The 143,071-nt window shown below is 32.0% G+C and overlaps 5 protein-coding genes and 1 long non-coding RNA gene across 10 annotated transcripts; 4 read left to right on the top strand and 2 right to left on the bottom strand.

Moving 5' to 3' along the window:
• The first annotated feature begins 14,216 nt into the window (after window positions 1-14,216).
• LOC107897267 (uncharacterized) lies at window positions 14,217-15,374 on the top strand. The gene is made up of 2 exons (XR_001684093.2): window positions 14,217-14,752; window positions 15,015-15,374. It is a non-coding gene; the product is annotated as an uncharacterized lncRNA (long non-coding RNA).
• Window positions 15,375-25,364: 9,990 nt separating this feature from the next.
• LOC107897268 (uncharacterized) lies at window positions 25,365-29,395 on the top strand. 2 transcript variants are annotated; one of them, XM_016822651.2, is made up of 6 exons: window positions 25,365-25,611; window positions 25,748-25,816; window positions 26,841-27,097; window positions 27,269-27,359; window positions 28,929-28,995; window positions 29,076-29,395. In XM_016822651.2, exons 2-6 carry the CDS (start codon window positions 25,812-25,814, stop codon window positions 29,127-29,129), a joined length of 474 nt encoding a protein of 157 aa, XP_016678140.1. In that variant the 5' UTR covers window positions 25,365-25,611; window positions 25,748-25,811; the 3' UTR covers window positions 29,130-29,395. The 2 variants fall into 2 exon arrangements, with proteins under 2 accessions (XP_016678140.1, XP_016678139.1); XM_016822650.2 differs by having other exon boundaries at window positions 28,887-28,995.
• Window positions 29,396-36,217: 6,822 nt separating this feature from the next.
• LOC107895695 (EPIDERMAL PATTERNING FACTOR-like protein 8) lies at window positions 36,218-36,616 on the top strand. Its single transcript, XM_016820931.2, has 2 exons — window positions 36,218-36,296; window positions 36,378-36,616. The coding sequence occupies exons 1-2, from the start codon at window positions 36,218-36,220 to the stop codon at window positions 36,614-36,616; spliced, it is 318 nt and encodes a 105-aa protein (XP_016676420.2).
• A 22,850-nt stretch (window positions 36,617-59,466) lies between these two features.
• Window positions 59,467-61,052, top strand: LOC107897269 (uncharacterized). Its single transcript, XM_016822652.2, has 2 exons — window positions 59,467-59,706; window positions 60,714-61,052. The coding sequence occupies exons 1-2, from the start codon at window positions 59,496-59,498 to the stop codon at window positions 60,857-60,859; spliced, it is 357 nt and encodes a 118-aa protein (XP_016678141.1). The 5' UTR covers window positions 59,467-59,495; the 3' UTR covers window positions 60,860-61,052.
• A 5,997-nt stretch (window positions 61,053-67,049) lies between these two features.
• LOC107897170 (G-type lectin S-receptor-like serine/threonine-protein kinase SD2-5) lies at window positions 67,050-70,384 on the bottom strand. 4 transcript variants are annotated; one of them, XM_041078728.1, is made up of 3 exons: window positions 69,988-70,382; window positions 69,274-69,678; window positions 67,050-69,190 (listed from the first exon to the last, which is right to left on the bottom strand). In XM_041078728.1, the coding sequence occupies exons 2-3, from the start codon at window positions 69,364-69,366 to the stop codon at window positions 67,235-67,237; spliced, it is 2,049 nt and encodes a 682-aa protein (XP_040934662.1). In that variant the 5' UTR covers window positions 69,367-69,678; window positions 69,988-70,382; the 3' UTR covers window positions 67,050-67,234. The 4 variants fall into 4 exon arrangements, with proteins under 4 accessions (XP_040934662.1, XP_016678014.1, XP_016678013.1 ...); XM_016822525.2 differs by having other exon boundaries at window positions 70,125-70,382; XM_016822524.2 differs by having other exon boundaries at window positions 67,050-69,678; window positions 69,988-70,384.
• Window positions 70,385-73,149: 2,765 nt separating this feature from the next.
• LOC107895671 (proton pump-interactor BIP103) lies at window positions 73,150-124,231 on the bottom strand. Its single transcript, XM_016820913.2, has 6 exons — window positions 124,214-124,231; window positions 124,062-124,127; window positions 77,109-77,289; window positions 74,754-75,142; window positions 74,577-74,615; window positions 73,150-74,330 (listed from the first exon to the last, which is right to left on the bottom strand). The coding sequence occupies exons 1-6, from the start codon at window positions 124,229-124,231 to the stop codon at window positions 74,301-74,303; spliced, it is 723 nt and encodes a 240-aa protein (XP_016676402.2). The 3' UTR covers window positions 73,150-74,300.
• Window positions 124,232-143,071: the final 18,840 nt, after the last annotated feature.

Raw genomic sequence — 143,071 nt, 5'->3', positions numbered from 1 at the left:
GATCAGCATGTCATAAAACATAAGAAAATAGGATGAAGTTTAATTTACGAGCCTTGGGGCAAAGGTGCAAATATGTGAAAGTTTAGGGGTAAAATATAATTTTTCCAAAGTTTGGGTTAAGGACTGTTTTAATAAATGTGAATATTAAATAAGTTAAATTTACTATTATAGATCAAGAAGAACGAAATTCGGGAGTAGATCGGGGAAAAGAAAAAGTAAAGGACTAAATTGTAAAGTTTAGTCACATTTTGTATCAAGGTAAGTTACAGTGAATAAATGCAATATTCTTTTATTTTACATTATTATTTTCAATTTCCAGCATTTATATATTATGTTATGAAAATATTTAAAGTCGAATTTAAGGTGAAGTGACAGAGGAAAAGTGTTAGAAAGCCCCGGTTGAACCCTAGAAATGTTAGAATATTAGGGTTGACAGGACAGAACAGAAATGAGCCATGTAAGTCCATATTAGAAATATGGCTTTGGAGACAGGATTGAGCCATGTAAGTCCATATTATATATGGCATTGGAGACAAGAATAATTCATGTAAGTCCATGTCAAAGACATGGCATTGGCAGGATATTGAAAGACAGGAACGACCCTAGTATCCTTAGTATTCCGAGTGGTTCAACAGGTCAGGGTACGAGTTAAATTATAGTGAATTAACAGCAAAGGAAAAGTAGATTATATTTATGAAAAAGGAAAGGTCAGGTAAGAAAGAAGGTAAGGGAATAAAGAAGAAGATAGAAATTGAGAAGTAAAGAAATTTATGATGTTAGATGATATTATGCATAATTATCCATTATGTTGAATGTTGTGATTTATTTGCTTGTAAGCTTACTAAGCCTAGTATTAAATCTCTTTATTTTCTTCTTCTTATAGTACTTATCTAGCCACTCGGGGATCGAAGGAAACATCGGAGGCCGATCACACTATCAAAGAAATAACTCGGTATAATTAGACGTTTTGTTTTGGGTATGGCATGTATAGAAACTTAGCTACTTTTGGTATAATATGAACAATGAATGATGTGTAAATACTTGCTAGTGATTAGCTAATAAAACGGCCGATGATATACATGTTTATTAATATGTATGATTGAATGGTGATTATCACCTGAAAATTATGAAAAATGTGAAAGTAACCTAAAAACAGATTCAAGTAACAGAAATGATGTCACTTTGAAAAATCTCTAAAAATTGTAGAAACATAGTTTGAAGATGAATAATATATGAAATTAAAGCTTATTATGTCTATTTTCTTATGAAATAAGCAAAACAGATAAAGATTTTTTATTTTATAAGATATCTGAGTTTTAGTGAAATAGGGCCAGAGCGATTTCTGGATCCCCTATTCCAACTTTATAAATTCACCATAAATTTTACAAAAATAATTAGGTGGTGTACTTTATATGGATAGAATTCTTATAGAATCTAGTTTTAATAGAAACAAACGGTACAGTCATATAAATTTTTTTCAGAGAGAAAAGTGGTTCGTAGTAAGTACAGGCCAGTGCAGTCAAATTCTGAAACATGAGTAACTTTAACTAATAAAGTGTACTAATTGGCTAAGTAAAAAATTCTAGAAAAAAATTAGTAGATAGATATATGAGTCTAGTTTCAGGAAAAAGTTACGGATCTTAATTTCAAGTTTTGAAACTCGAGAAATGAATTTTTAAGCAACCATGATGCAGAAAAATAGTTTATTCCAAAAATTAAAATAAGTGGTTTAGAGTTGTTTAAAAGGTAAGATAAGTTTAGCAACACCTCAAGCTTGACTCCGGTGACGGTTTCGGGCGTGGGGGTGTTACATTTATTGGTATCAGAGTAGGTTTAGTCGATTCTCGGAACAATTAGTGTGAGAAAAAGTCTAGCTATACATGCCATACTTGTATTTTGATAGTGTGACGACTCCTGACGATTTTTAAATATTTTGTTTTATAGTAATGGATCCCGGGCGAGCTGGTGATGATGATGTAGAAAGTAATGCGTCTGCTCCCGCAGAAGGGGCAGCGCCATCTGAGAATAGGCCAGTAATAGTTGATCAGGGAGGAGTGACTCAAGAAGCTCTCTTCCGAGCTTTGAATGATTTGTTTGTCGAGTTCGTTCGTACGAATCCGGCAGTTAGACCTCCACCCCCTCATGATTCTCAGGCTACCCATGTAGCTCAAGCTTCCCCAGTCACAGGTACAGTGGTAAGAGAATAGCCACCAGTTGATAGAATCAGGAAACAAGGGGCAGAAGAGTTCCGAGCAACAAAAGATGATGATGCAGAAATAGCAGAATTTTGGTTAGAAAATACTATCAGAGTCTTTGACGAATTATCTTGTACACCCGATGAATGTATGAAATGTGTAGTATCACTTCTTAGAGACTCAGCCTACTACTGGTGGAAGACACTTGTATCAGTTGTACCAAAGGAGAGGGTCATTTGGGATTTCTTTCAGGAGGAATTTCGTAAAAAGTACATCAGTCAGAGGTTCATTGACCAGAAGAGGAAGGAATTCCTGGAATTGAAACAAGGCAATATAATAGTGACCGATTATGAGCGCGAATTTGTCAGGCTTAGTAAATATGCTCGAGAATGTGTGTCCACCAAGGCTATCATGTGTAAAAGGTTTGAGGATGGGTTAAATGATGATATCCGACTATCAGTGGGTGTCTTAGAAATAAAAGAGTTCGTTATTTTAGTTGAGAGAGCCTGTAAGGCAGAGGAGCTGTTAAAAAGAAAAGGCAAAGTTGAGACAGAGACACAAGATACAAAGAAAAGACAGATGAGTAGATAATTTCAGGCTACATCCAAGAGGCCCAAAGAGTTTTCTACCAGATCTAGCTTTTCGGCAGGGCAATCTAGTCAGAGTAGAGGTAGCAGATTTAAGGATCCAAAGGCTCAGACCACCTCGACTACGAGTGTAGGTAATGTCAGACAGGGTAGATCAGGGTGTCCACGGTGTGGTAGACTTCATTATGGTCCTTGTCGGGCAGGCAAAAATGTTTGCTATAAATGTGGTGCTCCAGATCATTTTGTACGAGAATGTCCAGAAGTGGCTAGCCGAGAGGTAACACAGAGTGCTAGATCCAGAAATGCTCCTACTAGAGGCAGATCACCGAGGCAACCGGGAGTAGGAGCAAGTAACAGAGGTACCTCTAGAGATTCGGCTGTGAGACCAGATGTTAGAGCCCCTGCAAGGACTTATGCTATTCGTGCACGCGAAGAGGCATCCTCCCCCGATGTGATTACGGGTACATTTTCTCTACATGATGTTAATGTCATTGCTCTGATTGATCCGGGTTCGACTCATTCTTATGTTTGTATGAAATTGATGCCTAGTATAAGTATGCCTATAGAATCTACAAAATTTGTGATTAAAGTATCGAATCCATTAGGCAAGCATGTATTAGTAGATAAAGTATGTAGAAATTGTCCTTTAATAATTAAAGGCTACTGTTTTCCGGCCGATCTCATGCTATTGCCATTTGATGAGTTTGATGTGATTCTTGGTATGGATTGGTTGACTACACATGATGTGATAGTGAGTTGTGGAAAGAAATTCATTTAGTTGAAGTGTGAAAATGGTGAAATTCTTCGGGTTAATTCAGAAGAGTCAGATAGTTTATTTCCCATAATTTCTGTTATGTGTGCTCAGAAATGTTTGAGAAAAGGGTATAAAGCTTATCTTGCTTTTGTGTTGAACACTAAAGATCCAGAATTGAAAATTGAATCAGTACCTGTGGTATGTGAGTTTCCCGATGTGTTTTCGGAAGAACTACCAGGTTTGCCTCCTGTTAGAGAAGTTGAGTTTGGTATTGAGTTGATTCCAAGTACCACGCCCATTTCTATTGCTACTTATAGAATGGCTCGTTGGAATTGAAAGAATTGAAAGCTCAGTTGCAGGAATTAACAGATAAAGGCTTGGTAAGACCCAGTAGTTCACCATGGGGTGCACCAGTGCTATTTGTGAAAAAGAAAGACGGATCGATGAGATTGTGCATAGATTATCAGAAACTTAACAAGGTAACAGTAAAGAACAAGTATCCATTGCCTAGAATTGATGATCTGTTTGATCAATTGAAAGGAGCTACTGTGTTTTCCAAGATAGATTTGAGATCCGGATACTATCAGTTGCGAGTTAAAGAGTCAGATGTCCTGAAGATTGCTTTCTAGACTAGGTATGGTCATTATGAGTTCCTTGTGATGCCATTTGGCTTGACTAATGCTCCTGCCATTTTCATGGACTTAATGAACCGAATTTTCAGACCGTACTTAGATAAGTTTGTAGTTGTGTTCATTGATGATATTTTGATTTATTCTCATGATGAAACTGAGCATGCAGAGCATTTGAGAACAGTTTTACAAATTCTGAGAGATAATCAGTTGTATGCCAAGTTCAGCAAAAGTGAGTTCTGGTTACGAGAAGTTGGTTTTCTTGGACATATTGTCTTAGGTGAAGGTATTAAGGTTGATACGAGCAAGATTTCAGCCATTGTTGATTGGAAGCCTCTTGGAAATGTATCAGAAATTAGAAGTTTTCTTGGTCTTGCCGGATATTATAGACGATTTGTGAAGGGATTTTCCATGATAGCTACCTCGTTGACGAGACTGCTACGGAAGGATGTTAAGTTTGAATGGACTGAGAAGTGCCAACAAAGTTTTGACAAGTTAAAGGTATTGTTGACGGAAGCTCCTATCTTAGTACAGCCGGAACCAGGTAAAGAATTTGTGATTTACAGTGATGCATCCTTGAATGGGCTCGGTTGTGTACTCATGCAGGAAGGAAAGGTAATTGCTTATGCCTCTAGACAGTTAAAGCCACATGAGAAAAATTATCTGACACATGATTTAGAGCTAGCTGCTATTGTATTTACATTGAAGATTTGGAGACATTATTTGTATGGTGAAAGGTGCTGGATATTTACCGATCATAAAAGCTTGAAATACTTGATGACTCAAAAAGATTTGAATTTGAGGCAAAGAAGATGGTTGGAATTGCTTAAAGATTATGAGTTAGTGATTGATTATCACCCAGGTAAGGCAAATGTAGTTGCTGACGCTTTAAGTAGGAAACTTTTATTTACATTGCAAGCTTTGAATACCAATTTAGCCATGTCAGATGATGGTTCTATTTTAGCTGAATTGAGAGCTAAACCGGTATTTCTTGAAATAGACAAAAAATAATAAAATAAAAATCATATATGAAATAATAATATATAAATGAAATTTCAAAATACATAATGTATATATATATATAAAAGTAAGTAATATATAACATAGTATTTGTCAATCTAAATAAATAATATACATGAAATGAAAATTTTATATATAAAAACAAAGATACAAATATAGGAAAGTATTTAAAATAAATAAAATATACAATAAAAATAGGGTCCTTAGAAGAACATATATATACATAAAATAATATAAAATCAATAATATATATACAAAAAAAAGAAAGAAATATTTACATAAAATAATAGGAAATCAATAACGTATATTTAGAGTATATACATGTATAATCGTATTGAGTTGAGCATATATAGATCTTTAAATATAGAAATATATGAAAGAAAATTTTAAACGAATAAATCGCAAAATACGACGAACAGAAAAATAGTAATGAGAACAATGCAAAATTAATGATCGAAATGAACATTGGTACGAAAGTGGGGGACTAAATGCGCAAATCCCCCACTCATAGCCAAAAGACGCGGACAAACTTCCCCCTCACCCCAATTGTTGTTTCAGTTTATTACTTAAAACCTGCTTTAAAATTTGTGCTTCAAAGAAAACTTTTTAACTTTTATTTAAAAAAAAAACCCAAATGCCTTGGACATTATCTCATCTCCCTCACTCTCCCTTTATTCTCCAGCCGAAAGGCTCATTTCAACCCAACCATTTCGAAAATCTAATCGTGACCAGCGGAGCAAGGCCCACTGACGGCGTGAACGCGATATAACTCCAATAAGCCTCTCGTTCTCTCTTATGCTTTATACTTGTAGATTCGAATAAAAAAAAACCAAAACAGAGTAGAAACAATGATAAATAACCATTGAAATGTATTCTATTGCTTTTGTTAATTTATGTATATTTGTTTGATTTCCTCAATCTGTGTTCTATTTCTCTCAAAAAAAGAAAGAACCCCCCTCCAAATAATGAAAAATTCAAATGCTTTATAGCCAAGTACAAAACCGCTTCCTGTTGTTTTCTTGTTTAACTTACAGGTCATGAAGACCTAAAGGAGGGCGACGTGGTACGTGGGTGCAGACGTGGAGCAGGGCGCCCGTGTATGGCGGAGCCGATCGTGGCTGCGGCGCAAAGGAGGCTTCTAGTGTTTAAGGTTTCCTAAAAAGTGTTTTGGGTTTGGGGTATTTTAGGGCTATTTGGGTTAATTGTTTTTGTAATTTTGGATTTTTTTATGTGGCTTATCTGGGTTTTATTTATTGGGCTGGAGTTAGGTAGCTCGGGCTAAAATTGGGTCTTACAGCTGCCCTTCTTTGCTTGTTGTCGTGTAACGAGAATGAAGCAAAGACCACAAAAAGAGTCAATTTTTCCCGGTCTTGTTACATCTCGACTTCTTTATGCACCTCTTCCCCAAGTAATCGCATTCCAACCCACTGCATCTTTAGAAGTATAGAAATTGTGCTTTTAATCTACTCTATGTCCTCAGTAGGCTCCATTGTGACCCCAGGGAGATAAAATTTGTAATTTTGAGCCTGCTCCACTGCAACTTCAGGGAGATAAGGCTAGTGGCTTAAATCTGCTCCATTGCTGATACATGGAGATAAGATTCGCCGTCTTCGATCTGCTCCACTACTGCTTAAGGAGATAAGATCTGTAACTTTCAGTCTACTCCACTGTAACTCAGGACAATAAGACTTGTATCTTCAACCTGCTCTCTTACTACCTCAAAGAGATAAGGTTGGTGGCCAAAATCTGCTCCATAGCCGATACATAGAGATAAGAGTCACCATTTTCGATCTATTCTATAGCCGATACATGGAGATAAGATCTGTAAATTTTAGTCTGCTTACTTGCTACCTCAGAAAGATAAGACTTATATCTTCAACCTGCTCTCTTGCTACCTCAGAGAGATAAGGTTGGTGGCTAAAATCTGCTGCATAGCCGATACATGGAAATAAGAATCGCCATTTTCGATCTGCTCCATAGCCGATATATGGAGATAAGATCTGTAAATTTTAGTCTGCTTCCTTGCTACCTTAGGAAGAGAAGACCTGTATCTTCAACATGCTCTCTTGCTACCTTAGAGAGATAAGGTTAGTGGCTAAAATCTGCTCCATAGTCGATACATGGAGATAAGACTCGCTATTTTTGATCTACTCTATAGCCGATACATGGAGATAAGATCTGTAAATTTCAGTCTGCTTCCTTGCTAACTCAGGAAGATAAGACCTATATCTTCAACCTGCTCTCTTGCTACCTTAGAGAAATAAGGTTAGTGGCTAAAATCTACTCCATAGCTGATACATAGAGATAAGACTCGTCATTTTTGATCTATTCCATAGCCAATACATGGAGATAAATCTGTAAATTTCAGTCTGCTTCTTAGCTACCTTAGGAAGATAAGACCTGTATCTTCAACCTGCTCTCTTGCTACCTTAGAGAGATAAGACTGGTGGCTAAAATCTGCTCCATAGCCGATACATGGAGACAAGACTCGCCATTTTCAATCTACTTCATAGCCGATACATGGAGATAATATCTGTAAATTTTAGTCTGCTTCCTTGCTACCTCAGGAAGATAAGACATGTATCTTCAAGCTGCTCTTTTGCTACCTCAGAGAGATAAGGCTGGTAGCCAAAATCTGCTCCATAGCTGATACATAGAGATAAGACTCGCCATTTTCAACCTGCTCCATAGCCGATACATGGAGATAAGATCTGTAAATTTCACCGATGTCGCTATACTATCCTCTGAAGAACATGCCCTGCAGACTCGGTTTCATGCCTATGTTTATGCCAAATGATTAGAATGTTATGAATCAGATGCTCCTAACCAAATGTGTTATAAATGATATGAATGTAGAAAAGTCATGAAAATGGTTTTTTTTTTTTAAAAAACTTTAAGTGTCATCATTCGTTATTAATCAGAGTTTTATCACTGTAGTATTACGCTGCCTTTCTGCTAGTTAGCATTTCCAACGAAAACCCACAGAAACAACCCATTTTGCTGAACTGGCTTGCCCCACTGTAGTTTCAAAGTCCCTTCCACTGTACCTTCTGGGACATAAAGTTTGTACTTCCCACTGCAACTTTAGGGGAATAACATTTGGTTTTTTTCTATCCATCCTGCTGCAACTCAGAGGTATAGGATTTGCATCATCTTCAATCCATCTGATCTGTTACACCATTCTATAGGTGTAACGACCAGATGTATATGCTTGATATCTGCATGAATACAGAATACCATTTTCTTTCTCTCGAGAATAATCTCATCGCTCGTTCTTTGCCGGGATTGTAACACCAATGTAATTTTCTTTTTGCTCAACCAATATCTTTGACAGAAAACTCAAGGAAATAATTTCAATTTGGGCTTAAATATTTCCAACCCCTAAGCTTGGTGATTTTTAAACAATAGTCATTTTCAAGCTCTTGTATTATTTAAAAACTTCCAGAGTAATATGTGAAGCTTCTTTTACAAAAGTATTATTAGTCCACTAATCATTATTGCAATGCAAAAATACTTAAAAAATAACAATGAACCAGAAATATAACTTGAAGCAAATAAGTCAACCAAAGATAGCAAGTGCAATTAAGAAGGAAACTTATTGGGACGTAAAAAGAATAAGGTAATCAAAGATAACAAATTCAAAAATTGGTAAAATAGAAAACTAGGTGCCCCAGATATTGCAGCTTGAGCTTCTCTGTCCAAACTTCTTGAGGACCATTTTGAGCTCAATATGTGTTTAGGGGATCCAGAGCACTTTGTCGATTCCCCCAGACGTAGCATACTTCTTTATTGTTAATTTAGGCATAGCAAGACTACCATTTGCCCCATCTTTGGTCCAAATTTGAGCCACCCTTTTCTGGTTTTCAACTCAAATCCTCTTTGGTCTCAAGGCGCCCTTTGTGGGTTTTCGCCTTGGCCTCTCCTATTTCTTTTTCTTTTCTTTTCTGTGTTTTTTTGAAACCATTAACTGTGACTGAATCTGAGTTCACCGGATTGGGCTGGTCCTTACCATCCATCTTGGTCAATATCAATCCTCCTGGTTTGGCATATTTCTTCCTTTGAAGTCCTTTTGTATAGGAAAGATCTTCTTCAATATCAAGTTCCCCTCATGGAATTTTTTAGGATGAACCTCTTTGTTGTAAGCTCACATCATTCATTTCTAGTGTATTAGACCACGACAGAATCTCCTCTCTTCGAATTCAACTGATCATATCGAGCTTAAATCCATTCTGCCCTATCCAATTGTAACTCTAACAAGACTCAGAGGAAAAGAATCTCGTCTTTAAAACCATTTTTATCCCATAAACCAATGAGCAATATGTTTCCCCAACGAGTCCTAGTCAACGTTCGATAAGTATAGAAGGTAGCTTCTTTATGCCAATCTTTACAAGTCTGAGTCACCTTTCACTATGACCTTCGTTTTATTTTATTTTATTCCCTTTTTTGTATTTTTCTTTTTGGCTGCCTTTGTTGCACTGTGATATGGTGTCTGATCTTTGGATAGACTGCAAGATTTTGACATTGTGTAGTTGTATGATCTTTTCTGACATTATTTGTCGGCACCCTTTTCTGAAATTTGATGACTATCAACCATGTAATATTGGCATATGAAGCGACCTTCACCTCTTCGTGAAGTCAGCGACGACTACCAAGATAAATCGATGTATATTAGATGAGAATGACCTGATAAAACCCATGCCCCATATAGAGAAAATCTATGAAGAAATGAATAAGGCACATGAATATTGTCTCACTAAATAACTGATGCAATCCCCTTCCATGGTGGATCAACAGTACCTAAACCTCATGATTAGCGTGGCTACGGTGAAACTATTAATATGTGTCCGTCTGACACCGTATAGACATTTTTTATCGTTCACAGGTCTTAATATCTTAGATATACCTTGATGTGATCACGCGAAAACCTCTTTGAATTCTTGGAATAACTCAATGACGATTTACTTTAGCTTTAAGGTGGGCTAGGCTTCGACCTCCACCTCTTTCCTAGGCTCGCAATGTCCATTGTCCCTTTGTAGAGTAGGATCTATTTGTCATCCTACACTATCATTATTAACAAATCATGAGATAAGTTACAATCTCTGCCATCTTCAAAGTCCTGATATTCGCTTAAACACATATCTTACCCTAAAAAGGAGTCAGTTACAGCGTTGTTCATATCGTTGATATCTAGGGACCTATTGTAGGTACAAAGGCATATTTCCAAAGAATAAATGATTCTAAGGATGATTATTTGTATGATATGATCATTAATGAAGAATAAAAGAATATTTAAAAGCCAGTCCAAAGAACAAAAAAAATGTTACGAATGAAAGAACATTTACTCAAAAAGATGCATTTTGATTGAAGTAAAGATTTTGAACCCAAGCCTATTTCACAAAAGGGTTCTTATTGCCCCTAGGCTTAAAGCAATAAGCGTATTTTGAACATTATTCTAGATTAGCTCTAAAAATACAGGGATCTCTTCCACAATCCCATTATTCAAAACACTCCTAAGTACATAAGGGTTTGGAAATTTTCATTTCCTGGTTCCCTCTTCAGATATATCATTCAGATTCGGCGATATGTCATTCGGATAGATACCTAGTGGTTACAGCCCTCGGCTGGCTTACATTGACCAATTTGGAAGGCATGCTCACGATATTTACTTCTTTTTTTTCTCTTTTGGGTTGACCTCTTAGCGCTTTCTCTTGGATCTATTTTTCCGCTCCTTATTGCGTTTTCAATCAATTCACCAAACATTACCATATCTGAAAAGCTCAAGGTAGCGCTTCCCAATATATGGTTAATGAACGGGGCTTTAAGAGTATTGATGAAAAGCATGGTAGTCTCTTTTTCTAGGAGAGGTGGCTGAACTTGTATGGCAACTTCCCTCCACCTTTGGGCGTATTGCTGGAAACTCTCATTTTGTTTCTTTTCCATGCTCTGTAAAATAATCCTATCAGGAGTCATATCCATCACATGACTATAATGTTTCATGAAAGTTTGTGCTAGATCTTTCCATAAATTGATTTAGGTACGGCTCAATTGGTTGTACCATTTGGATGCTGCCCCAACCAGACTTTCTTGGAAACAGTGAATCAATAATTGGTCATTATTGACATACCCAGTCATTCGTCTACAAAACATGGTAATGTGAGCTTTGGGACAGCTAGTCCCATTATACTTTTCAATTCAGGCATCTTGAACTTGTAAAGAAGTATTAAGTCTAGAACCAAGCTTAAGTCCCTGGCATCAATTCTGCAATAATCATCAGCATTTTTCATCGCCTTGAATTTTTCCTTCAACCACCTATACCGATCATCGAGTTGTTTTGGCAGTTCCATCTTTGCTTTTTCCATTTTGTTCAAATCAGGAACTACAGGGGTAGTTGGATTGCCCCGTAGATTGGAGTCTGAGCCTATCAGGTAATTCACTGGTGCTGAGGTACTGGCCTGATTTTGATGAGTTCTTATAATTGGTACACCTTGCGGACATGCCTGTGCATTTGTCGGAGTGAAACCCAGAGGATAGAAAGGTGCTCATTGTCTACCCCAGCATTGATCATGGAGCTTTCCCTCTTTTCTAGTCCCTTAGTCAACAATTGGGATAACTGGTTCATCATATTCCTTTGAGACTCTAGCACTTGGTCTCTCATATCTTACCGTATCCTCATCAATTGCTCTTGCATTTGCCTTTGTAACTGGTCTTGCATCTCTCTTTGAAGTTTTTTAAGTCTTTCCAATCTTTGGTCCATATCTTTTGTCTTAGCACGGGTACCGTAACGACGCTTGGTGGGTAAGTTCTTATCGGTTTCTAGATTAACTAAAATGATTTCAATTAATTAAGGTCTTTTTATAAAAATCAAATGCAAATGATGCAATGCAATGCAAATGCATGAAATGAATACAAAAGAAAGAAAGGCGTTGATTCTGAATTCAATTCTATTAAAACAACTTTTCTAGAAAACAAATTCCTTTACATAAAACGGATTACATATGTGGCCCTGCCCTCATGTTCTAGGCGAAGACACCGATTTTCTTTCTTCGTAAAAGTCAAATCTCATAAACTTCAAATAGATGCCTCCACTAGCTCCTTTTTGTTTGATCCAGACCGCGACTTATTATCCTCGCAATGTTGATTAGCTCCTTTAAGAAAGTCGGGACGCGACGGCTCTCGAACAATCTTTATCAGCTTGAATCCTCGGGCAAAGTCTTGTTTTCCTCTACAAACTATCAGCTTTCTTTCGTTGTACTTACTTGGACCATATTCAGACAACCGTATTATAATCCACTTTATTAAGAAATCCGTTTTCTCATGTCAAACTGTTCTATTTAGCAATCGAATATGAATCAACACGTCCTTTCTATGATGATGTAATACAATGCAGTCATAAACAAAACAAAACAAAACACTTTAGTACAGAAGAAATAAATAACAAATAAAGCACATATTCGGGTGACCACTAAATTTGGGCATGGCTCCACCTAAGGTGGGTTCCTAAGTCTCTCTATATGTGGTTTGGTTCTAGAGAAAGGATACATGAACCAGCAGATTCCTCAATCCTCACCCATTATAGGCTCATATGGATTGAGTTCAGATCAGGGGAATACCTTTCCCTATGACCATGCGGAGATGAAAATCTCACGAAGACATAGGTACGGATGTATCCCGGAAGTAATCTACTAGCCCATGCGGAGGTGAAAACCTCACGAATGCATAGTTTCTCACTCCCACTTAAAAGATGTAACCACAACGGTCATGCAATATGTAATGCGATGGGACATAAAAACTCAAAACTCAAAAAATAAATAAAATGATAAAAACCATAAAACTCATGAGATGCAACGAAAAGATCATATTAAAAATCAATTTTACGGCTTGACTCTCTTATTGGTCCCCAGCGGAGTCGCCAAGCTGTCGAAACCATTTTTTTTATGTTTAAAAAAAACGGGGGTCGACTTTAAAACGAGGTATGGAATCGCCATCAATCTTTTTTGGTTTAGGTGTGATCGGATCACCTAATAAATAATTTTATTAAAATATGGATTTTGGCCTACGAAAAATCAAGAAACGGGTTTGGGAGTCGGTTACATACGAGGAAGGATTAGCACCCTCGTAACGCCCAAAATTGGTACCTAATTGATTAATTTATGTCCTAATGTTGAAAATTTAAAAAAAACACACTAAAATACGATCCCCTTAAAAGTGTGTGCACAACTCGAGTTGGATTTTAAGATTCGCTCATTCCAAAGGAATAAAATACCACATCCAGCACATTAGGACACAATATTTTAAGCCTCCAAAAATTGAGATCTCCTCATGATTTCCAAAATGCAACGAAAAGGGTATTCAATTATTTGGTCTGACGAAAAAACGAAACCCAGCACGTTGGGGCACGATTTCTCGAATTTCCAAACATAGAACATTGCCTTGTTTCAGAAGTTTTTTAAATAAATAATTACAAAACCAGCTCAAAGTATATCCATTCGGTTCACTTTAAAGTAAAAGAAGTAATATGACATGGATAAATAATGAGAAAATACAAAGGAACAAATTAGGATACATGCAAAAACGACATACCATATATTGTAAAAATAACAATATTCACATTTGAAGGCTAATGAATTAAAAGCAAATTTAAAGAAGTTCCAAGCAAATTAACACAGATAACATGTGGCAAGTGATCGTCAATATGCAAACAAACAAACATATATAAAACCTTAAAGTAACATACATGAAAGTTCGAAATAGACAAAAAATAATAAAATAAAAATCATATATGAAATAATAATATATAAATGAAATTTCAAAATATATAATGTATATGTATATATAAGTAAGTAATATATAACATAGTATTTGTCAATCTAAATAAATAATATATATGAAATGAAAATTTTATATATAAAAACAAAGATACAAATATAGGAAAGTATTTAAAATAAATAAAATATACAATAAAAATAGGGTCCTTAGAAGAAAATATATATACATAAAATAATATAAAATCAATAATATATATACAAAAAAAAGAAATATTTACATAAAATAATAGGAAATCAATAACGCATATTTTGAGTAAAAATACTTTAGTATAAGATACATATATACATGTATAATCGTATTGAGTTGAACATATATAGATCTTTAAATATAGAAATATATGAAAGAAAATTTTAAACGAATAAATCGCAAAATACGACGAACAGAAAAATAGTAATGAGAACAATGCAAAATTAATGATCGAAATGAACATTGGTACGAAAGTGGGGGACTAAATGCGCAAATCCCCTACTCCTAGCCAAAAGACGTGGACAAACTTCCCCCCCCCCCCCACCCCAATTGCTGTTTCATTTTATTACCTAAAACTTGCTTTAAAATTTATGCTTCAAAGAAAACTTTTTTTTATTTAAAAAAAAAAACCCAAATGCCTTAGACATTATCTCATCTCCCTTACTCTCCCTTTATTCTCCAGCCGAAAGGCTCATTTCAACCCAACCATTTCCAAAATCTGATCGTGACCAGCGGAGCAAGGCCCACCGACGGTGTGAACGCGATATAACTCCGGTAAGCCTCTCGTTCTCTCTTATATTTTATACTTGTAGATTCGAATAAAAATAAAAAAAAATAAAACAGAGTAGAAACGACGATAAATAACCTTTGAAACGTATTCTATTGCTTTTGTTGATTTCTGTATATTTGTTTGATTTCCTCAATCTGTGTTGTATTTCTCTCAAAAAAGAAAGAACCCCCCCGAACAATGAAAAATTCAAAGGTTTTATAGCCAAGTACAAAACTGTTTCTTGTTGTTTTCTTGTTCAACTTGCAGGTCATGAAGACGCGGAGGAGGGCGACGTGGTACGTGGGTGCGAACGTGGAGCAGGGCGCGCGTGTATGGCGGAGGCGATCGCGGCTGCGGCGCAAATGAGGCTTCTAGTGTTTAGGGTTTGCTGAAAAGTGTTTTGGGTTTGCGGTATTTTGGGGCTGTTTGGGTTAATTGTTTTTGTAATTTTGGATTTTTTTATGTGGATTATTTGGGTTTTATTTATTGGGCTGGAATTAGGTAGCCCGGACTAAAATTGGGTCTTACACTCATTATTTTGTTTTTATTTTTGGGGTTATTGTATAAAAGAAGATGAAGGAAGACATTCAAAGAAATTTAATAGATGTAAAACCTACTCGAGGTAAACCTCCAGATGCAGCACACTACAGTTCTACTTCTATTCTAGGCAACGGAAAAATTAAAAAAAAAATTGTTAAGGGTCGAAATTAAATTGTATTTTTTATAATAGTAAAAAAGTAATTTTACCATTTTAATATATCTTTATAATTTTTAAAAGATTAAATCAAATATTTATATTTTTAAGGGACGCCAAAGTGCAACTTTACATTTATTAATTTAAATTCTTTTTTAAATTTAAAGGATTTAGATGAAAAAAATTTTCATTTTAAGGAGGTCGAGGCCATTGCCAATCCCTTAGTTTCGTCCCTGATTCCAAGAGAAAGTAGTTGTATTCATGTTTAAAGGACAACCAAGAGTTGAGATCATAATTAAGGAAGACATTCAAAGGAAGTGAGTCCACATCTACTTTATGTTGATATGATACTATTTATTTTATTTATCACTTCGATAAATAATTTAAAAATTATAAAAATGTTCAAAAAATAAAATAAAAAGTTCATGAAAATTAAAAAAAATATATAAAATACATGTAGATTGACATGCAAGCTGCTATGTTTAAAATTTTAATGTTTTAGCCAATATTTCCATTAAAAAAATAATTCAACTCTTTTTTGTAAAATTAATAGTCAAATTCAACTTTTTTTTAAAGATTGGGAGTCAAATTTAGCTAAAAAAAATAAGTGCTAAATTAACAAATATATTTATAAACATTAAAAACTAAATTTATATTATGCCTACTTAAATAAAGTTGTTTTAAGGAGTACTTGAATAAAATTTTAATTTTGTTATAAAATAAAGAGATAGAACAAAGAAAATGAGAAAGCAAAAAAAAGTTTGAGGTTTTATTAATTAAAATAGGAATGATTATAATGATTCTTTAGAGTCTATATTTTAAGACATAAGAAGCATAAATGAAATGAAACTCTACATCTAATAAATATTAGAGTCCTAAAATATATTAAACTTATCTTGATCTTGATGGACATCCACTTAATGATAAGATATTCATAACATTCTCATTGGATTTGCATTGGTAAATAATGTCCCTTATTAAAACCTTACTAGTATAAAAATATTTGTGGGAAAAAAATCTTAATGAATGAAAAAGAGTACACTTATCTATAATATATATATCATCCTGCCTCATTAAAAAACTTACCAAGAAAATCCAATAGGAGAAAACCTCAATTAAGGGAAAAAAAGTACAACGCATATTTTACTACCCCTCATGACAACATCACAAAATATCTTTAAGTCGGCGCATACCAATTCCATTGACAAGCTTTTTCAAATGTGCTAGTTAGTAGTGCATTGTGAGCAAATCCAACAAATTCTCACATGAACGAATTTTTTAAACATCAATATCTACCATCCTTATGAAGGTCATGAGGGAAGAAAAATTTTGGCAAAATATGTTTTGTTCTGTCCCATTTTATGTACCCTCCTTTTAATTGAGATATGCAAGCTTCATTGTCTTCGTACAAAATAGTTGGAACCATTTTTCCGAATGATATACCACACATCTGCTAGATATGTTGGGTCATCATTCTTAACCAAACACATTCTTGACTTTCTTCATGCAATACAATTAGCTCTGCATGGTTTCATGAAGTAGTAGCTAAGGTTTATTTTGTTGAGTGTCATAATATAGTTGTACCTCCACATGTAAATACATAACTTGTTTGAGAATGAGCTCTATGTGGATCAGATAAGTACCCTACATTTACATAGTCGATTAGTTGTGGTTTTAAACAATTTGGATAGAATAATCCCATATCAATCAATCCTCGGAGATATTGAAATATTTGTTTAATTCCATTCTAGTGTCTATGCATCAAATGAGGACTAGATCTTGTTAATAAGCTTACAACAAATACTATATTTGGACGTGTACTATTAGCAAGATACATTAACAGGGGCGTAGCCAGGGGGACTGCATGGGCCCCGGCCCCCCTAAAATGGAAAATTGCATTTTAGGCCCTTAAAATTTTTTAATAAATTTAAACTAGTAAAAGTACAATTGCACTTTGGCCCCCCTAAAATTATAAAAATTCAATTTAATCCTTTACAAATTATAAAAATATAAACTATAAAAATTAAAATTTCATCCGGCCCTCCTTAAAAAAAATTTCTGGCTTCGCCCCTGTACATCAATGCTCCTATAGCATTGAGATATGGTACTTTGGGACCAAGGAGTTCATCATTTTCACGGGGATGAAAATGTTCTTTTTTCACATCAACGATCTTATAACCATCAAGGTACTTAAAGGATGTGCCTTGTCCAAATAAAATCCGCAACACTCTGGAATTTGGGGTTAGAAGTTTTGAAGTTTGTAGTAAGGGTCAGTGAGTAGGTCGAACAATTGGGTTCATTTTTGCGTTGTTATGTAAGAATGGGTCTGCTGGTCCGGTGGTTCGTTATGTGTTAGTTTACTTCTGGATTTTGGGTTCAAGTCATCATGTTTGTTTAGAATGGTTAATTTTATTCTAGTTTTGTTTTTAAGTTTTAAACATTTATTATTTATTTATTTATTTTTATTTTAATTTGAAATTAGAAGTAATCCCAAAAATAACTTCTCACGTTCTCCCTCTTACACACCCTTCTGTTGCAACATTTTCTTTTGTTTTATTTTTTTTATCTTCTTCCTTTTGTGATTCTGCCATTTTTCTTTTGGGTTTCAAATTGAGGTTGCTAGTTATAGCTTCTCAAAGTTGATCTTTGAACCTTTGAGTGTTGTATCAGGTAAGTGTCGTCCTTTGGGTTTATTAACTAATTTATATTTGTTGTTGCTTTCAATTTCATTAGTCAAATTCTTATAAATTGGTATGTTTATGGAATTGAGGTTTCAGTTTGGTGGGTGGTGACGTTTTGATCGTTTTGGGTGCTTTAATCCCCAATCCAGGTCTGCATTCTGAGATCCTTTTATTTCGTTATCAAATTTCTGACTATTTTCCATGAAATTTGACATAATTTGTGTGTTTTTGAAATTGACCAATCGAAGGGTCGATTTTCATGGAATGGCTTGAAATTATGTGTGTTTTTGGTGTATTTCTGAGTTATCAAGGGTTGGGGATTATTTTGACGACAAATGCATGTTCTACAATAAGTTTCGGTGCGATTTCGTGACCATACAGGTGGCCACACGAGCGTGTGCTGCACATGGGTGGATCACACGACCGTGTGCAATTTAGGAATTAAAGTTTTTGAGCAAATTTTGGTGGTTGAATTTGGGGATTTTAGTCGATTTTCATACGGGCATGTGTTCTGAACACACGGCCGTGTCCCGTGGGCACATGGGCGTGGAAGACTTTCACACAACTGTGTCTGCCCTGCACCTTCTTTTAGCCAATTTGGACAGAAAATTACACAGGCTGTTCAGATGACCATGTCCCCTGGACACACGGGTGTGTGTCATCTTCACACGAACGTGTGCCTCCTTCACATGGGCGTGTAGACCCCCACACGGCCTAGGCACTTCGACACGGCTAGGGCACACTACCGTATGGCCCTATTTCGTAAATTTTTGTTCTGTGTCGAATTTTGACTTGTTTGTGTTCCTGTGTGTTCTGACCCTCAGCTAGGCCTTAGTAAGGGTCGTTAGGACTTTGTTTTGGCCAGACTTAAGCTTTAGTTGTAATCATAGCACTAATTTAATGAGTTATTTTTAAGTGATAAGTGATGTTACCTCGTAGCTAAGTATCGTTAACTGATTTTGTATCTGGTCATTTGAATATATGCACATTTGATTCTATTTGATTGATGTGTGACTGATTGTAAGTTATGTACAGTGTTTCTGTAAGTCTATTGGTGTTATGTTTGCATACATACATTTGCATAAAATTTTGGGTTTGGTCGCGAAGAGAAAGAAGTCTGATCTGATTTGGCAGTTTCAACTGCAATACATCTATACAACAATTTACCACACTGTACTTTACATATGTCAGCTCAGCTACATATTGTCATTTGAGTGGCTTAGTTCCACGTATGTGGTGTGTAGGATGGATGGGCCTTTCGAGGTCCTATGTGGTGTGCATGGTTGGTTGGGCTTGATTAGCTTATATGTGGTGTGCAGGGTGGTCGGAGAGGTGTTTGATTGGTGGGGTGGGTTGTTTTTTATTTGTTGTATTCATACACATTTGATTATATGTCTTAATATATGTGTACGATTATGCGAGTATTGAGGTGTTAGCGATATGGTACTTGGAAATTAAGTTTTTTTGTTAATTCGCATTTTGGTATGTTTTGGTAACAACATGTTGTTTGGTTTAGCGATTAAGTTTTCCGTGTATGGTTGTGTTCATATTCTGGTTGCGGATTGTTTGTCATAACATTCCGTTTTCCGTTTTCTGTTACATTTCGAACTCACATTGAGCTCGTACAGCTCACCCCCTCAGTGTTTCCCCTTTCAGGTACTCTCGTGTTCTGAAATTGGACTCGGCATGTTGGAGGTCTCAGAATGTTATGTTTGAGTCAAGCTAATAAGTTTTCTTTATTTCAGAGTATAAATAAATGGTTTTGGACTGTAAGTACTGTTTTGAAAACTATGGTACGAATTTTGTGTCATATACACGTAAGTGTTATTTGTACTGAAGTTTGGAAATTAAGGATTTATTTTCGAACATGTTTCATCGTATCCTAATTATTGATTTGAATTCGACATATTTTGTTAAATGATTGAGCTCGATTGAAGCAACGGTTTTTTAACAAAGTCTAAAACAACTCGTTTTGTAGAAATTTTCTATGATCACTTCGATGATCAATGTAACCTCCGGGATTCGATGTAAACTTCTAGGTCGAATTTTGGAGTGTTACAAAATTGCTTTAAGATAATTTCTATGTAAGTTAATTGATAATGAATAATTTCATTTAATAAGTGAATTGTACACGACTCTTTGCGGAGGAGGACAAAACCCTCCCTGAGGGACAATACCTTCCATTATTGAGGGATCGGTCGTCGTCCTTGAGGATGACACTTCAAAGACTTTTCTTGAAGGAGCTGATCCTCCCTTAACATATATAAATCAAATGTGCTTTTGTTGAAATGTTAAAATCAAGGCTTTAGGTTTACATATTTAATATAAAAATACAAAATTACCTTTATAATAATATTTATTATTTTTAAAATAATTTTTTTATTTCTCAAATGATTTAGTGTCAAGTTAACTTAATTATGACTCCAACTCAATTAGAGGTTAAATATAGTATATAGATAAAAATATATATAATCTTTTTATCTATACTAATACTATCATTTACCATTTTTTTAATATTTCCTTATTTTTATGATTTTTAATGAATTATTTAATCGAATTGGGCAAACCGATAACTTGACCAATTTGACTACTAGTTTAGCTCTAAAAACTTGATTTTGAATAAAAAAATATTTTTTAACTTTGTTATGAACAATTTAGGATAGAACTAATTGCTTCGGTATATTCTTTTAAAGATGTCTTTTTCTTAAAAAATTATGCCTCGGCAAACATAATGTAATTTTCCATTTTTATATTTTTTTGAGTTAAAATAAAATTAGGGTTTATAATTTAAAAATGTGAAAATTATGGTATTGTATTAAATTAAATGCATGAAGCTTCTTCAATAATATATTATAATTAAAATTAATTATTTATTGTTCGGGTTCTGAAAAAGAGAACAAAAAGGTTATCATATATTTTTAATAATCTTAAATTTTGAAAATCCCACCAAGTTCAAATATAATTTTTTTATTTGTCCAAATCCCAGGCATAGTTATTTACCAACCCCAAAGCCGAAAATTTCATAGCAAGGAGTAGTTCAAAAATTTGAAGGTAAATTTGGGGGGTTGGAAACAATTTTGGTTGTGGGATTCCCATAAGAGTTATTCATTGATTGTCACGGTGATTTATATTGAAGCAAAAGCCAAGATAATTATTCTAAGCTTAAAATTACCATTTCTGATCCTAAGATTAAATTTTTTGGACAATTACAATGTTTTCATTGATGAATTGCAACGGTAAATTATAAAAATATTGGCTTACTTTTAATTTTTTTATTTAATTTAATATTTTCATCACTTCTCTCTTAAATCACTAATGATGACCCTTTTTATTAGAATAATAATAAATTTAACTCTCCAATATTTACAGATTCTATCAATTTAGTCCCAATTCTAAAAAATCAACAAATTTAGCCTCAATTTTACACATTCAATCAACTTAATTTTACTTCTTAAAAATTCAAAATTGAAAACTAAGAAATAAAAAATATTTAAAAGTTCATTTTCCAATAAAAATACATACAAAATTATAAATAAATGAATACTCATTTTTTCTCTTTTATAACATGAAATTTATTTATTAAAATAATACTTTTATAAATAAATTATTTTTTTTAGAAAAACCCACAAACAAAACTTAAAGTATATTCAAAATTTTTTCTCTTTTTTTTTGTTTATTTTATAAATAATAAATTTTATTATACATCCGACATTGCTCCTTAGTCCTCGTGAAATTTATCAAGTACTAGACATTGCCTTTACCCACAACTATCGGCACCAATAACCCCTGCTTCGAACTCCTTGCTTTTTACATCCTTCATCATTACGCCATCGAATTAGTAATTGGTTGTGGAGTTGATGCCATAACCTTCCACCTACTAGGTCTTCAAGATCTCATATCCTCATTTATATATCTCCAATCATGCTTGCCCTCAAGTATAATCTCAAATGCAATAAATCAATTCTAGCAACAACCTAAAAACATCTCTCATCCTTTTTGACCTTAGGTTACAATATTTTACCCAATCTGAACGTGGTGGTCGTTAATGTTAAAAAAGAAAAAGAAAATTGAATCTGTATAAGTCATCATGTTTTTTTCCCCTTAATTTGTTTTATTTATAAGATTATTATTTTATTTATAAATTTATTATTTTAATAAATAAAATTCATGTTAGAAAAAGAGAAAATAAATATAGTATGTATTTTTATTGAAAAATAAACTTTTAAATACTTTTAAAAATTTTAAGAATCAAGACTAAATTGACAGAATGTGTAAAGTTGGAAGTTAAATTTATTGTGTAACAACCTAATTTTCAGTGGTATTGGGAATAGAGATTTGATATCACTAAATCCGACGAGTGAGTTGAAAATTTAATAAATTAATACCTATGAGTCAAATGTGAATATAAAAGCATTTTTTAATTAGTGAATTTGGTGATTTAAAAGAATTAATTAGGTAAATTGGGTTGAGAATGAGGTATCGAGACCTCGAATTCATAAATCGATCCATAAATATTTTTAGAAATATTTATGGAGTGTTGGTGAGGTAGTAATAAAATTTAGTCAGAAAATTTTGACGTTTGGGTGGTTAATTAAATAAAAAGGACTTAATTGAAAAAGGTGTAAAAGTTGCTAAAAGGATTAAATAGCTCAATTGTCAAATGAGGAAGGACCTAAAGTGTAAATAAGCCCAAAGGAGATATTTTGGGCGGCAATAGCTGAGAAAAATGTGAAATAAGGGTAAAATTGGAAAATTGCCAAAATGGGCTAAATATAAATGGGACTAAATTGGAATATCTAGAATTCTCTTCATTTCTCTTCATATTCATCAGCTGGAAAACAACCATGGAGGAAGGTTCAAGCTGGTTTTCATACTCTAGCTTCATGTAAGTTTAATTCTTGCTTTCTCCTTGAAATTTTTATGTTTTTGGACCTTTACAATTGGGTCCAACTTACTATTTCATTAGTTTTTGATTCCATGGCTAATTTTTGAAGTTTTTATGGATGAGTGCTGGAAGTATATGATGATTTGGCATGAAATTAGAGCTTTAAATTGTTTATATTCTGATTTTATTGAAAGAATTGAATAGAAAGTGAATGTCTGGGACCTAATTGTAAAAGAGTTTGAAGTTAGAGTTTTATGTGGAAATTTTGAATTTCAATAGTTATGAAATAACTTATAATGTCTATAAAAAGTATTAATTGAGAAAATTATCTCAATTGAGGGGTTAATTGAGCAAGGACTGAATTGTATGAATTGTGAAATTTGGGGCAAAATAGAAATCAACATTTTGCAATAAAACTGTTTTGAGCAGCAGCAGTAGTTTAACTTTGAAAAATCACCAAAAATTTTAGAAATTTAATTAGAGGATTAATAAAATATAAAATTAAAGCTTATTGAGTCTAGTTTCTTATAAAAGAAATTATGTAAGCAATGGAATTGTAAATCATGAGATACAATAACTTTTGTGAGACAAGGTCAGAATGATTTCGGGTTCCCCTGTTCTGAATTTGAAAAATCATAAAAAATTGGATAAAAATAATTAGGGGCTTAAATTTATATGTTTAGAATCCTGAATGAGTCTATTTTCAAGAGAAACAAACTATGACATCATTCGAATCCTTTACGAGAAGATAATTAATTTTTAGTGAAGAAGGGTCAGAACTGTCAGACAGCAGAACAGGGTAGACTTCAATGAATAAACTGTATTAATTGGCCCAACAAAAAATTATGAAATTTTTATAGTAAGAATAAATATGAGTCTAGTTTCTGGGAAAATTTATGGATCTAAATTTGGAGTTCTGTAGCTCAAGATAAAAAAAATTTAGTGACTATGACACAGATGGATAGCTTGAATATTCACATAAGTAGATAGTAAAAATTATGGATAATGTTACCTACAAGTGTGTTGTTTATACTAAGGATGTGGATGGAGAGGAGGAGGAGAAAAATATACATATATATATATGAATGACTTGTGTATAAATTGATCACATGCCCGATTATAATTGATAAATGTTGAATTAGAAATGATATAATGTTTTATTTAGAATATTTATTATGAAATTATGATTATCGTTATAATACAAAAATCGTACTTGTGAGTTTGTATAACTAAATTTTAGTGGCTATTTGTTAATTTTATGAATTTCATGATGTGTTATTTCATATGAATTGATGATAACTTCGTGAATATTGTGTGAACCACACGATCTGACCACACAGCTTGTGACCCCTTGCAGTGTTGAAAAATTTTAAATATTTTCGAAAAATTTTCTGAGTTCTCGGTTAAGTCCCGATATCTATATTCTGGGCCTCGATGGCTCACATAAGGGACACTATGATTAAATTTGATTGATTTCAGGTATGAATGTTATGTGAAGCGAAATTTTTGTTAAATGATCTGTAACTTTTGGTAATACTCCGAATCCCTATTCCGGCGACAGATACGGGTTAAGGGTGTTGCATATTGAATGTTTTTAGATTTATGACTAAATTTATAAAAGTAAACATTTGAGGCCTAAATTTGTTAAGCCAATAAAAAATGTCATTGTTAGTGATTTAACAAAGGAGTGACTAAAATATTAAATTTTGATAGTGTTGGTTACTAAAATAGAAAATTTAAACTTGGGTGACCAAAACAGAAACATGCTAATAGTTGAGTCACAATTTTTAGAGTTTACGCTCTAAATAAATAATTGATAAAATTTACTTGATAAAGTGTGGTAGAAATGTAACACCTCTCACCCGATCCAATAAAAGATCCAAGCAAGAGATATTACGTTTAAGCACATAACCATCTTTTCACATTCTTACACTTGTTTTATAACATTTTTATTATATATTTATAGTTCATATTTACATTACCAAACCTAAGTACATGTCATCTCTAAAGTCCAAAATTTATATTATAGGTCCAATGGTCGAACCAATCGAACTGTTTGAATCGAGAATTGATGGTCTAACATGTTCAATCATCGGTCCTATTATTAAAATGTTGAATGACATTCTAAGATTGTATTATATTATCACCTAAAAATTCATATAAATTTTTTAATATTTAAGTAATGACGCGGCACAATTTTAGAGTGTCGTATCGATAAATTTTTATATTTTTCAAGTTAAGGGACCAAAATAGATATAGCTATCAAATTTAAGTATTAAAATGGAAAAAAATTACCAAAAGGAGGAGTAAAAAAATTAAATTATCCCTTCTTATACATTTACTAGGCATGAATGAATGATAAAGAAGCAGGAGAGATGAAACGGAACAGCTCAGGAAGCTTAGAAGCGATAGTATTTTTCTCCCTTACCAAAATAATAATAGTCTGTAGAATACTATTTTCTCACTTTTTCTTTCTTTTCCCAAATTACTAGTTGAGAAGAAGAATAATATAAAAGAAAAAGGAAAACAAATGCAAAAGGCTAAATACCACATCTGAAACGCATAATCAAAACAACGATAACCCAATTTGTCACCGTTTTACAGGTAAATTTATTTTCTTTTACCATGTTTATTAAATATATATTTTGCTTGCTATGTCTTTTGTGGATTTTTGTTTCATTCCCGTGAATTTCATTTCTTCTTTGGGTTCCTCAAGGGTTGTCTTGGTGTTTCATTTCAGGAAATCAGATTCCCATTGATTTACAGATCTGTTTTTTGCTTCTTCTAGTCCTTGTTTTGTATATATGGGGTAAGTTTTATTAGTTTTTGTTTTCTCCTATGATTTTGATATTTTTTGGCCTTTTATTGACAAGATTGAAAAGTTTTTATTTTTCTTCCTTTTATTGTTTATTTCATTCCTCTTCTTTGTGGTTTAATATGGGGTTTGAGTAAATGGAGCACCTTTTTTTCTTAATTAATTTCCTTGACAATAGAGGAAAAGAGGGGAAAAAAAAACATTTCAACTCTGGAGTTTACCGTTCATGTCTAAAGTCTAAACATTTTGGTGAAAAGAAATGGAGCCCATTTGATTATCTGTTTTTATTCTGCCCTTTTATAAGTAATGGTTCTTTAATAGTATGATTCTGTAGGATTAATTATGTTGATTGTAAATTTTTTTTAAAATATGTATCTAGTGTCTTTGCAACCACTATGCCTGTATTTGATAAATAAAAACAAAAGATCTAGAAAAAGGAAGTTTTCTCACCTTCCTAACAATCATGGTTATAAGTTACTGGTTTAGGCATATAGGATATAGTCTTGGAGTTTTATGCCATTTTTTAGTGATAGAAATCAGGAAGCTTTCTGATGTTGTCTAATGATTCTGGTGTAGCAGATAACATTGCTTTTATTTATTATTATTAAGTGACGAGCAATGATTTTGTAGAAATTGACAAGGCAACACGAGGAACTTGAATACCCCACCGCTGTAACTGTTTCAATTTCAAATTCTTTAAATTTCTGAGCCCAGAATTGAGGGATGTTTACTTAGTAACCAAGCCACAATGCTGGGCATCATTGTTCAAATTCAACCATAGATTTGATTGGTTAAGTATTCAAATAAAGCTTACTTCTTTTGGGGGCCTTTCTTGTAAGATTTATAGCTAATTGGCTTTGATCCAGAAGGTTGACACTCTGAATTGAAGTGTTATAATGTTGCATTTTTATGAGTACTGCTTTTTGTTGCAAATATGGTTTTGCTAAATGTGATAAAATAAGGGTCGATACAGGTACTAATCATGTAATATGATTGTGTGTGATTTGTAACAGAGCAGTGGTTGTCTAGGATGCTATGAGAAGCCGAGTTTCAATCCCTTGGTGAATGAGTCGTCAAAAGGACTAAACGTTCAAGGTCAGACAGCCAGGAAAGGCGGCATATCAGAAGATTTCTGGACCACTAGCACTTGTGATATGGACAACAGTGCTGTGCAGTCACAGGGAAGCATCTCATCGATCAGCACAAGCAACCAGACACTTGATCTGCATGGCAGTGTTGCAACTGCTAATGCCCCAGCTGAATTTGTAAATCATGGCAAGTTCTCAGCTCCTAAGTTACTTTGTCTGGAGTAACATTTATATCTGACAGCTTTATGAACTTACTTACCTTCCTATCTGGATAGTCCTTTGAGGACCTCTTTTGGTGCTAAAATAAGATGAGGCTGTCTATGCACCATCTCACAATCACAACTGCACTTTGTTGCAGGCCTTCTTCTCTGGAATCAAATTAGGCAGAGCTGGGTGGGAAACAGGAGGTCTCAAAATCGGAAGCAATTGGTTCAAGAACCCAAGCTAAAGTGAGTTGTCAGGAAATATAAATTTAGTGTTTTCATTAATCTTGGTTTTAAGATCTTCCAAAACATTTCTTCCCATGAGCTCTCATCCACTTGCAAAATGATCTGATTACAGATTTGTTTATTTTCATTTAAGAGAACAGTATTGAGGGTGTTAATTAGTTCCATTTCTTTTTTCTTCTATGTATTGTTTGAATTTTGGAAGGCATCTAAGTCTGCATTTTGTCTGGAATTACTAGATATGAAACAATTTCCATTTAACTAATTTATGTGACGACCATGTTATCATCACTGTTTCTTTCTTTCCTCGGGGCCATACAAAGGCACAAGACATAAAAGAAGATATCATCATTTCTACAACATTAAATTTTCAACTTCAGATCTTCTGGACTGGGGAGCGGATTTAATTTTCAACATTTTAGCTGCCTTTGACCTGGAAAGGATGAATTATGCTACCAAATCATAAAATTGTTTAAATAATAATGCAATAATGAAAAGTTTACCTATGTGAAGTGTGCTGCATGACATCAGCCACTTCGCTTTACCTAGAACAATATCCTCTATGAGCTCAGTAAAGTGAGGCCCTCTTTGTAGTTACTATCTGCTAGACAATCATTTCTCTGGTCTTTTTCTCAGTCCCTGACATGGGCTTTCATTAAGTCACATCTCTATTCTCTGCAGTGCTGTCAAGGTGTGTGCTTAGGCACGCCTGCACCTTGCGCCTTATACAGCAAAAATGCCTCAGACCTTTCTAGGCAAGGCCCATTTGATCAGGTGTTTACCTGGTGCACATAGTCGTACTTTTTTTGTAAGGCAATAGGTATTAGAAAAAAAAAAAGCTAGCCTGACTGAACTTCTCTTTAATTTCTTTTATTTTTCACTATTTTATTTGATATACCTTTACCAGTATGAAAGGGATAATATTAACTCTGTACCTCTCAATATTTGAGCATTCAACAACAAACATTGACCATAAGGAAACCATGCATATTGACCAATAAAAGAATTGCATGATTTGTAGATAAACTAGACCACACTTTAGAGTTTACTATATATCTTAAGCTTTATATATTATATATACACACAGACTTGCAAAAACTCACATATTTCCCTATACTTCACTCCAGCTAGCTCTTTTTTTGCACCTTGCACTTAAGGCAATATAAGGGTTCTAGTGCCTTGTGTCCTTGACAACACTGGTTCTCTGATATTGATATTTACTTTCCTAGCATCTATTGCTGTAACCTGTAAGATTTGAAGATTATAATGAAGAATCAAAAAGGTTAATGTTTCTCTTTCAACAAGACAATAATGGTACCTTTAATAGTGCATGGTGCTTGCATAATTTTCCAGTGTCTTAGGAGTTGTGTCAAGCATTCTGATTTTAGCAAAATCCAGATTTATCATTAGAGAACCTGGATCTTAGGTATTGAACTTTGAAATGGCATTTTCTGTACTTCTGGAAAATCACTTGTGGATGCAAGTATATAGCCCGTCAATCATTTATGAACCTTTTGCTTATCTTGTCAGCACTCATTGTCTCAGCATGGTTAAACAATTCTGGCTTTGCAGTTGGAATGCAACTTATGAAAATTTACTTGGAAGCAACAAGCCATTCCCTCAGCCTATTCCTCTTTCTGTAAGTCCCAGCACCAGCAAGCTTTTATAATCAATGAATTGCTTGCTTACCTGATTTGTGTTTCTCATGAAAAATGTCAGGAAATGATAGATTTTCTCGTGGATGTTTGGGAGCAGGAAGGGTTGTATGACTGAGCAACAACAGTACAACTACATTTGAGAGATGGTGAGATATCAATATTTATCGGACTTGTTGTAACATTTTAATTGCTTCAATAAGTAAATGCATTGGAGCATAGCCTGGTGTGTATATCAACTGTAACAATTTCAGGGTCATGCCTGCTTCTGGTGTCCTTTTTTCCATTCTAACTCAACAGACCTTTTAGACATGCTATTTTATTGAACTGGAACTAATCCAAAATAGAAAATACTAGCGCCCTTTGGTTTTCAGGGCAGCAAAATCTTCTATCATTAATTTATTGCCAAATTCTGTGCTTTGGTTACGGCTACCTTACATCCTAGTGCAAGTGTTATTTGCTTTGATCCGTTTGAACATGCAATGAATGAACAAATATGATTATAAATTATCCTAGATGTTCAGTATGCTCCCTGGATTTTGTGGAATAAGGCTCCATTAGGGAAGCGAAAAAAAAGTAGGATTGGGATGCTTTTAACAAACTATACGAGGTTTGTTTCAAAGTTGTTCATTTATAGCTTATGGCCTTCCCATTCACAAGCTATGGGTACCTTTGATTAGCTCCTTTAAACTTATAGATGCTTTTAGAGCTTTAAACCAATCTGGGATTCTAGATTTGTAGATGTTTAGGGGTATCTATTGGGTGGATTTGGAGTTTTTCAGTTTGTTACGAGTTCAATTATTAAATTCAAGTTATTACATGTTTATAATCGGATTGGTTTTGTTGACTGAATTGCTGCTGCCTTTAATTGTGATTTGCTTACTTTGCTTCAGATTTCAGTAACTCTTCGTTATCATCATTATTTATTAGGGCAATTCATTGATATTTGATGGTCACCTATCATGATAAATTTTTGGACTGTTGCTTACTAATTACGATATGATCATAGGAAGAAATTGCAGCCATAATCATATTTCTAGGAGTGCTTACTCGAACTAAACTACAGTTAATTGAAATTTCAGATTTCTTAACCATTATCGGATAGAATTTTTTTTTAAACGATTTAATTTCCAGTCGGTTAATTGAAAATATGATGATAATGTTCTTTTTCTTAGTTTTTATTTCAATGAAGTTTCAAAGATTTTTTCTTTGAATTTGTATTTTTTGTCAAACTATTTCGGAATGGATAGAAAAGTTTCTATTAATTTTGCTTATGTAATATCCATATGTATGTCACATCAATAATTAATTATTTTTTAAATTAAAAATATAATAATTTTATATTTTTTAATTATTTTAATGATTTATTTAATTTTTTCTTTAAATATTTAAATATTAAAAATAATCAATTGTTAATGTGACATTCATGTGATGTCAGCAAAGTTAACTTATATTAATTTTTTTATATATCTTAGAGGTGATGTGACAAATAGGGTAAGTTTAAGGTTTAAAAGATGTAAAAATTTAAATAAATAGTTAAAATAATTTTTTTTAAAATAAGTTATTATACTTGTCAATAATTATAGGTCCATTAATTTTTAATTATCTACTTTCAAATCGAATTAAATGATACTCGAACATTTACAAAACTTTTAATCGATTCTCAACTGAATTAATTTTAATGACCAATCAAATAATCGAATTAATTGACTCGATCAATTAATTCGGTTTTAATCGAAGAATGCATGTTCCGACATGTTTCTTTTTATTATCTTGCTTCTTCTTTTTTTGTTGACTTTGTTTCCTTTATTGACCTATCTTTGAAAATGATTCGGTATAAATAAAAGGGATAAATCTCAAAATTAAACATTAATTTTAGTTCAACGTACAATGTTATATATAAACTTTAATTTTGTACAAATTTAATTTAATTTTTGAAAATTATTAAAATAACTACCGATATAACACTATTTTAAGTTTACATATTATAATACAAATAATTATATATATTTAATATGAAAATATAAATGTGTACAATTGAATCAAAATTATAATTTTATATATACATTAAAATCACAATTAAAATTTTACGTGTAAAATCATACCCAATCAAAATTTATATATTAAATTACACATTAAATCAAAGTTTATATATAATTTCAAGATTTACCTCAATTTAATTGAAGAAACACAAAATAAAAGAAAAAATTCTATGCATTTTTTAAATTGAAAATGTTAATGTCTATTTATAGTTTTGAAGTATAAATATGTTTAAATAATACCCATCCATACTTAATTTCTTTTATAGATAATTTTCACATATATTTTTCTTTTTGTATAATGTCAAGGATGCTAACGAGGCATAGGAGTGTTTTGTTTGCCACTCGATATACCCTCGACTTAATCCGATCCGAATTTAGTTTATTTATTGCCATGAAAAGTTAAAATTATATTCAGCTTTGATCCGTGCCAATTTGATATCATAATTTTTAATTGTTTTATATTTTACGATAAAAAATAGCGGTTAAGATTATGTTTAAGTTGTTCGACTTAAGAAAGAAATATTTCGAATTTGACATGAAAAGAAGAAACAAAACAAACTTAAGAAAAACCAAAAACAAAGAAAAAAAAGAAATTTAAGAACAAATAATAAATATTTAAAATAATAACTAAATAAAGAAATGATAAAATAAAATGTAGAAGATGAAACGAATAAACCGATAGATATGATGGATAGATGAATAAGTGTCAAATTGAATCCTTTAAGATATAAACCCCAACAAATTCAATTAATGACTCTAATTAACCTTCCAATAAATAATACTTGGTAAATTAAAGGATGAATAATGAATTCACCTGACTCATTGAAGAAAATCGAGAATAAAACTACTAGTTGAGATCATAAGAAAAAAATCTTGTACAAAAAAACTAACTCACAGAGTGAAAACTGTATTAATGAAAACAATTGTATTTCTAATGAATAATGAAGAAGCATCGAGTTAAACTCAAATTAAGTCTAATAAAAATTAAGTCTAATAATTGAACCCAATATGATTTAAACTCAAATTAAAAGCTCAAAACTCGTAATTTTTGTAATAATCTTGTTAAAAAATTCTGCTTACGCAGTATAGTCTTTACTAAAATGGTTTGAACTTGAAACCGAGTGATTAAAATGTGTTTCGAAGCTAAGAGATAGATCTTCGAATGCTATGAAGACATCTCAACCTAGAAATGTCTGTATCTCTTTCAAAATGGACCGCAAGTGGACTGATTGTAACATAATTAGGCGAGTGGACTTGATTGGGATCATTGAAGTATAACGCCTAAACTTATTAATATTTTCCGCATGAGTTTATCATCATGGATTGAGATTTTAAGTTCACAAACAAAATTGGTCAACCCTAATTCATCATTGCTCCGTTTTAAACTCTAAAGCTTATCGTTTTGAAGCTTCAACTCTTCTTCTTGAAATTTATTTGTGATAAAGTCTTAAACGATTAAGTTAACTTCAATTACTTAAATTTGAATCTCATGATTGGACCTTAAGGAAAATTAATCTCATCTCCATCATGAACTTTGAAATGTGCTAGACCACTTGTATCATTTTATCAAACTAGAACAATACTTTTTATTTTTTATTATATTTTAATGATACTAATAATTATTTTCTAGTTTTAATACAAATTTTATTCTCTTATATTTTAAATAAATATATATTAATAAATATCTTGGTTATTAAAACCTAATCTAAACTCATCTTAACTAATTTAATTTACTTAAACCTGGGTCAAAAATCCATCTTTTTAAAAAAGCCGACCCTATCCAATCGGGTCGAGTTGAAACCCGTTGGGTCTCAAATTTTTTCTTCCATTCGTACATGGAATTGAATCTGTCCTCTTTGAAAATTACGGAAAAGTATTAACCCTTCTCTTCCCCACGAGATTTGATGAAAAATCCACACTATTGGCAAATTACTTGATAAAAATTCCACTACCCCTCAAATGTTTTATTTATTAAATGAATTTTAAATAAAATGACAACTTTAGTTAATTATTATTCTACTTTGGCTTAAGAGGAAAAGCTTTTGTAATTTCTTAAAAAAAATTAATTAAATCATTTTATAAAAATTGTACAGTTAAAAATTTATCAATCAATCATTTTGACCAATAATTTTCATTGTTGATCGTTACTGTGTTGACGCGGTTGTTAATGATAACTAAGTTAGCCATCATGATGCTCACATGTGGTGCACATCAACAATGGTTGCTGACATGGCACCGCCACATCAACAAAATAAAAATTATTAATTTTTCTTTTTAAAAAATCATGTTCAGGTTCATTTGAATCTAGACAAAATGACATCCAAGTTCATTTGCATTTGGATATTCATTTGTCCATATTCATCCTAGATGTAGTTTTTAAAATTATAAAAAAAATAGAAATATAAAAAAATGAGAAATAAAAAATTCAAAAAATTGTTAAAAATCTCAATTCCAAAACTTAGATAAATTGTTGATTGAGTCTTAATTTGATTGGCATGAACATTGTTGCTTATGTAGGAGGACGTGAGTTCAAGTGCATTGAAGCGCATTATACTCTTATTTATGGGTTGGGGAGGGGCTATGGGTATTTCTAGATAAATTGACATCCAAGTTATTTTAAATTTGGATATTCATTTGTCCAAATTTATTCTAGACAATTTTACATCCTTCATTGAAGTTATTAGCTAAATGCTGACAGAAAAAATAACCTATATTAAACACTAATACCACAATTAACAAATTAGATTAAAAACAACAACAAAAAAAAATTCAAAAACTTATAAAAATGTGTGATTTACCTATTGTGAGATAGCAATAAATATAGAATCACCATTCCTTGCTTTTTTATAATTCTTCATAGGGATGGTTAAACTTGAACCGTCCGATAAATTTAGATTCGATTCATTTCGATTGGAGTGGACTTTTTGTTTTAAAAAGTGAATGCAAGGCGGGGTGAGACGGATTTTTTCTTTTTTATAGTGAGTATAGAGAAGTTATAGTAATTGCTTGTCCCACCCCAACCCGCTTCACAATATGAAATTACCATTTTATCATTGTATATTTAAACTATTAAAAGGGTAAAAATGTAATATAGAAAAAAGTTCATATATTTTATCTTTAAATATTTTTTGAAGAATTATGTTTAAATATTTACTTGACTCTAAAAGTAATTTTAATATTAGAGGTAAGTAGGAAAATTTAAGATGGCTGTATCCAACATTCACGAAGGTGGTAGTAGTTTTTAAGATTATACCGTCATAGTGGAACAGGGCGAGTGGTGGAGCAGAGCATGGCAACTACGGAGCGGTGAAGGATTTAGCAATATTCTCCCCCATCCCACTCCATTGGCATCCCTAATTTTTAATAATGTTTAACATTTTATTTTATCATTTTAGAAACTATATCCAAAATGAATCTAGATATCATTTGTCCATATTCAAATGAGCCTTGATGTGTATTTGTTTAGATTCATTCTAAACATAAATATTTTAAATAATTTTAGTTCTCATTTTCTTATAATTTTCATAATGTTTATGAAGTTTTAATAATATTTTTAAAATATTTTTAATTTTTTTATAATTTAACAAATTTCATCTACAATGAATCTAAACAAATAAATGTTCATATTCAAATGAACATGGATAAATAAATGTACATATTCATATAAATTTATATGTCCATTTATCTAAATTCTTCTAGACTTGAATTTTTTAAATCAAATTCATATAAACTTAGATTTCATATGTTTAGGTTGATTTTAGACTTAAATTTTTAATTATTTGTTTTTATTTTGTTATCATGTCCATGCCATATAAAAGGCATAGCAAAAGCAAATGCAAGTATTTTTTTTAGTAGGTGAAAGTGCTCTTTTCTGTAAACTTTTTGTTGCTCTTAACAAGGAGATCAAGATAAAACTAAACATATATATGCACTTCAACTCAATACCAAATTTGTTAAGAAAATTCGTCCACATCTCTTTCTGAGCTGCAACAATAATATGGGATCAGAGTGGATAAAGTAGATGGAATTTTCAGGTTTAGGGTCAGCATTAAAAAGAATTTAAAAACAGGTCTTAAGTAGTTTCAATTTATAACATTAAAAAAGTGAAATATAAGAATGTAGAGGAAAGTAAATGGTCTGCTTCCAGGAAAGCAGCTGCATTTTTTTTTCCTTGTGTGAAACAAGGAAAGTGAAAAGGCACCACTGAAACTGAAAAGGGAGACCTACCTACCTAACACATACATATAGGATAGCCCTTTTCTCCACATTCATTTTTCTTGCTGTTAACTAAGCCTGCCAAGCTTGGCATTGTTTCAAAACTTCACTGTCTTCACCTTCGCTCCTCCCCATATAGCTAACACACTGCATCCATGCATGCATGTATGCATGCACGGTTCTAATACGACACCCAGTTGCCATTTCCCCAGAAAATATGTATATCAGTATACACATTGTCGTAAATGTAAAGCAAACTTTTTCTGTAATAACCCTGAAACTGATCAAGGAATAGAAAAAGGATTATCTGTCCTGAAACACCCTCCAGCAAGTGCACTACTTCAGATCTTTTATATATGATTGTGGTATGGAGTTAAACAGCACTAGAAGCATCAGTAACATGATATATTTATGGTTGTTATTTTATGATGCTTTTACCTAAGAGAGAGAAAGGTTAATTTTGAGAGGGTGATGATGCTGGTTTCTAGCACAAACAGGATATTTCTGAAGCTCGATCAGAAACGTCGATATTGCTATATCACTCTAACTATACAATAAAGGCAACTTCCCAGATTAAAGCACCTTCCTCAATTCTCTGTTGGGTTGCTTTCACTATTAGTAACATTAGTCTTTTTTTTCCCTCATCTTTCGGGTGAGATAATATTAATGGATGGTCAAGTCAGCTAAGAAGGGTCACCAAAAACAATGATCAAAGTCGTTTGAAGCGTTTAAAGTCAAGTGCACCAGTTTCCCAAAAGGACCAAGAAAAACAAGTTGTTGCTTTTTTCAATGAAGAAAGGCTTTTAATTGGTGAAGAAGCCATCAGCCCCAGAGACATGTCTCCTTTACCGCAGGCAGATACCCATCGAAACTATTTCAAACATACGCATATAAATATGCATGCTCTATCACTTCTACTCCCCACATACAGTTTTCCTCACAAACAGTGATGGCTGCTTCATCAAGAATTTACCCCATTGCACTCACCCTGGCTTTCATTTTCTGTATTACATTTCTGATTCCTTCAGGTAATTAAATCCAAAAACTATTTGGGTTATGTTTCAGCTATTTTTTTATTCCTATTTGATAGTGTAGTTTAGGTTTTGCAGTTGGGGCAGTAGAGTCAGGTGACAGTGAGAGATGGTTGCAGCAAAGTAAAATGGTGTTGGGGTCAAGGCCTCCCCGTTGTGTGAACAAGTGCTTGAGTTGCCGGCCTTGCATGGCTGCTCTTGTCATTCCTTCCCACCAATGGAACAAATTCAAAGCAACAAACCGTGGCGATGGAGATGATAACTATTACCTCCTCTCCTGGAAATGCAAGTGTGGGGATAAGCTCTTTCAACCTTGATCCTATGACCCACCATTTCTTTCAGATAATAACACATTGATCCCTGATGTATGTATCTATATAATATAAGGAGTAAGCTTCTTGTAATGGCTAGTTAACCATCACTGGTAGAGATTTGAGATTTGAGGGAAGATGGATGGTACTGTAATTTTCAGTTTTAGGGAAAACTTTTAAGTTTAAATGTGTGGAATCTCTTGGAGAAGTACCAACGTGGCGTGTTCCAACTTCCAATAATCGAATTTCATTTCATGCAAATCTGTTGCATGAAAAGACTGATCTTATCTGCACCTCAGCTCTTAAATTTTTTATTCTAAACACGGAAACGTCAACCTTACCCTAACATATATTGGATATAGACTGCTTAACTGGGTGGTGTGTATTGGATTTCAGCGGCTGTTACTTAGATATTAATTTTTTGTGTTTTAAAATTTTAGGGTTTTAGCTGCTACCGTTTTTTGAAATTTTTAAGCATAAATGAATTTAGGATCTAAGCAGATTGAAGTACTGGCTGACCTGGTATAAATGTGTGTGTGTGTTTTTTTTAGTTTATACGAGTAAATTATACAAATATGGAATAATTATAATCATTATCAAGCATTACAACTAATTAATAATTAGAATAGTTTCGAATTTAGATCAAATAAGTCCGGACATAATTCACGCACGATGATATTATAATAAAAATAAATATGTGAATCCGCACATAATTTGTTGAGAGTGCGAAATTAAATTGTATAATTTTGTAATAGTAAAAATGTAATTTTATTATTTTAATAATTTATAATTTTTATAATTTTTAAAAGATTAAATTAAAATTTTATTATTTTTAAGTATCAAAGTGTACCAAAGTAACTAAGAGTCATTTGGAGTAGTTAGTTTGTTTAGAAGTTAGTCTGTTCAGAATTTGTTAGTAGCAGCTGTTAACGGCAGTTGTTGTTATTCTTCCCTATATAGAGTGTAATAACTCAAATTTCAGCGATGTCGAAAATAGTGGTTCGAGACCACCAAATCCAAAAAATGAATTCATAGATTATATTATTTAATATTTATGATCCAAATATAGCTTTTAAAAGATTTTTGAAATAGTAAATTGTGTTTTATAAAGATTTATTTGGTCAAGAAATTGAGAAAAAAAAGTATCGAGATCTTGGTGTTATAAACCGAGCCATAAATATTTATATAAATATATAAGGAGTTTTAATAAGATAGTATTAAAATTTTATTAGAAAATTTTGACGTTTGAGTGATTAATTAAATAATAAGAACTAAATTGAAAAAGGTGTAAAAGTTGCTAGAAGGATTAAATAGCTCAATTGTCAAATGAGGAAGGACCTAAAGTGAAAATAAGCCCAAAGGAGATATTTTGGGCGGCAATAGCTGAGAAAAATTTGGAAATGGGTGAAATAAGGGCAAAATTGAAAAATTGTCAAAATTAGCTAAATAAAAATGGGACCAAATTGGAATATCTAGAATTCTCTTCATTTTCATCAGCTGAAAAACAGCCATGGAAGAGGGTTCAAGCTGGTTTTCATACTCTAACTTCATGTAAGTTTAATTCTTTCTTTCTCCTTGAAATTTCTAAGATTTTAAACTTTTACAATTGGGTCCAACTTAATATATCACTAGTTTTTGATTCCATGGCTAATTTTGAAAGTTGCTATGGACGAGTGCTGGAAGCATATGATGAATAAATATAGAATTGAAGCTTTAATTTTGATATATGATGATTTTATCAAGTAAAATTCATGGAAATTGATTTTAAGACCTAATTATGAAAGAGTTTGGAATTAAGGTCTAGTGCTAAAGTTCTGATTTTCAGGGGTTATGAAGTAGTTTAAAATGATAGACTAAAGTATTAATTGAGAAAAATTAGCTCAATTAAGGGATTAATTGAGCAAGGACTGAATTGTATGAACTATGAAATTTGGGGTAAAATAGAAATCAACATTTTGCATTAAAACTGTTTTGGACAGCAGTAGTAGTCTAACTTTGAAAAATCACCAAAAATTTTAGAAATTGAATGAGAGGATGAATAAAATATGAAATTAAAGGTTATTGAATTTAGTTTCTTATAGAAGAAAAGATCTAAGTAATGGAATTGTAAACCATGAGATATAATAAATTTTGTGAGACAGTGTTAGAATAATTTTGGGTTCCCCTATTCTAAATTTGGAAAATCATCAAAAATTGAAAAAAAAACTATGGGCTTAAATTTATATGTTTATAATCCTAAATGAGTCTATTTTCAGGAGAAACAAACGAGAACATTATTCGAATCCCGTACGAGGAGATAATTAATTTTTAGTTAAGAAGGGTCGGAACTCTTAGACAGCAGAACAGGGGTGACTTTGAACAATAAACTGTACTTATTGGCTAAACGAAAAATTTTGAAAATTTTATGATAAGAAGAAATGTAAGTCTAGTTTCAAGAAAAATTAGCAGATCGTACTTTGGAGCTCCATAGCTCAAGTTAAAAATAATTAAGTGAATATGACACAGATAGACAGCTTTGGAATATATTTTATAAATGTGTTATAGTCACTAAATTATTTTCAACATAATTATGCAAAGCATAATTATTCGAATTGATCATGAGCCCTACTACCTATTCTTATCACATTGTTAGTCATATAATTCATATAAATATCAATAAACATGTATGGGCTTAACTTTCATTAAATTTCTTATATGCATATACTTTTACACATCATTTATTCACATAATTTATAACAATCATATCTATGTATTTTAAATACGCTTTCATAACAATTTGTCTTGATTTCAAACTATCTCACATTGGAGATTACTCATCAAATCATTTGAAATACTATCTTTATACAAATAGTACACTTAAGTCACAATTCTATAATTATTAACGAACACATTTATAAAATATATTCCAAAGCTGTCCATCCGTGTCATAGCCACTAAATTATTTTTAACTTAAGCTATGGAGCTCCAAATTAAGATCCGCTAATTTTCCCTGAAACTAGACTTACATATCTTCTTACCATAAAAGTTTCAGAATTTTTAGTTCAGCCAATACGTATAATTTATTCTTTAAAATCACTTATATTCTGTTGTTTGACAGTTCCTACCCTTCTTCACTAAAAATTAATTATCTCCTCGTACGGGATTCGAATAATGTTCTCGTTTGTTTCTCTTGAAAATAGACTCATTTAGGATTATAAACATATAAATTTAAGCCCCTAATTATTTTTTCAATTTTTGATGATTTTCCAACGTCAGAACAGGGGAACCTGAAATCATTTTTAACTTGTCTTACAAAATTTATTATATCTCATTATTTACAATTTCATTGCTTACATTGTTTCTTCTATAAAAAAACTAGACTCAAAAACCTTTAATTTAATATTTTATTCATCCTCTCATTCGATTTCTAAAATTTTTGGTGATTTTTCAAAGTTAGACTACTGCTGCTGTCCAAAACAGTTTTAATGCAAAATGTTGATTTCTATTTTACCCTAAATTTCATAGTTCATACAATTCAGTCCTTACTCAATTAGCCCCTCAATACTTTAGTCTATCATTTTAAACTACTTTATAACCTCTGAAAATTATAACTTTAGCACTAGACCTTAATTCCAAACTCTTTCATAATTAGGTCCTAAAATCAATTTCCATCAATTTTACTCGATAAAATCATCATATATCAAAATTAAAGCTTCAATTCTATATTTATTCATCATATGCTTCCAGCACTCATCCATAGCAACTTTAAAAATTAGCCATGGAATCAAAAACTAATGACATAGTAAGTTGGACCCAATTGTAAAAGTCCAAATCTTAGAAATTTCAAGGAGAAAGCAAGAATTAAACTTACATGAAGCTAGAGTATGAAAACCATATTGAACCCTCTTCCATGGCTATTTTTCATCTGATGAAAATGAAGAGAAAAATGAAGAGAATTCTAGATATTCCAAATTGGTCCCATTTTTATTTAGCTAATTTTGACAATTTTATAAATTTTCCCCTATTTCACTCATTTCCTGATTTTTCTCAGCTATTGTCACCCAAAATATCTCCTTTGGGATTTTTTTCACTTTAAGTCCTTCCTCATTTGACAATTGAGCTATTTAATCCTTCTAGCAACTTTTACCCCTTTTTCAATTTAGTCCTTTTTATTTAATTAATCACTTAAACGTCAAAATTTTCTAACGAAATTTTAATACTATCTTATTGACACTCCATAAATATTTATAAAAATATTTATGGCTCGATTTATAACGCTGAGATCTCGATACTTTTTTTTCTCAATTTCTTGACCAAATAAATCTTTATAAAACATAATTTACTATTTCAAAAATCTTTTAAAAGCTATATTTGGCTCATAAATATTAAATAATATAATCTATGAGTTCATTTTTTGGATTTGGTGGTCTATGAACCACTATTTCCGACATTGCTAAAATTTGGGCTATTACAACTCTCCTCACTTTTAGAATTTTCGTCCTCGAAAATTCCTTCGGAGGAGAGGTTTAAATATTTTTCATTAACTAATTGTATCACCAATTATCAAAGCTGAAACATTAACTGCCACTTCTAACTCATATATTAGGTAATTCTTTTCATACGGTTTTAAAAGTGTAGACTATTACTTTGTCTTACTGCATCAAAACACAGTTTACCCACTCAATGATATTTCACTGTAAATCACAACTTTCTTACCTGATTTAGGCTGAACCAGAATTGATGCTTTGATCAACAGAACTTTTTATCTGGTCAAAATTTTGCTAACATTTATTAAACCATTCAAATCTTACATCTTTCTGTAATAACTGTATCATCAGTATAGCTATCAATTATTAACACCGAAGCTTTTAATTTTCCGAAGTTGTAACTATCATACCAATTGAAACCATAGTACCATAATAAGGTCAGCGTCTCAACCTTAGAAATAAAATAATACTTCAATATCAATAGTACTTTCTAAACAAAAAAGAAAAGACTAAAAATAGTCCCAATAACAACCAATGCAATAACATGATATCCACAATTTGTGATTCATATTACTAAACTTCCATATTCGAATCAGGAGTTATGACAGTAAATGTAATGGTCTCCGACTAATAAATATCTTTCTCGAATATATATATTATGTTATATTTACAATTTAGAGCTTTAATCAATAGAAGTAGAAAACAACATCATATGAATCTTTTTATCAAATCTTCTCTTCAAGTATAATTTATTAGAAAACCAGAGAAGAGATAAGCAGTACCACTCATATTTTAATCAGACTTTCAATAATTCCATTTAACATCATGATCAGCCAACCTTTCTATAAAATAGTAATCACATTTAAAAATAAACAATTACATAGATTTCTATATATATACAAATCATGTAGAATACCCAGAAAAGATTGCTGTAAGATATATAATCATAACAGTTACAGTCAGATATCTTTTCCATTTTATCACTGTGCAATTGACTACTAAAATCATCAATAATTCTACATTATACAGCTCACTAAAAGAACTAATTTAGAAGAAATTTCCAGTAAATTCGTTTTGTAGATACCATACCTGAATAAATCGATTACTCATGAATAACTTCTTTCTTAACAGTAACATTGCGTATTATGAATAATCCTCAGAAAAATTGTCTGATATCTCAGTCATAATCATTTTTACTTACTAATCCATTCTCTATCCTTTCATTTCACAATTTATTTTTAATTCAATCTTTTAAACACAAATCAAAGATAATACTTTACCTTGTAACGAAAGTTGTTTACCTTTTTAACAGAGGCCCACTAGACTAAACAGAACACTTAGAATATACGGAACTAATATAGAGGTGCATTATTATGCACTATTAAACAAAGAGCACTAAAGTGTTATATATATAGCACATATGTGCTCCTTAATGGCATGCCACTAATATTCTAGTAGTTCTAAATTCCGTCTACTTGAGCATTACAATTGAATTTCATACATTTAAATACTTTACAATTTAATCATTGTACCAATAATACGTATATTTATATATTCTCTATCTTTAATTCATGTAATATATTTCAACATGCACTAGTCATTCGTAATTTACTAATAATTCTTATCATGTACTTCATATATCACTATCCAATTCCAATTTCACTTTCTCATCAATATACAATTCAACACTAATATTTATCCATCACTCAATTTAATATCCATTCAATTCAACAATAACACTTACCTCATACTTCACTTACCATGTACATAATTTAAATTTAACATTTAATAATAAATAATTTGAATTATAGTAATACAACCGTATGCTGGGTATGTCTATACTCAGTGGTATTACCATAATTCAAATTATAAAAACTATAATAAATAATAGACATCAAACATGTAACATTATAAGTCATATGTGTTAATTTATATTTAATTTCATATTTCAACAATAGTCTTCCATCAAAGGGCATCATATATCATCTATATTATCTTTAATCAATTCATGAACCTTTGGATCAAGCTTTCAATCTCATATCTCAATTTTAATTCACATTTCAATTCATGATTCCACTTTTTCATACTTTCAATAGTTCAATCGATCAAATTCATTCGGTTTTATCATTTCATTTATTCAACCTTATTAACATAACTCAGACTCAAACGGATACAGATCCAACCAAACACACCAGTACGACACATTGTGCCTAAAACGGTACATAGTACCTGATCAGTAGACGACACATAGGTGCCTAATACTATACATGAGGTGCCTGAAATACGACACATAAAGTGCCTGATATACGACACATAAAGTGCCTGATCGGCAAAGCAGATATATCCCGTACTCTTCCAAATCTTATGGCATGCCAATTATATTCGACTAGCCCGACAAGTTAATAGGGAATTCAATTCTCATTTCAATTTCACTTAATATTCATATTTACCTCTATTAACAAGACTCGGACTTTGGCGGATACACGGATCCAACCAACACACTAGTACGGCACTCAATGCCTCATCGGCTTTGCCGAAGTAAAACAGTAACAGTACGGTACTCAGTACCTCATCAGATTAAACCGAAGTAAAAGTAGCAGTACGACACACAGGGTGCTTCATCGACTCGAAGTCGAAGTAACAGTACGACACTTATAGTGCCTTATTGACTCAAGGTCGAAGTATCCCTGAACACTTCCAATCCTATGGCATGCCAACTATATTTGACTTAACCCGGTACAGTTAATAGGGTATTCAATTCACTTTCCAGTTTCTAATCAATACACATTTCAATTAATCACATATATTCTCAATTCAATTCATTTTTCAATAACAAATATTCAAATTTCGTAATAATCACATATTCATATTAATTTCATCACATTTTCAATCAATAAAATTTTCAAATATAACATATATCAATATTCTATTTCCCATCAATCACATATATACATACAAATTCAATTCAATATTGATACTTACCTTAAAATTTTACTTACTATACACATAAATTTAAATATAACATTTATTCATACCTTTATGAGTTCTGACTCATTATAATCAACTTTTACTTATATATTTGAGTATCGCTTTCAACATTATCGGAATTAGCTCAGTTGGGAAAGCATCTCTATCTTTAAGTAAAACAAATCTCATCAAAGTCAGAAGATATCACATTATCACAGGTTATATGTTATTCACAGTTTGAAAAGTAAGATTTTCTCTCTATTCTTGAATGATAAATCAGATCTAGTCTCTCTTTTGTTCTATATTCATTGTTGTTTTTGGTACATTTTTTCTTGGTATCAAGAGCTAAGTTCCTAGGAAGTAAATATTTGGTTGTTTGATGGAAACTGCTCAACACGTTTCAATAGATGAAGAGGATTCTGATGTTTCAATCATTATTCAGTGGTTTTCGACTTCTTGTTTCTTAGAGGGAGGCATTGCGTTTTGAGTTATTCACTCATTTCCTTGTCATGATACAATAAAGCTTCAAGAAAGCACATTTGTTCAGTGGAAGTATCAGGTTAGTCTTATTGTTTATAGTTATAGGCTAACCGACTTTATCATTGGCACAATGGCCACCCCTTCTCCGGTTGTTCTTGATAAAAAAAAGAAGAAGTTGGTTTCGAATCTTGATTTTGCTACTCATCATTAGCAAGATAAATTGTTGGATTTTTTGTTGTGATTTACTACCAGTACCGATATCTTACCTTACTTGACAGGCACTACCACGACTCATGTTGTTTAGAGCAAGGCTTGTCTCTGGTTTGCGGTGGTGTCGAACACCAAGGCGCTTGAGGCATTCATTGCATTCTTTAAAGAAAGACTACATGACTGTGAAGGAATATTTGGCCAAAATTAGGGCCACTTGTGATTTTTTGAATGCTTCCGGTCATGATGTTCCTGATGAATGACAAGTGAGCATCATCTTTACTGGTCTTTTGATGGAGTTTGACTCAGTCTTGACATTTGCCAAATATATTTCTAAACCTCTTCCGTTGGATTGTTCCACTAACATGCTTTTTGAATGTGAGAGTCAACAGAAACAATTTGTAATTGAGGTTCCGATTCAGGTAAATCTGGTTCAACAGTCTGCTCCGTTTGGGTCTTCTATGGTAGAACAAAATTCCTTGATTGAGTCTCGTTTGTCAGATTTTTCACACCGTGGTCAAGGTCAGGGTGGTCGTGGTTGTCCATAATGTCAACTGTGTGATTGGTTAAGACATGTTGCTAAAAAATGCTATTACTGGCTTGATCAGTCGCTTGGTAACTCTCTGCTAATAGAGAAAGGGTTTAGCTTGGGTATAACCCTAATGATGCAATCTGTTATTCACATGGCCTACCACCGATGCCTATGTCACATGGCTCATTGGTTCATACTAGGCCTATGATATAGACCAATCATGTCTCTATACTCATTATTGTCATATGGGCAACAGCTTCTTCCATGGGCTAGTATAAATTTTCAAATTTGGTACCTACTTACGTGAGCCCGCCTCATTCGAATGTTTATGGCCTATCTCAAATTCCACTTGGGTCTTCAATTAATTCTCATGGGCAGCTTATCGGTTCTCATGGTTTGTTAGAATCTAGTTTAATCCAACCTACTTTTATGCATTCTTTTTTGAATAGCAACAAACTTATCGACTGTAACACCCCTTACCTGTGCCCGATACCAGAATAGGATACGTGACATTACAGCACTTAAACGTAAGCAAACATACAAAATCGGGCCATAAAATTTTACCCAAATTAAAACCATTCGTTAACAAGTATTTCATTCCTTGTATGGGCCCACGAGGCCTAAAACACACGTTGGTGGTGGTTTAGAACTAAATCGAGAACTTTTGGAACTTTTACAACACTTAGAAAATTTTTCACATTATAAAGGGCCACACGCCCGTATGGTTGGGCCGTGTGGATTTCACACGCCCTTGTGGCTTGAGACATGCCCGTGTCCTCAGTCGGTGTAACTCTCTGATTATGGCATCATGCACAAAATATGGTCACACGGCCAAGGCATACGCCCGTGTCCTTAGACTGTGTGGCGAATTAAATTCTAAAATCAGGTGTAGACTTTTCACGGCCAGGCTACACACTCATGTTCTGAGGCTGTGTCTCTCACACGATCGAGACACATGGCCGTGTCTCTCACACGGTTGAGACACACGACCGTGTCTCTTCCTTTGTGTTTGCTACTGAGCATTCTGTTTTGCATTAATTAGGGTGCAGGGGACACACGGCCAGATCACACGCCCATGGGGGAAGCCGTGTGTCACACATGGTCTAGATAAATGCCCATGTGCCCACCCATGTGGGCCACTTTAAGGCTATTTTTCAAGCCAAATGCCACCCTTATTTGTTCAAACACATATATACGAATAAGAAATATTTTTTAGACTTGCATGCATGCATTTTCACACCATCTTATACACACACATGACATTCATCAACATTTAATCATCATTAACCATAGGCCATATCATAATGGAATTGGCACATACATAGATGGATAGGTTTACAACCCAATAATTATTATGAGCCATATTTTATGGCCATACATAAAATGAATCAACTATCATTATAAGCCAACACATTTGGCTAAACCAATATGACATATAATAAAAAGACTAGGTCCCTATACATGTCATACTTAAAATGTTGAGATTAACTATACCCAAATAATTTAATCGATAGTGTGAACGTGCCTCCGGCATACTTTGATCCCCGAGCTAGCTTGACGATACTATAAGAAAATGAAAAATAGAGAGGGTAAGCATAAAGCTTAGTAAACTTGCATGTAATTAATAAGTAATAAGAATATGCATTTCCATACACATACATAACATAACTTGACTCATCTCATTCTCAATAATCATTATAGCCATACCCTACCTCATTCAATTTACAAAATATTCAATAGAACTCAATATCATAATTTCTTTATTCTCCTCTTAATAATGTTTTATCATGTTGTAATCTCAATACTACAAGCTTAGCGTACATACCTATACCCTTTCAACATGATCATACCTCATCATTTCTCTGACACATCCTCAGATTGCCCGTTGAACCATTTGGAATACTAACGAATACCCGGGAAACCCCGTTCACATAATAAGATGCCAACGCCATGTTCCAGATATGGTCTTACATGGGATTACCACTCGATGCCAATGACATGTCCCATACATGGTCTTACATGGGATCTCATATGTCGATGCCAATGCCATGTCCCAGACATGGTCCTACATGGGATTTCATATCAACGCCATATCCCATATATGGTCTTACATGATAACACATACCGATGCAGATGCCATAGCCCAGATATGGTCTTACTCGAGATCTCATCAACCCAAATATCGTGATATTTGTACCTTAAGTATTCTTGAGGTTTAACCAGTTTTCATCACCTTAATTTTTTATTGGACAATATCAATAATACTCACAAAAACAAATATACAATTCATGCAACATTAAATGTTAAATACATAATAGGATGCTATACCAATTACACACAAACTTACCTTGGTACAAAATATGGACAACTAATTCAATTTAGTTTAAGATCTTACTCTTTCCCCGGTCTAGGCCCGGATTCCATTTTTCTTGATTTATAATAGAAAATTTCACTTGTTTAATTACCAAATTATTCAAAATAGCCCATAAATAATATTTTGGAAAAATTATAATTTTACCCCTAAACTTTCACATAATTACAATTTAGCCCCTAGGCTCGGAAAATAAGATGCAGCCAATTTTTTTGTCACCTAAGCTTAGAAAATTCATATTCCCTCTTATAAAAACCTACGATTTTCATCAAATCACATTTTTAACACCTATTTTTACATATTTTACAAACAAGTCCTTTTAGGTGTTTTCACAAAAAATCGCTTAGAAAAATATATTCATCTATCACCAAACTTCCATATTCCTCCATTGCATTACAGAAACGGGTGAATTTTTGAACATAAACCCTAGCTCAAAATAATGGTAGAAAGAACTATATTATGCTTCAAGGATCTCAAAAACATTAAAAACATCAAAAACTATCACCAAAATGACTTACATGTAAAGGGATTATTGTGCTAAAAATGTCAAGATTCCATTAGGTTTTTCTCCTTAAAATTTAAATGGAAAAATATGGAGAAAAAGATGACCATTTGATTTTTATTTTATTAGTTTTTGCTTTTATTATCAAATACCAACCCAAACCCAATTTTTGACTTTTTGAATTTTCATTTATTACACTTCATTTACAGCCATACACATATATAATGGCCTAAGTTACTCATTAAGGACCTCAAAATTTAAGTTCTATAGCTATTTAACACCTTTAGCTAATGGAACACAACTTTCGCATTTTACGCGATTTGGTCCATTTTCACAAATTAAGCATTCAAACGGTAAAATTTATTAACAAAATTTTTACACAATCATATTATCATGCTATAGACCTCAAAATAATATTAAAATAATTTTATATGACCTCAAATTTGTGGTCCCGAAACCACTATTCTGACTAGGCCCAAAATCGGGATGTTACATCATCGTTACAACTTGATATCCTAATTCTAGGGTAGCAAATCATGTTTGTAATGATTTGTTTTTTGCTTTATGGTACTAGTGAATACTCAAGTATGGCACCCTTACTCATGGGAGATGGTACCCATGCTAATTTGCACATTTAGGTCATAGTACTATATTTACTTTAAACAAATGATTGCATTTGATGAATGTGTTTTTCGAGTTTCATCATTTTCATTGTCTTGTAAAGGATATTCAGACCAATGAAATATTGCTTCAAGGATGACGGGTTGTATAGATTTTCTCTGATATCTTCATTTTCTGCTTCGGAGTCCATCCGGACTTGTGCTTGAATTGTAACACCCCAAACCCGGTCTAGAAGTTCAAACCGAATCCAGAATGCTACATTGATCACTGAAGTGATCGTGAGAAAATGTTACAAATCAAGGCGTTCAAAACTTTATTTCTGAATTCGTTTATCCCGAACCAAGTCTAAAACGTTTAATCATTTAAATTCTATCAGTAAGTTTAACAGTATAAAATGTACGAATGAAAACTTAAAAAAAAAGTAGCACCACGGTATTATAAAACTTTACAGTTCAACTAAATCCGAATAGCAATTTAAAAATTAAAATAAAACTTATAGCTCGTTCCCTCCAACACTATTCGAAACCTCCGCGTACCGAGTCCAGCATCTAGAACCCAAAATGTACCTAAAAGGGAAAACATAAGAGGGGGTGAGCTACTCGAGCTCAGTGTGAGATCAACTACCTAACTACAAAAACAGGTACAGGAAACTTGGAAGCAATTCAGAAGCGGAACATACTTACAGAACTATACGCAGTAGGTACGTTCTAAACTGTCGTACCAGCGGATAACAGTATTTAGCACATATTAAAACACACTCAATCACACAGTCGCTATAACTCAGTCAGACAATCGTAACCAGAGTACACAGTGTCAGAAATGTTTTTCGGATCGCATTCTCAAAAACAGTCGACAAAATGCTTCTAAGTGTAGTTGAGCTAAAGAAACCCACCTATCCAGCCAACTCACCTCTTTGTCCCCCATCACACCTCAATAGAGCTATATGCTCATCCAACCGATCACTCCATGTGAGTAAATAATCAACTCATCCATCTAACCCTACACTTCATATAATGTCATCCCGGGTTGCCCGAAAATAAAGGACATCAGCATTATCCTTGACCCTCAAGGAATTGGGACTGCCCACGACCCTCTGGGTATTAGGGGCTATCAGTAAGCTGACAGTGCCATGCGGAAGTCTGTGGTACAGACATGCAGTATGAACTTTCAGATTAGATATATTACGCAGCAAAACTAGCGTATAAGTTGTACTGTGCAATGCAGTAACCCATGGTATAGGCATGCAGTATAATTGCCAGACCAGATAGTGGTACGTAGAGTAGATATCGTACACGTGGTACAGTGTAAGGCGGTAATCCGCTATACCATTATCAGTAATGTCCATGACCCTCAGGGTATTGGGACTGCCCACAACCCTCTGGGTATTAGGTGTAATGACCTGAAATTCACGGGCACCGGAAAAGTGAGTTATAGGGCCTTCGTCTTAGTGAAATAAGTTCGAAAATAATTATTAAAAATATTTATGAGCCTAGTGGTGTGTCTAATTAGGATCTAATTAAGTGAATTTAGCTTAATTTAAAGTAATTAATAAAAAGGATTAAATTGAATAAAGGGTAAAAGTTTAATTATAAAGCAATAGAAAATAAAAAGGATTAAAATGGCAATTAAGCCATTGACTACAAATGAGGTGGCATATTGGTGAAATAAAATCAAAGATTTTTTTAGGTTTTATATATTATAATGATTATTATTATGGTTTTATATTAAATTGTTATGATTATTTAATTGATAATATATTATAAATAAATTAAATAAAAGACAATTGTATGGTAATAAAATATACATGTGTAAGAATTGTATTGGTACATTTGTAATTTAAATATTTAATTACTTATAATTTAAGTATAAAGATATTTTATAATTATTAATTGTATTAATTAAATCATGAGATTTTTATTTAATAAGCAAATTAGATAATGACATTTGTAATAATATAAATATGTACACTTGTTATATAATTATTAATTTACTTAATATTAAAGTAAAAGATATTTTAATATATGATATTAATATTATATTATGTTATAAAATAATAAAGTATAAAAGAATTAAAGAAATAAAGAAACAAAAGGGAATAGAAACAGAATTGAAAACGGGAAGCAGGGGAGAAAAAGAGAAAGAAAAAGGGAAAGAAAAATAAAAGAGAAAATTAAGGATTTGAAGCTTGGAGTTAATTTGGTAAGTCAATTAAGTCTTTTTTAGTTAATTTTGATGTTTTAGGAGCTTTGAAACAAGATTTTGATGAAATTAAGTTGATAGTTCAAGAGTTCATATGTTTCCAAGTAGGGTTCATGTTGGAAAAATTATGGAATTAGGGATTTAATTGAATGAATTCTAAGTTAGAATTGATTAAGGGATTAAATTGTAAACTAGGCTATAAGTTTTATGTTGTAGGGACTAAATTGAAGAAATTTCGAAATTAGGGAAATATGCTGGAAATTTTATAGTTAAATATAAGTTTAGACAAAATTTGAATAGAAAAAGAGAGTGAATTGGATTAAGAAAATAATTAAGTTTAGTTAGGATTAAATTGGGAATAAGGTAAGAGTTGTTTAGAAATTTAATTATTTATTATAATTAATTATTTATTATAATTATTTTCGTAGCCAATAAAGAACCTGAAGCATCAGCATCGAAAGGAAAGGAGAAAGTCATCGAGGACTAAAACGGGAGAATTACGGTGTGTATTACTATAATTCAAATTTTAACTATTATTGATTGCTGAAATTTTAATTGTTATGTATGGTAAATAAGACTTGAGGTAAGTATGTGAAATTGATATGAATATTGAGTGAAAATGAAAGTGATATAAATTGAATCAAATTGAATTGAATAAGTGAATTATGGAATATGTGATTATTTGAAAAGTGTATTGATTGAAAATAAATAAATTGTGACAAATGTATGGTGTTGATGGTATACACTTGTGTGAAAATTAATTTGTATATGAATTAAGATAATAGATATTTGAATTGAATGAGTATTGAAAATTTTGTGTAAATGAAATTGAAATTAGAAAAAGTAAAATAATACCCTATTAACTTGTCGGACTAGATTCGATACAATTGGCATGCCATTGGATTTGTGATGTGATGAAGAGATTGTAGTTCGGCCGAAAGGATGTTTCTGTTATTATATACTTCGGTTTATCCGAATAGGCATTTAATGCCTTATTGGTGTGTTTGGGAGGATATATTATACCGGTGTGTTATGGAGGATTTACAATATTCCGGGTGTGTTTGGGTTGGATATTCTGGTGTGTTTGGATGAAATCCGCGTATCTGTCATAGTCCGAGCTTTGTTAATAGGGTAAATAATTGAAATGAAATTTTGGAAATGAGATTATTTGTTTTAGCACTATTGAAAAGTACGAGAAAGAATGTATGAACTAAATTATGAATTGAGTTAGTATGAGAAAAATGAATTATGAATTTAAGATTTATGAAGTAAAATAATTATATATAAAAGTAGTTTAAATAATTATAAAATTTATGGTTGATGTTTGTAATTTATTAATATTAAATAGTCTTGATTTATAGTAATACCACTGAGTATATCCATACTCAGCGTACGGTTGTTTCCGTGCGCAGGTTAGTAGAAGTCAAGTGTTCCGGCTCAGCATCCAGAACAATCCCGACTCCAACACAAATTTGGTGATGTATATTTTTCTTTTGGGTAAATGTGGCATGTACATAGGTGTTATTTAGTCGCTTGAATATGTATATTACTTTGGGTAGTGAAGGATGAATTATAAAATTTAGATGGTTAAATGAAATGGTAAGGAAAGTACATGATATTTTGATACATGAACATTAAGTTGTTAAATGAATGAAGTTTTTAATCAATTTTGAATGATGCTATGATAGTTATTAAGTTAAAATTTTGTCAATGATATAAATATTAGTTATATGAATGTGAAATATTGGTGTTAGTTGTTTTGGTTTGAATTTGCAGGAGGTTTAGGTAAAAATAAGCAGAAATGCTGTCGAAATTTTTATAAAAAAAAATAAAATTTGGAATACTCGAACAAGTCCCGTTCTACTTTTAATACGTGTTTGAACTTCGAGAGTTCAAGATAGGGACTTAATTATTATATTATACTATGAAAGTTATATTAATTGTAAATTATTCGTAAGTTGTCTGATATGTCCGGTAATGCCTCATAACCTCGTTCCGGTAACGGTTTGGGGTTAGGGGGTGTTACATTAGGGGCTATCAGTAATAACCAGCAGAGTAGCTGCCAATTTAGATCAGACTCCCTTCTCTTCACAATCCCGCCCAAAATAGTTTATGCATATGTATGTATGTATGCAGTCAGATGTACACAACTAGAATACCAGTTTTAGATATTTAATCAGAAGCAGACATTTATATCCAACCAATCAGACAGAACCAGTTGCACATGCACCCATCCAATTAATCGGGTTCAAAATCAAACATGTCACATACCTAATCACAAAGAGCACATTATTCAAACTCAGATCAGAGTCATAAATACCCTCACTAGAGCTTAACCAAGGGTTAGATTATATAGAGCAGCAATTACCGGTAACTTTGACCTAACAACAATATTTGGTGAGATAGGGCCACACGCCCGTGTGCTCCGGCTGTGTGGAGCAATCCAGGCCGTGTGGGGGTCCAAACGCCCGTATAAAAGGTAGCACATGGCCGTGCGACAGCGGGATATGTCCGTTTGGTGCAGGAAAATGGCCGTGTGGACAAGTCGTGTAACTCACTGCCCAAAATCACTAAAATAAGGTGCAGGAAAGACACGGTCATGTGAGGGTCTCACACACCCGTGTGCCCATAAGACACGACTGTGTGTTTCGAAACATACGCCCATGTGGAATTCTTAATCCCCAAATCAGTCACACGGCCGTGTAACACCAAATCTCTAAAACCTTAATCCCCAAACTCATACGCCCGTGTAGACCAAGGGACATGGCCGTGTAAGAAACAACAAAATCCCTAAATCGGCCACACAACCGTATGACTAGGCCGTGTGGTATCAAATTTAACCCTGAATCGTAATTCCCAAATCCACACGGCTGTATGCCTCAGTTTACGCCAGTGTGGTCGTTAGGGAGGTCACGACACCACCCCTAAAACAACCCAAAACCACCATCTAAGCCACCGAAATCATCCCTAATCTTTGCTCTATCAACATATAACAGAAAGTGATGAATTCCCATAACTTCCATCGACTAAAAACCTGAAACTAATGAGTTAGCATTCGGTCTAGAAAAGCCAAATTGAAATTTGCAAGAATAATAAACGCATAAAGTAACATAGACAAAGTTTGAATCCCACACTTATTTCGACGATGAAGTAATCGGAGGTGACGACAGATGAGCGGAATTCTCAAAACCAACAAGCAAAAAGAAAATAAAGAAATAACAGTAGAGACAGAGAAGAAAGAGGAGAACGTGGAAAAGATAAGAAAATAAAATAAAATAGATTAAAAACATTTAACTTAAAACAAAGAAAAATAAATTGCCTTACTTAATAAAAGAAATACACACCCGAAGACTCGAACCCATAACCTCAAAGTTCACTGACACTCATTTAACCACCAGACCAGCACGCCCATTCTAACACTAAATTGCATAACTAATCACTTAAGTGCAACCTTCTCATAGTCTCTATACTCAAAACCCAAAACTACTAGGCTTCAAAATCTGAGGCATTACATGAATTACACCGAGTTAGTGATAGTCATAACTCTTCTATTGTTTGTACTACATTTGAGTTGTGGCATCGGTGACTTGGGCATCCGTCATCTCAGGTCTTAAGATTTACCTTAAAATTTGGTAATTTTTCTGTTACTAATAATATGCAACATGTTTATTTTGTGTGTCATCAAAGGAAGCCTCATAAGCTTCCATTTTCAGCTTTTACTGTCGTTTACAATACTCTATTTGATCTTGTGGTTTCTGATTTGTGGGGACTGACTCCTGTGGATTCTGAGTCAAATTGGTATTATGTTACACTTATGGATGTGCACAGTCGATTTACTTGGTTGTATCTTTTTAAAAAGAAATCTCAAGCTATTGATTGCTTTATATATTTTTAGAAGTTTGTTAAGGTGAAATTTCATAAAGAAACCAAGCAATTTCAGAGTGACTGGGGTGGTGAATTTTAGCCTTTCACTTCTTATATTGCTCAACATAGTATCATTCATTGCGTCACTTGTTTGCACACGTCAGAACATAATGATACTGTTGAATGAAAGCATCGTCATGTAGTTGAGGTTAGTTTTACATTACTTACTCTGACTCACTTGCTAATGAAGTATTAGGGGTATGGTTTTTCTTGTGTTTTTCATTTGATTAACCGTTTGGCTATTCTGATTCTAAGAAATCAGTTACCTTACTTGGTTCTTCATGGTATTCATCCTGATAATGCTTATCTTCAGGTGTTTTTGTGTTGTTGTTACCCGTACTTATGACTATTTAATCGTCACAAGTTGGAGTTCCGATCTCATCCGTGCACATTTCTTGGATATAGTCCACAACACAAGGGTTATCAATGTCTTGCTACTGATGGCTAGGTGTTTGTTTCACGTCATTTGGTGTTTGATGAAAATCTATTATACCTAACTTTATTTGATAATATGTTTTGATACAACAAATTAAAATATTTTTGAATAAAATTTAAAGTTGAACAAATTTAGAAAAAATGATAAAATCAAGTTAAAATGGTTTCATTGAGGTAAACATTTTCAATCAAGTTAAAACTATTTTAAAACAAGTCAATATTGCTCCAAGCCAAAAAGTATCAAGTATAGATAGTTTTCAGAATATCAATACCTTTTCAAAAAGTATCGATACCTTTTACCAGGTATTGATAAATTGTATTCGGTATCATTGTAAACTAACTTTAACAATCATTGAATCAAACATGAAATTTAATGATAGCATATAAATTTAATGATTTGATATTTTCATCCCAACGACTCTATTCATGTTTCCAACAACCACAATGGTTGGAAATAAATTAGAGGGTATAAATATCATCTTCCAAAGGTCCTATAACAACAAAAGAGATAATCAAACCAAAAGTTTAATCAATATAACCTTAATGCTTAATGCTTTCATATATTTCTTGTACACACTTGTAAGCCTTCATTTTTATTCTTTAGCTTAAGTGTGTTCTTGTTTATTTGTGCTTAATTGGAAAACATTTTAATCTTGTAAGGATTACTTCTTAGTTTACTATTTGTATTTACTGTTTAAAGGGGTTGAGTCTTAAGGTTTGGGTAAAAACCTTAAAGGAATTGCAATATTAAGATTTTGGCTAGAAATTTTAAGGGAGATTGTAAGGTTAAACCTTGTTTTCCAAGGTTATTAAATTGGTGAATTTCGAAAAATCCTTAGTTGTTGAAAGCTAAGGTAGTGGAGTAGGTAATTAGGGCCGAACCACTATAAATTAAAGTTTTCATTGTCTTTATGCTTTTCTTGGCAACCAAAAATTTTTAAGAGGCCAATTTACCTCCCTTCTTGGTGATTTCGAATTGAATTATCGAGCTAACATAATTGATTTTTGTTTGCACCGTCAACTAGTACTAGTTGTTCACCTTCAGATTCAGATCATGTTACCACATGTGTTCCTGTGGTATACCCTCGTTCTATACCCAAGTTGCATAGTGTTTCATCATCTCATTTGGGTACTCAAGTTTTAGCATCTCTTATTACATGTCTTAATCAGTCATCAGGGTGTTCTCTTGCTTCTTCTTCATCTACTAGTCCATTTACAGAGATTGGTGGTATTGCACATAATGATGGGTTTAGTTCGTGTTCACCTACACCTAGAGTTCCAACTCTTGTTATTCATGATGATGCTATTTTTTCACTACCCCTGGTTCCTCCCATTAATACTCATCCTATGTTTACCTGGTCAATAGTAGGTGTTTTTAAACCAAAGGTCTTGACTGTTGAGCTTGATGAACGTGAACCTCACAATATTAAAGAGGCCTTTGTTAGTAATGGATAGAGGAAAGTTGCTTACAAGGAATATGATGCCTTGATCTGCAACAGTACTTGGGCTTTAGTTCCATTACCTTCGGGTCGCAAAGCTATTTGCTATAAGTGGATATTTAAGGTGAAATATAATCTTGATGGTACCGTGGCTCGACGAAATGGGAGATTAGTTGGAAAAGGATGTTATCAAGTTCTTGGCTAAAATTTTTGGGAAACATTTAGTCCTATGGTTAAACTGACTACGATTCGTACTATTCTTTTTGTTGTTGTTAAAAATAGCTAGTACTTGTGTTAAGTGGATGTGAACAACACTTTTCTTAATGGTGATTTAACTGAAGAGATATACATGCAACAACCTCCCGATTATGTTCAAAAGGATGCTAATGGTCAGCAACTTGTTTGTTGTTTGAATAAAGTTTTGTATGGGTTATGATAGGCTCTAAGAGCGTGGTTTGACAAGTTGAAGACATTTCTTATTTCCACCGGGTTTGTGTTTTCTAAATCTGATGCTTCTTTATTTTTTTGGGTTACCGACACATGTCGTATGTATGTATTGGTTTATGTGGATAATATAGTCATTACTGGTAACTCAGATACAAAAATTGATGAGTTTATTAGTATGTTGTATATTGAGTTTTCACTCAAAGATATAAGACTTCATTATTTCTTAGGCACTAAAGTTGCTCATCTTGATAGTGGTGGGCTACATCTAAGCCAGTGGAAGTATGTGCTTAATTTGTTAAAGCGATGCCATATAGAGAATGCAAAAGGAGGTTCTATGCCTATGGTTAGTTCTTGTTAGTTGTCTAAACATATGGGAGGATCACTTGAAAATCTACATGAGTATCAAAGTATTGCTGGGGCATTACAATATGTGGTTCTCACTCATCCTGACATTGCTTATGTTGTCAACCGCATTTGTCAGTTCATGCATGCCCCAACTGATGTTCATTATGTTGCAGCTAAACAAATTTTGCGTTATCTTTATGACACTATTGATTTGACAAGTTATCTTTGGTTGTATATGCTGATGCGAATTGGGGTCTCGATTTTGATGATCGTTGATCCACAACTGGGTATTGTGTGTTTTTTTATGGTAATCTCGTCTCTTGGTGTTCTAAAAAGCAGCAAGTTATGTCTCGATGATAACAAAGGCCGAATATAAGAGTATTGTTGCTACTGCTGATCTTACATGGCTTGAGTTATTCTTGAGTGAGCTTTGCATGGTTTCGAACGACAAATTTGTTATTTGGTATGACAATTCACATGCCATTGCTGTTTTAGCCAATCCAGTTCTTTATTCGAAATTCAAACACATTGAGCTTGATTTGTTCTTTGTTTGTGAGAAAGTTGCTTATGGGAGACTTATTGTAGGTGAAGTTCCAGCGCTTGATCAAGCTGCTGACATACTTACCAAGCCGTATCCTCCACATTTTTTTCAATTGCGGAGCAAACTTGGTGTTACAAGACGTGGGTGATGGGTGAATATTAGAGTAACTGAGAGTCAATTGGAGTAGTTAGTTTGCTTAGAAGTTAGTCTGTTTAGAATCTGTTAGCAGTAGTTGCTGCTATTCTTCTTTGTATAAAGCATGTTCTAAAAAGCATGTACTAAATATGTTATTCAAATGTACTAAAGCATGTACTAAATATGTTATCCAATTAATAGATGGTTGTTATACTCAAGTAGATCCCTTATTGTTTTGAAGGTGTGTTTACACTTAAAAGAATGTTCACCATTAAAGCGGATAGCTAGCCTTTTTGAAGGGAATGAAGGGTTGGTACTCTTCTGATCCTGGCAAATGGTCCAACTAAACCTCTTTTCAGGCTGAGTCAACGTAAAGGTCAGCATTGTTTGAGTTGTTGATTATGTGTCCTTCAAGGCCTTAATGGTGAAATGAAGATTGAATAAGTTGAATACAAATAAATTTAAATAAATTATTGAAGCTTTACATGGATGAAACTAATTTAACTCAAATTAATTTACTCACATATGATTTATGTATGTATTACTTGAACTTGAAATTTTAAAATTTCTAAAAATTCAAAGTTTTCGTCAAGACAAAATTTCATTAATGAATTTAAGATTTGAATAACTTAAATTCAAATAAATTATTGATGATATCAAATTTTAATTAAAAATTAATAAATCAATCACTTTCAAAATAAAATTTAGAATTTTTAATTATTATACTAAGAATTTTTTTTTCAGATTGTGAAAAGATTATAAATTTCTTATGTTAATCCAATATTACCAATATATATATATATGAATTAAGATATGAATGATTAGATGGAATAAATACATTATAATTTAAATAAAAACATTAGTAAAAGTATTTCAACAAATCTATAAAATTAAGCATAATCATTTTCTAATCTTTAAATAAATGGATAAACATATTTAGTATATTTAGATTCATATTTTTCTACACTTATAATAATATTGATATCAATTAAATTAAATTTGTGTCATATTGTTAAAAATATCTTGTGTGTTTATGTAAATTTTCACTCACGATCTAAAATCTTGTGAGCCATTTAATTGAATCAAATCAACCCCTCCTTTAATTTAAAACTTTATTGACTACAAAAAAAAATCTTTAAAAATTAAAACTCCCACCAAAACGAGAGTACCAAATTGGTAGGCCCAATGTCAGATGAGAAAAATGAAATTAGCCATATAGTCCAAGCCCTCTACTATATAAACGATAATTTGGGGAGTTTAAGTGAGTTGGTTGCATGGATACCAGAAAAATGGAAATGCTTACCCCTTTCGCACCTTCACCCCACCACTCTTATTCCTTTTCCAAATCTTTGATCTTTCCCCCCAGGTTTCATCCCCTCTCTCCCTCCCTTCCCGTCAGCCTCCGTTCCTTTTCCCCTACCCGCCCTCCACGTTGTCTCTCTGCCGGCTCCCCTCCACCTTCTCCGCCTGACTCTGACCCCCCGGGTTTCCACCTTTTTCTCTCTTTTCTTTTTTCTTTTTTTAACGTTTGCTGATTGTGTGTTCATGCGATTGGAGTTGGATTTGGATTAATTTCTTTGATTTTTTCTTGCGTGTTTGAATAATTATGGAAATTTTATTTGGATATTTTCTGCTCATAAATTGTCTTTCCTATCTAGTTGTCAAGTTGTTTTCTTTTCTTTTTCCTTTAAAATTTAGTCTTGAAATTGCAAATATTTTAGTTGTAAGTTCAGAAGCTTAGTGTAGCAATTAATATTTTCGTTCTCTCTTTATTTTCTTTTTTTCTGGATTAAGAATCAAAAAAGGAAAAGAAAAATTTTAGATTACCAGTAACATTTCTGGCTCTTCAAAAGTGGATGAGTGTTTTGTTTGTTGTTGTTTTCCATAATTAACACCCAAGTGCACATAGTAGATTAGTAGTGTATTTTTTAACAAGAACTGGTGCTTAATTTTAGACATCATCCGTTAATGCATCATAAGAGTAAAAGCAACTGTTTAGAACCAATGTTACTTGGAATGCGGATTGGTCTGGTTCGAGGATTGAAAACTAGAACCAATTCACAATTCCATAGGGCAGTCTTCTTTGTTTCCTTAGTAGGAACGAAATACGATTTATTAAATGTAAAACTTTTCTTTTGGGAATTTTTATATAGTTTTGTGTTCTCATAAGTAAAATTTGAAGCTTGTGATTTGATTCTTTTATTCGATTATTTTTATAATAAATTATATGTTAGTGGGATCACGAATGTGTGTACCAATTTGAAAGTTGCTATGGAGATGGTGATTTTTGGTAATAGATATCAGAAATATCTGTCATGACAATGTAATGCGACCAAAGGGCGGTATTAAAAGACCCATATTTTTTTCATTGCATATAATTAGCTAAATTTGACTTTCTTGTTTGCTTGTTGTATTTGAAGTCAAGATTCCATTGAAATGCTTTGAAGGCAACCAGTTCTGGTATTCTTATGATTCTTTTGTCTGTGGAACAGGGTTAGAGGGAAAGTTGTCTAGATTTCAGGATCGTGCACGGATCTTCTTTGCTGTTCTTTTCTGGATGTCTCTGTTTTTCTGGTCTTCTTCATGGGATGGGAGGAATACTGGTAAACCTAACAAAGGATCTCGATTTAGAAGATAACCTAGTAAGAAATTTGGTTCTGTATATAAATATCAGACTCAGATAGATTAGTACTAGAAATACTCGAAGAAAATTAAAATATAGGTAAAGAACTTGTACTTTGTTTTCTTTCATTTCCAATTAGCTTTTCTTATATTAGGGAAACATATTCTTGTAACATCTTATGGAATCAAATATCAAGGTTTTTCATTTACCTTCTGAGAGGTAGATAAAAGTGAGATGCCACACAATGTAATCGTTTCTAATTACCTATGTTTGGCATGTATAGGTAATTATTGTAATTAGTGAGTCCCATCGAATTGAGTATAATTGTAGCACCCTAATTACTTGCTCCATTTCTTACGAGGTGCTGAGAATTGGAGGAATTATGCAAGTAATTAGTCTTGATGACTTTCATACTTCTTTAGCTTTTTTATTTCTTTAAGATGTAGTTACACTCTACTAGCCAAAACACATATAGAGAATTATAATTCTTTGTAATTACAAGAGGGTGTAATTACTACTCTAGTAATGACACTTTCTTGCAATTACTCTATGGTGTCACAACACACCTTTAACTTGCTTTTTTTCTTGCCTACATTCATAGGTACTCTTTTTTATCTAGTTCCTAATTAGATATCATTAGAGTAATTTGATACTGCCAGTCAGCCACGTTTTGAATGCATGAATTGCATGTTTATCACTAATCGTTCCCTTCAGTGCATGGTTTAGATGCTAGCCAATTAGATTATGATTGAGGTTTTATATCTTTTATTTGTTGGATTATTGATTAGCGAACGAGGTCATGAATTATGACATAAGGGCATTTCTTAACAAGGGTGTGGGTTCGCTTTATGATACAAAGATTGATAACCTATGTTTTTGCAGTGATTTTGTATATTAAAGCCTCTAACAGATTATATTATTCTTTTTCAATTCCTGCACTTTGTCTATGTTAACCTGATAAATCACTAACAACCAAGGTCATGAACTGTGACATTGAGTCTTTCGTGGTATGTATATTGGTGTGAATTTAAGAGAGGTTTTATATATTCACCTTTGGTAGTTCTCAGGCCATGATAGTGTAAGTTTAAATGTCTGTCGGAATGACAGATATCCAATATTTGATAAAATGGCCATATTAGATAGGTATGTAATGTAAAAGAATGCTGCATGTTTCTAACTGGGTTTTTCTTTAAAAATACTGTTCTCTTGTATAATATTATAGTATCGCTGCTAATTAGTTGATGATTTTGAGCATCAATAAGGCCCAATTTCTGTAGTAGCCTCATCAAAGAAGGTAAAGCTTGGCTTAGTGTGACTGTGAATTTGGAGAATTAGCTTCCATTTTAGTCTATGTAAAAACTTAGTTGGCACTAAATGGACTGGCTATATATGGAAGCAGGTTTAAATTCCACTTCATATTGTGTAGGCAAAAAGATGCTTAAATTTTCTTCAGTAATCAGAAATAGGCAGAGATATTAGAAGTTATGGAAGTGAAAACATGGTGAAGTGGCAGTATGATGTCCACAACGTGATTTGGGAGTATTATCAGGGAAAAAATAGCTGGTTTTCCATGGTTGAGATTTGTGGCTTCTATTTGCCTTTCAACTTACAAAGTATCTTAACCAAAATGCTTGGTTAAAATCAACGGCTGAAAGTCTTTTATCCATGTATGGGAACGAAATTATATATAAGATCATTATTTGATACATTATTGAAAGAGTTTTTAGGAGGTAATAAAAAAAATTATGAGAATAAAAATAACTTTTTAAGAATGAAGATACCATATTAAAAAAAAAGTGATTAAAATAATTTAAATTTTCGACATTTTTTAACAATTATTTTAAATATTTTAAAAAAAGGTACTAGTAATTTTAATTTCTTAATTTTTTATATTTTAAAAATATTTTGATTCCATATTTTAACCTTTTGATTTCTTAAAATAATTTCTAATTTTTCCCCCCAAACTCCAGATATTGGATAAGGCATTGCCCATGAAGCCCATGACCATGATCCAAGTTCATTTTAAAGAATAACTCATCCCCTTTCTTAATGTACCATTTGACTATTTGAGTTCAACGATTTACAGCAAAGGGTGACTATTATTTTGAAACAGTAAGAGTATTTATTTTATGGAAAATATTCTTTTATATTTTCATTTTTTTTAAAAAAATTGATTAATAGAAAATAGTTTACTGGAAATAAAAATAAATTTCTTTTTTTTTTTGAAATTAACTTCGTTATTTTTTAAATGGATGTTGTTATAATTAACTTGATTTTTATATGAAAATTTTGAATAAAGTTAAATTTTATTATATTAATAATAAGTTTTTAATTTTTAATATTATTAAACATACATATTTATATTTTATCATATATTCAATTATTATAATTAATATGATTTATTGTTTTAATAAAATTATTTAATAATACACTTTTATTTCAAAAATAAAATTTACCGTTAATAATAATTTTAAATTTTAACTAGTATTTTAATATATTATTGAAATTAATATTTTAGTAATAAATATATATTACAGTTTATAAACAATCAATAATAAACACTTGATATAATAAAATATGACTATTTTAATAATATAAATATGAATATTATTTCAATCTTGGTTAGCTTCATTTATCTCTTTTAACTTCTATTTGTCATTATATATTGGCATGCGTAATATATATAACTTCAAATTAAGTTTTAATTAGTCATTAGTTGTTATTAAATCTACATAACATAATATTTATGTGACCCTCCAATTTTTCAAGAAATGATCATTTTAGCTCTCCGTTTAAATTTTTACGTCTTTTAAACTTGTGTTGTTTGTTAAATCATCCCAAAATTAATAGAAAAGTTAATATTTGTTAACTTTGCTGACGTGTTATACACATAGATTGTTATGTTAGCAATTAATTTTTTACAAATATTAAAAATATTAAAAATTATCTTAAAAATATAAATATATATTTTTAATTTTAAAAATTTTAATTAATTGTGAAACTTAACAAATGTTAATTTTTTTATTTATTTTGAGATGATTTGATAAATAACGAAAATTAAGTTAAAAAATGAAAAATTAAATAAAAAATCAATGACTTTTTTATAAAGTTATCATGCCTTTAATGTGACCCTTAGAATCGGTCACTTATGCACGGCTAAAACCTTAACGTTTCATCAGCAGTCTCGTGTTGATGAGAGTAGACAATCAAACTCAGCACAGCCATATACCTCTTCCACAATTTGGCTATTTTACCAATCTAACCCAAAAAATTTCAATATTTATAAGAATGGCTCAGGTTCAAAAACAATCAGCAAAATGACCTAAAATGAACAGTAGATTGGGGTTTGGGGAACCCAATGACCGGCACTATCTAGTGTCTTGGCCCCATGATTACCTGATGATTGTATTAGGCTTCAAAAATTTGATTTTTTTGACTTTGGGAACCTAATGGCCGGAACCAGGGTATTTTTTTTTAAATCGTATCATACATGTATACAAAAATTCCAGTATTTAAAAAAAATTGATTATAACCAGTAGATGGCCGACACCAGAGACTTTTTTTGTGTCCCAATGCAATTTTTTTTACTTTGGTACACTGATGGCTGGCACCAGTTAATTTTTAAAAAAATATATATATTTTTGAATGCTGACCATGTAATGGCCGACACCAGAGATGTAAAAAAAAAATTTGGGTACTGGCCATGTAATAGTCGGCACTAGAGATGTAAAAAAAAATTTTTTTTGGTGCTGACCATGTAATGTAGACATGATTCAAGCAGAAGATGATTAATTTTCTCTTGGTTTAAGCAACTGGTATTCTGTTTCTTTTTAACTTTGCTAATCGTTTCATCTATCCAATTATCCTGTACTGATGCAACGTATACTTGATTCAAGCAGAAGACGATTAATTTTGAAGAAACTACTATTCAAAATAATTGTATTATTTTTTTAGAATGTTTGTATTTTTTTATATCTATAAATTTAATGTAATTGTTTAGGATTTAAGGTTTCATTTTTTATATTTTCGTGTATTAATTTCTTAAAATAATTGTATTTTTTTAAATTTAATTAATATTTAAAATTAAATGAGACATTTTTTTTCTCATTTACCTTATCCACATAGGTTGCAATGTGGTTGTTGTTATTTAAAATTATATTAAGATTAAGATCCATGGAGTGATCGGCGGTGGTCGGCGATGGTTGACGATGACCAACGGTTGACGAAGGTGTTTGGAGGTGATCGGTGGTCGTCGGTTGGCGATGGTTGGCAGTTATAGGTTGAAATAGCCAATTTATAAAGAGAGACTATAGCGGCTAAGTAGGGGCAAAATTGAAAAAAAATTGTGTTAAATGTTATCCTATTGTCGGCCATTGGAAGGCCAAATTGGCTTTGGTCAATAACGCAGGCCTGACACAGGCACAGGCCCCATCATTTCAACTTTTTTTTTTCATTTTCATTTTAATATCCATTTCATTTCATTTACATTTCATTTCATTTAAATTTAAATTTTCTATTTAAATTTATTTATTTATCATTTCAGTTTTTATTTTCATTTTCATTTAAATTTATAATTTATTTTTATTTAAACTTTTATTCCATTTCATAATCATCATTTCATTTCATTTCATATTCATTACAAATTACATTTCATTTCATTGATTTTTTTTCATTTAAATTTATTTTTTTCCTAATATACAAGTTTTTTTTTTCATATCAATCACAACGAGTAACATTTCAAATTACCTTTCTTTCCATTTTAATTTAATTTTTTCCTTATTTCATTTAAATTTAAATTTTTTTCATTTCATTTAAATTATCTATCTTCCTATTTTAATTTAATTTTTTGTCATTTCATTTAAATTATTTTATTCCATGTAAATTTAAATTTTTTTCTTATTTCATTTAAATTATCTTTTTTTCATGTAATTTTTTTATATCTCTAGTGCCGGCCATCACATGGCCAACACCATTTTTTAAAAAAATACACAGGTGCCGACCATCAATATTTCAAAAAAAATTTTGCATAGGGAGCCAAAATTGTACTTGGTGCCGGCCATTACATGGCCAACACCTAAGAATTTTTTCTTTTTACATCTCTAGTGCCGGCCATCAGTGTACCAAGGTAAAAAAAATGCATTGAGACACAAAAAATATCTGGTGCTGGCCATCTACTGGCTAGTACCCTTTTTTTTTTACATTTCTGGTGCCGACCATCACCAAAAAATTATTATTTTTTAATTTAACTGGTGCCGACTATCAGTGTACCAAAGTAAAAAATTGTATTGAGATACGAAAAAGGTAGCTGGTGCTGGCCATACAACAATATTTTTTTTTACATCTCTGGTTTCAGCCATTAAATGACCAGAACCAATTTTTTTTAAATACTGGTATTTTATATACCAGTATGATACGATTTAAAAAAAAACCCTGGTGCAGGCCATTGGGTTACCAAAGTAAAAAAAAATTAATTTTTTAAAGTCTAACACAATCATTAGATAATCATGGAGCCAAAATACTAGGTAGTGCCGGCCATTGTGTTTTCAAAACCCTAATTTAATGTTCATTTCAGGTAATTTTAATGATTGTTTTTAAACTTGAGTCATTTTTATAAATATCGAAACTTTTTAGGTTAAATTGATAAAATAGCCCCACAATTTGGACTTAATGTTGAATACCATTACCTACTTTATGTCTATTACTGTAACTTCATACTTTTCAAAACAGAAAGAGACGTAAGGCCATATAGCTGTCCGCTCAATCCATCAAAACCATAACATAAACATGCTTAATAAATAAATGATGTAGATTCTTCTGAGATGGCCATTATTGATTTACATCGTCTCACATGATATCTAGTAGAATTGGTTCCCCCCCCCCCCTCTCGAGGGCAGGTAAGTGGGGTCCGATCAAAACTCTTTCTTGGGAGAAAAGTAACCTGCTTATGACAAAAACAGGAGTTGGTTGGATATCACCTTCATCCTGGATGCTTTTTCAGCTGCAACCTCCTTTACTTATTTTGCATTAAAACTTGAGACAGAAGGGAACTGAATCATAGGCTTTTCATACCCTAAATATTTCATTTTCCTGTACTACACCAGGATGCCCCATTCAATCTTTACACGTATCTCATCAGTTGGCTGGATCTTTACTTAATGTAAACAAGGTTATAAAGACGAACACACAACCAATGACTAGCTTTAACTACAAAAATGTGCCATTTAAAGGCCACTAATTGATGAACTGGAGCCAAAAATCATAGAAACCTGGACATACTGGTGAGAACTTTTACACCATATATGAAATCATATAAACCATGCATACTGCAAAAATTTACGCTTACAAATCTTTGTACTTCGTAGATACATGTCCCATTACAAATGGCTTGAATCACCTTGGACCTGATAGTCTAATGTCAGACAACAGTGCATCACTATTGTACTCTGTTAGTCCTGACGATGTACCCTCGTTACTGCTCCATCTAAGGAAGCCTGAGTAAGCCCTAGCACCTGGGCCCAAAGACATTGGGGGCTGAGGTACATCACACAGACCTTCAAGCATCTGAACCACTTTAGTCATTGGTGGTCTTAAACGCATTTCTTCTTGTATGCACCAAAGCGCTACTTTTATAGCAGAAACAATGCTTTCATCATTTTCATTAATGACTAGCTTAGGGTCAAGGATTTCTTTCAGATTTCCTTCTTCCAACATCTTGAAGGCAAAAGAAGGTAAATGAGCTTTCTCGGGAATTTCTCCCGGATCATAACTCTTCCTACCCCCAATTATCTCAAGCAAGACCATACCATAGCTGTATACATCACTTTTCTCTGATATAGGGTTGTTGGTAATCCATTCTGGTGCAAGGTATCCCCTTGTACCTCTCAGGGTTGTGTATACCAGGCTTTCTTCACGGCTCATAAGCTTAGCCATGCCAAAATCTGAAACTTTGGCATTGAAATTATCATCAAGAAGAACATTTTCAGGTTTTATGTCACAGTGCACAATCTTGAATTCACATTCCTCGTGCAGATAAGCCAATCCCTTTGCTGTACCCATTGCAATATTGAATCTTGTATTCCAATCCAAAATGCTACTTTCTTCTTTGTTCTTGAATATCCATTTATCTAGAGATCTTTTGCCCATGAACTCGTAGACAAGAAGCCGATGAACACCCTCAGAGCAGAAACCTTTGAGCTTGACCAGGTGCACATGATGGATACTTCCAATGATTCTAACTTCAGCTCTGAACTCCTTCTTTCCTTGTCCTATGCTCTCCAATTTTTTAACAGCCAATTGGGTGCCATCTGGCATCTCACCTTGGTAGACTGAGCCAAATCCTCCTTGGCCAACCTTTATAGAGAAGTTTTTAGTTGCCTTACAAAGTTCACGATAAGTGTAACGAACAGGCATCCCTGAAAAACTGTCCAGGAAAGTATCGTCCTCCGAGTTTTCTGTAGGATATTCAAGCAATCTCTTCTGTCTCCGGTAATAATAGAATCCTACATAAAGTAGACCAGCAATAACCAGAATCGTTGCTGTTACTATTATCACAAGAAATATAATATGCTTAGCTTCATTTGTGCTTCCTTTAGCATGATTTTGCCAGCCACTTTCATTCCTTGAGACCTTCAAAAATGAAACAAAACCACTAGAACCCACCTCAGCACGCTTCAGACCTCCAATTTGATCAAACAAAAAGCAATTCCCTGTGCTGTTTTCAAAGAATAATGCAGAACAAGAGCACGTTCCCATGCAAGCTTTCTTGCAAGCATTTATGTCGGCGTTCATATAGGGTTTGACAAACTCAAGCACAGAATAATCGAGCATCTCACCAACATAGAGTAGATCTGCTGAATTACAGGTGGAGGTTATTGGTGGACTGCAATCGTTTTGCGCAAGAAGTTGTTTAGGACATTGACACACAGTGTCAAAATAGCACACCATAAATGGGGGACAAGTCTCGGGAATGTTGCAGGGGTTTTGGGGTATCTTTTTTGCCTCAGCAATTACTCTTCTTCCCTGATGAAGATTATAGAACACAATTGCTCCATCTGATCCTAATTTGGCAGCCCATGTGACATTCATATCAGAATTCTGAGAGAAGTTGAACTGCCATATCAACACTTTATTGTGATCATAAAAGTTCCATGAGTTGAATACTAAAACTGCAGAATAAACTGTGCCAGTAAAATTCTTACCGGTTGTCTTGATTTCGTGTAACAAAGACCAATAAGTTTGCGGAATCTGAAACCCTGTGTATAAGACCAAATCCCCAGACTCAAATTCAAGATAATCACTCTTTTTCCTTCGGGGAAAACTTTTGAGTCTCATTCCTTCCACAAAATCCTGGCCAGATAAAAGGGTATCAGTGGGATGGCTAAAACTCTGCCAAAGAGTTCTTCCATTGTCCCCAAGAAGTACCAAGTTACCTGAATCCAGCAATTCCAGAGATGTCGCCCTTTCTCCGGTAGTGTTTGTGGCCCAAGCAAACCTATCTCCTCTTTCCAAGTATACATTTCCATTGCTATCAAATACAAACTTATCAGATTTTTCTACCAACAAGCCTCCTCTATTAGCAGTCCAAACAACTTGGGAAGCTTGAAGATGAATGACCACCAAGACAAAACTTTGAGCATCCAAGGCAGTATAGAAGCCAAAACCAAATATTTTATTTTTGGATAAGAGGAACCTGCCATCATGTTCCACCCATTGCATCTGAGATGCTTGGAATCCTGGATATAACCGGCCAACAAGTTGATCTGCAGCAATACAGATTTTGAAGGCCAAAAGTAGACCGAAACACAAGGTTCTAACTTTGAACAAACCCATAATTCCTGTAAATACAAGTTGATCAGCGTCAAGTTTGCTATGTAGTATTCAAAATATCAGGCAAAGATTCTAAAAAGTTGAAGCTTTTGCTCAAGCTACAAGAAAGACTGGTTAGAGTTAAAGGAAAAAATCTACCAAAAACTAACCAAAAAAGGGAAGAAAAAAAAGTTTCTTTAGGTTTTTGGTTATATATCCCACAAGATAGAATTGTAACAGTGAGAAAACAGTTTTTCTGCCTAGTTGCATGAAGTCTTCAATTCTGTAAACAAATACAAGAAAGTTTGAAGAGAAAGCAAGCTAAACTGTCTAAATACCAAAGGAGTGTCCAACTACAAGCTTGATTTATTTCACCGTGCAAATTATCCAACCATTCTGGAAATAAACTGGAAATGTAAAGAGCATATTAAGTTGTCAAATGATGGGGTTTTCACTGTGAAAAATTATAACTTACAAACAGGGTTAGATATCCATAAGAAGAGCTTTCAAATAAGCTTTGATGGTTGATGAAGAGGGTAAAGAAAGATGAGCCAAAGCAGGAGAAAGAGACATTAATGACCCTTGTTTTGGTTCAGTCCAAGAAGCAGCTGGAGCAGGTAAGGCAATGTTGGGCACCTGTCTTTCCCTTTCTTGACTTGAAAAAGCATAAGCTTGAAGCAAGCTGGAAATTAAAGTAAAATCTTTTTCTTTTATTTATTTATTTTTTTTTTGTGGAAAATGAATACCAACCATGTTTCCTTCCTGTTTATCTCTTTTACTGCTTTAAATGTATCATGTGGAATATGGGTTTTTAGTACTGTTTTCTAATTGCTTCCGGTTGTTGTATGTTTTACACCATGTAGAAATACAGTCAATAATAAATACCCCTTTTTTAAAACATTTAGGAAATAAATTTCTTGTTGATAAAAAATGCAAGTAATTTTTTTAAAATAATTTAAAGTTAATTTAAAATAGTTATATAAATAATTTGATTAATTTTATATTTTATATTTTCTAAATTTCATTAATTGAATTAATCTACTATTAACTTGTTTATTTCTTATTTGTTTTGAAACATTTCTAGCTCTACTTTCTTCTGCAACTAATAAAATTATTTTTTTACGAAAAAGAGATATTTGATTTGATGAGTGCAGTCTTTGATGTAATGAATGCAGCTAATAAAATGATATATGATTTACGGTTTAGGGAGTTCGGACTCAAACCTTCAACCTAAAGTTGTCTTATTAGGAGGTTTTATTTTCTATTCAGGAAAGTGTATCGGTTGATGATTGGTGTAGATACGAACGGCAAACTTACATGAAATATGTCAAAAATATTAGAAATTAATTATAGAAAGTGTTTATGCGAGGATTGAACCATCAATCAACGTCTCATATGTCTTACCTTAGCATACCCTATACCAACCAAGTGCACTTTTCATAACTATACTGACACCTTTTCAATGAGCTTGCAAATCGTATCTGTATTAACTATCAACCGAAGCGCTCTCCAAGTAAAGTCCAAAACCCCGAGTGAGATAATACCTTCTATTGAAGGTCCAAAACTCAACTCCCCTTAATAGTTACATATATTGAAAATAAAATTATTTATTATCTAAGTATTAACTTAATTGATATTATTATTGATTTTCAAAGCATAATGTTGTTCCAATTTAATTAATTAGAAGTTTGAGAAATTTAGTTCCATCTTAAACAATATATATAAAAATATTTTTACTTTTTACATTTTAAAAATAGAACACATAATTAAAATATACGGATATTAAAAAGTGCTTTAAAAAAGAAAATAACTATGCAATAGTTTTAAAACAATTATACTATGTTTGGTTGAATTATTATTATTTATGTATATTTTAATATTTAGCAATTTTATTATTTATTTTTTAGCAAATAAATTAAAATTTTTTTTGCTTATTTGGAAGTAGACTTATTTGTTATTTTTTATAAGAGATTTTACTTTTTTTTAATTTTAATTTTAAAATTGTACTAATTTTTTATTATTTTATGTCAAATTACTATAATACATATATAACAAATAAGTTTTTTTCTCATATTATTACACAACTAATCAAACGAGACATTAATATTAAAAAAATTGTAACAATTATAAAGTGTGACATTTAATATATGAATGCATGTGAAATAATGATATAAAATATAAGTAATAAAGCATTAATATTATTACCAATCCACGTTGTTTTTAAGAGAGAAAAAAAAATGTGTCCTACAGGGCGCGTTTTCACTGATGTGGCAGTGAAAACGCGTCTGATAAAACGTGCTTTTAGGAGAGAATAAAAATGAGTCCTATAAGACATGTTTTCACCGCCACATCAGTGAAAATATGCCTTGTAAGATGCATTTTCCTTTCAACAGTAACTTTTTCAACAACTACAAGAGCTCCAATAGCCGTAACTTTTCCTATATAAACCCCTTCAAACTTCATTCTTTTCAACTCAGTACTTAATTCTCAATCCTCAATTCTCAATTATATTTTTAAATCTTTCTCTCAATCTTATTCTTTTCAATTTTATTTTATTCCTTATAATTTTTAAAATGACAAATCAAATCACTACAGTAAAACTGACTTTTAGTGGTGTTTTTTTAGACCTTTAGCAGCGCTTCTAAGTGCCACTAAAACTATTTCCGGTGTTTTTCCAAGCGCCGCTAAAAACGCCTCTATTTCCGCCGCTGCTAAAGTTTGCGGCGTTTATTTGAAAAATCTTTAGCGGCGCTTTTACCAAAAACGCCGCTAAAGATAATGGCCTTTAGTGACGCTTTTCCCACAAATGCCGCTAAAGATCATGACCTTTAGCAGCACTTTTCCCACAAATGCCGCTAAAAATCATGACCTTTGGCAACGCTTTTCCCACAAACGCCACTAAAGATCATGACCTTTAGCGGCACTTTTCCTACAAATGCCGCTAAAGGCCATGAAATTCAAAAAAAAATTATAAAATGTTATAAAAGTCGTGAAAAATATAAAAAATTTAAAATTCATTATCAAAATATTGAATGATATAAAATTTTAACTTTAAAACTAAATATAAAAATTAATGAATTTAAATTTAGAATTTAAAATAATAAATTAATAACACAATTAAAATCCAAAAGTTAGAACTCAAGTTATCTTAAATATTAAAATAAAAATAAAAATTTAGAATCAAAACTAAAATAAATAATAAAAACTAGATTAAATATAAAAATATCAATAAAATAAGACATTATAATGAAGTTACTTAAATGAAATAAGGAAATGCATTAGATTTGGCGACCTTTTCTCTCCACCCTTTCTGACGAGCTCTTATTTCCCAAATTGCTGTTAATTTCATTTGAGCCGATAGTGCTTCTTCAGCTTTCTCCCTTACTTCTTCGCACGTGTCCATACCCGAATTGCATTTGTCCGCTTCCTTTTGATATTGTGATGCTAACTTCTTAGCCTCGAGTAAAAAAAAAAACATTTATGTAAAAAATTATAACAAATAAGCATTAGTGACATACAATTAACGATTAAAATAAAATAAAACATATATGTAACAAATAAATTGTTGGTCAGAAAAAGTTGTAAAAAATGAAAAATGGCATTTGCAATCAATCTTAAAATTAGAGGTGATCTAAAAGGCATAGAAAATCAAATGTAAAATTTCTTTGTATTAAGTTACTTTGTCCCATTTTCCAATAAATACATCCATCCATGACAGAGAAACAGGAAAGTGACCTGTAAAGGAAGCATTGCTCAGTCATGCATTAATTAAAGATAGAACCATAAAATTAGCTTAATTCTACTGGGCAAAATTGCCAAAGATCAGATAATTAACATTTCCAAATACCCGATTGCCATCTTTAATAAAAATGGAAACTTGGAACTTTGCAGGGCAAGTAGCATAGAGAATGCTAATACAAAGCAACAAACATAATAGAAAGAAAGGCTAACAACAGCTTGCCATGCATGTAAGCATTCATAAAACAGGCATGAGTTTCAACTTTCAATAAATAGCTGCATAACTACCAAGCAAAACCCCATAGCTAAGGAAATGCATAAAAAAACATGACAATTGGGACAAGTGGCTTTGGAAAAAAAAAGAAAAAAAGAAAATGCAAAACAAAGGAACTAATAGCATAACAAGGGACAAAGAATTGATTGACACTACTATCATCTAAAAATTCAAAATGAAAGACATAAATGTAGAAATTCGACATTATAGGACATAAATGCCAATGTTAAAGAAACTGGACCACAGGTTAAACCAGTTGGTTTGATTGTTTCTTATTTTATTTTTTATGTTTAAACATTAATTTAATGTAAAATAAATAGTTAATATAATTAATAGTTAACAATAATATGCATTTACCTTAATGGCATGGTCTTTAATTTAAGAAAAAGGGAAAAAAATAATTGGTTTTTTACCTGTTCAATAAATAATGGCATGGTCTGTTTCATATTTTGTATATACTATATGGTATTACAGTGTTCTAGCCTCTAAAACCCTCCACTATATAAACATAATAAGGACAAAAAAGAAAACGCAAGAAAAAGATAAAAACCTTTTGTAATGTAATTCCAGCAGCTTCTCTTCTCTTTCCCGTTGCTTTTTCAGCTCAACCTCTGCCCATTTTTGCTACTGCTTCAGCAGCTAAGATTTGAGCTTCAATCTTTGCCTTTTCTGTGAAGGTTCAATCATCATCTATAAGATCTCATAGCAGTAGACATATTTAAATTAAACTAATAAAAACGACGAATTAAAACATTATAATTAAATATTATAAATATTTATACTGAATCAATTTTTATTAAGTAAATATACCATAATTTCTGCAGCCTCACATTCCTATAAACTCTACATCAAGCAAGTATGAATATAATAGAAATTTGTGATAACAAAAAGAAAAAGATAACATTTATATCTCACTTGCAGATGAGGGACCGCCAATTCCAGTATAGATGAGTCCTAATGATCTCCAGTCAGGCAAACTAAAAAGAATGAGAATTAATGACATAATGATAGGCCTAATAATTATCTTAAAAGTATGACAATTAATGGCTACCATGCTATACATCTAACTAAAATTAATAACTTTTCACTCACTCTTTTTGCTTTTAATTCATCGGTAAGCTTAAACCTGGCTTTATTCCACTTTCGTATCTCTTTATCAACCTGATCAAGTTTGGCTTTTATAGCCGGATCTTCGTAGAAGCGATACCTAATAAAATGAAAAGAGTAGATCTGCTTAGGTGCAGGCCACTCATTGACCACATCCTTCGGAAAGTGGGGATCAAATGCACCATTCTCTTCTTCCTTATCTGGTTCCTCACTATGTGAATCAACTTCAATGGGGTTATTATAAACTGGATCCTTATCCAGTTTCCCATTTTCATGAAGAAATGATTTGTCTACTTCAGTCACTTTGTCAATAGACAATTGTGCCAGGTCTGAGTCAACAACCTCAACACTTATTAAACACAAAATTGAGCTACCTGAAAACATCCAAAAGCAAAGATTATGATACCATGTCATATAACAACAAATATAAATATAAAAATTATTTCATTCATAAAATAAAAATTTTAAAACCAGACACCTGATAGACATGTATAAAACAATATATATTAAAAATAAATAATTTTTAAAGAACAGTGTAGCCAATACAATTTGAAATGGTGCAATCTAAAGCCATTCCTTTAGCTAGTATTCTCATTAATCAGATCAAAAGAGTGAACAAACAGTAGAATTGCAAAAATAGATGTAAATATTCTAAATAAATGATCAACTATAACAGAAAAAACCAATAATCAGATAAAATCCAGATCAAAAACTAAATTATAAGTACATTAGCTCATGCTACAACAAAAGATCAAGCCTTTATCCATCAAGATAATTAACATGCAAAATCATATGAAACTAATAGAAAAGAAAAAAAAACCCAGAAATTTACAAACATGAGATAAAATGAAAAACAAAAAACCCTGAAACAAAAACATGAGAAATGAAAGAAAAACTATATGATTAACCTTTTAGAGAGATTATTAAGAGGTGAATGACCCTTTTTGTGGAGTAAAAGGGTGTAAAGAAAATATAGAAGAGAGTTTGGAAATAAAGGAGAAATGGGGTCAAATCTCAGTTTTGTTTCTCTCCAATTTCAGTTCTTCTTCATCACTAGAAAGAGAAATGTACGAAAAGGAAGGAATTTCTGAAAGGGAAAGATTTTAGCTTTATATTAATGCTTGTCTTCTAGAGAGAGAAATTCAACAGATTGAAATTTTTTAAGGTAATTCAAAAATAACAAATTGATTATGATTTTAAATACTGATTAGTATTTTTTTTAAATATAAAAAAAAATATTTTATACAATGGAACTGGTTGGTCTTAAAAAATAAGGGCATAAATTTTCAGCAGCAGGATCAAGGTTCACAATATGTATTGACCATCCAAGGGTTTCACAATGCTGGCATAGACTAAAGCAGTAGGTTGACTGGCTCTAAAAACACGGATACTCACTTTAGGACGCAATTATACATCATGATGTAAATAAAAACTCATTTACTAAGCAGACCAAAAACAAACTATGATTTTATTTCCCCATTCTACAAAAGACACTGGAAAATACAGGGAAGATAGACCCCATCTCAAGCCTTAAACAGAATAATCGATAGACTAGCACACCTTTCCACTGCCTGCAGGACCAATAACCAGTTGTGCATATCCCATTACAGCGTTCCAAACCAGTCAAATTGCTTTACTGACTCAGAATGAACAGATTGAATTGAAGATGCGCAAAGACGCCACAACCGCGACAGTAATATATGCAGCACACCACACACCGACAGCAAACAACAAATTCAAGAAACTAGAGTGGCCCATATACAATGGCAATAAAGATACTCAAACATCAACTAACCTGATTTGTCAATATCAAAGAAAAAAAAAACGGAATTAAATGTTATTTACATTATGCATAAAACAGGGAAAAATGCCATCCTCAGCTTTCAGTATCGATAGCAATGTTGATAAAACAACTTAAACATAAACTCAATAGAGGAAATAAGCAGATGAGAATGCTGTAGTGAGTACTTAAACACTGATCGATACAAATGAAACCAGCTTTATCCAGTTTTATTGTATGAATACTAAGCCAACAAATAATTATTTTAAAAAACCCAAAAAAATGAAGTGTAAATTAACGTCATATTTGACAACCCATTATTAAGAAAGAAAAACAGAAACAAATTTGGACTAAATTTCTTCAGATAGGAATTTTGATCATCCAAAGAACAGTAACATAATCGAAAGAAGCAAACATGCAAATAGTTTCTCATAAAAAGAACCCCAAATTAAAAAAACGAAAATGAGCTATTATTAGGATCAAAATCATTAGATTACATGACTATTCCAAATTCTCAATGCAACCAGAAAGAAGTTAACCAAGCAGCAAAGGAGACCCACCTATTCTGGCTGCCTTTCTACTATTACCTTTGACCTTTTTAGTCCCTTCATCTTCACTCTCTTCTTCTTCCTCCTCTCCCGTCTTCTCTTCCTCTTCTTCTTCTTCTTCTTCCTCGTTCTCCTTCTCTTCAATATCTACTTGTTTCTCCAAAACCCTAACAGATCGATAGAAAAGGAGTAGCTATGGTGGGTGAATTCAAATTTTGAGAGTAAAAGGAGTATTTGGGGATTTGGTTAATGAGCGGGTAAACAAATTGGATGAGCGGGATTTTGCTTTTTTTTTTTATAAAAAATAATGGCCTTTTGTGGCGTTTTTTAAAAAAACGCCAGTAATTCTTTAATTTTTACTATTGTTCAATTTTAATTTTTTTATTTTTAACATATTTTTTTCTATTTTTTTCTTTCAAAATTTTTGTGTTGAGATTATCATTTTTTAGATTTTTTAAAATTTTGAATATTAAACTTTTTAACTGAAATATGGACTAAAATTTTAAATTTTAAATATTAAATTTTTAAGTTTTTTATTCTTGATTTAATCATAGAGATTTTAAAAAATAAATACATTAATATATTTTTATATTGAATAAATATAAATATTTATGTATGCAATATATAAATATAAAATGATGTTATATCAATAATTGTGTTAATAATTTATAAGAACTAGATTAAATTAAAATTCATATATACAATTGCACCATGATCCCCATATTTATCCCTAAACACTAAAAACTAAACCCTAAATCATAAGTCTTAAACCATAAACTCTAAACTATAAATATAATTAACTCAATATTTTAAAATTAATACTCTTTTTTACAATTATATAATAAAATATTTATCATATAAATTAAAAAATACTAATTAATTTAAACCCTAAATTCCTAATCCCTAAACCGTAAATCCTAAAACATAAACCCTGAATCATGAACACTTAACCCTTAACTCCTAACCCCTAACACCTAACACCTAACACCTAAACCTTAAACCCCAACCCTTAAACCATAATCTTGGCCTAAACCTTAAAATAGTAACTCATAAACATTAAACCATTAACCATATACCGTAAACCCTAAACTATAATGCTAATCAATTCAATATTTTAAAATTAATACAATCTCTTTTACAATTATGTAAGAAAATATTTAACATATAAATTAAAAAATAATTTGTCATATACCAAAAATAATTACGGGGTATTGACTGGAAGGCCGGTGGGAGGGGTGAATCTTGGGGATTTCAAATCGGGGAAAAATCGTTAGGGATTTGGGATGTCGAATTCAGGAATGGGTGATAATACTTTAGGGATTTAGGATGAGGAAAAAGTGGGCAATAGAAATGGGAAAAAACGGGGAAAATGAGAGATGGGATTACGGGATATTGACAGGAAGGCTAGTGGGAGGGGTGAATCTTGGCGGTGGGAGGGTTTAGGGTTTTAGGGGATATAATTTAGTGTTTAGGGTTTTTAAGGTTTTAGGGTTTACTCTTTTAAGGGTTATAGATTAGTGTTTATGATATTTTTGGGGTTTAAGATTTTAGGGGTTATATGACTTTTAGCGGCGTTTTACAAAAAGCGCCGCTAATGCTCTGGTTTATAGCGGCGTTTTACCAAAAGCGCCGCTAATGCTCTGGTTTTTAGCGGCGTTTTACCAAAAACGCCGTTAATGCTCTGGTTTTTAGCGGCGTTTTATCAAAAGCGCCGCTAATGCTCTGGGTTTTGCGACGTTTTACCAAAAGCGCCGCTAATGCTCTGGTTTTTAGCGGCGTTTTACCAAAAGCGTCGCCAATGCTGTGGTTTTTAGCGGCGTTTTTGGTAAAACGCCGTTATTGCTCTGTGTTTTACAATTTTTGCGGCGTTTTTTGAATAAATGCCGCTAAAAATGCCGCTAAAACCCTATTTTCCTGTAGTGAATTATTCTTTTGGATGACTAACATATCTCTGATGTTCAATTACAAATGGTAAAAAAAATTATTAAATTATTTAATTTTAAATAATCAATTATTATACTGTCAACATTCTTAATTTTTTATGTTTATATACTCAAATCAAAGATCGGATTTTGGACATGTACATAAACAATTTAATCGAATGTGCATCAGATGTCATTTATTGAAACTTGCGAGATGCAAGATTTCTATATATTACTCGCATGTTCGAGGGGACTAAATTGGATCCCCCATTTATCAATGCTTTGGTCGAAAGATGGAAACTGGAGACATACACATTTCATCTTCCTTGGGGTGAGTGTGGACTTACACTTACTTTACAACTTAGTCTATCAGTTGATGGAGAAGTTGTTACGGGGCTAGTGGTGAGTGCCGGTTCAAGTGCAACATGCAAACAACTACTAGGGAAGCTGTCGAACAAGTTTAGGGTTAGTCGAATCGAGATGGGATGGTTGAAGGACAACTTCCAAAATATTGAAGCTTATGCAAGTGACGTTGAAAAGAAAAATTCGCACGTACATTCATCTTAAGGTTGATCGGGGGTCTACTTATGCCAGATAAATCTCAAAATCTGGTACATTTAAAGTGGCTACTATTACTAGCCGACTTGAAGGAAGGGAGATGACTTAGTTGGGGATCAACGATGCTGGCGACATTGTATTGAGAAATGTGTCGAGCAACGGAACAAAAAAGTTAAAATCGACGGTTGCATGCTCCTTCTTCAATCGTGGGCAAGTATCGACTACCATTTTTATGCCCCAGAGTGGACCTCCTTAAGAATCTCCACTCATAATATGGTAAAATTAATTTGATAATATCATTATCGTTATAACTTTTCATTATGGTAATTTTAAAATAACATATTATTTGAATAGGTGAAACAATCTTGCAAAACACACAGGTATATCGACTGATCTTGAGGATGTCCGACTAGCTTTAGATCAACAAATCGAAAAAGATGTTAGTTTATGAATTTCAAAGTTACATAATATTAATTCCAACATTTGAAATTAAATATTAGGCATGTACTAAAATATATAAAATTGTACCGTAGTTTGTATGGATGCCTTATGCGAATCCAATAATTCAAGAATGCATCCTAGTCAAATTTTTGGCCAATCACAACATCTAGAATGTTAAAGTGCCATTGATCGTTTTTGCAATGGTCGAGATGCATGAATTCAATCAAGTGATGTGACAATTTGGGTGTACTCAATGTATTCCTTTGTCACTCGAGGAGTTCGATGACCTACACAAGATTGACTTGTAAGGGAGACTCGAGGAAGATTGGTCAATATTTCACAAAAAAGTATATCAAGATTTGGCAGCATATGTACGATTACTTGCCAACGCATGAATCATTTCTCATATAGGAGTTAACGACATCTCCAGAATACATGGATTGGTTCATGCATAACGGCAAGTAGCATCTACTGTTGGCTGCAAAAAAAAGAGTAGGAAACATCACCATAGGAGGCCAAGACGAGGGCCCATCAATCCTAGGTAGGGAGAACATTTCATAAGGGTGGGATCAACATCTACTCCAGTACTACATGAGGACCTGATTGTCGTGCAACCTATTGGTCAGTATGGTTCATATATATATTTTTTGCTCCTAACCCTATTTCTTATACACAAACTCCATAACACACACTATCTGTCATTGTATCAACACTTTCTCTATGTGTATATTTCGCACGACCGTCACTCATAGCACCATATTACACGCCAATTCTGCCAGCAATACCGACGTACCCATCTTTGCTAAAAATTTCTACATTAATTGCTATGCAATCGGGTTATGCGACACCATGGTGTCCATTTCCAATAGTGTCGCAAACACTCACAACATCATTTTTCTACCGAGGTGGGCCATCCTCGCAACCGCCAATTCACATAGAGGGGATGAACGATGGGCGAGTAGGACCCAGACACAGTCAATCATGAGGGAATAAGATGAATATGGCGATCAACATTGAAGTGTACGTAAAGATAAAGATGATGAGGAGCCGCTTCGCCAAATTGTTCGATGGAACCCTAGGCATGTCCGACTCCCACCCAATTGTGGCACACATTCAGGACGCCGATGATTGTATTATTTGTAATTTTCCCAAATCACATAGTTTGTTTTACATCTCAAATGTATACTTTGTTTTACATCCCAAATGTACACTTTTTTTTTTCAATTTTCACAACTTTATTAAATTGGTTTCCTTTGTACCATACCGTATGGTGAGTTTAAATAATTTTTTTCCATTTCTGTTACTTTTTCATTTAAGTTTTTCTTCGTCCATTTGTTAATTACAATATTTTCAAAAAGTAAATATTTGCTGATAAGGTACGATAAAAGATCAAAAATTTTTTATTTCGTATTGTAATATATCTTACTTTAATAATTAATATTAACTTACAATTGATAGAAAATTTAATGAAAAAAATGAATAAGTTAGTGTTTTCCAATAAATAAGTTAATGTTTTAATTAGCTCTTCTTCTCGATGTTTCCGACAAGTGTAGACATGTTGGCTTCGTATGCTCTGGGTTTTTACAGTAACCGCATAATCTCGATGTGCCTCTCGACTCCTCAATATCCATATTGCCTCTCATCCAAGTTGAGTTTGGTAAACCTTTTGGATTGCACTACAAGTTCTTATACAATACCAACTCGAAAGGAGCATACGAGGTAAGGAGTCATCTGCTTTCATCCGAGACATGTGGGAATTAAAATTTCCAAACATTATATATGCATTCTAATTTGTAAAATTTTTCAAGGTAGGTTGTGCAATCTAAACGTGCCAAGGCATATGTTGTAACTGTATGTGTGCATGGATAACCCAGTGCTTGAAATCTTCCATAGCCGCAAGTCATTTGTCTCAGGTCTATGTGGTATGCTCCCTCGATAACTCCTTGGTCGGGTCTATAGGGCTACGTAACCCATAATATTAGATTTGGTCACTAGTGACACACTGAAGACATTGAGTTTGCTCTTTCTACATTTTCTCTAATATCTTTCAACTCCGACTCGCACCAAATGTGACCGTCCTTTATCTATCTCGCATGTCTTAGCCCGCTTTGGAAACAAGGCTGCTAATTGGAAATACGTTTTCTTGACCACCAAAGTTACCGACAAATGATACGTCCCCTTTAGTACAAAATTAATGTATTTCGCTTGGTTCATTATCATGTGCCCGTATTGTAGTCCTCTATCATACAATTACGTCCACTGTTCTGTAGGTATCCCATTGAGGTACGTCGCACCCAGTTATTTTATAGCTCGTACTCTTTCCAATATTTCATGGAATTAATGTTGGATGAGTTCATACCTTTTCAATGAAAATCAATATTATATTCAAGAAACGCGACCTAAATGTATATGTCAAGCTGTTATACAAGAAAGAAATACTATACACAACGTATCCATGTTAATGACATGTCACCGCTCCACATCCTTATGGTATCACTTATGTAGTTGGAACCTATATGATGTAAATAGTACCTATGGTATGCATGATCCCATAGGCTTGAACATCGATCAAATGCAACCTGTATTTTAATGCCCTTATTGGAAATGATGTATACATCGAGTTGCAACACAACATGCCTTCTCAAGTTAGTTAAAAAGAAATCTCAGTCATCTTCGTATTCTTCGAGCATTATTGCAAAAACTATTGGCAGGATTTTCTATTACCATCCTGTGCAATAGCTAACAATAATCTATGGTCGTATCTTTTGGACATGAATGTGCCGTCAATTTGGACAAGTGGCTTATAGTACCAAAAAATGATAGAAAAGTCTTTTTCTAAGGACCAAGCGATCGTCGTAATATGCAAGCTTTGTTATGGAACCTAGTACATACAGCTCCAGCACCTGACACCATTGTCATAATCTATTGTAGGATTTCTCCCACCCGTTATACATATTCTCCAACGCCTTTTGTTTTTCCAACCATGCCTTGTGGTAAGACATTGTGTATCGAACTCGTAATAGATGTGTGCGATCAAAATTTGAACCGAAATCCTAAGACTTGCTTTGACCATGGGTAATATAAAGTTAGATATCATGTCTGAATCCAATTTCGGATGACATTTCAGCATGCCTAAAAAAAATAAATCGGGTCACCATATGTAATACAATGTAAAAAAAAAAGAGGTTAGAATTTGAGTTGGTGTTGTTAACCATGATACATACTGGCTACAACATATGTATATGGAGCAGTAAACTTCTTGATCATCCAGAATTCTGACTCTTTCCTCATAGATGTAATGATTTTCCATGGACATCCTGTTCCACACTTGCGCACTTTTACTCATGTTTCTCAAATCGAGAGCATGTAACAGTGAAGTTGATGCCAAGTTGAATGTTATACTGCTTAATTGCAGCTACAAAACCATCTTTTAAGTTATACTCTATCCCAACCTCTGAGTCGTTGAAATTTGTTGTCGAATTCGCTTGCCCTAGTTTTCTATGAAGGAGGTTTTGGAATTCTAAACCACCTTCAGTAGCAAGATTGATAGTGTGCATGTGGGGTAAGGGTTCGTACGTTGTGAAACCCAGGTAATCCCATCGAGCAATGCCTAAAGCTTCACCATCAGAACTAAATTTTTTTAGTTCAATAGGAATGAGACTCGATTATAAAATTATTGTACTTTTCGCACCATCTAGTCCAAGCTCCTCTATTAGGTCGTTATTAGTTTCAAACCCCTCTTCATTCTCTTGTCCCTCTTTGTTATCAACCTCGATTACAAGTCTAGGGTTGGATGTACCCTTATTTGTTGAGGTTGTCAGGAGTATATCATTCATTCTTCTAAATCTAATGTCAATCCCAAAATCACTTATGTTTGGCCTACCCCAGTAACTTGATGGCGTACCAGTATGCGTGTTACTGGTGTTAAACATCGACATGCCAAAGTTGAAATCAAAAGAACTGATAAAACGTCGTGTAGGTGAGTCGTACGCTCAATAACCAAATACGCTCGACTATTCCTTGAAGTTGCAATTAAGTGGTGAAAGCGATGAATGCATTGTCATTGATGATGGTTCCGAGGTGTCTTGGTAGGTAATTTGTAGCAATGATGTGAATCTACTGCACAATCGTGTGATCAAAATTTCTGCTTTTTGATTTGGCATGGAATTTGGAGGACACAGTGTAATCGAGCTCAGGGCATATTTGTCCTCTTTGAAAAAATCGACATATAACTCTAATACAACATTCCCGCTATAGCAATGAGATTCGAACACCGTCTCCAACTCGTTGTCCCTTGTGATTTCAAAAATGGTATATCTAGCGAGGTTAAATGACGTTAGACATCTACATTTCAGGATCAAAATTCTTTTCTAAATCCCCACTTTGCGCCTAATCCTTATCCAAAGCTCTTTTAACTTTATGCTTCTGTTGAATGCCAGATACTCAGATTGGGTTGATACAGAAACAAGCCCAATTTTGGTCTCATAAATTTAACTGTTGTAATGGATAACAACTTTGACTCATCAGCTCATTTTGAACAAAACAGTCTATTCCACCTGTTTAAAATTTAGAAAATAATAAAAAAATATAGTTCTCATCACCCAAATTAAAAGACCTACATGTAATTTAATGAATTAGCTTGCTTGGATAACAACAGAGGTACAAAATTCAAGTTTTTCACGATAACCCTCTTCTCTTAATACCAAGTATCCTTATGGAAACAATCCGATTAAAGTGTCGGTTTGGAAATTAAATGGATTGTACATATGCCCTGGACATCACGAGTTTTTGAGGTATATAGTTAAAGTTTAAATTTGTGGGGGAGAAAACACTCCCCTGTAGTGGTGTTTCCAGGAAGACAGCTATAATGAACTTTATCTGAATTGTAAGAGCTCAGAGGTAGAAGTAAGTAAGTTAGGGTAGGGGTTGAAATGCCAAGAGAGAAAATGCCTCCTGCAATGAGCGTTTTAAGCTGACATGACAGTGAAAATGCTTCATACAGGGCATATTTTTTGGCCACATATCTGACATGTCAATGGAAAATGCATCTTATAGAAAGTGTTTCACTGCCATGTCAACTGAGAACGCTCCCTACAGGAGGCATTTTCTCTCTACACATTTCAACCCCGACTGTAACTTGATTACTTCTGCTTTTGAGCCCCTGTAACTTGAGATTCCCGGGATAAATTTAAAAAAAACCCCTTTTTACCCTACTCTATCCCCTATATAAATGGTCGTTCTCATCCCTTACTCCAATATATCTTAGTCTCTTTTAAATTATTTTTTTATTTTTCTTACGTGTTGAAAATTCCTAGTTTAAAGATTTATTTCTCTTTAGCTTTGAGGGAGACATAGTCATAGTTTTAAGTTGTGTTTGGGTTTACGGTTATATTGTGGAGCTTAGTAACCTACAAATTTCACTTGCAGTGTGAGTATAGAGCCATCACTTTAGAAGTTGGGATCGCATTACAGCTCGAGGTCCAAGTTGACGATGATTGTACCGTCTCGGGTTGCAGTGTAACTAAGGCTTCAAGTTTACAAATTTTATGTTGTCAAAGGATGAAGCATTACTAGGGCCCTAGTTGGCAGTGGTTATGTAGGCACGAAAACGAGTTTCTCCACATCAGAAGAGCATGCTTTATAAAACTCATACGGAAGTGAAAGGAAGAAAAACACAGGGGCCTTCTAGTATAATCAAGTAACTCGTGTTGTCCATCTCCACTGAAGGCAGTTGTAACACCCTAAACTCGGCCTAGACGTTATGGCCGAATCTGGCATGTCACATCAAAGCATCGTTCAAAAATCGAGTTGTCGTTAAAAGTTCATTTCTATAATTAAAACCTTTTGCTATAGGTTAGCAAATCATCTCTTTAAAAACGTTTCCTTAATGTCTGGAATTGATACTTTAAGTTATTTCAAATCGCGGAAGCTACTAAAGTTTGAAATATAAAAATGTCTATTTTAAGTGTTTTTGAAAATAGTTATTAATTTTTGAAAATTCGTGTTTAACAGTTTTAAATAAGGAAATCAAAAGCTCAATTAAAAATTTAATCCCTCAAAGGCCTTATTACAGAATTAAAACCCCAAAACATAAAATTCAAATAAAAAGCCTACAGCAGAGCATCAACGGTCGTGTGGCCACCTCTGAGTCTCTCGCGGCTCCAAATCACCTAAGGCTGGGGATTACCTGCACAGTTAATAGACGGGGTGAGTTTATAAAAACTCAGTGTATAATTCCCTCCTAAATTAAAACAGTTAGTAAACAGATAGAATTCAGAATCAGTCTGGGCTGGAGCCCATTACAGTAATAGAACAATGAGTGTGGGCCCAAGTCCAGTACAATTTCACTTAGGTCTCAGCCCTCATCAGAATCAATTGGGCCTAGCCCATTCTCAATATTAGTAACAGTTGGGCCTAGCCCATTAATAGAATCAGATGGGCCTAAGCCCAATTCAGAATCAATATCAGATACAGATATGCAGAAGGATATCCAACCCAGTCCAACCAATACACCACCCGTACCAACCAACACACCATGTGGGGATAAAATCGACCCACCCAGCTAACACACCAAGCTTAGCACCGGTTGCGGCACTAAGTCAACAGAACGGCTTAATGCCGTAGACAGAACGGCTAAAGGCCGTAAATATCGTAGTAATACTGCCAGTTAATAGAACGACTATAAGCTATAAGTATCGCAGAAAGGCTAAAAGCCTTGTACAGAACGGCTACTGGCCGTACACTTTTTCCGTCAATAATAACCCAACCCCATGCAGTATGTCATGTCATAAATAATACGTGTATGCAAAGTCATACTCAGTACAATCATATATGTAAATCATAAGCACATCAATCATACGGAACATAAGGGCATAATCGTTATTCTACCATACAGGGGTATTACGATCATTTTAGACTACAGGGGTATTTTGGTAATTTTACCAATATTAGGGTCTCAGCTCAGATAACGACCTCTCCGAAGGTCTACAGTTGCCTCAGCGACACAGATAACCTAAATGATCATAATAGTATAAATAGGCCCAAGGCCCATTACTCGGCCCAAGTAGGCCTACACGCTCGTGTGGCCCATTTAGCCCAAATTCAATTACAGCTATGTGACCTACATAGCGCGGTCCAATATTTATCACTTACCATGAATTTAATCTATATGGGGCCCACAAGCCCGTTAGGCCCTCCCAGCCCAACGAAGCCCTTAATGGCCTATGCCATGCACATGACATGACAAGCCCAACTATTTCTCACTTATCAGTTAGATTTACACAAGTAGGCCTATGGGGCCCATTGGGCCTATTTGGCCCATCAAAGCCTAGTACACGAGAACGCTCGTGGCGGCCTTTATAGTCTACCGCCTATGGTTTGTGGGCTCGATTTACCCCACGAGCATTCGCATGCTCGAGAAGCTTCAAACGTCGACGTTTCAACTTTTTGGCTTTTGCCGATTTCCAACAAAGTTCAACCACAGAGTTCCTTTCTACCATTAGGAAAATTCCTTATTTTTTTTATAACCACTTCAACCACAGAGTTCCAGTCCAACTCTACCTCCTACACAGCTCAAACAGCAAAAAAAAAAATCCATTGCGCATCCCAAGACTTAATCCTTAGACCTCACAGTTACACAACACACCACTTTGCCACTACACCACAAGGCTCTTTGTATTACCATTTTATCCTTAATTAATTATAATGTCTATAGGCCAAAGTCCAGGTTCTTTTAAAAGAAAAACCAAAATAAATTGTAAGAGCTAAGACTTGAACCCAAGCTCCCTTACAACCTTAATGACGCCACAACCACTAAACCACATGCTTCCTTGTGTCATTTACTTAACACAATAATTTAAAAGGCTTTACTTAAAACCAAAATTTTTGCTAAAGCCTAGGTTTGAACCCAATACTTTTCCAACTCCTCTCAGGACCCTTAACCACTTGAGCAGACATTTAATTGTGTCATTTCCTTGTACAATTAAATACTTATATACAATGTCCTTACGGACCCATACTCAAGGCCCAATACTTCTAGGCCCAAATTCGGGGCGTTACAGCGGTGACCTTGTTAGTAAAACCTATTACACCCCAATTCTGTCATAGGTTATAGTAACGGGGTCACTGCCTTTGATGGTGATGGATAAAACACATTACTTGATTATATTGAAATGTCATTGCGTTTTTCTTCCTTGTACTTCTGTTTGGGTTTTATAAAGCATCCTCCTCTGACGAGGAAAAACTTGTTGTCATGCCCACGTAACCATTGTCAACTGGGCCCCATTTATGCTCCATCCCTTGATAGCATAACCTTTGTAAACTTGAAGCCCTAATTACACTTCAACGCGAGACCATATAATCATCGTCAACTGTGACCTTGAGTTGCAACGCAATCCAACTTCTCGGGTGATAGCTCCATACTCATATGGCAGATAAAATTTGTAGGTCACCTAGCTTTACGACGCCACCATAAATTCAAACATACCTTAAAACTATAACAATGTCTATCTCAAACACGAACAAAAATAAATTTACAAACTTCTAATTTCCGATCACAAGAAAGAAAAAAGAAAAAACTTTTTAGCAAAGTGAAAACGCATCCTACAGGGCGCGCTTTTATTCTCTCTCCTAAAAACACGTCCTACAGGGCACATTTTTATCTCTCTCCAAAAACAACGCCGATCGGTAAATTTCAAAAATTTCAACATAATTTCTCAAATAAGTTTTTTTTCAGCATATACATATAAATTAATGTGACAAAATTGTCTTGACTTGAATGGAGCGGTAGTTAAACCTCTTACTAGATATTCACTTGGCACAAGTTCAAATTGTGTTATCCCCATCTCTCACCTCTAGTATTGTATAAAAAATGACAAAATTAATGTAATGTTATAAAATAATAATAATGTAAAGAACACAAGAATAATAGATAAGAGATAGATATAAGAATAGATGAGATTTCTATTGCATTTTTATTATTTTTCTACACATCATAAGTAGTGTGCTATATATATATAGGGTGATTAGATTCCTCATTTTTTAATACATAAATAAGAAAAAACGGTTATAAAAAGATAAAAAGTAAAAAGTTAAAGAAAATGAATGGTAAAAGATGAAAGATTAACTATAATAAACTTAATAGCATTCATAACATGTAAAATGAAATAAAATAAAATAAAATAAAATTAATTTAATATGTATCATAAGTATGATAAAAACAAAAAAAAAACAAAAAACAAAAATTCTCCCACAATGTTGTTTTTAAACTTAATTGGTTCTCAACTATTTAAACTAGTTCTTTTCACTTAACTTTGAAATTCATAAATATAAATGGATTGTTTAGCAACATTTAGGTTTAGTTCAGTATTGCTTTTCAAAAGTGTTTTTAAAGCAAAAGTTGAAATTTTATATTTCTACTTTTGACTAAAAAAGTGTTTTTGCAAAGTATTTTTTTGTTTTAAAAGCACTTTTGAAAAGCTTAAAAGCATATTATTTAGCAATATTTTTATCTTTCAAAAGTGTTTTTAAAGCAAAAGTTGAAATTTTATATTTCTACTTTTGACTAAAAAAGTGTTTTTGTAAAGTATTTTTTTGTTTTAAAAGCACTTTTGAAAAGCTTAAAAGCATATTATTTAGCAATATTTTTATCTTAAAAATATTTTTTGTCCCAAAAATACTTCTTAGAAGTAGGGATGAACAAAACTCCATTTGACTCGAAAATTTTTTCAAATTTCAAATAAAATGAATCGAGTTATTCGAGTCAACTCGAATTTTTTTTTAAATTTTGAGTTCGAATCGAGTTTAATTTTTGAATTTGAATAATTTGAATAAACTGAATACCAAACTATAATATTTTATATTTTTACCCCAAAATCCCAAACCTTTTTACTTTCCGCCCAATATTTTTACTCCCTCCTATTTTTTCCCAAAAACTTTTACTTCCTTCCCATCCCCATCTATCCCAAACCCTTTCCCGCCCTCCTCCTCCTCAAAATTTTTTTGAATATTCTCTTCCAAGATACTTTCCCCCCAAAATTTAACTTCACTAATCCTCAAAACTCTTTATTTTTTCCTTAAACTTTTACTTTTCACCTTTTACCCCCAAATAAAAAACCATCCGAAACAACCCCTAAACCTAAATAGTAATAATTTTATTTATATCTACTATTTATATTATTAAGTTAAATTTCACATGTTGTACTATTTATATTATTGAATTGTTTAATCATATTAAATCTCTATAAATTTATATTAAAATTAAATTATTAATGGTGCCATAAAATATTTGTGTTAAAATTTTATGTTGGTATCAATTTCACATTTTATTTTCAAGATAAATTTTATTTAAAAAAACATATTTTTTGTATTTAATATATTTTTTAATTTCAAAATACATAGTGACAAAAATCAGAATATAATTGAAGCAACTAAGCAAGCAAAGAAGCTAACCCATATATAAAAGATTAATAAATAAATTACAAGGAGATGAAAGTTAATAACAAATTTGATTATGGTGGGTGATAGTCGTTATAAGGATTCAAAATCTTTTTTTTTTAAATTTAACTCGAACAAATATATTCAATTCAATTCAAATCCCATCTCACTTGACTCGTTTTTTAGAAAAATTCAAATTAGAGTTAGGATGATAAAATAGGTTTAGTAAACTTGATTAACTTGAAATTCTTTCATTTAATTCGATCGAACGCTCACCCCTTTTTAGAAGTAATGCTAAATTAACCCATCAAAAAAGTGTTTTCTATCTCGATAAATAATAAATAATATTAAATAAGGTTTTAATTTATTTGGTTGAGAGTCGAGACTTGAGTGTTTAATTTTGGGCTAACAAAGATATACTTAAATAACATGTAATCAAAAATATTGTTCAGCTTTGTATCTCAAAATTGCATTTCAATTTAGTTAAATATAAAAGGTTTAATTATGTTTTTTAGTAATTGAAATTTTCATTTTCTCTCAACTTGGTTTTTATAGTTTTTTTATTCGAATTTTATATTTATGGTCTTTTGAAAGTTGGGATTCCAATTTTATATATCAATTTAATTAAATATAATTAAGTCAGTAATGAATAGATTAATTAAGTTAAATATTTGTGATAATCACAAATTTAATTGTTTTTAATGTAAAATATGCTTCGAGACGAAGATGAGCACATATTAGGTGGTTGGTGCCACCATATAAAGGAATTAGCACTACCCAAAGTAGTAAAGAGGTGGGCGTATTAATTTTAGGATCTCAAAACATGTTTAAAAGTAACCACCTCAAAACTACACGATTGCCTCCAACAATACCTTACAATAAGTAAAGATTGATTGTAAATTTCAAACTTTCATAACTAAAAGCAGTGCTGAAGCTTCCATTGGAAACTTGTCTCAGTGACCTTCTTTAACCCACAACATTGCAGCAATAGAAAAAGGAAGAAGCCCATTTTCTTTTCAAAGTGCCGTTTAATTTCAAGAAGCCGATTGTATTATGAAAAGCTATTATCTATTGAATCCTTAAATAAAAACTTCATTCAATTCTATCATACCCTTTTGATATATCCTCTTTACAATCTTTGGTCTGTTTCTTTAGATGTTGCTAATGTAGTAGACAAACCAACATGTTGTCCATTATTAACCTGCAAACACCAATCACCACTTAAGCTTTGTTTTTTATTACTTTTTAAAAATGTTTTTGGAGGAAAAAATACTTTTATAACAGTAAACAATATTGTTGAAAAGCACTTTTGATAGGTCTCTTGAAACTAACATTACATTAGCTAATTGAATAAAGTAGTATTTAATTTTTTTTGCATCAATTTTCTTCGATATTTGTACAATCTTGGTCTCACTAATTACATGCACCATATCATATTGTCGGTCTAAAAAAAATAAAATAAAAATAGTGGTCAAATAGATACCAAATTAGGAGAAAAATTAATAGTAAGTATCAATTTAAAAAATTAAATTTGATCGATATTCTAAATTGATTCGATTTAACAAAATTACTTTTATTAAATTAAACTCGAGTGATTAAATACTAAATAATTCAACTTGAAAAAAATCTAACCACTAAACTTAAAATAACTCAGAAATGTATATTATTTAAACCCAAAATTGATCTAACTCAAAATAATATAAAAATAATCTAAAACTTGAATTGATCCAACTTAAAATTAACTAAATATAAAAGGTATAGATAAGCATATTTATGTCCTTTTCTTAAAAAAGGAAAAAATTATAAATATAATTTAAAAAAAAAATTCAAACCTATTATTTACCAATACAAATCTTTCATGTGATTCCAAAATAAATAAAATACTGGAAAAGATTTTATAATGAAACAAGATAAGAATGGGAAACAAATAATTGGATTATTCACAAATTAAACATAATAATTTATTCGGTTGAGAATTAGGTTTTAAGTAAAAAAGAAAAAGAAAAAGTGTTAAATTGGATAAACAAGTTCGGATCCCAAATTTGCATTTCAATATAGTTAAATATGAAACGTTATCCTCATCTTCTCACACATTTTGTAGGTTCTCTTTCTCACCCTCACTCTAGCTTTAACGCGTGCAACCACAATCACCTTTCCTTTTTCCTTTTAAAGATTTTTTTTTTAATTATGAATTTCTTTAACATGAAATACAATTATGGATTGAATTTTCATTACAAAATCAATAATTAAATATTTTAACAAGTTCAAATTTAATGAATTATTTTTTAAGACTTTGAGCTATGCTTAAAATTTTTGTTTGATATTTAAATGATACGTATTTAAATTTTGTCGTGAAAACTTCAAATGAATTCTAGTATGATATTAGCATGTATTGAAATTCAATTTTGAATTAAATATAAAATTTTATAAGTGTTGAATGTATTTTATAATAGCAGTTTATTCATAAAAATTAAAAATTAAAAATAATTATATTTTTCAATAAAAATAAATTTTCATTTTTTAAAATTTATTTATTTTAAAATTTTAATATTATAAATATAATAAAATTTTATTATTTTTTTGATAGTTTTGAATAAAAATTACATATAATAATTGAAATATTTAATTTTAAACAAAAAAAGCATTTATTTCAATTATGGTTTTAAAAAAAAATTAAAATCAATTTAACATTTCTTTCATTAAGTGATAAGTAGCTATTGCCAATCGGGCCTTGGCTCAATGGAAAAGTTGAGGACTTAAGAAATTTGAGATCTTAAGTTCTCGGGTCCCACCCTATTTAAATATGTGAATTTTGAAATTTGACAAAAATGACTAAATCTTAAATTTTGAAAGTATAAGAATTAATGTGTAAAATTAACCACAAGTGGAAAATATGAAATATTATGGATTAATTATCATGAAATGGATTTGAAAGTGATTTGGTGTAATGAAAATCGCTTTTGAGACTAAATTGGAAAATTTGAATGGTATAAGGACTAAATTGTAATTTTCTCAATTTATCAGGAAAAGAGCCAAATTACGATTTTCAATATCCATAGAGTTATAATAAAGATAAATGATGAATTATGAACTTGGTTTGGTTTAACTATCGAATTTTGAGAAAAAATTCCCTAAAAAAAACCAAAAGAGGCAAAATAGTAACATTATTGTAAAATGGTAATTTGATCAATTCCTGAGACTTTTATGATAAAAATAATATTTAATATGATGTTTGATATCCAAATTTATTTTGAATCGTTGATAACAAGATAAATTCGTATTTTTTATATATATTTATTTTTTGCTAATTATCAAATAAAATGCTAGTAAATTTGGATTTTCTTATCAAGAATGAAGTTGGTGTGCTGAATTCAAACTCTTACAAAAATGGGCTAAATTGGAACAAAAAGCAAGGACGAAGGCTTGATTGAAATATTGAAGATTCAGAGATGACTGGATAAAGATTGAAGGGTTGAAGATTTTTTTTAAAAGTGACTAGATAAAAATTGAAGGATTTTTTACATTGTTATAACTCTGTAATTAGTTTAAATTCTAGTTTAAATTTGATTTTTAAATTTAGAATTATTTAGTGATAATATTTAGAATTATTTAGTGATAATATTTAGTGATAATATTTAGAATTATTCAATAATAATATTTAGGAAAAATCTAGCTAAATTTTAGCACTAAAAGTGTATGTATAAATACCTAATGGCTACAACCAATTAAATGCACTTGGCCTTTGGAATTTAATAAATTCTTTATTTCTTTTTTCCTTACCTGCATCAGTGGTATATTCTACCATTTCAATTTTTTCCTTTTACTTTCAACCTTTTTAGTTTAATTGCCTTTCAAAACCCTTCCCCTTTTCATCACCCACAATTCTACAAATCTATTTTCAAATCATGATTTTTTTTCCATGATTAACTAAAATATTTTTAGCTTTAGCCTGAAAATTGCTCCAATAAAACAATCGTGAGATACGAGCCTGTTCAAAAAACCTCTCAACGCAATATTTTCTATCCCTCCGATATATGGGATAGTACAAATTCGTCCTTTAAAGTTGATTCAGCTTCGATTCAAAAAGTGCACATTGCGTTTGAGTTGGTTGGCGTATGGTTGGGAAGACGAATTGGCCGTGTTGTGTTCGAATCCCCGCGAAGAAATTGGGAAAACGAATTGGCCGTGTTGTGTTTGAATTCCTGCGAACAAATTGGGGTGTCTAGGTGGGAAAAGCCAGTTGGATTCTATTAAGGGAGATAGAGATCAGATTTAAAAAACCCACGCGGTTGAAGTCGTTGATTCGAGTTGGGCTTTTTAGATTGCAAGGCTGTCGAAATCTTAAATTGCGAACACGTGTATCACAGTTAGAAATTTGACAAGAGTTAGTTTGCAGGTCGTACCGGGATTGACTACATAAGGAAAAGTTGGCGATTGAGATGTTTTTAGTCGTTATAACCAGCTTATTGCATGGAAGGGAAAATCTATTTCAAGGATCGATTCAAGATTGGAGTACACCAATGCTAAGGCTAAACTTAAAAAAATATTTTATTTATCCATTTATTTTATTTTCTTAAATTTAATTTTGCATTTTTGAGTATGTTTTTATTTTATTTTATTTTTTGTATTTCCTCATTTTATTATCTTAATCAATTTAAACCCCTATTTTTATTTTTAGCATTTCTACGCACAGGTCGTGGGCGTGACTGTGACCGCAACAATGATTCTGGTCAATCACAAAAAAAGGCGAAATTAGATAGCCAGTCCCTGTGGATTCGACCCTACTACTCTATACTTGTAACAACCCGTTTTCAGTAAAATCGGAACTGTGGTTTCGGGTCTAAAAATCTGAGTCTAGAGGAAAAATTATTTTAATATTATTTCATGGTCTGCATTATGATTGAAATGCCGTATGAAAATTTCGTAAAGAAAATTTTAACGATTACATGTTTAATCTGATGAAAAGGACCAAATTGCATTAAGTGCAAAAGTTGAATTCTAGTAGCGAAAGGGATCAAATAGCTATGGAATTCAAAATTTGGGGTCCTTATATGGAAAATAGACCATTTAGAAGAGTTAGTAGATAATGGTCATTAGTCATCAATGAAAAATGAAGAAAAGAAATTCATTAAATTGGAAAGATGAAAAATAAAAGATGATAAATTAATTAAATAACAAAATATCATCATTTTCATCATCTTTCCTAAATTAAAAAGATGGAAACCCTAGCCATGGAAACCTAAGTCCAAGCAAGCTTATTTTTCTTGACTAGGTATGTATTCTTATCCCATTTTTAATAATTTTCATATTTCCAAGATCGTAATAACTTAATCTAGCTATCTCGGGGATTAATTTGCAAAGTTATCAAAGTACTAGGGGTTTTCCATGAATTAGTATGCATGAATTATGAAGTTTTATGGTAGAAAATGAAAGGTTGTTGATAGATAAACAACTTTTGTAAATGGAATTTTGATGAAATTAAGATTTAGGGACTAAATTGAAAAGATGTAAAATTTAAGGAAATATTCTAAATTTTATGAAATACATGGGCTGATATTGTTACATGTAAAAATCGGCTAGGCTTAGAATAAGGATTAGATTGCGTGAATTTCATTTTCCGAGCCTAGGGATGAAATTGTAATTAATCAAAAGTATAGGGGTAAAATGGTAATTTTTCCTAAGATGTGAATTGGATTGACTTGAATATGAATTGTATTAAATTGAGTTAAATTTACTCGTATAGATCCGGATAGACAAAATGCGGAGTTAGATCATGGAAAAGAAAAAGTGTCGGATTAGTAGATTTTGCGTACATGAACACTTGTTGAGGTAAGTTCGTGTAACTAAATTGTATAATTATATGCTTGAATTGAATGTTATGTATGTGTATTGTGTAATTGACATGTATGAAAATCAGTCACATATCTAAAAATGTTCGACAAATATCAAATCCCGTTTGAATAAATGAAATTCGATGGATACAGGGTTCTTGAATTGGTTGTGGTCCTGCGTGTGTTGCGGACACACTATAGCTCGAAAGAGAGTCTCGTTATTAGCTTTCATAAGCATCCTGATATTTGGCTCTTATGAGCTTCCCGTTATACGGTTCTTGCGAGCTTCCCGCTAATAGCTCTTCGGAGCATCTCGATTGGTTGTGATCTTACATGTTTTGTGGACACACCACAGCTCTTATGAGCGTCCCGATATATGGCTCTTGGGAGCTTCCCAATAACTGGCTTTTATGAGCTTCCTGATTAATGGCTCTCCGGAGCTTCCCGATATTGGCTCGCTTGAACTTCCAGATTACGGCTTTTATGAGCTTCCCGTTACATGACTCACATGAGCTTCTCATTAAGTGGCTCGAAAGAGAGCTTCCTATTTAAGTGCTTGTATGAGCATTCCCGAATATGAATTGACAGATTACAGATTTGTACACTTCACGTGTACTACCCGTGTATCCATCGATATTTTAAATGATTCAACGGGCAAAGTTCTGACATGAGATAACATGAAATTGAAATGAATTATACTAGTATATAACTGAAATATATCGAGTTGATGTATGAACACAAGATGTGGAAAGTTTATGAACATGGAAATTGGATGTAACACCCCTAACCCCATTCGTCTCCGGAATGAGGTTACGAGACATTACTGATCAAATTACAACTTAGAACAGACTTTCATTTCAATATTAATCATCTAGTAAAATTTAAAACCAATCTAATATGCTTCAATTCTATCATTCATACAATTTCCAAATTTTTATTCAATCAATACAACCAAGGAATCATGGAAAATCGAATGTTTAACTCATAGCCAAGTATATTTCATTTCATATACAAGTCATATATGTATACTTAACATTTATGGCATTCAAATAATTTAAATATAAAATAACTTATCATCTTTCATATTATATGCACATACTTTAAAACATGTAAACATAAATCATTTCATTTCATATAAATAACATGTACCATTATAACATTTGTTTACCTAACTACAACAATTGCATAACATGAATATATATATAATATTCTACTTAGTATATGCTAAATATATCATCAACTTAACCAATTAAAATACTCAAATAAATTGACCAAAACATTCAAGTAATATGCCAGTTGACACCGACACAAAAACCACATTCATTAATCAAATTTTCATAGCCTAACTTAGTCCACAAATATTCAATACCACAATTATAACATTAACATATAAATAAACACATAATGACATGATTTAAGCACACTTGCTGAACCTCAAATATGACACCTTTTTACCTAACATTTTGATCTTTTATTACCGTACCTCAAACCAAGCATATTAATCAAAACAGTCATATAACATACTCATTATCTGTCTTCATTAATCGTGCTTAATTAGCCAATCATTCAAGCACAATATATACACATACATTGCCATTACAAACCAAATCAAAATAACTAATACACGTTCGAATATATATAAATCATTATCATTTTACTCCATTACTAAACCAAATCAATAAACAATTCATAAAGACAAAACATACCATATAATATGCATATCCAAATAAACTCGAACCATGTTTGGATATAACCAAATATTCTTTAATACCAAATCACATAATAACACCTTAACAAAACATATCAACCAAGTTCACATACACTTTTATCTATGCATAAACCATAGCCGAATCAACCAAACACACTTCCAAAATCACCAACCATTTCCAATGCATATAACACATATAAACTTGACTAAAGTTTCATATACTCACATAACAATTAGTCATTTTCGCATGGCTTATTATATACACAACTTTAAACTTAACCAAATATAATCTAGCCTATACATGCCATAGATTCAAGTTCAAACTTATAAAATACAAAAAACAGTCGATAGTGTGATAGACTTTGCTGACGATCCCCGAGTTCGTAACTAGTCTCCAAAAATCTATAAAACAGAAGCAAACATAAACACACACAGTAAGCTATCATAGCTTAGTAAGTCATAAGCAAATAAATAACTCAATGTTAATATCAACTCAACTTAACCAAACTAATTTGTGCTATCATGATCACATTTATTTTCAAGTTCACAATTTCATATATAACATATACTTCCACATGCAAATTTTACCTTGGCTGAATATACATGTATCTACTATCAAAGTAACATTAAATTTCAAAACCATAGTACCATTATATAACCAAATATACATAACTCATATACATATATTCATGAATCATTTCATAAATATTCACATTTTATATTCATAAGGCCAAATATAATCATTCTTATATGTTTGCACATAGATCACCATTATGATTTCACTATACATAACCTTTGGCCGAATGTACTTTTCATATACACATATAATTTTTCATTTACATCATATATGATTTGCAACACATATCAAGTAACCAACTTACCTTATTTCAAATAAGTAATAAGCTCTTACATACTCGATCACTTTAGCTCGTTTTACACATTCAATCACAACTTGTCATTGCCGGTTGAACCATTCGAAATTGAATAGGATACTCGGATAATCACGCATATATCGTACAATGCCAACATCCCAGACGTGGTGTTACATGCTATCACATATCATTGCCATTGTCCCAGACAGGGTCTTACACGAAATAAATATGATGCCGATGTCCCAGACATGGTCTTACACGTAATCACATATCGATGCCAACGTCCCAAATGCGGTCTTACACGAGAACACATATAGGAAATCCTATGTCATGACATATGTATCCTAGCTATTCCGAGGGTTCGTACGGGGCTTTCGGACGTCGTAACTCATTTGAATCGAACTCGTACACATAGATTTCAAGCTTATACATGTTCGGATTTCACATATATACTATCACATTGTACATCTCAGCATATAGATTTCATATATAATCAAATAAATAACATATATTTGCTTATATACTTACCTTGGACAACGATAATCGGAATGGGACGAGAAATCGACAACTTTGGTTTTTCCCCGATCCAAATCCGATTTCTTTGGTTCTTGATCTAAACATATTCAAATTAAACTCATTCAAACATACTTTCACTCAATTTAGTCCAAAAACACATAAATGAAAAAATTACCATTTTACCTTTAATATTTTACACTTTTTACAATTTAGTCCAAATTGCACAAAACAAAAAAAAATGCAAAATTTGCACACACCGTGCTTAGGCCGAATGTTCCTTATATTCATAAAAGTCCATGCATTTCATTTATTTCACATTTTAGTCCCTCAATTTATTATATTTTCAATTTAGTCCTAATTACTCAAAATTATAAAAAATTCCAATACAAAACATATTAATCCTAAACATATCTTTCATAACTCATCAGATAACATCACAAAAATCAATTATTCATCAATGACATAACTCAAAATATTCATCAAAATCAGAAATTCAAGCATGGGCTTTGTATATTATACTGCAACAATCTCAAAAACGTAAAAATTATCAAAAACTGAACAAAAACTAACCTTGAATCAAGCTTCCAAAGTGTCGAAGTCCTAAATCTTTATTTCTTTTCTTTCTTTTTGTTATTCGGTCATGGAAAATAAAATGAATGCATGATATGTTTTAGTATATGTTTTGTAACACCCCAAACCCAACTTAGAAGTTTAGACCGAATTCAGAATGCTACATTGATCACCAAAGTGATCGTGAGAAAATCTTACAAAAGCCAGTCACTCTTAATTCAATTTATGAAAACATTAATATCAAGAATTTAAAACCGGAATAATAAAACAATTAAGTCTTAAAGCCAAAATAGTACCACAGAATTAAAACTTTACATTTCAACTGAATAACAAAATAAAAATTCAAAATAAAAAACTAATGGTTTATACTGCCGGAGTCCTCTGCATATTGAGCCCAGCATCTAAAATTTTGAAGTGTACCTAAAAGGGGGAACAGAAGAGGGGGTAAGCTATGCGAGCTTAGTGTGAGATTAAAACAACTAGCTATCTAAGTAGAAATAGATACATTAAACCTGAAAACAGTTCAGCAGCGGACATACTTACAGAGTGACTATAACAAAACATACCATATGTAACTTTACAGTCATATGGCTCCTTTAGACCCAATAACAACATTTCTCAGCAGTCACAAACTAGGCCTAAGCCCTTTTCCAGAATCAGAATCAGTCGGGCCTTAGCCTATCACACAAGGTTCCTTTAGACATGAGTGTCTTTCAGTCAAATAATACAATTAAACTTTTCTGTTAATCAGACAGTCAAATAGTCGAACAGATGCTACAGTAACATAATTACACAGATGCATTTGAGTGCAAATGAGTTATAAAATAACCCACCCATTCAACCAACACACCATCTCCGTCCAACCCTACACATCTTATAGGGATTTAATCGACGCACCTATCCCTGCACTCCGAACAGGACTACAAAAAGCCCATCCAACCTTATACATCTTAAAATGTCATCCCGAGTTGCCCGGTAACGATGATCATCAATATTGCCCTCGACCCTTAGGGAATTGGGACCACCCACGACCCTCTGGGTATTAAGGCTATCAGTAAGCTGTACAGTGCCGTGTGGAAGACCGCGGTACAGACATGTAGTATAACTGCCAAATCAGATATGTTACGCAGCAACGCTAGCGTATAAGCTGTACTGTGCTATGTGGTGAACCATGGTACAGACTGCAGTATGACTGCCAGATCAGATAGTGGTAAGTAGCATAGCTAACGTACACGCGATACAGTGAAAGGTGATAAACTGCTATACCGTTATCGGTAATGTCCACAACCCTCAGGGTATTGGGACTGCCCATAACCCTCTGGGTATTAGGGGCTATCAAAATGCAGATAAACTGCCAAATCGTAAATCTCCCTTCTCTTCAACATCTCACCCCAAAAACTTTGTATGCAGATGTATGTATACAGATGTATGTATGCAAATGCCCCAACTCGGAATACCAGTTCCAGACATTTAATCAGAACAACCATTCACATTCAGTCAGTCAATTCAAAATCAGACATGTGCACACACTCATAACTCGAATTCAGTATCAAGCTTGCCACACAACCAATCACAAATGACACACATCTCAACTCCAGATTAGAGTTATAATTACCCTCAGTAAAGCTCAGTCGAGGGTTGGCACCCACAGAGTCACAATTACACTTAAATCAACATAATACAATAATTTCGCAAGTTAGCACCTGTGATAGCCCTAATTTGACCCTAATCGAAAAGTGGTTTCGGGACCACAAAACCGAGTCACAAAAATAATTAAATGTTATATTATATGTCTATTATATGTGAAATTGCATGTGTGAAAATTTCATGCTTTGATTTTGTCATTTGGATATGGAATTGTTAAAAAGGACTTGTGTGATAAAACTTAAAAATGTGATAGGTAAAATTTAGAGGGCCGAATAATGCCTGGTATATTACAAGGAGGACTTTCATGTCAAATGGACCACTATTAAATTAGTGGACGACAATGATGATAGATGATAAGTAATATATGTATTTTATGTTAGTAAAATAATAACTTAATGGATATTATATGCATTCCATATTAGTATTATAATATTTAATGATTTTATAAGAGGAAATATATTAATTAATAAAAGTAAATAGGTGATGAAAACAAAGTTTTCATCCATTCTTTCTTTCATTTTCTGAAATCAAAAGAACAAGGTAAAACAAAAGGCTCTTTGATACTCGGCCTTGGTGAATCTAATTAGAGGTATGTTTGATTTTATTTCTTGATAATTTATGTGAAATTGAGTTAATTGCTAAGCTCCTTTCATAGCCCATGACTCAATTTTTGTTATTGGTTTGAAGTGATGCATTCATCTATGGGTTGTTTGAGTGTCTTTGAAGGTGTTTGATGTTTTTGGTATTAAATGTGATGATAGATGAGTTGAGCTTGACGAATAAGGATAGTTGTGGTTAGATAGAAAATGGTAATCGGCTATTAGAGTATAATGCAAGAATTGTACATGGTAGTTTAAAATAAGGTTTGAATGGGAGATATAATTGCCGAATGATCAAATAGTTAATGAATTGAATAAGTGTTTAAAATGTTATTCGGGTATTAGTGTTAAGTTGTAAAAATTCTTGTTAATTGTTGGAAGTATGTGTTTATTTGTTAAATTAGCTTATTCCATGGTCGAATGTAATATTTGGTCAAGGAATGGTTTAATTGAATAAATAAAAGATGAGAGCATTCGGTCATGGTGTTATGTGCTAGCATGATATGTATGTGTGATTTAGGTGAAAAATGATAATCGGTTATTGTGTTAAAGTAAGTAGATTTTGTTAAATGTTAAAAAAATGTTTAAATGATAATTCTGTTTGAATAATTACCGAATGACATTTTGGTGAATGAAATGAGTGATTGTTTGCAAAGTGAGATTATTGAAAGTTTGAATTAGATGATTATAGTAATCGGCTAATGTGTTTATGTGGATATAGATGCCGAATGTGGACTTAAGAAATTAATTGGAAAATTTGTTGTTTATTTAGGTGATAGAAAGTATGCAATGGTCTTATGTGATACGTGTATATAAGTAAATGGAAATGAAGTGTCGTATATTTTTGTATATGGGATTAATTGCACTTTGATTATAATGTGCATGATTATTACTATGTTTAATATGTGTGAAAGCCGACTATACTCATGATACAATGCTGGACTAGTTAATTTTGGTAGGTGTTAAAGGTTGAGGTTGTGCTGGCTTTTGTTTTATGATATGGCATGTTATAAAAACTGTTAGGAATGATGGCTTTATTTTCCAGAATAGGACAAGAGCGAATGACATTAGACGAAGTTCCAACAAATTAAGCTTTGGAACGAAGTAGGTTGCGGTTATTTCGAGGTGGGTGTGTGTGTACAGAATTTTGGGACTGTTATTTTAAGAGAAAAATGTGTTTTAATTCAAATGTTGCATTAAATCAAAGCTGTAATCGATGTATTTTGATGTCAATTGTAGGATTCAAAGTGTACGATTGTGTGGTTGATCAATCTCACTATCAGGTGTGTAATTCTAACCCAATTTGTTGCTCAAAACTTGAGAAATTCATGAAACAATGGCTATTCTTGAAACTACCCAGTGCCACACGGTCGTGTGAAATCATACAGACCGTGTGGGCCACACGACTGTGTGGGCCTTTTGGGCCAATTTTGTGCCCAATTAGGAGCCGATTAAGGAACTCAGAAACTAGGTTTGTGGGCATTATGTAGGCCCAGAAAAACATAAGTTTCAGTAAAAAAACATGAATAAGTGTTGGGGGTATGTTAAGTAAGTTCGAATAAGTATAATAATGTGTTATGATTTGCTATATATAGGTACATGAGTTAGCTTGTGTGTTATACGTATTCTGTTATCTGTTCTGATAAGGTATTCGATTCGAGTATGTAATATATTATGCTATGATCTGTATAAGTTATGTGTTATGTTATGTTTTATATATTATCTGTTTATGTATGCATTTCATGTGACCTATGTGATATGTATGTATGCTAACATGACTTAGCATATGCATTGGGGTGGGTTATGATATGATGGAGGAAGTGTGATATGGCAGTTTTACTACAATTATGGAGGCCAAACCGCAATTATATATGGTAGCTCAGCTGCAATGATGTAAGTGGCACATCGCTACATATTGGTGTGGTTGGATGGATAAACTCTTATAGTCTTATTCGGTGTGATTGGTTGGTCGGAGATGGTGTGTAGCGAATGAGGGTAGGACATTGTAGGGTATGATCCGATATGGTATGATATATATTATGCTCTGATATGATAAGATATGTTCCTATAAATGTTGAGCTTTGTTATGATTTATCATATACTTTGATATGCAGTGTGATATGAAACTATGAGTTGCTTATTGTCAATGCAAAACCATAGCAAAATTCTTTTTGTGGGTCGGGTCACATACTGGGCTTCTAGCTCACTTGTTTGTGTGTACATTTCAGGTGAATCTCCAACTTAGGACCGAACGGCGTGTGGGAGCTCGAATTGTTTTCTCGGCTAAGTCTAAGTAAATATGGTGATTTGCATTAGAAAATTTATTCTTGGATTTTTTGGACTGTATTTCATTTTTGGGTTGTGTTTTGGTTTTCGTATTGTTCGTTGATATTTGGAAGTTTTAATGTAAAACTAAAAAATCATACGAGCTAACAAATTAGAATTTGGTTTTCAAAATTAAAACTCTGAAATTTTTCCGCTACGAGTTAAGTAAACCCTTAAGTGTTGTATTTGTAAATAAATAAATAGTTTTAAACTAATGTTAGCATTAATCAGAAAAGATTTGTTCAAAATTGGTATTTTCGAAGCATATGAATTTGAAATAGATTTTGACATCTGAAATAAGTGTTTACGAACTTAAGTTTTTCTGAACGTCTGTGAGAGTTTTGCAAGTTTTATGTTTTTTAAACGCTCAATTAAGTTTGGTTAAAACAAGAGTTTTTAAACAAACTACTGTAACTTTTCCAAATTTGGCCATAAGGATAGGTTTGGGGTGTTATGATAAATTTCATGCATTCTGACAAACTATTAATGAATACATGTATAATTTAATTCATTTGCATGAGTACCATATAGATAAGAATTTTAAAACAAATGCATATGCAAAGTTCATCTTTTTCTCCCCTTTTTAGTATATCAAATAAAAAATTAAAGTATTTAAAGTAAGATACCAATTGTCATGAATTCTAGGAAATCAAAGATTAAAAAGAATAAGATTGACACAAAATACAATAAGTCAGAATATATTCAAGAGAAGAACATTCAGTTATTTCTCACAAGTAAATAATGAACCTCAAGAAAGATGATATGAAAAATTACCTCAAGAAAGATGATATGAAAAATTAACATCTCAAAATGGTATAAATCAATCATTATTTATTCAACCAAGTGTGACTTGATTATGCACCCCTATATTCTCCTACGAACTTAAAAATGGACATATAAACTGCCTAGGGCTAGATGTCTCGAGACATTTCTCACAAGTCTTGAGATTTCAAGAACAAAATGATCAAATGATCATTTTTTAGGCAGATTTCTTAAGACCTGAAGAGCATGCCTCACGACTTTGCTACAAAATTGTAGGAAAATGCAATTTAAACATGCCAAAACTCATACACAAGTATTCCTATATCATACAAAAAATATTGTAACATGTGTATGATCTTAAAACATGTGCAAACAATCAAACATAACAATACAAACATGCTTGAATCAAAGAATCACTAGGTGACATCTTTTGTGAGCAAAAGGCATCTTAAACCAAAGTGGTCTAAAATTTTCAAATAAGGCGTATACACTTAATAAAAGGCATATTAGGTACATGTGATGTATTTCAAACATGCTTGCATACAAATGCAACTATATACAACCTATATGAACTTAAAATTATCTATTAACAATAAATATATACTAAAATGCACATTATCTACATGGATTAAACAAAACTTAACTTTAAACCTCATTTTTGCTTTGAAAATGTCCATTAAGGTATTCAAAACATAATAAACACATTTTTAACCAACTTGAAATTTTCTATCAACTCTCATATGATAAAACAACTTTGTTGAAGTGATCAAATGGCCTAAATAACAAGAAAATCTAAAAATCAAATCTTGAAAGCATATTTCCTTGAATTTGAACTAATAATAGACAGTTATACTAGAAAGTCATTTCAAAGTTGTTTGAACCATTTATTGAATTCTTTTAACACATTTAAAGTATGTTTAAATGGTTTCAATGTCAGTAAAACATCAAAATTAATGTTTAATAATTTAAGCTCTAAGAGTCCTTCATGTGGGTCATGCAAAAAGGCATATCCCAAATTGGTTGAGGAAAGGCTTATAAGAGAGTTTAAATATAGCCTTGCCTCTTACCATTTTTGAGTAATTGGGCCTAAAGGCCTAACACACACGCGCGTCATCCTTCCAGTCTATGTCCATGTTATACCGCGAGTGTTTCTTTTTGGATAATTTTTTTGATGTTTTTCTTTACATATATATTTGTTCTTTTAATAGTTTTCAGTTTCTAAGCTGTTATAATTTTGAAAAAAAATCCATTTCTGGCTCTTTGATTGACTCTACAAATTACCATTTCACCTCTTTAGAATGTCCTACAAATTGGTAAGATATTCTTCTCAATTCATACAACAATACACAACAACAACCTATCTTTTCTCCCATAACTCACATGTTTATTGTCAATATATTTTTTGATAAGTTTTTTATCTTTATTTATTTGATTATTTTTCTATTTCTTTGAGAAGAATAACACCAATTTTGTTCCATCTTCTTTATTTTGGTGTATGAATATTGAAGTACTCTGTTAACCTTGGGTGGGCGACATCCACTACACGATTACATTGATCAAGGTGAATTTGATTCTAAGAAAGTGGTTTTTTCACGACACAGTAATTATTTCATTTATTTACACACGATTTATTTATTCAAACAGTGCTAACGATTTGCAGTAGTATATTTCATACACTACAAACTTGCATTTGAAATATCAAATTGTTACAAATTTGTCAAGTTTCTTTGTCTAAGCAAGCTGAGAACATGTTCAAACCATTTTCTCAAAAACCACTTGCTTAAATGAATTTTAATAATTTCAAGTTCTTATTTGCAAAAGTGATTTTTCAACAAAAGCTGTTAAGCGTTGTATGCTCCATGTAGGATGTGCACATGGATATGACATATCTTAACTAGCATGCATTTTAAGAGTATTTCTAAGGATGATTTCATTAATATCAGTAACCAGTTCAAAAATCATACTCTAGATAAATTCATCAAAATTAGGTAAAAAATATCACTTATGCAATAAAGTTTAATCTTAGAGGTTAACCATACTTCTTTACAATCTAAATTATTGTACTTTGCTCCTCAATACTACAACAGACACTCCATTTGTATTATACCCAAATTGCTTTGGGTCTTTGAACATTAACGATAAGGTCTCTTGTTCCTTTAGGAACTTATATTTGTCTAAGTTTATATTGAATTCTTTTCTTAACGGAACTAATATGAATATTATGATCATTGAAATCACATTGCTTACACTTTTCCATTTTTAAGATTTTTCCAATAAAATTCTTTTTCTAAACTTTCAAGCCTCAAATTTAATATATGATTTTCTTTTTCAAATGAATCAAAATTTTGAAAGTTTCTAAATTTTTTTTCAAAGATTCATTTTCACATTTAAGATCTTCTTTAGTTTTAAAAAGAAAGCCATTTTGAAATTTAATCTAACCGTTTTCAATTTTGAGTTTAGAAATAGTATTTTTTTTTGCTTGAAATTCATGGTCTTAAATTCCATAGCTAACTTATCAAAATCATATTATGAATTAAAAGAAAATGAATTTAAATCACAAGAGTTAGAAATACCTTTTTCTCTTCAAGATCTATGAAGCAATGGTTTCCAAAGTCATATCCATTAAAGTCGTTATCATTAGAAGTATTACTATCACTCCAAATGGCTAACATGGCTTATTTTTTTCTCCATTTTTTCCTTTTTTCTTATTCCTCAATGGGCAATCATAGTTGGTATGCCCCAGCTTCTTATAGATGTAGCAAACTACTTTCTTTTGTTCTTAAAGCCTCTTACCTTTATCTATCTTTGTGAACATTTTAATCTTCTTGGCAAGTATGGCCACCTTTTCATGATCCTCTCCCCTTCTTCTTATTGGATACAAGATTTTAATGTGACTCTTATTTGTCTTGGTTCCTCCTTTTGCATGTTCCAACTTCATCTCATAGGTGAAGAGTGAACCTATGAGTTTATCCGATGAAATCTTATCAAAATCTTTAGATTCTTTAATAGATGTCACTTTAGCTTCCTAATCTTTTGATAGGATATTGAGCAATATCTTCACCATTTGTTTGTTGGAATAAGCCTTCCCAAATGCCTTCAATCCATTTATGATGTAAATGAATTTATCGAACATTTATTTGATGCACTCTCTCGAATTTATCTTGAAAATATCATAGCCAAGTATGAGTAAAACAATCTTGTATTCATTAACTTGGCTTGTTCCTTCATGAGTGGTGGCAAGTTTGTCTTAAATCTCCTTGGCACATTGTCATTTTGGACACTTTATTGTACTAATTATGCCCTAATGTACAAAATGTAGTTTACATGGCCTTAGCATTGAGTTGAGCCTTCTTTTTGTCACATTATTCTCATTCATCTCTATCTTTCGACACTTTAATGTCTCTATTTGAGATTATCCTCCAAACATGATAATCATTTGCTTGGATGAAGGGCTTCAACCTTGTCTCCAAACATGGTAAGAGCAACTCTCACCATTGATGAATGGATGTCTCAAAATGGATTGACACTCTCTTAAGGTAGTTGATCCAAAATCAAAAGCTATATTTAAAACTTGGTATTTTTCTTTGAATCGCTTTTCCCAGTTGCAAAACTTTTGATGAAAAATTAGCTTTAATACTAATTATTAGGATAAAAAATACAAAAAAGAGGTAAATTGAGATTTTGAAAATTTCTTACAAACTAAACTTAATGAATCTATTATCTACAGAAAAAGGCCTTATGATAGTCAATATGGGGCCTCACCACCCATCAATGCATGGTGTTCTTCGTCTCATCATTACTCTAGATAGTGAAGATGTTGTTAACTGTGAACCAATATTAGGTTATTTACACAGAGGAATGGAAAGAAATTGTGAATAACCGAACAATTATATAATATTTGCCTTTGTAATGCGTTGGGAATATTTAGTCACTATGTTCACGAAAGCAATAACAGTAAATGGAACATAACAATTGGGGAATATTGAAGTCCTTAAAAGGGCCAATTATATCAGAGTAATGATGTTAGAGTTGAGTCGTATAGCTTCTCATCTATTATGGCTTGGACCTTTTATGGCAGATATTGGTGCACAACCCCCCTTTTTTTTCTATATTTTTAGAGAAAGAAAGAATTAGTATATGATCTATTCGAAGCTGCCACCGGCTGCATAATTATTTTTGTATCAGTAGAGTGGTCGTTGATCTACCTTACGATTGGATAGATAAATGTTTGGATTTCTGTGATTATTTTTTAATAGGAATTTTTGAATATAAAAAATTTATTACGCGAAATCCTATTTTTTTAGAATAAGTTGAAAGGATAAGCGTTATTGGTGGAGAAGAAGTAATAAATGGGGCTTATCTGGCCCAATGCTACGAGCATCTGGAACAAAATGGGATATTCGGAAAGTTGATCCTTATGAGTGTTACGACGAATTCGATTGGGAAATCCAATGGAAAAAAGGGAGATTCATTAGCTCTTTATTTCGCTAGGTTTTATCAATTTACAAATTCTTCCTCAGTTAGTTAATAGAATGAAATTGGTTAATATTATGACGATACTAGGTACCGTAGATATCATTATGAGAGAAGTGGATATTGGTTTTTATTTGTTAAAAGGCATAAGAGATTAAAGTTAAGAGTTTTGTGTGGTAGTTCACCCTTTTAAATGTTAGTGGCCGGCCATGATAAGCTTTAATTGAATTTTTTTAATAATTAAAGTTTAATTAAATTAAATTAAAGTTAATAAAAGAAAATTAAAAAGTGAAAAACTCAAAATAAACTAATCTTCTTCATGTTTTATTTTTCTCTCCTCTGAATAGCCATGGTTGAGGGGTTTGAAGTTTCGCCCAAACTATACTTTTTGCATGTAAGTCATTTGGATAGGCATTTTTCATAATTTTTATGTTTTTGAGATCGTTGCAAGTAGATCCAACTAACCGGTATCTCTGTTTTGAAAACTGTTAAAGTTTTAAAATGTTATAATTGATAAAAATTGAAGCTTTAAATGTTTAATGGTATTTTTGTTATCTTAGTTGTGAATAGGGATTAATTTGTTAAGTAAATTTTCTTAGTTTTGTGTATAAGGACCAAATTGTAATAATGTAAAATTTGTCATGAAATTTCTAAAAATTATGTTTTTAGAGGGCTATATTGTGAGGAATTTTTAGTTGGATTGAAAATCAAAGCTTGAATTTGAAAGATATAATTGTTTCGGCTTTAGGGACTAAATTGAATAACATGCAAAATTTTAAGAAAATTGTGCAAAATAAATAAAAGATATTATATTCACGAATTTTTATGGTTTAAGGTGTTAAAAGCTAATCATGTGAAATGAATTATTATATAAATCAAGGATTGAATTGTATGGAGGAAAATCGAGGAAAAAAATTGCAGAATAGTCCCTACAAATCAACTTGTTATACGAATACATTAGGTAAGTTCATAGGTATATAAATGCATATATATAATGTTTGCTGCTGAATTGTGAATGTGTATATATATGATGTTTAAAGTCTGGATTGGTATTTGAAATGCTATAAATTGAGTAGAAGGTGAGAAAATGACTTATTTAGAAATTGTTGAATAATTGTGAAATATGATGTATGTGATTTTAGAATGATTATGACTTGTTACAGCATGTGAATTGAGAAATATGGAAGTACCTCTGATTTATGAAAGTTTTGAATTCTATTTAAATGCTCATTTGTAACACCCCTAACCCACATCCGTCGTTAGAACAGGGTTATAGGATATTGCCGGAGTATACAAAATAATTACACATAATTCCACTATTTACTTATGTTTATATCAAAACTGTCCACTCAAGTAATAGTCACTAAATTATTTATATCTTAAGCTAAAAAATTCTAAATTAAGATCTGTTTAATGTTTTTGAAACTAGACTCAAATATCTTTCTACCATAAGACTCAAATAAGTATAGTAAAATCTTTAAATTTACCTCTATTCTGTTGTTTGACAACTTTGACCTTTCTTTACTAAAAATTAATTATCTCTTAGTACGAGATTTGGATAATGCTCTTGTTTATTTATATTGAAAATAGACTCATTAATAATTTAAATATAAATTTAAACCCCAAAGTATTTTTATACAATTTTTAATTATTTTCCAAATTCAGAATAGGGGAACCTAAAATCATTCTGACCTTGTCTCACAAAAATTAAAATATCTAATAAAATGAAATTATTTTGCTTACACCGTTTCTTCTATTAAAACTAGAATCAATAGGATTTAATTTCAAATTTTATTAAACCTCTAATTCGATTTCCATAATTTTTTTGTGAATTTTCAAAGTCGGACTACTGTTGTTGTCCAAAATTGTTTTAGTGAAAAATGTTGATAACTAAGTTTTTAACATCTTCACTTCCTTTCAATTAAACTCTATACATGCCATATAAACCTTAAGATGCACAATAAAATTTACCGAAGTAATCTGGAAAGTGTGCCCTGATGTGTTGATCCGATGCACCGATTTCACGCCAATCTACAAAGAACATTAAACATACACAAGTAAGCTTATAGAAGCTTAGTAAGCTCATAGGCATAGAAAGTAAATCTTACCGAACATTTTGTAACAATCTTATAATATGCAATTTCACTAATTCCTCCTGTCAATCACAACAGTGATAAGTTCACTTAATTGAATTCAATGTCACTTGTTAACCAATTTTAATCTCTTGGGCCCATTTATCACTTGCCTTTCTTAATCAAATTAGGGAACGATTACAGAATTGAGTACTTCGTTTTCACAATGCCATAGTAAAACTATGGTCTTGCATATAGTCACATATCATACACCAAAGCCATAGCCCAACCATGGTCTTACACGGATCACATATCACACTGATGCCATATCCCAGATATGGTCTTACATAGAAGCACATAATCACATCACACCGATGCCATGGCCCAGTTATGGTCTTATACAGAAATCACATATCACATGTTACCATGGTCCAACAATGATCTTTTCTATCAATTCATCTTAGCCACTAAACAAAAGTACTCAAATTTGTCTTTCCACCTAATTTGTACTTTTAGTCGATCATTATTTCACAATTATCACAATTTAATAACATTCATATGCAACAATATACCATAGCATTCGTGAAATTTTCATAACAAAACATTGAATTTAACCATATGAACTTACTTGGACCAATTCGCAAAATTCACTAATTCAAAAATATTTCTAAAATCACATCTAACTTTTACTTATTAATTTCTAAACTCATATGTCGGATTTAGTGATCTCAAATCACTTTTCCAAAACCACTAAAATTTGGGTCGTTACATTGTTTGAACGTAGTAAACGATTAGGATACAGTTGGTATGCCAATAGGGTTAGATTGCGCGCTTGTACAGGTTTACACTTTGGTGCCTCCATTTACACTTTGGTATCTTTTTTCGTACTCCGGTGCCTCTGTATATCATTAAAATGCTCTCTGATATGGTGTAGTTACCCTAGTATCTGAATTATGTTACTATAGTTAATCAAGCTAGTTTAATATGTGATTAATTATCAAAAGACTTATTGATATATGCAAGTACACTTGAATGATTTTGATTAAATATACATGAATGATCTTGAGTGAATATACATGAATGATCTTGATTGAATATACATAAATGATCTTTATTAATTCTTGATGAACATGGGTTATTTGGTGATTCGATCTTGTGAAAATCTCACTTGTTCTTGTAAATTGAATGTCAGGTTATCTTTATATTACTTATTTCAATTTCAATAACTTGATTGAGGTAAGTTTTTTTATAATTTAACTATGAACTTACTAAGCTATATAAGCTTAATCTGTTTCATTTACTATTTTTTGTAGTTGACATATCAACTTCAAGGCTCACACTATCAAACTTCAGTCGCGGTAGTTTTTGACTCGTTTTATTTCACTTTTATGGCATGTATATAAGTTATTTTTGGATTATTTGGTACATGTTTTAATGTGGTTAAAGTGGTTTAAATGTAATGTGTTCATAAGACTATTTGGTATGTTCAAAGGGATGAATGGATTGAGTATGTCTTGTTGTTATATGCTTATTCTTGAATTATGAAGAATTGTGAAATGGTAATGTTTTGATGAATGGTTGTTTATTAGGTGTATGTGATATTTTGAATCATGAATAGATGAATCAAAATTAAGGTTTGGATGGATTTTACATGTATTAGGACTAGTTTTTTACTTGAGACTTAAAGGGTCAATATTAATAGGTATTATAGCATGTTTAGGTTTGTTTAAAAGGTAAGATTGATAGAGAATCATGGAAAACATGCCCAATGGTATTATATGCTTGTATATTTGGTTGAAATTTATAAATGAACTATGATAGTATTATATTTGTTGAATGCTTTGGTAATAAATTATAACTTGTTTGTGACGGTGCCAAAAATCGCATATTGGTTAGACACTTTAGGTTGTTTGTTTTATGATTTGCACTGAATTCTTGAACTGTCTTAGTCAATATTATGTTTTGCATAAACGTGTGTTAGGTAATGCTTAAAGGTTTGGATAGTATCTTTTGCGAAATGGTCATATTTGTTGTCTTAAGGCCATGTGCCATACACGGTTGGTTGACACAGCCATGTACCATGGTAAATAAGGTGTTGGATTTTTGACACAGTCTAATTCTCTCACACAGCCCAGCCACACAGTCATGTGAATGTTTGCAAACTTTTACAATTAGGTCCACATAGCCACAGTTAGTTACACGGCCTGGCAACACGGTCGTGTGACATTGTATGACACGACATCAGCCTTGTACACAGTTGGAGTATACATCTGTGTGGTTTAGCTCCATATGGTCTCAGCCTGTCACACGGTCTAGCCACATGGCCGTGTGACCTTTGTTTTTAATTTTTGCCACACTTTTTTGAAAATTTTCAAATTAGTCCCTACTTAGTTTTGAATTGTTTTTAGAGCTTTTGTAAGCTCAATTTAAGCCTAGTCTTGCATGTATAACATGTTTAACTAAATGTTTTAATATATTTTAAATTGAAATATCATGATTCTGTTATGTTATTTACTATAGCATCTCGTAATCCTAATCTTGTGATGGAGACGGGTGAGGGATGTTACATATATACATATACATATACAAATACATATACAAATACATATACATATACATATACATATACATATACATATATATATACATATACATATACATATACATATAATTAATACATGAATAATATACATGATTGATTTACATATACATATAACATAATAAATAATATATAAAAAAATAAAAAAAAAAAAAAAAAAAAATACATATACAAATACATATACATATACATATACATATACATATACATATATATATACATATACATATACATATACATATACATATACATATACATATACATATACATATATTATTTTTTGGTAATTTTCATGAATATAGAAAAATGTGATAATGGTGAGAAATGGATTTCCAAGAAAATTTTAGGGTGGAATCAAGATTATAGAGTAATGATTTTGTGTTTTAAAGCATCCAAGAGATAAGTACCATTAGATACTTATTATGTGTGATAACTTTAGTGTGTTTGGGTGGCTTAACACTTTGGTGCTCTTTGGTGTGTTCTGGAGGGAGTTTGATGAATCCGATTCATGTTTTAATAGAGTTTACTAAGGGCAAAACAAATTTTAAAATCCTAATGATGAGATTTGCACACGTATATGAATTTTTATATCAGGCAAAATAACCTAAGTTAAATTAAAAGCTAGTAAGCTTGAAAGAAAGTGAATTAATGAATATTTAATTAGGGAATGAAGTATGGTACTAAGTTCCAACTATAAGTGGAATAATTGTAATGTAAGGTAAGCTAAACAAGCTAAATAATTTCATGTTAAACAATGAAATTATAGCCTAGAATTTTGTATTCTCCTAATAAGGAATTGGATAAGAAAATGTGTGTTTTGCATAAGGAATTAATTAACCATTAATATCTAAGTTGAGCCCCCTAAAATTCAGTAACGAGAAAATGGATACATTTGAGACACAAAAATAAAGTGATATGAAAGAACCTTGTAGTGAATTTGCCTAAAGAGGCTTAACACTAATAAATGGATAGGACAAGGAGGTTTATCATTGAGTACTTACTAAACTTTTTAAGCTTACACGATAGTTATTTAAACGTGGAGGTTTCAAACTTGCTGAAAAGTCATGGTGTCGGCTTGAAAGCACCGCATCACCTATTGAACTTTTAAGGTTATATTTCAAGTGTTTAAACATCATTTGTGATGCCCTTGACTCGACCTAATTCATTGGTTCCAGATCTCGGGAATTGCTACACATAATACCAAACAAAATTTACACACAGTTGACCAAAATTCTTTACTTAAAACATTTTGCGTACTATTTCATTTAAATATTCATTATCAAAGAAACAAAAGAGAGTATCTAGAAATATAATATTACATTTGATCGAATATAGTTCATTACAACAAAAACATTTACAACAAAAGAGAGTATAAAAAAAATAAATTTACACACAGTTGACCAAAACTCTTTACTTAAAACATTTTTCTTACTATTTCATTTAAAGATTCATTATCAAATGAAAAAAAAGAGAGTATCTAGAAATATAATATTACATCTATCCGAATACAATTCATTACAACAAAAACATTTACTAAGAATTGACTATTAGGGTGTAATATTACAATGCGCCACATTTCTGCTATATGCATTGTAACACCCCAAACCCGGCCCAGACGTTATGGTCGGATCCGACATGCCACATCGAAGCATTCAAAACATTTTATATTGTTGATCCAGAAAAACTTACTTAGTGTTTTAAAAGATGATTATAGGTTAAAGTGGATGGAAGCTGTGCACCAGGTAGGAAACCGGAAAAGAGGAGGTGAGTCCATCGGACTGCTTAAGTACCAAGCTCCCTTCAGATCCAATCTTAGACATGCACACCGCCATTGCCACACCTTAACGTCATGTATATTTCTAGGAAACCGATTTGATTAAGTCTTTTTTAGGAAAAGTGATTAATTTTGGAAAATACTTTCATTGCGGAAGCTTTGCTTGTTGTCGTGTTATTTTGAAATCAATTGTTGTTTTTTTGAAAACGCGCCCTAAAGCTATCCAATTTCAACAGTTAAAATAAGTAATACCTATCTTAGTAATACATATTAAAACCATCAAAAATAATTAAGCGGCCTTATTACATTTAAAAACCCAAAACTTCAAACGTAAATAAAAGGATGTCCAGTTCACCAGAAGAAAATCAAACTTTCAGAACGGGTGGCCACTCCGAATTCCCTCACAGCTCCAAGCCCACTATGGTTGGGGATTTCCTGCATGGATGAAAATAAAAGGGGTGAGTTTGGGGAAACTCAGTGTGTAAGGAAAACCCATTCAAAGCCCAAGTCAGCTCAAGCCTATTGGGCCTAAGCCCATTCAGGTAACAGTGGTACTGGACCAGAGCCCTTTTCAGATTACAATAAACTGGGCCTTAGCCCCTTATTCAGATAACAGTATGGCCCATAGGCCCATTTTAAAATACATGCAACATCAATAACATATGCAAGCCCATTTGGGGAGACTACTCAACCCACCAACCACTACACTCCACCCGTACCAACCTTACACTCCATGTGGGGAATAACTCAACCCACCCAGCCCAACACTCCACAGTTGCAGCCTTGCTGCTCAGTTAACAGTATATTGAGGAAAAGCCTCCAGTACGTGGACAAGCCACTTTCAATACTTCCTCCGTCAATATCCCAATCCCATGCATCAGATAATAACAACATGGCATGCAGTAAATAACAACAGTCAAACATGCATTTAGGTCAATTTAACCCTAGGGGTATTTCAGTAATTTATCTACTAGGGGTAAAACTGTAAATTTTTCACTTTTAAAAGTATTTCAGTAATTTATCTATTTTAGGGTTTTTCATGCATATTCCTACCTTTCACGTACTACAGAATCACGTACAGAGGGTTCTTACCGAATTGGGCCCGTTGGCCCATCATTCCAATTTTGGCCCATTAAGCCCAAAAATATCGAGGGCACAGAAATCATGCACTTTGCAGTCCAAACATTGCAGCTTACCAAAAACATTAATCGATTTACCTCACGAGCATTCGCACACTCGCAAATCTACAAAATACCGATTTTCGGCATTTCTGATTTTCGACTTTTGCCGATTTAGACTAAGAAAGAGGGTGTTAGTTGCACACCTGTTTGCGACGATATGCTGACGAGATCCACACACGAACCGCCTACAATTGGATTACTAACACGTTAATCTAACTATTCAAATACAAACTACGTATTAACCCCTTACAATATTCGGCCAACCACACCTACAGATCATAGTAAGCTTATAAGAAATCAATAAGCAACTCATTAACAAATTTTTGTCAATGTTTACCACATAATCATAATTTCACTGCAAGCTGTCTTCCTGAGCAACAGTCACTAAATCATTTATGACTGGAGCTATGAAGCTTCAAATCAAGTGCCGTTAATTTTCCCTGAAAATAGACTCATATATCTTATATCCATAAAATTTTCAGAATTTTTGGTTTGGCCAATCAATACCAGATTTTTCTCAAAGTTTCGCATGTTTCACTGTTTGACTAATCTGACCACTCTTCATTACGAATCAAACTTCTCATTGTACAGAATTCAAAATATGTTCTCATTTATTCCATTTGAAACTAGACTTATTAAGATTTAAATACATAATTTATGCAGCTTCTAACTCATCTCCCACAATTTATGGTGATTTTCCAAAGTCACGTTACTGTTGCTGTCCCAAGCAGATTTATTACCAAATCACTCTTTCACACATAACTTGCATGCATGTTTTTTTTAAACATGTATATCACCAATCAATCATCACATATCTATGATTTTACTTAAGTATAATCTCCATTTCATCATTTTAAAGCACAACATATTAGCCGATTTTTCCCCTAGCATCTAAGCACATGCATGCTCATTTGTTTGGCTCAACTTCACATATCTTCCATTTTTCATCAAAAGAACATGAAACAACAACCATTTCCTTCATTTTAATTCATGACCAAATGCTCACAACACAACCAAAAACCAAAATATGCTTCAAGAGTTAAGGTAGAATCAAGAAGAACTCATGAACATCAAGATAGAAGCAAACTACCATGAACTTACCTTCAATTTTCTTCCCCAAGTGACCGAACATTCAAGAGCTTTCTTCTCTCCTTTCTCTTCTCTAACTTTAGGCTATGATGAACAAAGATGGACAAAACTTTGTTCTTTTCACCCCTTTTTCTTTTAATAAAATTTCATATTTCATCCATTTAATTCTTTAATACAAAAGACATGAAATTCCAATCATGGAACATTTACCTAACCCATTATCATGGACACTTACCTAACCCATTATCATGGAACATTTACCTAACCCATTATCAATTTGTATCAATTTGTACCATAAATTATGGATATCAAGTGCACATTTTGTCTACAACAACATGATGGCTGGCCACTTCATGTAAAATGGGAGGTTTGTCATGCAAATCCTCCTATTTTGCACTTCTATTTATTTGGCCGCTTCAATTTAGCCTATAGCATTTTCAAACATTTTCACATAGGTCCTATTTCATAATTTCACTCACAAATGACAAAATTAAAGCATGAAATTTTGCCAACATTCACAGAATTCCCGAAAATTGGGGCGTTACATGCATAATAACCCATTTCGCTATTACCTTGGCATACTCTTGGTGTCATCCCTCCTGATGCAGACTCATCATCATTTCCTAAAACAATAACATAACACTTATAAGTTTAGAGGAACTTAGTGAGAGTTAGCCTAGAATTATCGTGGTGGATAATTTTATAATATATGACGGACACCAGTACACCATCTACTCTTCTTAACAACTTATTTCTGTTTTGGGCGAATACTTTGTAATGACCTAAAATTCACGAGCACCGAAAAAGTGAGTTATAAGGCCTTCGTCTTAGTGAAATAAGTTTGAAAATAATTATTGAAATATTTATGAGTTTAGTGGTGTGTCTAATTAGGTTTTTAATTAGGTGAAATTAGCTTAACATAGAGTAATTAGTAAAAAAGACTAAATTGAATAAGGGGTAAAAGTTTAATTATAAAGTAATAGAAAGTTGAAACGCTAAAATGACAATTGAGCCATTTGCAAAAGATGAGGCCGCATATGTGTTAAAAAAAATTCTAAGATTTTATTATTATTATTATTAATTATTATTATGATTTTATATTAAATTATTATTATTATTATTATTATGGTTTCATATTAAGTTATAATTATTTAATTGGTATTATTATTAAATAAATTAAATAGTAGAGAATTGTATGGTAACAAAAATATACATGTGTAATAATTAGAGGCGTGCATGGGCCGGGCCGGGCCCACAAAAAATTTTAGGCCCCAGCCCGGCCCGACCCGAAATATGAGCCTAAAAATTTGCCCAAGCCCGGCCCGAAATAAAATTGTTAAGCCTGGGTCTGGCCCGGCCCGGCCCGGCCCATATTAAATTTTTTTAACTTATTTTATTAAATAAAAAATTTTAAAATATATTAAATAATCAAATACATTTAAAACAAATATTAAAACAAGAAACAAATAAAAAATATATTAAAACAATTCTTAAAACAATACACAAATTGAAAAATATAATAAAAATTGATTATATAATAAAAATATAATAAAAAATATATTAAAACAATACACATATTTCGGGCCTATATTTTTACCCAAACCCTCTCATTTTTCGGGCGGGCCTTCGGGCCGGGCCGGGTAGCCCGGCCCATGCACACCTCTAGTAATAATATGTATGTGTACAAATGTAATATATTTAATTAATATTAAAATAGATATTTATTATTATTTTTATATTAAGTTAAAGATATTTATTAATTAAATAATTAATTTATGAGATTTTTGTTTGACAAACAAATTGAATAATGACAATTGTAATAAAAATATTGGTACATTTGTAATAAATAGATAGGTACACTTGTAATAAAAATAACTAATTTATTTAATATTAAAGTAAAAGATATTTGTTAATTAAATAATTAAATTATTAGATTTTTTGTGTGAAAAATAAAATAAATGGTGACAAATGTTTGGTATAGATGATGTACAATTGTGTGTATATGATTAAATACTTAATAGATATTTAAAATAAATATATTATAATATATGTTAATTAAATAAACAAAGTAAATAAAGCATAAAAGAAAAATAAAGAAACAAAACAGAAAAGAAACAGAGAGCATTTCGAAGGTAGTAGGAAAAAGAAAGAAAGAAAAGAAAAAGGGAAAATTGGTTTTTGAAGCTTGGAGTTTAATTGGTAAGCTCAATCAAGTCATTTTCTCTTAATTTTGATGTTTCAAAAGTATTAAAACAAGGTTTTGATGGAATTAAGTTGGTAGTTTAGAAGTTCTTAGTTTTTTTTAAACAAAGTTTATGTTGAATAAAATGATGAAATAGGGGTTTAATTGAATGAAATTTAAGTTAGAATAGATAAATGGATTGAAATGTAAAGTAAGCTATAAGTTTTATGTTGTAGGGAATAAATTAAAAAAATTTTGAAATTAGGAAAATAGACTAGAAATTTTATAGTTAAATATGAGTTTAGACAAAATTTGAATAGAAAAAGAGAGTGAATTGGATTAAGAAAGTAAGTAAGTTTAGTTAGGATTAAATTGGGAATAAGGTAGGAGTTGTTTAGAAATTTAGTTATTTATTATAATTAATGCTGTAAATAATAATGCAAATTATTATTATTTTCATAGCCGACAAAGAACCTAAAGCATTTGCATGAAAAGGGAAGGAGAAAGTTATCGAGGAGTAATCACAAAATTCGGGTTTGTATTACTATAATTCAAATTATTTATTTATTCATTAAATGTTTGATTTAATTTATGTATATGGTAAGTAAATTATAAGGTAAGTATATTTGTTGAATTGCATAAAAATTTAATTGAATGATGAGTATTTATTGAACTTGAATTGCTTGTGGATTGAAATGGAAAAGTGTATTGAATTGAGTTGAAATTGAAATTGAAAAGTGATATGGAATACCCTATTAACTAGTCGGGCTGAGTCGGATATAGTTGGCATGCCATAGGATTTGGAAGAGTACGGGAATTATCGGCTTTGCCGATCAGACACTTTATGTGTCGTATTTTAGGCACCTCGTGTGTCGTTTTAGGCACTTTATGTGTTGTATTTTGATCAGGTACTATGTACCGTTTAGGCACAATGTTCCGTACTAGTGTTTTTGGGTTGGAATCCGTGTATCCGTCAAAGTCTGGATTTGTTAATAGGGTGAACATCTAAAATGAGAAATTTAAAATAAATTGATTGATTATATTATTGAAATATTGAAAGAAATGAGAAAGTTGATTTATGAATTGAAATGAAGATTGAAAATGAAAGACATGAATTTAATATTCATGTAGTGATTGAAATTGTTACATGTGATATGTGATGGAATTTGAAGAATAGATAAAAATTGTATTGTTATTATTAATTAATGAAGTTTAAGAATGAATTGATATTTGAGAAATTGGATAGTTACATATTCGGTAATTATAATTCTTTATTGCTATTATAATTGGAATTATGGTAATACCACTGAGTATATCCATACTCAGCGTACGGTTGTTTCCGTGCGCAGGTTAGTAAAAGTCAAGTGTCCTGACTCAACATCCAGAGCATTCCCGACTCCAACACAACTTGGTGGTGTATTTTTCTTTTGGGTAAAGGTTGCATGTACATAGGTGTTGTGTGATCACTTGAATATGTATATTATTTTGGTTGTGAAGGATGAATTATAAGGTTTAGATTGTTAAATGAAATGGTAGAAAGGTATATGATATTTTGACACATGAACATTAAGTTATTAAATGAATGACGTTTTCAATCAATTTTGAATGATGCTATGATAGTTATTTAAGTTAAAATTATGTTAATGATATAAATATTAGTTAGGTGAATTTGAAACATTGGTATTGGTTGTTTTTTGTTTGAAATTGCAGGGGGTTTTAGGTAAGAATAAGCATAAATACTGTCAAAATTTTTATAAAAAAAAATATATTTACAAAAATTTTCCAGAATACTCGAACAAATCCCATTCTACTTTTAATTACGTGTTTTGGGCTTCGAGAGTCCAATATAGGGACTTATTTGTTAAATTATACTATAAAAGTTATATTAATTGTAAATTATTCGTAAATTGTCCGATATGTCTGGTAATGCCTCGTAACCCTGTTTTGGCGACGGTTTAGGGTTAGGGGGTGTTACATACTTTCTTAGTTTCAGGCTTACCCTTAAGCACCAATTACCATACTATTAACATACAAATTATTTCTTAACTACCTAACTTACTTAAAATCCTTCCATACAATACATTAATCTCTTCTTCTTCATAAAACCACAAAAGTATTCTTCAAAGAATATACATTTTCAGAGTTTACCTCATACATATCATCTCTTTAACATACATTTATTCCAGAATGGTTTTCACCGATACTAATCACTGGCGAATACACATTTGGCAGATACTTACACAACTTTAAATACTATTTGTTTACAAATTAAATGAAATTCTTGTTTGATACCCTATCATCTCAATCTGATAATGAACTATACAGATCATTCAAGTGAAATCTACACCACTGTACAATAGAATCCCAAATACTCAAGATAACCATAACTCAAATTTTGTATGATTTCAGAAGATATAATACAACTTAGATATGTTGGATTCCAGATAACTCGGATTCAACGTTACATGATACAATGAAACTTAAAATAATGGATAATTATCTCAATCATATCTGCAAACACACCTAAATCCCAAACTAACAGATTATCATGGCATATACCCTCTCTGAACATACATGTACGCACTTCTTTTCAAGAATTCTCCTTAAGGCTTATTTAATTGCTTCACAGATCTAATTCAACCAAATTAACCTCAGACATATCATAATATTATCTTAGCAATACCTATTACAGAACAATTAGAATTTGTCCAGAATTTACCATAAGGGCGAATAAACATATTTTATTAAGCAAACTTAACAGAGTACGCCACCAGGGTCAAACAGAATATGCCATAAAGTCATCATACATAATCATGTTTTTACTATGCCAATGGAATTTTATAGAAGGTTTCATGGGTTTCTCCCTCATGGATTTATACATAAATTTCATGTATCTTGATCTACCAATTTGATCTATACCATATCGAATACATACATATATATCTTGCCATGGGTCTCAACCATATGGTCTTACTTACATTCATTTATTGTGATTTGCCAATCCAGTTTTCATCTTATTAGAGGTTACACCATGAGTGTTTTCATGTCATAATAAGATGCCAAGGGTCTCAACCACATGGTCTTACACTTGTTTTCATATCATGATCTACTAATCTAGTTAGAAATATAACTGCCCTACTAGAGGCTTTAGAGAGGGACATTGCTCAACAGTCACTTACCTAAAATTATTTACGCTCCTGACTAGTTCATATTTTATGTATATCAAACTTTACCTGCATGCTTACCAATAAACACTCTTTTCGACAGAACTTTATACATATAGCACGTATCTCATTTTTACTTTACTCATACACTTACAAATCATTATAAATATTATCATCCTTTATATATTTATATATACATACTTCTACTTGAATAGTCCACATATAGCACTTAGGATAGAGACTCACCTGATACTCACTTACTATAGTTCGAAGTTCCAAATTCAGACGTCCTTCATAAACCAACAGCAAAAACTGCATAAAGAATATATGATTACCATTAAAACTCTATTACATACAAATTACTATCATCTCACTCATTGATAACCCTCATGCAAAACCTTGTACTTACAACTCATTGTTCATACACTTCTTCTAGACGTACTTTTTCCAAAACTTAACATACAAAGTTGTAATTCTTACTAAGAGATGGAACAACCATTGATTAATCCAAAAATCTTAGCTTCTAGCTCGAAGAGAAAAGATTACATTTAGATTTAGAAAAGGAACAAAGATTAATATTGAAGGAAGAAGAAATTAACTCTAAATCCTTCCCACCAATATATATAACTCATTTAATTTATTGGAACTTAACAAGTGTCACTTGAATCCATAATTTGTCTCTCCTAATGGTCTACCGGTTTTGAGAGAAACATAAATGAGAATCCTAAAATAATGATATTTGACCAGTCAATCATGTTGGTCCCTAACCAAGTCACTTTACAACCCAACTAGCATAGTCCTTCAGAAAAACAAGGCGTACTATTCCTTAGGTGGTAACTTATACCTTAATTAACAAGATATTTCTCTTTACATAGCAGAATAACCTGAAATAGAATCTTCACATATGGCCACGATGGTTACTATACACCCATACATATTCGCCAAAAGAAGTAATTTGATGGATTACAACTCGCTAAAAAAATTATTCCACTACAACACGCCTTAACCTTAGACCCACCAGATTTAGGGTGTGACATCATTAGTTATTGGCATGCATACAAAGACTTGTATTAGTTGAATTGTTGTAAAGTTAAATGACAAACTTGATGATTCTTTTGCATCTTTCTCAAACCAGATTTACACATTTCAATTCGAATGTGTTTATGCCATGCATTTGAATGCAAATAAGTTTTTCTTTATAATGTTTTGGTGCATGATTAAATGGTATGGTGATGTTTGGACGTGTTTTTGAAGTGTTTTTGGCTTAATTTTCAGCTTTAGGGGCCCATAGTCTTGTACCTTTACATTGGGTATTGATACTTAATCAAGTTGAATGCAAAATCCCATAGTACAAGGACCAAGCCTAGGTCTTTAGATAATGTCACTACACTGTTTTGGTGTTTTTGAGCCCTCTGAGGCTCGTATTTTTTCCTATAAACCTCTAAACACCTGAAAAATATTTCTAAATTTTTTTAAGTTAATTTTAAACCCTTCATAATGTTTTTATATTATTTTTATGATTTTATTTAAATTGTTCAAAGTTTTATATTTTGATAAAACTCTTATTTCACTCAACTAGAATGACTTTGCTTTAAACTAATGGGTTTTGAACAATACTTTGCTTTAAACTAATGGGTTTTGAACAATCATTTTATGATTTGGTTATGCTCCCATAACTATTAAATGACTCAAAATGATTTCTAATATTACTGGATCTTTTTAAACTCGATTAATTTAAAGATCATTAAAATATTTTAAGAGAAACTATTTTTGTTCAGGTCTGAAAATGCTCCGGTAACACCTTCCACTCGTACCGTATGTCGGGACAAGTAAGGAATGTTACACCTCTGATGTTAAAAGTTATACATCTTTATTTAAATATATGAAATTTTAATAAATTTATTTTTATCTTACGTGGCATCAAACTTAATAAAGAATTTTAGTAAGCAATGCTACTATAGATGCATGTAATTGAAATTTGGTAACCACACATTTTTCCAAAGATACTAGTTTCTAATATAAACATGTGATTTTATGCATTTAATATTTAATTAGTTTTTTAACTATTATATTTTTAATTAAAATAATTAGTATAAAATAGTATTTCTTTTTTGAATTATTGAATATAATTAAAATATATTAAATTATCAATTCAAATATTGTAATAGAAATTTTTAAATAATAATTAAAATTTTTTTTAACACATTGAACATACAATATAGTTTACTTTATGTAATTAATGCAACATAACATTATTCAAAATAATAACTCATAAATATAATTAAGTCTAATATTAACTAAGTAATAATTAAGATGCTTGAAATTTTATACAGGTTAACTCTATTTTACATCAATAAATTAGCACAACTTTTTTAAAATAAAATTAGCATAACTTTTGTTTAAGTCAAAAAAATTTAGACTAGTAGTTGTAAATTATAATTATCATAACTTTTTTCCTATATGTTATGCTTAGAGTTCTATTCAAGTCACAACTCTATTTTAAAATTAGCACAACTCTTTAACTAATTGTAATTTAAATTCTAATTATTTTTAAATGTATAATTATCAGAACTTTTTTTATTTCAATTTTTAACTAATAATTATAAATTAAATATTATAATTATTTTTAAATGTAAATTTAATAATATAATGAAAAATATTATATGTTATAATTTTCTAAAAAGAGACCAAGAAATTAAAGAGCAAATTGTGATGGTTATTATTTTAACAATAGCTTTGTTTAAAATATATGCTTATTAAATAAATGTATTATATTTTAAAAATATTTTCTTTGAATAAAATTTTTAAATATTTTTAATTTAAAAATATCACTTCGCACATCATATATATCAAAGAAAAACTTATGAATAATATTAGAAAATAAATAAGAGTAAATAGTCAATTAGCTTTACATATTTCTTTTTTCAAATACCACAATTAAAAAAGTTTACAAAAATGGCATCCTTTATAAATTAATCTAAAAAATGACACCATTTTTGTAACACCCCGTACCCGAGACCGTTGCCGGAGTCGAACGCGAGGTGCTAACAGACTTAATTACTTTGTTTTCACAGTCCATTAAAAAAAAATTCCAGACAGGCTGGCTAACCGCGTCACTATCGCCTTAAAAATCATATCTCGAGTTCCAAAACTCTAAATCTGATTCCATAAATTTTCCCTGAAATTAGACTCATATATCCATCTGTGGATTTATTTCTAGAATTTTTGGTCGGGCCAATTGGTACAGTTTATTAGTTAAAGTCTCCCCTGATTCTGGGTTCGACTACTCTGACCTTCACGTATTACGACTTGGATATCTCCCTGTACAGAGCTTCAATACTCATGCCGTTTGTTTCTAATGAAACTAGACTCAAAGGGGAATCTATAAATATAAGGCATGACTTCTAATTATCTCTGGATAATTTATGGTAAATTTTCAAAGTCGAAACAGGAGATCCAGAAACCGTTCTGGCCCTGTTTCACGAGAACTTTAATATCTATTAATATACTGTTCATATGATTGTTTCGTTACTTTCATATGAAAATAGATTCATCAAGGTTCGATTACATAATTTATTCACTATTTAATTCCATTCCTACAAATTTTAGTGATTTTTTCAAATCCACACCACTGCTGCTGTCAGCATCTGTTTTCAAGGTAAACTTTACCTATTTCGTGGTTACCATGGACCAGCTAGAGTTTTGTCATACATAGGTCCACATATGATCATATTTAGCCATTCCAATGGCTGATCATTTGCCCAACACTTCCATTCCAGTCCATAGTCACATCATGAAACCATATATATATACATAAACACAAATGGTCTAATGCCATACTCCACTTCTACGAGCCATTTTCGCATGGCTGTACACACATACATCACAAAAAGTACTTGAAAAACAACAAAGGGTAGTCCTATACATGCCATATCCAGAGTTCAACTAAAAGAGTACCAAAAGGGCTTTGATAGTGTGGATGACTTCGACTTCGATGATCCCGAATCCGATATCTAACGAACAAAATCTATAAAACAGAGAGCCAAAGCAACGGGGTAAGCATTTTAAAGCTTAGTAAGTTTCAAGTAATGAAATCGGCTTTGACTAAAGTATTACATTCACATAGCTAAATGGATCACTTTATTAATACACATTCTCATAAACATACTTACTTCACACTTCATCAACATATACACACAAGGTATTAACCTATCTAAAAGCCGAAAGTTCGTTAGTCGATTGAACGAATACTATTTAAAACGATTCGACTTTTCCGATGCACACGCAAACATACCTTATCGTTTGGGTTTTTCGAGCGTATTAATTGAATTTATTACAGCACAACACGCTCACCTTCGAACCCAAGTTTCTTCGGAATTTAGCCGGATATAACCACAAGCACAATTGCCTTCGGGTCTTAACCCGGGTATAGCAACTCGCACAAATGCCTTCGGGTCTTAGCCCGGATATATCAACTCGCACAAATGCCTTCGGGTCTTAGCCCGGATAAAATCACTAGCACAATTGCCTTCGGGTCTTAACCCGGGTATAGCAACTCGCACAAATGCCTTCGGGTCTTAGCCCGGATAAAATCACTAGCATAAATGCCTTCGGGACTTAGCCCGGATATCATTCAAATGCTCATGCACACATATATCAATAATCATGACACATCCATATTTCATTTTCGTTACTAAGGCTCAAACACAAAACATTTATTAAACCTTTCCAATTTTGGCTCAATAGCCACACACAAAGAGCATGATTTCAATTGGCTTTATAACATAGTCCCTATGCACATTCGGCTATCCGTCATAGTATGACTAATCATTTCAATATAATTCAAGTAGGGTCATTACTCGAAGACTTACCTCGGATGTTGTCGAACGACTTCAATGGCTATTCAATTACTTTTTCCTTCCCTTTATCGGATTTAGTTCCCCTTTGCTCTTGAGCTTAAAGAATACAAATAGGAGTATTCAATATTTAAACCAATAATATGAATTTATTAATCACATTCGGCAATCACATATCAAACTCATTATATATATATTTTTTTATATATATACTTTGGCTTTTTTTTTTGCCGAATGTTCATCTATCCTAAATAACAATTTATCATTAAATTTTCAAACCAAAATGTCATTATATGACCACATATACACATATCCATATACTTAAGCTCAATAATTATAATATAATATCATGTACTCACTTTAATTATATTGCCGAATATACTTAATCATACATACACCTAACCAAAAATAATTTCTAAAATCTTTATATCATTTATACACTAAGCCGAATACTCTTACCAAGTTCACCTATATTCTTCAACAAATTCTTCATTGATCAAACACATATTCGGCTAAAGAAATGGCAATTTTAGCAACTTTTAATTTAATACTTAATCAATTATAATACATCTAAATATTCTTTTCATATTATTAACTCAAATCACATACATTATTTAATATAACATTTTCACATTCGGCATTAGTATCAACCATAGTAGCCGATTCTTCCTACTTTGTACCTATGAATCTATTTGATCCTTAGTTAGTTCAAACACTCACACACTAAGATTCATCCAATTTTAACAAGAAATAAAATCCTTAATCCTCAAACTACCATGGCCGAAAGTTCTAGTCATCCTAATATCAAAATTTCTAACATGGGTTACCTAAAGAACTTGGTAATTAGTTCAAATTTATCTAACATTTCAAAAATTCACATGAATCTCATACCTTAAAGAAGATCTAAGTGACCGAATGGTTCCTTCTCCCCAACTCTTCTTCACTTTCGGCTTTTGGGATGAACAAGGTGATTACTTTGTTATTTTCACCCACTTTCTATTTTAGTTCCTTATTTTATTTCATTTATTCATGGTATTATATCATTTAACTAAATAAAACTAATAGAAAATTCATATTTTATAACATAACTAGTACATGGCCGGCCACTATCTAAAAATGGGCAATTTAACATGCAAAACCATTCCTTTAAACACATGCATTATTTACTCATTCTAAATTAACCTATCACATTTCAAAAGTGTCACATTTTAGTCCTATTGAATAAATTCACATGCAAATGACCAAATCAAAGCTTGAAATTTTCACACTTGTATTTACTCACTTCGAAATCATGAAATATAACTTATAATTATTTTTATAACTCGGTTTTGTGGTCCCGAAACCACTTTCCGACTAGGGTCAAATTAGGGTTGTCACAATTTTTATATGTGATGATTATTTGATTTTACGTGTGAGTAATAAATTAACTCAAATGAATATTTATTGTTTGATATGTTCTTATTATTAGTGTATGATTATTACACCAAGATATCACTTGCAAGTTAATATTTTATCCAAAGATAAAATATTAATGGAGTGCTTAATATCTTGAGATGAGATTTACGTTTATTCGAATTTATTATTGTTTTGGTTAATATTTAAAGTTCTATGTGAGCTTGTTTTGTTTGATTCAATTACCATTATACTTGCCAAAATCACTACATGCATTAATTTTTATTTTTATCTTGATATTGCATTAAAGTTTGTTTCTTCTCCATTACTTACATATAAAGTACCTTAAATTAAAAAAGGGCAATGGAAAGGTAGGAGAGATCAAATCGCATGTTTATGATGAACATGAAGCAGGCGATTCTGAAAACATTCAGGGGCCCTATGTTGAGTAAGATTACCATGGTTAAGGAATTCATTATCGATGTTAAAAAGAAGTTTTTCAAGAATAAAAAGGCTAAACTTGGTATGTTTTTGACAAATCTAAGTCCAATGTCGTATATACAGAAAAATAAGAAAGTTACAGGTATGAAACCATAAAAGAAACAACAAAAGGAACCAACTAAGGATGGTTGTTTTTTCTTATGGTGCGATAGGTCATGAAAAGGAAGAATTGGACCAACTGTCACGCTTGGAGTGTAAAGAAAGGTGTACTTCTTAATTTTATTTGTTTTGAGGTTAATTTTTTATACCTAAACACACTTGGTGGATAGATTCTGGTGCAACAACTCACATTAGCATGTTTATGTAAGGTTTCCAGAATTATCAAAAGTCTAATGATGGTGAAAGATATTGTAACACCCCTCGCTTGATCCGATCATTGGGTCAGAGCTACAGGACGTTATATGTTGGATCTGGTGCCCTGAGTGTAGTATTTCGTCTAAGTACACTTGTAATTCTTTCGAAAAAATTGGTTATGGTTAATAAAAAAATTCGTTGATTACATTAATATAATTTGTATAATTGTCCTCACATGGTTTTTGCACACAGAGCAAAATGTAAGCAAATGTTTCTCATTAGTTGTCTAATGTTTAAACTAATACTAAGCAGTATTACATGGTCGGATCGTAATACGGAAAGACAACTTATATTAATAGACAAACCTAAACATGTCTTTAGTCTAATCGAAAATGAGTAAATCAATTGAAAGACTAGTTTGTCATCTATCAAGTCTAATTGGGGAGATACTTTGTCTTGGGCATCAGTACGGGTGACTCCCAGAAGATAGAGACATAGATCTGATTGAATGGGTTGACGGTACATCAGACATGACCCAAGAAGAATAGATCCTAAATTCGTTTATTGATTTATTCACTTGTGATGTTCATAGTGTAGCATACCTAAATTCTAAGTTGATGACGGATTATGTATATGTAACTGGTATACTTTGATGTAAGTAAAAGCTTGAGTTCAAATAGATAAGGAACCAAAAGCTAGTGCATTGGGTATATGACTTTTGCAGTATGTAGTGTCATTCACAATAGTGGAATTCATAGCTCGAGACATGGGTAAATGATATCCTCTCACTGGCATTACATGGTTAATGAAAAGCAAACATGGTCATGGGTCGTTTGTCTTTGTGATGAATGACTTGATTACTATTTGATAGTAATTGACTTTTGATGAAGGAAGATGTAATGGTTAGCATGAGATAAAATAGGATCATATTGGGAGAACGGATAGTATTCCAAAGAGATTAGGATATCCTATGAGGGTAACACACTTATAACAATGCCATTGGACTAGCACTAATCGAGTTACTTTCATAATGGTATGGCGTTTGGAAAAGCTCACTCACGATACTATAAAGGAATGACTTCATGACTAAATGAGTTTATAATTAATAGGCGAAAAGTTGAAACTTAATTATAAATCATTTGAGCCTCAATCATATATGTCAAATCGATCCCTCTACTAGGTTGTTAAAACCATAAATGAATTGCATGTTGAATCAAATGAATATAAATGAATGGAAATGGTGAAAATGAAGAAATGGGAAACATTTGGAAATGATTAAGGTTTTCTCCAAAATGAAAATGGAGAAATGGAATCATTTGGAAATGAATATGGTTTTCTCCAAAATGAAAACAAAAATGAATTTAGATTTTTCGAATTAAATGAAGTTAGAAAATGGAAATAAATCATTTGGTTATAGTGAACCATTGAATGTAGAAACATTAAATATATTTCTCATAGATTCTTTTACAGTAAAGTTGTCATGATTTTAAAGGAATTAAAATTGGGTTAAGAAAATTATTTAATTGAAAAACTATTAAGATGTTTATTTTGGGAAATAGAAAAACAACTATATGGTTGGATCAATTTTAAAGTATTGGGTTCAAAACCCATGAAGTACTTGTAACTAGACTCGATATGAGATAGGCCTAAAAGCCCCTCATGTTAATGAGGGGGACAACAAACCCAAATATTATTAACTAGGGTTGTCGCCCCCTATACTCCTAGATAGACTAGGAGTTTGCTTTTCTAGTTGAAATAAACTTCTACAATTCAACAAGGGTTATATCTCCTTTCCTTATAAATAGATGGCATTGGTAGGGCTATTTACACAACTTAAAGATGTTGTTACTCTGCCTAAGAATAGAGAGAATTAATTCTCAACTATTGAATCTACTTTCTTGAATAATAATTCTGTAGGTTTCTATTTGAGAAGGGATTTTTTTTTTTGTATTCACACTTAAACAAAGAAAACTATTTCTAATTCTATGTGTTGATTCGAATCATTTGAGCCCACACTCAAAGTAGTTCGTGGTACGAGAATAGCAAAGAAGGTTGTTTGGTTGAAAGTTAAGAATGACAAGGATTCGTCTATCCAAAAACATAGGTGCAAATTTGGTTTAGGTTTATTGCTATAAATATCACAAACCAGCTAGGTTTTTCAAAATTTTAATTTTTTGTCGTGCAAGAAAATCGTTTTTGAACTGGATTTTTTCCAACATTGCTAATTTCACACAGACATCTATTTCATATATTATTATCACTTTCTAATTTAGTCCAATTCTCACCTTTTGTACAAATTCACCACCAATTTAATTCAATCAAACAAATATATAATTAAAATACATACTATCTAAGTAATAAATACCATATGAACTTGTTCAAAACAACAAACAAATTGAATCTTCAGGGAATAATTGAAAATTTTGACTTTTCCTCGATTATCTCTTGTTTTGTAAGATCCAAAATTCACGACCATTGAAAAAGTGCAATATTGGGCCTCCGTTTTAGTGAAATGAGTTCGTAAATAATTATTAGAAACATTTATGAAACTAGTGGTGTGCCTAATTAGGTTCTAATTAGGTGAATTTAACTTAATTAAGAGTAATTAGGAAAAAGAATTAAATTGAATTAAGGTAAAAGTTTAATTATAGATTAATAAAAAGAAAGGGGGATTAAAGATTAATTATAGATTAATAAAAAGAAAGGGGGACCACAATGGCCAATAAACTATTTCTCAATGTTTGAGGTGGCAAGTAGATTTAATTATTATTATTATTATTATTATTATTATTATTATTAAATAAATTAAAATGAAGCCAAATGTGTGATAATACTTAATAGATATTGACGGTGTACATTTGTATATATATGATTAAATACTTAATAGATATTTAGAATAAATATATTATAATATATATATTAAGTAAATAAATAAAATAAAGTATATATATATATATATAAAAGGTAAAAAAACAAAAGAAAAAGAAAGGAGAAAGAGTAGAGAGCATTCAAGAAAGAAAAGGAAAAGGAAAAATTAGGGATTTGAAGCTTGAAGTTTAAATTGGTAAGTCAATTAAGTTCTTTTTACTCAAATTTTATGTTTTAAAAGCTTTAAAACAAGGTTTTGATGAAATTAAGTTGATATTTTGAGAGTTCATAGGTTTTCAAATAGGGTTCATGTTGGACAAATTATGGAATTAGGGATTTAATTGACAGAATTTCAAGTTAGAATTGATTAAGGGATTAAATTGTGAAGTAAGCTATAAGTTTTATGTTATAGGGACTAAATTGAGGAAAATTTGAAATTAAGAAAATATGCTGAAAAATTAATAGTTAAATTTGAGTATGGATGAAATTTGCATAGAAATAGAGTGTGAATTGAATTAGAAAAGTAAGTAAAATTAGTTAGGATTAAATTGGGAATGAGGTAGGAATTGATTAGAAATTCAATTATTTATTATAATTAGTGCTTTAATTAATAGTAGTATAATTATTTTAATTTTTGTAGCTAGCAAAGAACTCGAGGCATCGACACCGAAAGGAAAAGAAAAAGTTGTCGAGGAGTAATCGAATAAATCCGGGTTTGTATTACTATAATTCAAATATATTTATTATTAATTGTTATATTTTAATTAAAATGCATGGTAGATAAATTTAGGAAAGTAATTGAAATAATGATATTGATATGAATGAAATTGATTTAAAAGTGTTTATGGCTATTGAAATTAAATGTGAACAAATTGGAAATTAAAAGTGATTTAAATTGAATCAAAATGAATTGAATGAAGAAAATATGTGATTATTTGAAATGTATATTAATTGAAAAGTGATTAGTGATTTGGACTTGATTGGAAAATGAATCGAAAATATGAATTGAATAAAAGTAAATTAAATTATGTATATGGTGAATATGTGAATTGTGTATTGACTGAAAAGTGGATTGAATTGAATCAAAGTATGATTATATGTGCTTATCTGAATATTGAATTGTATATTGATTAGAAAGTGAAAAAAAATGAATTTGAATTGAATTGTGATTGAATTTGAAATAGAAAAATGATTTGAATACCCCATTAACTAGTCGGGCTGAGTCGGATATAGTTGGCATGCCATAGGATTGGAAGTGTTCAGGGATACTTCGACCTTGAGTCGATGAGGCACTATAAGTGTTGTATTGTTACTTCTATTTTAAGTCGATGAGGCACCTTGTGTGTCATACTGTTACTGTTATTGTTACTGTTACTTCGGTTTAATCCGATGAGGTACTGAGTACCGTTCTGTTATTGTTTACTTCGGCAAAGCTGGTGAGGCACTAAGTGTCGTACTGGTGTGTTTGGTTGGAATCTGTGTATCCGCCAAGGTCCAAGTTTGTTACTAGGGTGAATAACTGAAATGAGAAAATTAAATAAATTTGATTGATCAAACTATTAAAAATATGAGAAAGAAATTATGAGTTGAATTGTGAATCAAATTGAAATGTGAGATTTGAAGCATGAACTTAAGGTTCATGAATTTGCTAAAATATCGAATTATTGATATTGAAATCAGTTGAATAAATGAAATGAGAAAATCAAATGAATTGATCGATTGAACTATTGAAAGTATGAGAAAGTGAAATTATGAATTGAAATGTGAATTGAAATTGAGATATCGAAATAAGAAGTGAAAATAGAATGAATTGGAAGTAATAAAATAGTGTATGAGTTAATTGAATATAATCATGTGAATTAATTATAATTATTTTTATTGAAAAATGTTGGTTTAAATAATTATTGAAAGACTAATGTTACTGAATAATTGATGATTACTAAATGATTATATTAAAGTACTGAACAACTGATTATTATTGATTGGTTATGAATAGAAATGAATATTTTCTTAAGAATAAGTTATTGAATTGAGATATAGAAATGAAATTTATGAAATAATGATTTATGAAATGGTTATTGATGAAATGCATGAGATGGATATTGATGTAGTAAGAAGACATATAAATTAAAACGAAGAAAAACTATTTAAAATACATATTATTAAATTAAAATTAAAATGCATGAATGATTTATTAAAGGTAAAATAGTGATAAGATTTAATGTATATATGTATATATATATTTACCTTAAATATTTGAATTATAGTGATACCATTGAGTGTATACTCAGCGTACGGTTTGTTTCTGTGCGTAGATTAGGTACAGGAATTTTTGAAGAGTTGAATTTTGAGATTGCAATCTTTCATCTCATCACATCTTCAAGCAACAACAGGGTATGTTTTAAAATTTTGAATAGAATGACATGTACTTAGGAAAGATATTAAGTATGTTCCAAGTGTCCATTTTTATGTTCTAATATATTAGTGATTAACCAAGAATTACTTTGGCACCAAATGTAATATTCATATATCAAGTTCCTTGAGTCGAACATGGCATAGGGGTATTACATGTTTGATCTAATTCCTAATCTATACAATTATTCCATTCAATTTATCAATACCAAACATTTATAGACTATGCCATGACATGTATGAACCTATATAGTTTTATTTTTCAATACCCTTAAAATTTTACATTTTATTCAATTTAGTCCCTAAAATTGAAATAGTAATATCTTTCAATTTTGAGATTTGATTTAAAAAATTGATTCTAATTACATCCTTTAAGGTCCTTCTTATATCTATTTATACAGAAAATTCACAATAATTTTGCATTTTATTCATTAGTCCTTATGTGCAAAACTCACAATTAAACCTTATAATCTAGTCTATTTTCATGATCTAAGCTTAAAATCTATCAATTTAACACCAATTTCTTTAAGAAATCAATAATGGAAAATTTCAAAAACTATAACAGTTTTGCAAATTAGTACATAGGCTAGCTAAATCAAGCTCTTATAACCTCAAAAACATAAAAATTACAAAAAAAGACTTGAAATCACATACTAATCAAGGGTTGAATGCTTGAAAGATTTCTTAAGTTTTCTTTTCTTCAACTCACGGCAAGAGAAGATGGAGAAGAAAGTGGCATCTTTTTGCATTAAAAATATCTTATATAGTATGATTAATTCATAATTAATTTGGTTTAATTAACTGAAGCATAAGTAATTAAAATAATCCATCATTAAGCATTTTAAGTGGAATCTTCCATCATATTCCACTGCCACATGCTATAAAATAGTTTAATTGTCATTTTGGACCTTCTACTAATTGCAATTTAAGTCCCTAGGTCTTTGCCTGATTTAAACCTATAGTGATAAGGCTTTTACAATTTAGTTCCTATACCCTAATGATTTGTCGTAATTTGATACGTCAAATTAAGCTCCCCGTTACACTTAAAGAACTTATTCTCAAGCAATTTATGTGTCTTTTTGTTACTTTTTTTGATTTTGAGTTTTTGTCTTTAATAAATTATTTTTGTTAGTTTTATGTCATTTTTAGACCCAAATTGGCCAAATGTGCCATTGGGAACTAACGATATGGTTGAGTGGTATAGCAAGACGAGCATGCCCCTAAATTGAAAGAATTACCTCCCAGAAGTGGGGTATCGTGACATCAAACCTTGGAATGTCTGATACCTCTGACAGTGCTAAAGTGAAGAAAATTGAGGCCAACTCCAGTGATATCATGATACAAAGGATGGATATTGCAATATCCAGACCCTTAAGGCTCCCAATTTCAATACTAACTTAGGTATCGTGATATCATTGGGTATCACAATATCGAAGTTTGGGTATCATGATACCGATGCTTGATGAGAAAAAAATTATTGCAGGGGTAATTTTTTTCCAACACCCACACCAATCAAACTAAGCGCTTAGGGCATTTTGGTCTAAAATTTTGGGTTAAAATAAGATATTAAAATCCACTTTTAGCTTAATGAAAAGAGAGAGAACTTTTACTTTGTTTCTATAATCTTTTCTCCTTAGTTTTAGATAAGGGTTTTTCTTTTCTATTCTTTTCATTTTTAGTTGAGGTTTTCTCTTTTCTTTTTAGGTTAGATTTTATTTTTGTTGTTTTCTTTCTTCCTTCTTGTTAAAGATTTTTTAAATGAAGATGGATTAAACTTTTGGGTGCCATTGGTTCCACATCTAAATAAACATTTCTTACCTTTATTTTTATATTGTGCATATTGATTGTTTGATGAAATGTCTATTTGGGTGTTAAGCTTTATTATGTACTAAATTTGTTGATGATTGGTTTTTTGTTAGGTTAAGTTAATGATTATGCTTGATAAATTGGTTTTTCGATACATTGAAATGCTTAATATGCCGGAATTGATGCTTCTAGAAGAAAATCTAGATGAACGAGACAGAAGGGAGAGTTTATCATTAGATAGTTTGGTATAATTGTGTCAAATAGTGAGATCGAATGTAATGCCCCAAACCTGGCCTAGACGTTATGGCCGAATCTAGGAGTGTTATGAAGTAGGGTTTCGAATCTATTCTTATCATGTTAAAACCTGTTATAGTTTATTGCTAAAAGAGAGTCCTCATTTTAGGAGAAACATATTGTTATAATCTTTTACGATATCATTAGTTGCTTGTTCCTTTAAGTAAAATGAAAATTTGCAGTGGAATTTTGAAAGTCGTTATATTTGAAAACTAAGTTTGTATTTTCATAAACATTTGTTTGCGTAAAATTGTGGTTTTGTAAATTGTCATAGAATAAAAGTCATAAACACATCCAAAACCGAAAATTTAAAACCACCAGTCCAGAGAGTCCTAAAATTACAAAACTCTAAAAGAAAATCCAGAAATTTAAATAAAACCATTAATTAAAAGATAGTTTCCAAACTACTAGTCACCGCTGAGCCTCCATCGCACTGACTCGCCTATGTCTGAGGATTACCTGAACAGAACAAACAAACATATGTGAGTTTTCAAAACTAAGTGTGTAACTTAATAGAGGCATACATACACATAAACTCACATTCCTCATGTAGCAGATGAGATACAGACATAAGTCCTTAGCAGAATGAAATAATAACAGAGTCATACAAATATGCAAAAATTCCTACCCCCATGCTCTACACACCAAATCTGCATTCCAATACACCATGTGGGGTGTAAAACACCCACCCCTCCCTACACACTACATAGTGTCTATACGACACTTATCGGAATAGATTGCAGCCAAGCTGCCAGTATATCGGTGAAATGTCGCCTCAAAGAATACTTTCTCCACATATACAAATCTCACCCCATATATAGATATAGATAACATATAAAAAGATATAATAGATTTAACATGTCCCCCATGCTCATATAAAAATATCATACATATATTTATACAAAACAATCAAATCATACATATCAATTTTCTTAATACTCAAAATAGTCTATCAAAATAGAAGATCTCATGTATTAGGGTTTGGTTTTCCTTTACCGACCCTACAGAAGGCCCACAGTCGATCTGAACGACGTGTGCAGCCTTAGGTAAAATTCCATAATTTTGGGCCCACATGCCCGTGTGGCCTCACACGCCCAAATTGGCCTTGCCCGTGTGGCTCACACGGCCACACACACCCATCACACGGTCGTGACTTGCACATGGCCTACCACATGGCCAGGCGCACGCCTGTGTGGCGTTGACAGACCACTTTTTTAGCTTTTTCTTAACCTCGTTTTCTCACGTTTTTGTTACACACCTGGTTAATTTTTAATGCAAAATCAACTCTGAGACAACCGAACCCTAAAAACAGCATTCCAACATCCAATTTCAGTAAGCATTTACGAAACCCAAACACAAATTATCCAAAAACAAAACCTCACATCAAATTCAACATATTCGCACACTCATCGACAACGAACAGGAAACACCCAACACTCAATTCACTACAGGAGCACCAAATGCTTCTTGCCTTTCTCCTAGCAGAGAGTTAAACAAAACCCCCAATTAATAACTAGCCAAGAAACATTAAAACCATATCTACAGAAGACTTATTGGAACGAACGAAATCGGAAGTTGCACAAAAGAAGATGAAATGAAATAACAACACCAATCAACAAAGAGTAACACACGATTGATTGATTTGAAACTCCTAAATAGAGGAAGAAAGAAAAAATTTTACAGGGAGGAGAAGAGGGAACATAAAAAATGACATAAAAAAACCCAAGAGGGATTTTGTTTTTTTTTTTGGAAAACAAAATTAAAATTAAACTTAGATAAAATTAATTAATTAACTAAAAAAAACCTAAAAACCCCTAACAACTCACTCATTAACAACATAATCCCTTAGAATCCTACCTATTGACCTCATCTAACTACCTCAGACTTTCAACTCCACTCAACTTCTACTACCCAACCAGCACACACTTACAGAAGCAAAAATAACATCCTTCACTCACATGGGGGTTCGAACACAAGACCCAAAGGCAAGCTAACACCTTACCATTTGAACCAGCAGGCTCATTTTGATATAAGTTGACCGGAAATAAAATATAACCCAATCCACCAAAGATAAGGCTAAGATAAAAAATAATAGAATTTTCCAAAGAGTGGGACTTGAACCCAAGAGCTCAAACACATCTTCAAATCACTTAATCATTGAAGCAAATACATATTTGTGACAAATTTCACAAAAACAAGATTAAATAAGTTAGGGTGTTACAACTCTATCTCTTAAAAAAAATTTTGACCTCGAAATTTACCTGATTCGAACAAATGAGGAAACTGCTAACGCATCAAGTCCTCAAGTTCCCACGTGGCTTCCTTAGTGCCATGATTTTGTCACAGAACTTTAACTAATTGGATAGACTTCCTCCTCAGAGTTTTTACATCTCAATCCAAAATCTAAACTGGCTCCTCCTCAAATGTCAAATTCGGTCTAACTTAGATCTCCTCAATAGAAACAACGTGAGATGGGTCAGACTGATATCGCTTCAACATAGAAACGTGAAACACATCATGGATACGGTCTAATTTTAGAGGTAACTCTAACTGATAAGCGATCGGTCCCATACGCTTCAGAATCTGATATGGCCAATGAACCTAGGGCTAAACTTGCCCTTACGTCCAAACTGCAAAACCTTCTTCCACAAAAATACCTTAAAGAATACGTAATCCCCCACAGAGTACTCAATGTCCCTCCTTTTCAAATCTACATAGGGACTTCTGTCTATCAAAAGCCGCCTTAAGACGATCCCGAATCAGTCTAACTTTGTCTTTAGTCTTGAAAATCAACTCAGGACCCAAAACCCTTGTTCACCCAAATCAGTCCAACACAACAGAGTACGACACTTATGACCATACAGAGCCTCGTAAGGTGCCATCTAGATGCTAAACTGAAAACTATTGTTGTAGGTGAACTCAGCTGAAGGTAAAAAATCCTTCCAACTTTTTCGAAAATCAATCACACAACTCCGAAGCATATCCTTCAGTATTTTAATCAATCTCTCAAATTAACCATCGGTCTGAGGATGGAACACAGTACTGAAGTCCAATCTCGAACTTAAAGCCTCATGAAGCTTTTTATAAAACTGAGATGTAACACTCCAAACCCAGCCCAGACATTACGACCGAATTCGGCGTGTCACATTGAAGCGTTACTAGAAAAGTCATGTTTTATCTAAAGTCTTTCTTAGTGTTTAAAGAATATCTTCGTTAAAGATTAAAGTGAATGGAAGCTGTGCACTAGGTAAGATGCCAGAAAAGAGGAGGTGAGTCAATTAGACTGCTTAAGTACCCAGCTCTTCACGGATCCAATCCTAGACATGCACACAACCATTGCCACACTTTAACTGAGTTATTGTTCAGGGAAAACCAATTCGTTTAAAACCATTTGAAAAGGTTATTAATTTTGAAAACGTTTTCGTTGCGAAAGTTTTGCCTTGTTATCGCGATATTTTAAAATCAAGTAACTTTTTTAAAATGCGACCTAGAGTTATTCAATTTCAAACAGTTAAAACAATATCATATCTAAGCTAACAAAACATACTAAAAACAACTAAAAATAATTAAAGCGGCCTTATTACAAATTAAAACCTAAAAATATAAAGGAAATAATCTAAAATAAAAGTGAAGGTATAAACACTTATTTATAACAGTCCACATAGCCACTCTGAATCCTTCGAGCTCCAAGTCCACCGATCTAAGGCTCACCTACAAAGATGGGAAAAAGGGGGTGAGTTTGGAAAACTCAATGTGTAAAGTAAACCCAACTAGAGCCTAAATCAGTTCAAGCTCTACTGGGCCTAAGCCCTATTCAGAAATTAGAGTTAACTGGGCCTTAGCCCATATCAATATTAATCTGGGCCATAGCCCCTTACAGTATCAGAGTATACTGGGCCTAGCCCATATCAGTATCAATTTGGGCCATAGCCCTATTATAAGTCGAGATATATTGGGCCTTGCCCATATTAACACAGTTGGGCCCATTCAATACAGTTGGCCCATAATAAAACAGTCTCATATGATTAATGCATGATAACCCCATACAACCCTGCACTTGCCTCCGTCTATCCCTACACTTCCTGTGGGGAATAAATTACCCATGCCATCCCTACACTTACAGTGTTAGCACTAGTTGTGGCACTAACTGTAATCTGCAGCAAAGCTGCTTATATCAGAATATGTGGCACAGCCACCAGAACGGGTTCTTCCTGCATAACAAAACCCAACCCCATGCAGTATGACATGTATGCAGAATATATATAATTAACAAGGCATGTTTCAGAAATTTTATCCTCGAGGGGCGTAATCGTAAACTTACCCCCTTTAGGGGTATTACGATAATTCTACATTACAGAGGTATTTCAGTAATTTTATCAGTCTTTTTAGGGTTTCATGCTCATTATAGTTATTAATGTATTAACAGAAACACTTACCGAGCGTTTTTACCGAATTGGGCCCATTGGCCCATTAACCCGTTTTTGGCCCATTAAGCCCAAATATACCGAAGTGCACGAACTTGCGCACTCTGCAATCTTACCATTGAAGTTACCAAAATTATCAATACAAATAATCCCACGAGCGCTCGCACGCTCGCAAGTTCTCGAAATGCCGGCTTTTCGGCTTTCGGCTTTGGCCGATCTAGTTTACTAGTGAGTGTCGTTTGCACACCTGATTTGCGACAACTGCTATCGAAATCTCCCACGATATCCTACAATCATCACTAGACATATCAGATCCAAAATACAATGGCAACCATCATAAACTTACTTACCATAATCGGCCATCCATACCTATGGCCCTTAAGATCCTACCTTTGCCAAAACTAGAGAC

The sequence above is a fragment of the Gossypium hirsutum genome, chromosome A10, assembly GCF_007990345.1.
Source record: "Gossypium hirsutum isolate 1008001.06 chromosome A10, Gossypium_hirsutum_v2.1, whole genome shotgun sequence".
Lineage (NCBI taxonomy): Eukaryota > Viridiplantae > Streptophyta > Magnoliopsida > Malvales > Malvaceae > Gossypium > Gossypium hirsutum.
Note: the sequence above shows the minus strand (reverse complement) of the source record. Positions and strands in the feature narration are given on the sequence as shown.

Excerpts from the sequence above, each read along its gene's own strand:
- LOC107897268 (XM_016822650.2), top strand. Across the intron at positions 27,098-27,268 it reads AGCTGAATTTGTAAATCATG|GCCTTCTTCTCTGGAATCAA; the intron begins GCAAGTTCTCAG and ends ACTTTGTTGCAG. Across the intron at positions 27,360-28,886 it reads GTTCAAGAACCCAAGCTAAA|CACTCATTGTCTCAGCATGG; the intron begins GTGAGTTGTCAG and ends TTATCTTGTCAG.
- LOC107895695 (XM_016820931.2), top strand. The coding sequence starts at position 36,218 with ATGGCTGCTTCATCAAGAATTTACCCCATTGCACTCACCCTGGCTTTC. Across the intron at positions 36,297-36,377 it reads TACATTTCTGATTCCTTCAG|TTGGGGCAGTAGAGTCAGGT; the intron begins GTAATTAAATCC and ends TAGGTTTTGCAG.
- LOC107897269 (XM_016822652.2), top strand. The coding sequence starts at position 59,496 with ATGGATACCAGAAAAATGGAAATGCTTACCCCTTTCGCACCTTCACCC. Across the intron at positions 59,707-60,713 it reads GCCTGACTCTGACCCCCCGG|GGTTAGAGGGAAAGTTGTCT; the intron begins GTTTCCACCTTT and ends TCTGTGGAACAG.
- LOC107897170 (XM_016822524.2), bottom strand. The coding sequence starts at position 69,673 with ATGGGTTTGTTCAAAGTTAGAACCTTGTGTTTCGGTCTACTTTTGGCC.
- LOC107895671 (XM_016820913.2), bottom strand. Across the intron at positions 74,616-74,753 it reads ATGAATTAAAAGCAAAAAGA|GACTCATCTATACTGGAATT; the intron begins GTGAGTGAAAAG and ends GGAGATCATTAG. Across the intron at positions 74,331-74,576 it reads TGGCGGTCCCTCATCTGCAA|AAAAGGCAAAGATTGAAGCT; the intron begins GTGAGATATAAA and ends GAACCTTCACAG.